Below are 142,003 nucleotides of genomic sequence, written 5' to 3' on the forward strand. Positions count from 1 at the left end.
GATTCTCCTTTGAGATTATCTAAATCTCCTAATTATATGTGTCATTATAAATATTATTTCCTTAATGTCATTTAGGACCAATTCCTTAATATTATTTTATAAGTCATTAGTCCAGGTCACTTTGGTGGCTACAAGACTAATGCAATAATATAAAATAAAAAATATCCTATAAATGATAAAAATTTTATTGTAATTCATATCACAAAAGTCTATCATCCTAGGCCACTTTGGCAGCTACTAGTCAGATAAAACTTAGGGAGTTGAATTACAAATAATATTCATCAATTTCTTTAATTTTTGCTAAATAATTCAACAATAAAATAACCATAATAATTATTAAATATTAACGCTAAGCAGTTCAATAATAAATAACAATAATAATTATTAAACATTAATGCTAAGAAATTTAATAATAAATAACAATAATAATTTTTGAACATTAATGCTAAGCAATTCAATAATAAATAACAATAATAATAATATTAATCAGTACGAAAACTCATATGATAATCATGGTAACATATAAATCATGCCTTCATGTGTGAAAAGTAAATATTATTTCACAATTTCATATATATACATGTGAATAAATAAATAAAAGTCCAAAAACAATAATTGGATTTTAATTTTATTTATCACATGTAAAATTAATAATTTATATAAATCATGCATTCATGTGAAAGGTATACATTATTTCATAATTTCATATATATACATGTGAATAAGTAAATAAAATTTCAAAAACAATAATTGGATTTTAATTTTATTTACCATATATATAATCAATAATTTATATAAATCATGCATGTGAAAGGTATACATTATTTCACAATTTCATATATATAATGTGAATAAATAAATAAAAATCCAAAAATAATAATTGGATTTTAATTTTATTTATCACATGTAAAATAAATAATTCATAAGAGAAAACTATAAAGTAAACCATAATTTTTTTAATCAAAAATTAAATCCAATCAAATAATCAAAAATATAATTATAATTATAATTAATCATAATTATAATAAATCATATTTATCAATTTATAATTGAGAATATGAATTAAATTTCTCAATTTTGATAAAATCGTAAATATTTGAAATGTTATAAATCAGAAATATGCGAATGGCAGAACTGTAATTTTGGCATAAATTAAACCCGAGGGTAAAACCGTAAATATATTGAAAGAAAATAACCTGAAATTACGAAATTCGCAAGGGTAAAACTGGAATTGTGTAAAACTAGCCTCGAGGGCAAAACCGAAATTATGCCAAAAACCCTAATCTGTCGTCGCTGCTTGCGAGCAGCGCTGCTGCTGCTGCTGCCTGCGGCTCGGCCGCCTGTGCGCGGCTTCCGCCTGTACGCGGCTGTCAGCGGCAGTTCTAGCCTACGCGCTGTCGCTGCGAGGCTGCTACTGCTCACGCGCGGCCACTGCTGCTGCGGCGGTTCTTGCCCGCAGGTGGCTGCTGCCAGCGCACGGCCGCCGCCTATGCACAGCTTACTCACGCACGGCCGCCACCTGGGCTATCTGCCTGCGTGTGGCCAACCGTCGCATGGACAGGTTCTGTGATGCCCACGTATGGGACGGGTTCTGTGATACCCGTATACGGGACGGGTTATGTGATGCTCGCATACGGGACGGGTTCTATGATGTGCACGCTACTTGGCGTAGTCGTAGATTCGTAGCGAGGTCGACGGTGACTATTGCTGTTTAGCAATTCTTAAAAGATAAAGGTAATTTTATGCATCATAAATAAATTTACAGATCTAATACATTTGATCTCAAAAACCAGGCTCTGATACCACTTGTAAGCATAAAATCTATAATTATGCTATATCTGAAATGCGAAAATAACTTCTATACCAGGATTGAAATCAAGTGCATAGATCTAAATTATTATGATGCGTACCTTTTGATGCCATTTTTTCAATGATCTCGTTTGATCTGTTAAGCACCGTCTTTGATCCAAGATTGCTACTTGATCCAAGATTGTTGCAGGCACTGTCTTTAATCCAAATCCGCTATAGAATCTGCAATGAGTGCAAGGAATATATCCTTTCTCTTCTCATCCTATCTTTTCACTACGATGAGATCTGAACGGAACCCAATTAGTTATTATATTATATATCTTATTCAATTATAAAAGGGCAACATAATCTAACAACAACAACTAGTCATGCCTCACTAGTTGTTATGATATTCTACCTTTTTAGCTTATAACTTTTCGGTGACTCAAGACGACATCTTCTTCTTAAATTTTATTATTTTTTAAGTTTTCTTTTAGGAAAATTAAGAGTCTCAAGTGATTTGTGATTGTTAATTGACCATATCTCTGGTAAAGGATTGAGAAGATGACTATATACATCTAAGAAAATAGCTCTCCAATAATATATATCCACTTCCGTCTCCACATCCTTTCATAGATAATTAAATATAATATAAAATGATAACAATAGATATCAATTAAGTCCAATTCCCTATCACTATAAGTATAACAAGGAATATCAACTGTTTTTTTATCTCCTCTCATCTAAGTAACCTCAAACTTAGGTTAATCCTTGTGCAGTACCTACCCTTCTCTAAGTAACAAGGAATATGATAAAAATTAGCATATGTGTATTGACTATAGAGCCATCAATAAAATTAATATCAAATATTGATTCTCCATCTCTAAGTATCGACTTCTTTATTGATTCTAAATGGTTTGCCAAAATTAATCTTATGAGTGGTTACCACCAAATTAGAATCCAATATGGTGATGAGTGAAAATTTGACTTCAATGCTAATGATAACCTTTATGAGTAGCTAGTTATGTTATTCGACCTCACCAATATCCTGTCTATATTTATAAGAGTCGTGACTCAGATCTTTTGACCCTACTTTGGGAAGTTTTTTTGTTCTTTACTTTGATAACATTCTTATTTTTAGTAAGACTTGGGAGGAACACCTAGGAAACCTTAGATTAATCTTAGGAATCCTTCAAAAGAAAAAACTCTACTTGAATATTAAAAAATATTCATTTATTTCTAATAATATCATCTTTCTTATATTCATAGCATTTATTATAGGACTTAGGATTGACCTATAAAGGGTAAAAGCCATTTTAGAGTGGTTTAAACCTACCACCCTTACTGAAGTCCATAGCTTCTATGGCTTAGCAACTTTTTACCATAGGTTCATCCATTATTTTAGCTCACATAACATATTGTATTAGAAAAGATGAGTTCATATGGACCAAAATTGCTAAGAAAACCCTTTAGGACATCAAAACTCAAATGACTTAACCTACCACCCTTACTTAGACTTCTTGATTTCTTTAAAATATTTGAGATAGCATGTGAAGCCTTAAAGATTGGTATTAGTAGAAATTTAAGTTAGGAAGGGCATTCCATATCCTATATAGTGAAAAGCTAAATAAAACTTAGAGGAGATATTTCCCTTATGATAAAAAGTTTAATGACAAAGTTTGTCTTATATAGTGATAACCAAGCTCTATCTTACCATAATGCCCAAAAGATTCTTAGCCCTATATATGCTAAATGAGTTGAGTATATGTAGTAATTTACCTTTATTATCAAGCATAAAGTCAAATAAAATAAAATAAAATAGTTGATGCATTAAGTAGGGTTCACACGCTTTTGTATATTCTTAAGATAAAGATTGATTGGATTTGACAAATTGAAGGCAACTTATGAAGAGTGCCCTGACTTTGTTGAGACCTTTGCACTAATATCTCATGAATTTATTGATGACCCAAATTATAGATTACATGATAAATATATGTTTTATAGAAGTAGGTTATGTATTCCCAAGGCTTCAGCTAGGGACTTTCTAATTTGGGAGTTGCGCGCTGGAGATGCAATTGCATACCATGGTAAGGATCACATTATTGTACTTATAGAAGATCAATTTTTTTGGCCTAACTTAGAAAATGATATATCTAAGATTGTTAGGCATTGTTATAACTATCAAGTAACTAAGACTAAAAAGCATAGCACGAGTCTATACACTCTATTACTAGTCCCGTACTCATCTTGGAAAGATATAAGTATGGACTTTATTTTGGGCCTCCCTCGCACTAATGCTAGGCACAATTCCATCTTTATTATTATTAATCGATATTCAAGGATGACACATTTTATCCTTTGCTCTATGACCTTTGATACCTCTCATGTAGCCAAGCTATTTCTTAAAGAGGTTGTTAGGTTGTACGATCTTTCTAATTGCATTGTGTCCAATAGAGATGCACATTTTATTAGCTATGTTTAAAAAATCATATGAAAATTGTTAGGGACTAAACTAAAGGTCTCCTTAGCGTATTATCTCCAGACTAATGGTCAGACCAAAATAGTCAATAAGTCATTGGGTGACTTACTTCAATGTTTTATAGGTGATTATATAGCTAACTGGGATAGGGTACTACCTATAGTTGAGTTCGCATTTAATAGTGTCATCAATCGCTCAATTGGTCTTAAGTCCATTCTAGCTTATCCTTGACTACCAACCTAGAAAACATATTGAACTTGTCCCTCTTCTTGCCCACTTTCATTCCTCAAACACTGCTGAATCTTTTGATAAATATATTTATGAGTTGAATGATGAGATTAGATGAAAGATTACTTTGAATAATTAATTATATAAGTCAGCAACAGATGTGTATATAGGTATCAATCTTTTTGTGAGGGAAAGCAAGTGATAATAATGATTTGACTTGAGAGATATCCCACTAAGGCCATAAAAATGCTATATGCCAAGAGCATAGGTCTTTATAAGATAACTATAAAGGGTTGGTGATAATGCTTATATCCTTGAACTACTAAAATATATAAGCATAAGCAATTTCTTGAACGTGGAAGACTTATCACCTTAACATGAGCTACTATAGCTTACATTTAGATATTCCTTAGCATACAATAGATATTCCTTAGCATACAATAGTGATAACGAAATCATTCATTTTGTTCTAATGTTAGTACCTCTAGTTCTAGAGTTCCATCCATACTTCACTATTCAAGAGCAAGTCAAAAACATCTCGAATGATCAGCTTATGATCTTTTCCACTGACTAGGAGCATAGATATTTAGTATTGTTGGGCTGATGGCCCATATTCAGCCCATGTGGGCTTTATCAGCCCACAGCCCACACCCTCTCTTAACCTAACCCTAATTAAGATTAGGGGGGTGTGGTGGCTGCGTTTTAGAGGCAGATTAAGACTATAAAAAGGCAGCAACGAGGCAGATCTTTGAGGCCACGGGATTCCAAAGAGAAGAAGGAGATCAAGACAGAAAAGGAAGAGAAAGAAAGGGAAGAAGACAAGGACAACGCAGAGAGACTGTTCACAATCATCTAGCAGTGTTCTCATCTCAGGTTAGATCAAATCTACAGTAGACTCTTGCTGTGATTACTTGGGGAGGTTTTAGATATTGTGGGCAGTGACGTGATCCTTGTATCCCAGTTATTCTCTTGTGGTTGTTGCTAGGGTTTTGGGCAAGAGATTGAGATTTGTATATTCATTATTCTCATAGTGGATTATCTCTAGTTTGCCCCGTGGTTTTTACCCTTCACATTGAAGGGGTTTTCCACGTATATCTTGGTGTTCTGTTTGATTGTGTTTCCATTTTATTCCGCTGCGTATTTTGGTCTTCTAGTATTTGTTCCTATACAAAGGTTATTCCTCTTTTTATCCCCATCAACTAGTATCAGAGCGGGGTTTTGGTGATTTAATTTTTGTATTTGAACATGGAGGCCAGTAATATTTCTCGCATGATTAGTTTAAATGGAAATAATTGGATGATATGGAAACCAAGAATGGAAGATCTCTTGTATTGCAAAGATTTGTATGGACCTTTGCAGGGGGATAGTGCAAAACCTACAACTATGACAGATGATGAGTGGAAGAGGTTAGATCGAAAAACAATTGGGTTTATTAGACAGTGGCTTGATGATAGTGTCTTTCACCATGTTTCTACTGAAATTTCTGCATATTCTTTTTGGAAAAAATTGGAAAGTCTCTATGAGAGAAAAACAGCTGGCAACAAAGCTTTTTTGATCAGAAAACTTGTGAACCTAAAATATAGAGAAGGTGCTTCTATTGCTGAGCATTTGAATGAAATGCAGAGTATTACTAACCAGTTATCCTCTATGAAAATGTCTCTTGATGATGAGTTGCAGGCATTGTTACTTCTCAGTTCATTACCAGAAAGTTGGGAGACACTGGTGGTTTCCCTCAGTAATTCTGCGCCAGATGGTATTGTCACTATGAGTCAAGTAACAAGCAGTTTGTTGAATGAGGAGTTGAGAAGAAAGAGTTCAGCAACATCTCAGAATGATTCACAGTCACTTATCTCAGAGAACAGAGGAAGGTCAAAGTTCAGAAGCAGTTCACGTATGGGTAGGAGCAAGTCAAGATCAAGAAAAGATATTGTTTACTATAACTGTGGTGAGAAAGGACATTACAAGAACCAATGTAAGCAACCTAAGAAGAACAAGAAAAAGGGAAAAGAAGTGGAGTCTACAGAATCAAAGGATAATACTACAGCTACAGTGCAGGGTGGTGATTATTTGATTTTGTCTCCTTCTGATGATATTTTTTCTTGTGTGTGTCAGGATCTTGAGTGGGTGATTGACACAGGTGCTTCTTATCATGCTACACCTCGGAGGGAGTTTTTTGCTACATACAGGTCTGGAAACTTTGGTGTTGTCAAGATGGGCAACTATGGCACAGCAGACATCATTGGCATGGGTGATATCCATTTAAAGACCAACCTTGGCTGCAAGTTGGTACTTAAGGATATGAGACATGTGGTTGACTTGAGGCTGAATTTAATTTCAGTTGGAAGACTAGATGATGAAGACTATGAAAGCAGATTTCACAGAGGGCAATGGAAACTCAGTAAGGGTTCTCTTGTTATAGCTAATGGAAAGAAATGTCATACTTTGTACAGGTTGCAGGCTAAAGCTTATGGTGAGCAGTTAAATGCTACAGAGAAAGACTTCAGTATGGAGTTGTGGCATAGGCGATTGGGACACATGAGCGAGAAGGGGCTGCAAACTCTTTCTAAGAGAGAGGTATTACCATATCTCAGAGGTATACATCTGAACCCTTGTATTGATTGTTTAGCTGGTAAACAACATAGAGTTTCATTTGCTAGTGCTGCTTTGTCTAGAAAAATGCATGCCTTAGACCGTGTTTATACAGATGTATGTGGTCCTTTGAGGACAAAAACTCCTGGTGGATTTGTTGATGTTCTTGGTATAAGTGGTGCACTTTATTTTGTCACTTTTATAGATGATTTTTCTAGGAAAGTTTGGGCCTATGCTTTGAAGACCAAAGATCAGGTTATTAATGTCTTTAAAGAGTTTCATGCCAGGGTTGAAAGGGAGACAGAAAGGAAATTGAAATGCATAAGATCAGATAATGGTGGTGAGTATACAGGATTGTTTAATGACTATTGCAGGTCACATGGAATCCAACATGAGATGACAGTTCCTGGTACACCTCAGCATAATGCAATTGCAGAGAGGATGAACCGCACCATCATGGAAAAGATCAGATGTATGCTTTCACAGGCCAAGCTACCCAAAAGGTTTTGGGATGAGGCTTTGAGGACTGCAGTTGATGTGATCAACTTATCACCATATACAGCCCTAGATGGTGATGTTGCAGAGCATGTATGGTTAGGGAAAGATGTTTCATACAGGCATTTGAAAGTGTTTGGTTGTCATGCATTTGCACATGTTCCAGATAATGAGAGGTCCAAGCTGGATGGTAAGTCTAAAGAATGTATTTTTCTTGGTTACTCACATGATCAGTTTGGTTACAGGCTTTGGGATCCAGAAAAGCAGAAGGTGTTCAGGAGCAGAGATGTGATCTTCTTTGAGGATCAAACCTTTGAGGATTTGAAGAAGAAGGCACCAGCCAAGACTTCTGCAGAAGGATTAGCAGATTGTGACCCAGTTACTCCTCTAGTATATCAGGGTGATGGGGGAGATATGCAGGAAGATGGTGTAGAACCTGATATTGATCTACCTGTAGGACATGTTGAGCAAGAAGAAGTAGGAGAGCAAGTTCCCGCAGAACCTCAATTGAGAAGATCTTCTAGACAACGTCAACCTTCCAGAAGATACTCTACAGATGAGTATGTGATGCTTACTGATGCAGGTGAACCAGAGAGTTACCAGGAAGCAGTTGAGAGTGAGCAGAAAGAGAAGTGGTTAGTTGCTATGCAGGAAGAGATGGATGCTCTTCAGAAGAACCACACTTATGATTTGGTGCTGCTACCAAATGGAATGAAGGCCTTGAAGAACAAGTGGGTTTTTAGGTTGAAGACTCAAGAATATTGTTCTCAACCAAAGTACAAAGCTAGATTGGTTGTGAAAGGCTTTGGTCAAAAGAAAGGTATTGACTTTGAAGAGATATTTTCTCCTGTTGTTAAAATGTCTTCTATTCGTGTTGCTCTTGGTATTGCTGCTAGCCAGGACTTGGAGGTTGAGCAGTTAGATGTAAAGACAGCTTTCCTTCATGGTGATTTAGAGGAGGAAATTTATATGGAGCAACCAGAAGGCTTCAAAGTCAAAGGTAAAGATAATTTTGTCTGCAAGTTGAAGAAGAGCTTGTATGGGCTAAAGCAAGCTCCAAGACAGTGGTACAGAAAGTTTGATTCATTTATGATAGAAAATGGATACAAAAGAACGGCTTCAGATCATTGTGTGTACATCAAATGGTTTGGTGAGGATTTTATTATTCTCTTACTTTATGTTGATGACATGCTTATTCTTGGGAAAGATATGTCTAAAATTGATAGGTTGAAGAAGGAACTGAGTGAGTCTTTTGCAATGAAGGACATGGGGCCAGCAAAGCAAATACTAAGCATGCAGATTTCTCGTGACAGGAAAAACAAGAAGATTTGGTTGTCACAGGAGAAATACATCGAGAAGGTATTGGAAAGATTCAGTATGAGCAATGCTAAGCCAGTTGGTTCTCCTCTTGCAGGTCACTTCAAGTTGTGCTCAGAATAGAGTCCATCAAGTGATGAGGAGAAGGAGAAAATGCAAAAGGTTCCTTATGCTTCAGCAGTTGGAAGTTTAATGTATGCAATGGTATGTATGAGGCCAGACATCGTATATGTAGTGGGTGTTACTAGCAGATTTCTTGCAAATCCAGGTAAAGAGCACTGGGCAGCGGTGAAGTGGATTTTTAGATATCTCAGAGGGAGCTCTAAGGTTTGTTTAAGCTTTGGAGGTGGACCACCTGTGTTGACAGGTTACACAGATGCAGACATGGCCAGAGATATAGATACGAGGAAGTCTACTTCAGGTTATGTACTTACTTTTGCAGGGGGAGCTGTGTCATGGCAATCCAGGTTACAAAGGTGTATTGCTCTCTCCACCACAGAAGCAGAATATATTGCTGCTACAGAGGTATGCAAAGAAATGTTATGGATAAAAGAATTCTTACAAGAATTGGGGCTGAAACAAGAAAATTATGTGGTGTATTGTGACAGCCAGAGTGCCATCCATTTGTGTAAGAACCCAATGTTTCATTCCAAGTCAAAGCATATTCGATATACCCTTCTCATACCAAAGAATCAATGTACTTTCAAGTGGAGTTGGAAGGATCCCTTAATATCCTATTCACATAAGCACCTAACACCTTTCAACGTGTTGCCAGGAACCACTTTGTTTGAACGAGTAAAAAAGCAACTACCAAATCAACTTCCAAATGAATAATATTAAAAATATTCATTTTCATTCGAAACTCAATTCAACACGTGATGATCACATTAGCAAAACACGAACTATCATATATGTCATATTAGTAAAATTAAAATAAAAAATATTATTTAAATATTTTTATTACAAGGAACATATTCCTAACATCTTCAAGGTGAAAGAATACATGATTACCAACATCGAACACTTTTCCCGTTGCTATGACATCCAAAACTTTTCCAACACTAACTTTTATGTATTAAAAGTATTTTGAACTCGATCAATATCAAGAAAGAAAATGTAGCTCATTGCACATAACATAGAACAAAGTCGGATTGATCACACAAACTGGCGACGACTGACACGCGTGCGAATTAGATGGAAGTTTCAGGGCTTCTGTGGCATTGGACCACGTGCTTGGCCCGCAATAACCGGAGGCGTTCGTCGGCCACGTTACCGTAACCGTGGCAGCTCCACCATCGCCGACCCAATTGGAAGAATCGAGTCAAACCTACCCGACGATTCTGGAACAATTTTATATGACTAAAATGCTCATAACCTTTATTCCATCGTCCTATAAGTTTGTTTTGCTCATAGCTGAGAGGATCAAGTAAAGCTCGAGGGTGTTTCTGGCAAGTCGAAACTACTGGGTCTCTATAAAGTTCGGTCTGCGACATTAGAGGCGTGTTCCGGTGGGGTGTGCTCGTTGGAAAACGTTGGGACGAGGAGGGCCGAAGGTAGAAAACCCTAACCGCAGATTTAGATCGAGAGGTCTCTTTGGCAGACCGTTGATGGCGTCGTTCGCGGAAGCTCCGCCGGGCGATCCTAAGGCCGGGGAAAAGATCTTTAAGACCAAGTGCGCGCAGTGCCACACCGTCGACAAGGGCGCCGGCCACAAACAAGGTAGATCTGAATCTGGGGTTCTTTTTGGATTTTTTTAACTTGGGTTTTGAGTTCATTTGATCGCTGGCTGATCGTCTGTTAGTTTCTTTTGGTGGTTTAGTGACGGGTTCTTGTTGATCTAAGTTTTATTTCACATTAGGGCTTGGGATTTATTTTTATTTTGTAAGGGGGTTACGCTGCTTTTATAAGGTCTTTTAGAAATCTTCGATGTCAAGTCTCAAAAACGATTAAGTGCTTGAACTGGACTGATCACATCTTCTCTTATCTATATTGTTTTCTCTTTCATCTGTGAAAGATCGCCAGTTGATTCTCTGTTTTTTCTTCAAGATTGTTTGATGCCAGATTCTTATAGATCTACGTTTGGTTTGTAAATAAGATCCAGGGTCAAGTGCTTGGGTACTTGATGTTGTCTTAGACTCTTTGGGTTTGTAAATAAGATCTTCTCTTATTGTACTTACGTCTTCGGTTTTTGGTCTATGGACAATCGCTGGTTGATCTTTGATTCTTTAGATGGTTTGGTACCAGGCTTTCGTTGTTCCAAGTTTTATTCGTAAATGAGATCAATGGTTTGGATTTTTTGTGGGGGCTACGCTGCTTCGGTTCGGTCTATTACAAATGTCGAAAATCAAGGGATAGTATGTTCTTGATCTTGATTTATTCTCTTTATACATGGATCTCTTGCTGAGGTTACTTGTGATTACATGTTCTCATATTAATGCTGTTTTCCCCTATAGTCGATCTTTCTATTCCTTTGTCTCGAGGACCAATGCCTTTTTCCTGCACAGGACCTAATTTGAATGGCCTTTTTGGGAGACAATCTGGTACGACTCCAGGTTATTCTTACTCTACCGCTAACAAGAATATGGCTGTGATCTGGGAGGAGTCAACTTTGTACGATTACTTGCTTAACCCTAAGAAGGTATGGACTTTTGACCGTTGTTACCTAACATTTACATCTGACCAGCATCCTTCCTTCCTAATATGTGATCCAAAATGTAAACTTAAAAAGATTTTATTTCCATTTTTATAAGTGCAAAAGAACAATTCTTCTTTTTATGCTATTTGATACTGTCAATCTTATATGAATATAATGATACACTTTTATTGTTTTTATGTGAAGATTACTCAGTATTTTTGCTGATCTCCTGTAGGCAATTGTCTGAAGGTCTCTTGCAACTTATATATAACGAATTAGAGATGTAAATTGGGGTGAAAAATGTTAATTATTTTTAACTGTTATATTTTTGTCTTGGTTGAGTTCATTAATAAAAAATGTATTAGAAATTTATGAGTCTTGTTGGAGATCAATTCTATTACAACTTGGTGATGTCAAGAGAAGTGAGTGCATGGTTAAAATAGGTGGAGAAGTTCCAAGAAGTAATTGTTTATAGATGTTGGATCTATTAGTCACATAGAAAGAGAGATGCAAATGTAATTCATTAAGTTTGAGCTTAATTCTTTGAGCGAGAGGGGAAAGACTATTGTGTGGTAACCATGTGTCATAAAAAAATGAGAATCTTAAGATTGTTGTGAAACCAATCATGTTTTTGTATTTGGATGGTGAACAACTAAATGATCAAAAAAGATAACATATACTACAAGGCTGCTAATATGGAGATTCAATGTATGTGGTTTGTATAATGCAACTAAATATGATTATGTCATCTGGATCCTGGTGACCTGGTTTGCAGAGTAACAAACTTATGGTAGTGTGTCTGTACATTTAAAAGGTGTTTTTGTGGATCAGATCCATTTTTTCCCCGGGTCGTGAAGAAGCAAATCTATTGTGACACCAAAGCTTGTCTTTTTGGTAGTTATGAAATAACATGAAATAAATTTTGTTGAAATGAGAATGTCAATGAGATGTGGGGTTGTTAGAAAAGGGATAATGATAATGTGCTTGTTAACAATTAGTGATTGTTGTAGTTGAGGATAAAAGCAGATAAATTTGTTAGGGTGTTGGCAATATATCTGAACAATAATGGTGGTCATTATTGGGGTTAAAAGGAGAGACTCATTTGAGGTGTCATAGATTTGTCTGAAGGAGACTTTTTAAATGGATTGATTAGACAAAGTGAGTTAATCAGGATGAATAATATGCAGAGAGGCAGAGGAAGATCTCCAGCACCTGTAAAACTGTTAATGTTCTTTCACTTGGATCTCGGTGGCTTGTTTTATATTTAAATGGCTACATCTTTGACTACAATACGAACTGGTCTTGTTGCACAATGAGATGACAATATATCTCCAGGCACAATCTACTTTTCACCTCTATTGTTGTAAGTTGTCTGGATTTTTGTCGTTATATTATCCTTGACAAATAATTGTCAGATGGAATTTGTTTATGGATGCTAGATCATATGGACACATATTTAACATAATTTTCATTGTATTCTTGGATGATCCGAATCCACTAGTGGCCATATTGATGTTATGGCACGCATCATCAAGTAGTTTTGAGCAATTTAAGTTGATACCTGTGCAGCAGGCTCATGCATATCTAGAGGTTCTTGATTTTGCAAAATGGAGCACTTAGTGAGATTGTTACACTAGTATTTAGACGGAATAATATATTTATTTATAATTTATACACTTACCACATTGATTAATATAATTTTCCTAATAATTTTCTTGTTTATGCAGTATATTCCTGGTACCAAGATGGTTTTTCCTGGTCTGAAGAAGCCACAAGAGCGTGCAGATCTCATTGCTTATCTCAAGCAATCAACGGCTTAAGTAATTTATTTTCCTTTCATACTGGAAACAATTTTTTTTCCACCAATAAGATAACATGTTGCCCTGCTTGTGAATAAGCAGTTGAGCTACGAAACATTCTTTAAAAATTCTTACTAGTATCCTTTATTTCATGGGCTTTTGCCTGAATTATGGTTGTTTTAGCTGTAGATGTAGACAGCCACTCTTATTTTGATACGAGTACACTTAACATTGTCCCATAATTATCTATACTTTGGTTTTCTTGGTGGTGCAAATTTAGTGTCTTAAATCTGATGCTTCTGGTTTCTTACTTGGCACAAATTTTGTAAAGCTACAACTTGGCTCCAGAGATGCTCTTCATGATGTTGGATCTGCTCTCTCTCTCTCTCTCTCTCTCTCTCTCTCTCTATATATATATATATATATATATATATATATATATATAATATAATATAATATAATATAATATGTTTTGGGATGTTTGGTTGTGTATACAACCTAATATTAGGTTTAAGTCGAGTATTCTTGCAGACATTCAACTTCAACAGGTTTAGCTACTACTTGGGCTTTTCGTTGGTTGTTTTGCTTTTGGTCCTCGTCTGATGCAAATACCTGAAGGACCACATCTGGTATCATTTTGGCCATTCTTTCCTCCGGAAGATATTACTAGTTATAGTTATAGCGGTAGTTACAGTGGTTTTGATATTTGAATGTGCAATTTTTTGAAAGAAAATTCTTAATTTTTTTAATATTTTTGGTATTATTATTTTAATTTTTTTCTGAGTCAAGGTGTTTGAATCATTTCTTTATTTATTTTTTCTTTTTTTCTTTATAAACTCATTACATTTAACCGCTCTCTTTTCCTTTTCAAGCTCGTTTCATTGAATCACGTTATTGACTATTGTATTGAACCAACAGAAAAATTAAAACGATCTAAAATAAATAATAGTTAATAAATGTTAGTATTTATTTATTTATATTTTAACAAAAAATAATTTATAATTATAATTATAAATATAAATATTTTAAAAATAAATATTAATATTTTATAAAAATTGATTTTTTTAAATAATAGACATAAAGTTATTTGGATCATATACAAGAACAATGTAGCTCACTCAAAACATTGCAGATTCACCTTTTCCGAAAATTTTTTATTTAAAACTTTAAAAATAACATCAAAATAAATATTTTTTTCTATTTTTAATCCACTAAATATGTATTTTAAATTGAGTTTTTTAAAAGTGTACAATTACGATTATTTATTTTACCTAATTTAAGATGAATTTATCATAATTTCAATAAAAAGCACTTGAATATTATTATAGATAACTATATTAGGTTTAAGGTAAAAAAGTTTTTGAAGAACTTAAATTATATTATTTTTAAATGAGATTACATGATTTTTGGATCTTATATTAAAACACTGTTATCTCATTCAAAAGCTTGTATCCTATTTTTTTTAACAATTCTTAAATTTTCAGAAAATCTTGAAAATAACTTGAAAAGGGCTAACTAACCTTTTTTAATTTATAAGCATTTAATTAGATGTATTTTTTTTAGTCTATTAAAAGTGTGAAATTATGACTTCCATTTTAACCAATTTAAGATGAATTTACTATGACAATGGGATAGAAACAATATTAATGTTATTGTAAAATATTTTTTGACGTTTTAAGGATACATAAAAGTTTTTGAGGTCCTAAGTTATACTGTTTTTGGATGAGTTTATATTATTCTTGGGTCCTATATAAAATAGTATAATCTCATTAAAAAATAATATAACTCACATTTTCTTTTCTTAATTCTTATTTTTTTAAAAATCTTAAAATTAACTTACAAATGCTTAAATGACCAAATTTTTATTTTTAATCCACTAAAATATATATCTTTAAATTAATTGATCTTTTAAAATTGTGAAATTATGATTTTTTTTATTTTACTCAATTTTAAATGAATTTATTGAGTTTTAGTCACTTCAGTATTATTATAGAAGATTTTTTGTGATTTTAAGGACAAAAATTTTGAAAATAACTTACCTTTGAACTATTAAAAGATCCATACTATATTTATTAAATGATAATTTTTTCTATCTTTCAACTATTAAAAGAGGCATACTTTATTTATTAAAAAGTGCAAAATTATGATTTTTTTTTTATCTTACCTAATTTAAGTTGAATTTACCATAATTTTGGGACTAGAACCAATTGAACATAATTATAAATGGTTTTATGATATTTTAAGTATAAAAAAGTTTTTTTAAATCTAAGTTTCCCAGTTTTTGCATATATTTTGAGGGTCATATACAAAAACAACATAACTGACATCCCACCTTTTTAACAAAATATTCACAATAACTTACAAAGACCTAAATGACCAATTTTTTATATTTTTAAATCATTAAAACATGTATATTCTATTTATTTCAGCCCATTAGAAATGTGAAATTATTATTATTATTATTATTATTTATTATAATAAATTTTAGGTGAATTTATACAAATTTGGGATCAAAACTAATTTAATATATTATAGAAGGTTTCTTCCGGTTTTAAGTATAATATGTACTATCATACAAATATACTAATATGATAAAACCTTGATTCAAACCATGTTAAATTGCTTGTGTTTGTTTTGTGTTTTGTTATCTGATTTTTTTCACCGACATAATCTATATCTTATAACTCCATAACCTACTAATCTTTTTGACAAGTGGTATTAGAGCTATATTACTAGGTTTCAATGATAAGCATGAAATACGAGATCAAAAAATTAGACTGAAACATCAACAACTTGTTGTGAATAGTAAAGATAAAGGCTTTCTTAACGAAGGTGAAACTTTAGAACACCCTCCCCAGGATTTATGATGGGCACCGATGAAGAGAAAGAAGAAGCTGATGAAACTGCATGGCAACCTTATTTACACGCATATCCAATGAAGCACTTTAGGAGATTACTACTGAACAAATAACGGCAAAAGTTTGTCAAATTAGCAAACCCTAAATTAGGATAAGATGGTATATTTTGGGCCCCAGCCACCATCGATGCACACCGCTCCCTCGCCAAGTCAGCATAAGTACTCCCATGCATCAGACAGGATCCAGGATCCGTACCAAGGCACTCTTCGGCACATCCCGTCTCGAAAAACTCGGGACGGCGTCATGTACCTCCCGCCTCGGAAAGCTTGGGACGACATCATATGACATCGTCATTCCACGCATTTCGAGACAATGATCGTACGAAGGTACCATCTTGTCCCTCGGGTATCGATTGCCATGTGAAACCCGTGGTGACCGCCCCTCATACAGTAGTATAAAAACCTCTGACCAGCATCTAGCCAGGGGGCGAAAAAAAAAGAGAAAAGAGGAGTATTGACTCATTCACCGAGGGGCTAGAACCCCCGACGCAAGCCTTCTGTGCAGGGAGTGCGGCCACCCCTGGAAGCGCGATCGTCCCGACCGAGAAACACTAGCCAGCATCCCAACGCGAGCATCCCGACCCACGGATATGATCGATCTCGGCAACCCATTCGATCAAGCGAAGACTCTCGACATCAGCCCGTGGACAAGGCCGTGCCAACTCACGAAAAATGGCCCCAAAGTAAAATTTATACTTACTACAAATAATAAAAGGAACCTAAGTCGATAACATCTTCGGAATAATAATAATGGAAATAGGGGATATGAGCATTGCCATTGAAGAAGAAGACAAGCCCATGTTATTATTATGTTCTATTCATGTTTTATATAAAAATTTTTGTGAAACAATTTTACACGAGAGGAGCACCATTTCTCTAGACACTGTGATTTTAACCCTAGTATTGAAAAAAGTTATGAGGTCATAGCTGACAATCAAAACCTCCAACAAAAGTCACATTGAAGCTCTGGATTCCATAGAGAGAAGCGAGTCTAGAAAAGAAGGTAGAAGCGAATCTAGATCAAAGAATATCCAATGCTATTACTGTAAAGAGACGGTCATATTAAAGCAAAATAATTGGCTCTAAAAAAAGAAGCTACAATGAGAAGAAAAACAAACTGTTGAAGCCTTGTTCACAGATAAATAAGTTGAGATGGAGGTAGTTATAGCCTCTATATGTTATACCAGGCCATGTCTTTTGGACTTTGAAGATTTGATTTATATGACACCACACTGGGGGTTGGTTCTTCACCTATTAATCTACCCAAGGAGAAAGAGATGTGCTTATGGGGAATAACTCATTATGCAAGGTCATTGGAATGCAATTAGTTAAAATTAAGATACATAACATGATTGTATTGACCTTAGTAAAGTTATATAACATGGTTCTGAGAAAAAAAAGAATTTAATTTCATTGTTTTGTTTGGATACCTTAAGCTATGGCTACTGTGGCTAAGATATATATTTCAAAGTAAAAAGAGATTATGGTGATAAAGGCTAAAAAGAAAAACTAACTTTATATCCTTCAAGACTCAATAGTAATAGGAGATGTGATGTCTCTGGCAAGTGAGTGAAAAAAATATAATAATATTAAACAAGTAAAGTTTATTAGGTAAAAAATTATTAGAATTGGAACAATGTGAGCACTACATTTTTAGAAAGAAATCTAACATTTTTTTTCCACTAGTCAACATCACAGCAAGGGTATTCTCGACTATATCCATTCAGATTTATGGGATTCTTGATCAATAACGTCTCGAGGTGGAGCTTGCTATATGTTTATCCACGTTGATAACTTCTCAAGGAAGATATGTATATATTTTATTAAAAATAAGAGTGATATTTTTAAGAAATTTTGTATGGGAAAAAAAATATGACGGAGAAACAAACTATAAGGAATATTCATACACTTCTTATAACAAAGAAATGAATCGCTTGCTATCATACAATATCTCACACTCTATAATAGTAATGATTAATGAAAGAATGAAATATACTATCTTGGATTCCAAAGTTATTATGGGCCAAGGTCACCATTATCTTGGAAAGATAAAATTGACCACATGCTATCACTATCATCTATCATTGAGTTCAAGAGATTGGAAGAAAAATCTAGTGGATCTCTTATCTTTTATTCACATTTAAAAAATTTTAGTTATAAAATATATGTATGGATGAATGATCATAAACTATAACCCAAGGTCAAAATTATTATATATTTTTTAAAGTTTTCTTTTTTTGGAGAAAAGATTTTTAAGTCTAGTAAAGCTAAAATATACATAAAAATATTATATTTTATGATTAAACAAAAGAAAAGAGATGCACAAGCTGTTTTGATTCTAATACGCCTTATAATCACCACACAGTTTCCACCTTGACCATCTTTACTGTATCTATGCGTCAGCTATATTCTATTGCTCGTGCCGGTCCTTCCTAATAATACCACTCCCAAAGTAAAAAAGAACTGATGCCATAATTGGAATTTAATCTGGAACAGTCAACTTTATGCAGGTTAAATATGTATGTAAAGTTTGATACTTTTGAATATATTCGCTCAGTGAACCTTCAGATTTTATCGTTTTATCTAAAAAAAAATTCGACTATATTTAGACATATCTCTGATAGTTGATTGTCGTTTGATCATCACTTCTAAGTTTAATTGAGATTAGTATTTTATTGTTAGCATAATAATAATAATATATGATCGTTTCAAATTTTTCGATCAACTTTGGAGTTTTTTAATTCCTTTTTTTTATTATATATTTTAGCCTTTTTTCTGAGTGTTTTATTTTCATTTGTATTGTTATTATATATTTTTATCTTTATTTTTTAATGATATTATTTTTTTGTTTTCGTATCTTTATTTCCCTCCTTATTTTTCCACTCTAATGTTTACATTCTTATTTTTTTATTTTCTATTATTTGATTGAATTTTTTTTAATTTTTCACAAAAGTTAAGTAAATATAGTGAATTTTAAATTTTTTATAAAATTTATCAACCATAATATCTATTATGGGCTATTTGAGAGTGATGCATAGACTCATTTAAAATATATGAAAGAAAAAGACAATGAATGATTTTGAGCATATAAGACAAAACCTACGTGACATATATATAAAGCGAAGATTATTATATTATAAAAAATCTTATGGTCATAAAATTTTACAAACATATTTTAAAAATATGTTAGAATTCGTTTGATTCACAAGTCTACATCAAATTGAGCACTCTCAAAGTCAAGCGGGGAGAATTTGGGCGCCAGCATTGAATAGAACGAACCGCTTGACTCGACTGCAAGGAGAAGAAGCGGGCGGTGCCGTGCACAAAGAACTACTACTATTCTTCCACATGACGACACTAACCGGACAACTTTGGAATTTAGCAACTCCTCCATCCATAATGTTACAAGACAGCCTCATATTCTCAATTTAATAGCGACATATGATGACTCTGACGCATCTCATGTGTTCGCTGCCTCCTCATATTCAAAATTTAGATTGTGGATGAATGTTCTCGCAATATTCTCATGCCTACTCGGTGCATATGCGACCCCCCAAACCTCATCTCGCTTTACTGGCGCCATCATCTCTTGCAGGCTGCCCCCACCTACCGTGGCGGCCAACTCTCCAAACCCAGCTGGAGACGTCGACCTGCATCCACAATCTAACAAACGGTCGTCCGATGACTCAATCCACCTACGCCGTAATCAGATCAGAAGAAAGCCACTCTTAGCTAATAAAATATTCGCCACACAAATTCATCAAGTCGTTATTATGATGACACGTAATCAAATCAAGAGATGTTTTTGCAATAATTCTGAATTCTTTAAGTTATTATTTTTGAAATAATAATAATAATAATAATAATAATAAAAGCCTCACGTAACAGAATTTACTCGCGAGACCTCATCACGCAGCCCCCGTTGTTGCTCACGCCCCTGCACTCGTGTCACCGGCCACGATGCTCCCCGCTACGGTCTTCATCGCCGCAGACATCCCACGTGCAGCCGCACCTTTCCGGTTGCGGGCAGCGAGCCCTCCACATTTCCTTGCCCCTCCTATAAATGGAGCTTTGGGGGAACGACGGAAGATAGAGAGAAGCGAGGGAGGAAGACGGTGAAGAGGAGGGATTTCCCATTGCTCCATGGAAATCCGACCAAAGTCGTTCCTCGACGACAAGTCCGGTCGCTGATCTCCATCGTCGGTCGGCCATTGCGCTCATTGACTGGTCAACTCTGATCCACTGCTCACTTTGGTCAATAGGGTAATTCTATATTTTTCTCTGGACGAGTCGTTATCGTGTTGCTGCGACTCCCCCATTACCGAACAATTCAAGTTCTTCGTCGGGAGTTTCTTCTCTCGTGAATGTTGGAACGACGTTTATGTCGTAATCCAAACTACGTTAAATCGTTTATATTTGTTTTGTATTTTGTAATCCGATTTTTTAGCTAACTCAATTTATATCTCATCCGTAACCTACAAATTCTTCCATCGGAAGAATTTGGAGCAGCTGTTGACGTTGGTGGATACTCCGCCTCTTGCTGATCCCTCTCGTCCCGTCAGATATTTCATATCCTTTGATATCTTTATCCCATTATTTACCCTCGGTTTGGTCGAGCATAGACTTCTTAACGTTGACATGAATTGCTTTTTTTTGCGCCTGCACTGTATTTCAAAGGGATAAAGCGACCACAAATAAAGTAGCAGTTCTCAGCGGTTACTGCCATCACGGGGCCTCTTGCTCGGGTGCTCCCTCCTGCTCCACTGTGAGTTATTATTTTTCCTCCCCCATCATTCAGTTCTCGAATCATGACTACTTTTTCGTACGTTGGAGATCTTCTCTCGAGGCACGAATCTTTTGTTCTGATCTCAGTTCTTGATCTCGGATATGTGCGTCGTTCTTCTTTTCGCTAAAGAAAGGATTTTGTCAGGGGAAGAAGATCTCTTTCTTGATGGAAAGGGTTCGCGTCAGGAGGATGTCTTTTTCCCCCATGTAAAAAGATCTTTACGAATCTTCCACAACTAATAAGATCCTATTTCATGGCTGTAGAATCCCTTCTTTGATCCTTTCCATGAATTCGAGCGTCTTCGGCTTGACTTCGCCATGAATTCATGTTTCAATAAGCAGGGGAGGAAACAGCTTGCCCGATTCAATTACTAGGAAGCAGGACTTGCGCTTTAAATTTAGCTTTCTGCAGTATCATTTCATCAATAGGCTCATTTGACGGTCTTATTTTTTTAGCCCATTGTTTGAGCTCAGTCTAAGCTCTACTGGTCAAAGCACACTGTATTAGACTTTGTGATCATCGATGGCAACATATATATAGTCTACAATATGATCAACTTGACTTTAAATGTTCTTGAAGTCTTAGGATGCTTATGTATATTATGACTAGGCAAAGGACACTGGGAAGAGACTCGGTTCTCTGTTATTAACATCCTTCTATAATGTTTTTGATGTATACTGAAGTCAAGTTTTATTCAACATGCACCATATTAACTTTACTTTTCTGCCTTGCATGGACTTACTATCTCAAAAAGTGACATGAATGCTGAACTTGTACATGTTTTTGCCAAGGAATCAAACTTGCTAAGGTTGTAGAATTCTGCAAACAGATTTAACAAAGGAGAGAATTTTCCAGCCAATTTTTCCGGTACCATGGCAGAATGCATGGTATGTGGATTTAACTTGTTCTGATACATATTCTATTATGAATTTTATTTGTGGAAGTAATTTCCATTTTCTTTTACTTGGTTATGATTGGATCTTGATAATTGTCCTTAAGAATCTTTCTTATATATTTTTTGCTCTTTTTCTGGTTCATATGGTACCAAGTTCATAAATACATTCCATCTAACATGCTCTGTTCTGGACTTTGGAAGAGTACCATGGAAAAAGTGCCTGTTCAAGATGAACTTGTCTCAGATTAACTGTCTCAGAGTAGCAGACTTGTTGCCAAAAAGAAAGATGAGTAACTACAATGCAATTTGACCATTGTTACTGTGACGAAAATATCATGGATCTCCTTACCATGTCTTTTTTTGTCATATTCAGGTGCTCAAATAATAGTGGATGTTGATGGATTTAGCTTTTTGACCCATCCTTAGTTGTTTTTAGTAAATAGGATAGATGCTTAATCTTTTTTTTAATAAAGAAATTAAATTACTGCTTTAAGGTTCTATAGAATGACCTGTCAAGGTCATTTGACAAATACAAATGACAAATCAGTGGGATAATTGTCCTCCAGAATAGTGATAAACGACTAACTCTAGCATCATTGGCAGCCCAACTGGCTGCCTGATTACATTCTCTATAACTGTGTAAGAAATTGTATGCAGTCGTTGAAGAAGTGCTTTGATATGTTGTATAATGATCCACAAACGCCAAGGTGGAACATCATCTTTGGTAAAGATGTCATATATTATTGAGGAATCAGTTTCAATTTGTAGGTGAGTGAATCCCCGATTTGCACCAACAGCAACCCTTCTATAGACGCTTAACCTGTTGAACATTCATGGATTTAGCTTTTTGATCCATCCTGAGTTGTTTTTGTTAAATAGGATTTAGATCTACATATTATTTGACTTTGTCAAGGGGATGTAACTGAACTCTGTTCACTTTTTTCTATAGATAATTCAAATTATAAGTTTCTTAAAATTGGTCATTTCTCTATTCCTCTCATTTCTATATTGCACACTTGTGTGCTTGCCTGGATTCTATTTAATTTAACATAGCAAAGAGGAAAACATTAATACTAGTGATTGAAATGTATTCAAAGTACATATGTATTCTATAACTTCAATTTTGAAAGGAAGAAACTTTCATTCCTAAGTAATCAAGAACTGAGCAGTAAAGTTACAAAAAAATGGATGAACATCGTGCCTGACCAAAAGAGGCAAGCCTATGAGCACACTGTTGTACTCTATACGCAAATGACAAATGTTTACCACCAATAACCTACAGAACAGGGATCTAATATAGGCTATTAGATACAATAGCTTCTAAAAACCAAGGAACAACAGTGGTTCCTTTGTGAAATTAATAACTTATTGAGCATCCAACAAGAACAAAACTCTGGATAAGTTCAGTACCTCCACTATCCTCAATCCTTCCAGTGGATCCAAACACTATGTATTCTATAACTTAATTGATTCACCTTTGAGATGCATGAAAAAAAATGCTCTACATGGTGTGAAATGTTATCTTCTACTGTATAGAACATTTTTGGTAAACAATGGCAATTCCATTGATAAATCTCAAATACTGGATGCATCAATTTCAAGACAAAATGACTACAAAAATTTTCTTCATCTATTTGCATCTTGCTCTCCATATTAGCTAGGCAGGGAGGCCCAAAGTGATCTTATGCTATATAGAATGTAAACAATTTCTTGTTATTGAATTAGTGATTCACTGTATTCAAAAGAACATTTAGTTTAAATTGCAAAGTTGCTTCTTAGGTGACATAAGATATTAAGACTGACCACAAACATGTAATTTATGCTGAGACATAATTCTGGAAGTTACTTTTTCTTGTAAAACACAATTTCTTAAGATTGTGTTTAAGAGTTTTATTTTTTACTTAATCATTTTCTTTCAGGCTAAGGTTGAATGTTGGCAACCTCCTCCTCTAACTTGGCACAGAAATCTTGCTGATGAGGAGAAAAGAAAATCTGAGTTTAATTTTATCAAGTTAAATGACCTTGGAATGGTATGTGTCAAGTTCAGATTAATGCCATTCTCTCTAAGAATTTTCAGAATCATTTCATTGCTGATATTCCTCTATGTGCTGCTACTACTTTTGATGATTTAGACGCAATGCATATTTAGTTAAGCCTAACTAGACTGCATTATTAGTTACCATCTACACTATATAGTGCTAAATCAACCGATGGATAAGAAAGAAGAAGAAAGCAAAAATCAAGCAAGAAAAGGAGAAAAGAGTGGGAAGAGCACTCGCATCAAATGATAAACTTACCATCCGATACAGCTCGATATTGATAGCAATATTAGGCAGCACCATGGTATAATAAGCATGCCAGATGGCCCAATATGAAAACGAATTGGCAATATTGCCTGAACTGCATGTTAGCTCATGGTTGGACAAGTAATATTTATCACAACCTAACATTATGGGATAATGGATCCATTAACTCAAGGTCCGCAATACCGTACCGTACCAGAGTTTCGACCTAGGCTCGGTACCGGTACGGTACGGTATACCGAGCGGTACACCCAGGTGTACCGCTCGGTATATTTAGGCGTGCCGAGCACTGTAGCACTGCTACAGTGTGTCGGACCGGTAACATATGGTCCGCGTACCGGAAGTCTGTCGGACCGGTACGTACCGCCCGTACATGCTTGAGCGTGAACTACTGACCCCAAATGCTTGAGCTCAATAGTTTATAATAGACTCATCTAGTCTTTATAAGTCAATTTAAGTCTTTTTCCACTTCCAATATAGGATTAAATCGATATATCATAAGGGCTCAACGTACTCGTGTAGGATAATTAAATTCTAGTATGGTGCACATGAGGCTCTGCACAATAGATGCTTCACATCAGGATAATGTTAAAAGCCCTTTCCTACTTGAACCCTTCAGTATATCCCATACTAGTTTGGCTTTGATTTGTCTTCTTCCACTTCCAATATTGGACTAAACTGGGGTGTCAAAATACTAGTTAGTGTGGACCAGTCTAGTTGAAATTGTAGTTCTTGGTTGTATTTGTTATACTATGTTCAACACACTAATGATGCTGACTGATTAGCATTTGCTGAATATGTTGAAGTATATGAGAAGGATAGGGCTTTTGTTTAATATAACTTTCTGAGTATATGTAATAAAGAAAAGCCTAAGACAATTGATACAGTTCTTTTTGCCTATACCGAAATCTTAAGGTATTTATGGAAAAAAAAAGTAAGCATTACCATAGCAAGATTCTAAAATGCAAAAGATATAAGATGCCAATTTAACATTCAATACAACAATTATCTAGATTTCTCACATGAAGATCTCAAAACAATCTTAGCCTCAAACAAAAACTGAACATGTAATTTAGTATAATCTAGAAGACAAACAACAGAAGCTTGATAATCATTTGAGTTGCACAAACATCAGGATCCTGATTCTCAGAATACGGAAAAGGATCATGCACTTGTATATTGGTACAAGGCTTTCAGGTATTAATCAGCACATTAGGTTGCCAATTTCCCAGTTCTATCATCCTTAGCAGACATGAATAATTACCAGAACTCTAGCAGGGGTCAAGACATTAAAACATTAAGACTTAGCAGTCTGGAATAACAGCTAGAGATATAGTAGGGTTCAAGACATTTAAACATGAATGACATTATTTTTATGCATTATTGTGACAGATATTTGACTCTGTTGTTGTTATTCTTAAAATAAAAAAATATTGGTTGTCGTCGTTTGGAAGGGTCCTGAGCTAAATCAGGTGGAAAGGTAATGGTTAAATAATACATTGAGCCATCTCCTTGGTTTTGGATGAATGAAATAAGAAAAAAAATATGGGATCCAATGCAAAGTGGTCATAGCATCTTTTCTTCCATATAGCATAATTGTCAAACTTCTTATGAAAGGAAGTTGGAGAGTTTGTCAAACCTGAAATGGCAACCAAATATATGATCTTGTTTGCATTTAAAACAAAAAGATAGTTACATGGATATATATCATCTTAGGATTCGTAAGGGTGCTGTCACGGACTTAGCTGGTTTTGCCTAAGTCGTGCAACACCCTTGTGTGTCTGTCCACAAAGGTCAGTCTCCCCGAAACCTCCCATGGTCCCTCATGACCTACAAAAGATAAAATGGGTTAGAGAAAGTGCCTCACTTGGGATCCACAAGCAAACATTTCCAAAAACACTTCATAGCCAATGCAAATTACAAACGGACTTTTCAAGAACTGAACGGTTGCACAACTAAGGGTCAAAATGGTCCACTACAAACTGAATATCTCTTATAAATGTCCATATGATACAACTTTTATTTACAAGCCTACAACGACCACCAAATCCAACTAAAATGGGGTTATTAAGTCTCTGACCGTCCCTCTACATGTTGTGCAAAGTATGAACAAACCAAAAGACACGGACATACATAAAATTACATCAAACATCTTGTTTAGAATTTTGTCTGTGACATTCTCCCCCACTTATTCCTTCGACGTCCTCGTCGAAGCCTTCGCTGACACTGTAACTCCTCACCTTCGCTGAGTCTTCAATCTTCTACTCCAGCTACAATGCACCTCTTGGCTCCCAGCTGCTCTCTGCTGCTGTTGTTGAGTAGTCGAATTTTGATCCGCTATGCTGCTTCAACTCGCCAATGACTCTAACTCTAGTGTGGGGTTGGCTGAGTTGTGTTGATCCCTGTTCGCTCCTTTGGCAATCGACCTTCGTCCACCTGCTCTCGGGTCACACTCAGATGAAACACAGCTCTAGGACCGTCTGTCGCCTAGTAGCTCCCGAAGTCCACCGACTTTGCTAAAATTGGTGTACCATTGTCTGAATCCTAGGCCTCTGTCCCTACCAGCATAATCTTCGCAACGCACCGCTTCCTTCATGGAAATTTGAATGACAGCACTGTGGTATATTCTTCAAGAGTACTCGCTTCCGCGTCCTCTTGCCCCGTGCCAAGGCCTTTTGAACCCAACTTCGCCTCCGCAAGTTAAGTCGCCTTAGTTCCTCCGTCAAATGCTTCTCTGAGGTAAGGTGCATGTGCCTTGAAGTTCCCTTCGTCTTTGGCACCATGCAGGATGAGTCTGCTCCATCAGAATGAAGGACCCATGGAACGATATGATTCCGCTCTTGCCAAGTTACACCCAAGTTGCTCTGCTCCTCGTTTTGCATTGAGTTGACGGTGGCCCTCGCGCCCACCATTCCACGGGTCAGCCCTTCGTTGAGTCTGATCTCTATATCAACTCCAATTGTGCCTTCATTTGTGTTATCTTGGATCGCTCCCTCACTTGATCTCGTAATGCATTCCCAATGCATTATCTTAAGCGAGATCATGCGACGACTCCTTGTCGCTCGCTTGGTCCGTTGAGCATCATGGAGTTGTTGTTTTTGAGATACTCCTCAATATGTGCAGTTTGTTGCACATGATTTTCCTTCTAGAGAACCGGGACCTATCCCTCCTGGATATCTATCTCGTTGGAGCAACTTCTCTCTTCGCTTCCTTCGCTTTGAAAGTTTCGGAAACCACCATCCCCTTGGACTATGTCGACTTGCTAAACAAATTGTGCATTGTTCTGCCTCCTGCAAACTCATTTGCTAGATTACAACTCCATGTCAATACAGCCCCCACTACACCACTCAAGGCCTAGCAACATACTGAACTCGCTGCACACTTCAGCCTCCTACGAACGTATCCTTCTCATGCCGAAGAGAAAGTTTTAATGCTCCATGGCGCCGAATTTCGATCGCCTTGGGATGGCCATGAACATTCTATCGTCCGCATACAAGCCCTTGCACGAGTACCGAATTTTTCGAGTTAGCAATTCCCCTCACCTCTGTGAGCTTTGCACAACTCTTTCGGTCGCTGAGCAACCCATTCCACCTTACATGGTCTCATCTTTTACCAAGCGCCTTGCTTGCCTTAAGCACTATCAAATATAGTTGTCAACGTCGAGCCATAGCTCGAACTCAGCCATCCCAACCTTCATGCGCTACATATTCTTCCCAGCTTACTTGTCCTCATGGTGCCTCTTGCGCGAAGGGTTGGCCATTCCTCTGAATGTCAATCTCAGATGACCGCTCCTCTGAGCGACTCCTTTTCCCTACATCCTCATGCATGTTTTCCTCAAAACGGTTACGCGTGCTGGCTGCCCTCAACGCAGCCCCGCCAAGTCCCCCACATTTGTATGCCAAGCATTTCTATGGGTGCTTGTCCTACTCTGATACCATCTGTCATGGACTTAGTTGGTTTTCCTAAATCGTACGGCACCCTTGCGTGTCCGTCTGCAAAAGTCAGCCTCCCCGAAACCTCCCATGGTCCCTTAGGACCTATAAAAGAGAAAATGGATTATAGAAAGCGCCTCACTCGGGATCCACAAGCAAAAATTTCAGAAAACACTTCATAGCCAACACAAATTACAAACGGACTTTACAAGCTCTGAATGGTTGCACAACAAGGGTCAAAATGGTCCAATATAGACCAAATATCTCTTACAAGTGTCCACATGACACAACCTTTATTTACAAGATTACAACGGCCATCAAACCCAACTAAAATGGGGTTATTAAGCCTTCGACCATCCCTCTACATGCTGTGCGAAGCATGAACAAACCAAAAGACACGGACATACATAAGTATTACATCAAATATCCTGTTTAGAATTTTGTCCGTGACAATGCGGTGGCCTCTACTGGCCTGAACCATCAAGTTTCTTATGCCAGTATGTTCTGCTTTGTACATTGATCCTTTTGTATTTGAGTGTGTATTATATTAGCATAGTGAAAGCAATTTTCATGGCTGTTCCAACTAGTGATTGGATCTCACTTTTGCTTCTTCTTTTTTCTGCACTATTCATCTGGTTTTGCTGGAATTTCCTTAATCAACATTATATCTCTCATTATGCATTGGTTCAGGCCAGCATGCATGGTTAAGAATGAGACTGATGATCACATGAATTAGCACTCATGGCAGAAAGTAATGACATTTTATTTTATTACTGCAAAATTCTAGATATTGCATGGGTGACATTTTAACAAAAACTCAAGTACTTAATATACCTTGTGACTGTATAAATGTTGAGTTTGTCTTGGAACTGATTTATAGTGTGAACATGTTGCAGATTTATATGGGTTATCGATTGTGCCGCTACTTTATAGAGGAAACTGCAAAAGGACTGGTAAGCTACACATCTACCAACAATGAATTTTGTTACTTTAGATTAGTTTCTGTTCCAAACTTCAGTGTTACAAGTGTTATCATTTTGTTGCCCTTTCGCAGTCTGCAATCTATAATCCTTTCAGAAAATGGATGGATGTCTCTTCTCGTGGAGTTCCTTTAGGTGGCATGGGGTAGGACTTCTTCATTACCTCAGTTAAAAAAATTTCTGCTTAAGTTTAGAAAAGGTCTCTTTCATTGTTTGCTAAGCTTTCCTTTTCAACTTACATGAATTTGTCAACAACAGGCTCTCTTTACAATGTCAGTAAAGACAATAATACATGCCTAAATTCCATCAGGCAATTCATTCACTAACACTTTTGAGTTTGTTGCATCTAGACTAAAACAAATAGAACTGGATGCCTGTCAGATCCACATGTAACTGATAGATATCACCAATCAAAAACTGTCATTTGTTTACACATTGCACTATTGAATTAATATGTTTGGAGTTTAGTAGGATATTACTAAATTGATCTTGCATACCTTACATTGATCATGAACTCATGATAAAAGAAGTCCACAATTTCACTCTTTATTTTTCTTGTTTTTTTATTTTTCTGATAGCAATGTAGATAGTGCAATATAAACTTGTAACCAGTGTTAATTTTGTTTAAACAGTCATACAAAGTTGAGTCTTGAAAAGTACTTTGCAATGCTTATTGTTAATGTGACCCCAAAAAGAGATTTGAGTGGTAAGAGGCAGTCCTTATTTAAGTTCCTGAGCCAAATCTTTCTGTGTTTGATACCATAATGGATTTTGGATGTGTTTGACAGATAGAAATTGTATTTTCAGAAATTTGAAATGTTTCATATCACTTCTCATGGTTAAAGCTTTCACCTTTCAGTGCTGGAAGTATAGGTAGAAGCTATAAAGGCTATTTTCAGTGCTGGCAACTATTCCCTGGACAATGTGAAGAGAATCCTGTGCTGGCCAATCAGTTCTCTGTAAGTTGAACAAATATTAAACTCATAATTGAATATCTTGTTCTCTTCTGTCTGCTTCCTGGTTTGATGCTGTCATAAACTTGTCCTGAAACGATAGCTTTTGGTTCTCTAACAAGCAATAGAACTTTTGTCTTTTGAGATGTCTATTTGGCTCTGTAAAGCATTTTAGTCTTTACAATCACCTCATTGATACTTTTGGCCATTATGTCTGTCTGTTTGTTCAGTTTTTATGTCCCATTCTGAATTTACTTCAGATACATAGTATTCAAAGAACATCTCTGTATTAGTGGAAGTTCTCTATTAATTCTCTTGTTATATGCCATTGTTTGTAAAAGCTGACTCCAGATGTCCTGATTTTTTCAGATAGATAAGCAGAATTGCATACAACTAACCACTCTAATGTGATGACATTTGTTGATAGGTTTTCATTTCACGCTCTGATGGCAAGAAATATTCTACTGTATTATCTCCAAGACCAGAAATTCTCAAGTAAGAAATAGTTGGCCTACCAAAATTAACTGATCTTGTTGTACATAATATATTTCTGGTTTTTTGATGATATTCTTGATTAGATGATACTATGATGGTTTCAGAAGTGTTGTATGACCGAGAATGCTTTTCATAACATGCAGAGGGAGTACTAGTCCTGGAATAGAATCTTGGGACTGGAATCTCAGTGGACAAAATGGCACCTACCATGCATTGTATCCAAGGTCCTGGACTGTTTACGATGGTAATCACTGCAAGTAGATATTGGAATAAATAAATAAACCAATGCTACAGGAGGCATGCTTCCCATTGGTCTTGTTTTCATTGTCTTTGTAGGTGAACCTGATCCGGACCTTAAAATTACATGCCGCCAGATTTCACCATTTATCCCACACAACTATCGAGAAAGCAGCTTCCCTGTTGCAGTTTTCACATTCACGGTAGGAAATTTTGAATACGAATCAGTATGCCATAAACTAAGATTCACCTTCAGTAGTGTATCTAATTATTTTAAGCTTCTTGATGGATTACCAGCTGATGAATTCGGGGAAGAGTTCTGCAGATGTAACTTTGCTTTTCACATGGGCTGTAAGTCAAATATCAACTAAATTTGATGCTCACAGATGTTCTTTCTAGTAACATCTATAAACATTTTTGTTTGCGTCAAAGTCCATCTCTGATGTGATGCTTAAGAATTTTAGCACTTAACTACGATCCAAGCTATCCAGCTTTCCTATCTTCAAATACCTTCTCTGGTACAAGGGCTTAACATCTGGTTATTCTTATCTTGCAGAATTCTGTAGGGGGTAAATCTGAGTTCTCTGGTAATCATTCAAATTCCAAAATGATGTGAGTCTATAGCTGGTGGATGTCTGTCTAGATTACGATTTGTTTGAATCTCTTTCTCTATCAATGTTACTTACATGAAAAATGTGAACTATTTTAATATGCTAGGGTACGGAATGGTGTGCATGGTGTGCTTCTACATCACAGGTATCCTCAGGTTTTGAACTCCAATAATTGTCTATAACTTCAATAGTATTTCAAATATCATGAGTCATGCTTTGGCTTATCTTATAACTTGCTCAAAACTATTTCGTTCTTTGCATTTCATTTTATTCATATTCTATGTTCTGAAGAAAGCACATAATGCAGAACTGCAAGTTGGCAGATACCAGTGACATTCGCCATAGCAGCTCAAGAGACAGATGAAGTTTGTGTCTCAGAATGTCCTTGTTTTCTGATATCTGGGAATTACAAGGGATTCACAGCGAGGGACATGTGGGATGAACTTAAAAAGGTTGGAAACTTTAGGAATTATACTTTTATTTGACACTTGATTTCTTCCTGATGTTTCTTCGTTCCTTCTAAACCTTTCTCCTGCTGTTTCTAATTTGATTCCACTCTTACATATGTTCCCTTCCATATTTATCTACATGTGGCTCTTATGATGTTTCTAGATCTTCAATATCACCAAGGATATCTTTCCAAGGTTGTCTAGCAAATCTTTAGAAATCAATTTTAGTCGACTTGAGGAATCTTTTACTCAAAAGAGAAAGAATACTCCTTATTAATTTTAGTTCACTAGTTCACCATTTCCTGACTACCTCTATCAAACTCACACATATCAGATAAACAAAAGATGATACCCTAATTCTAATGTCTATATATTACTTAGGATTTTGTTTTCTTCTAACATTTTAAATGACTGACTCTCTGTCATACTTTCTTATGTTGTTCAGTTATTCCTATAATTAATTTTTTAGCCTGTATTTACATTTATGATGTATTCTGAAGCAAAACTTTATGCTTTTATTAGAAATTATCTTGTGTAATATTTTTATCTTTCTTTCTGTTCATGTATGTTTGTGATGTGCATAATGCTCATTGTTAATGCTGATTGAGTTAACTTAGTTGATATCAGTTGATGCTGAAGCTAGATGCAAACTAATGGTAATGTTACCTATTATATTTTAAAATTGAATAGTATGGATCCTTCTCCCGCCTTGACAACAATGGAACGACTCCACCATCAGAGCCAGGATCATCTATCGGAGCATCTGTGGCAGCCACAGTCACAGTACCTCCTGCAGCTACTCGTACAGTTACATTTTCTTTGGCATGGGCATGCCCCAAAGTAAAATTTCATAGTGGCAGGACTTATAACAGGTTAGTTGGACAATCCATAACTAGATGACTAAATACCTAACGAGTTTCCTAACGAGAATCTAATAACAGGAGATATACCAAGTTCCATGGGACTGATGCTGATACTGCCGCAGCAAATCTTGTTCATGATGCCATAACTAGTAAGTTTGAAATATGAGATGCTTGCGATGCAAAGGTGCCACATATGAGTTCATGTTGGTATATTGGGTCCCTGATAAAGTTTATGAACTCCTGCTCAAGTTTTTACTTTTGGAGACCAGCTAATAGAAGTTAATGACTACTGAACATCAACTGTATGGTGTTTCATATACATGCACCTTGCTACTGCTACTACTTTTGTGGAATTGGTGTTTGAAAGTTGTAAGTTAGGACTATTTAAAATTAGATAAATGTGAATGCCTTATCTTAGTATTATCCAAATAGATTCATGCAGCATTAGGTCTGACAAAATAGACTCAGAAAGTGGTAGTCGGACACTTAGGAAAAAATTACTAATTAGCTTAATGTTTTTTGCCACTGATATGAAATCAGAACTTCTGCTATTGTCCCTTCTTTGTCTGATTCTCGCTTTCAGCAATTCAATTATACAATTGTGGCAATTTGTTTTTGGAAATTTTCTGACAGCTCTTCTAGCTTAGGTTCTGCAGTCTATTTCCCCATCAATTTATTAAAAAGAAAAAAGAGAATATAAACTCAAGCTTCATGAGTAGGAAAGCACAAAAGATCTGCAGTCTCTTCTATACATGCTATTCTAATACAGAAGAAAAAAATACCATCCATCACCACATCAACTATCTTAGAATTCATTTTATTTTAATATTGGATTTTCTTGTCTTCCATTTAACATTCTGTTCCCTTCCTAATTTTCATCTAGATTATTGCCACTGGGAGTCCCAGATTGAAGATTGGCAAAAACCTATTTTGGAGGACAGGAAGCTTCCTCCATGGTATATTCTAGGCCCAAATGTTGACCATCTTGTTAGCTTATGAGAAGAAATATGAACTTTTTAGAACACTACTCAGGTACCCAGTCACCCTTTTTAATGAGCTCTACTATCTAAATGCGGGGGGAACAGTATGGACAGGTAACTTGGATATCAAATTCTATATCCATTTTAAAATATGATTTGGACATGGTAAAGTTAATCATAACAAGAACTTCTACAGATGGATTGCCCTCAGTTGAGAGTTTGGCAAGTATTGAAGAAAGAAAATTCTCTCTTGATATATCCAATTTAGGTTGTAAAGAAATGAATGATGACATCCAAGTAAACAATGCTGCCGTGAATATCCTGACAAGCATGTCACTGATCAATAAGAAGTTACAGTCTCCTATCACATCACATTCCGCATTTGGTACATCATTGCTTCAGGAAGGAGAGGAAAACATTGGTCAGTTTCTTTATCTTGAAGGAATAGAGTATCATATGTGGAACACTTATGATGTCCATTTCTACTCATCCTTCGCCCTAATCATGCTGTTTCCCAAACTTGAACTCAGCATTCAGAGAGATTTTGCAGCAGCTGTACTGATGCATGATCCTGAAAAGATCCAAATGCTCACTGGAAAGCGGGTTCCAAGAAAGATTCTTGGTGCCATTCCTCATGATCTTGGACTAAATGACCCGTGGTATCAAGTAAATGCATATGTCCTTCATGATATCAATAGGTGGAAGGACTTGAATCCCAAGTTTGTTTTGCAAGTCTATAGAGATGTGGTTGCAACAGGCAATAGATCATTTGCAAAAGCTGTTTGGCCATCCGTCTACATTGCAATGGCCTATATGGATCAGTTTGACACTGATAAAGATGGGATGATAGAAAACGAAGGTTTCCCTGATCAGACTTATGACATGTGGTCAGTGGTTGGTGTAAGTGCATATAGTGGGGGCCTTTGGGTGGCTGCTTTGCAGGCTGCCTCTTCCATGGCACAACTGGTTGGAGATAAAGTTTCTGAGGATTATTTTTGGAACCGGTATCAGAAAGCAAAAATCGTATTTGAGCAACTATGGAATGGTTCCTATTTTAATTATGATAACAGTGGTGGCATATCAAGCACAACTATTTTGGCTGATCAGTTGGCTGGACAATGGTAAATTCTGATAAACTTGTTATACCCTTCTTTTTTTCACATTCAAAGTTCAGTAATTTCTAGTTTACAAGTAACATAAAAGAAAAAAAAATCTTAGAGGATGTTATTTAAGTTATTTCTCATTGTTAGTGAGCCTATTTATGGCCTCTAGTTTGAAATATATGTCAGAAATTAGATTGATTGTGATTTATTTGCAATTAGGTTCATCTTATATAGTTTAAAGTTCAGATAGAGCTTTATAGAAATAATTTAGGCAACTAAGGTATTAGAATAACATCAAAGAAAGATTTTAATTTCTAACATGGTTCGTCGTGTCGAGTATACCAACACATAATACATGAGGGCGTACCGATGTACTACCCATACCAATCACTTATTGGATCAGTACATACCACCTGTACCGAGCGATACACCATGGTACGACGAACCTTGATTTTTGATATATATGGTTGAGTAACGCAAACGAAATAAACACAATAAGATCCCTTGTTATTCCTTTATCTTAATAAAATGACTTTTTTTAAGGTCTCTAGGGTAAAAATAATCTGTAATACTGTCTTTCAGGTATGCTAGAGCATGCGGTCTTCAGCCAATTGTTGACGAGAAAAAGGCACAAAGTGTATTTGAAAAGATCTATAAATTAAATGTGTTGAAGGTGAAGGGAGGGAGGTGCGGAGCAGTTAATGGAATAAGACCAGATGGAACTATGGACACGTCGGCAATTCAGGCAAATGAAATATGGTCTGGAGTGACATATGCTGTGGCGGCTGCAATGATTCAAGAAGGCATGTCAGAAACGGCATTTAAGACAGCTGAAGGGATTCATGAAACCGCCTGGTCTCACGAAGGTCTCGGGTAAGTTTTATATGACTGTTTTAAGTTTATATAGCACTTATCCAGGTATTTCCAGTTTCTTTAAGTCCAAGATTTTTTCCAAGAAAGCAAAGCATACTCCAAAATCTTTCCCTATAACACCTGTAGTTCATCTAACAACATTTGGCTTGTATCAAATATAGGGCTCTGGTTGAGCTTAATCACTTTCTATAGGCCTTAGCATGTCCCATTATCAGGTCATTTAAGCTTGTGTCTTGTTTGTCTTTGAGAGAGAAATAAACACACCTAGACTAACTTAGCATGAAGAAGACATGTTTAATAGTTTAGTAAATAATTAAGTCCTTCTAACTTTCCTTCTCTTTTTATGAGCTTCCAATTATAGGAGACAACAAGCTCAGCCCAATCATATATTCATCCATGTGTTGCCTGATGGATAGGTTGTTTGGTTTTGCATGGCACTGACTAGTTTGCTGTGTTAGTTCTTCTAAATTATGTATCTGCTAACATCAGAGAAGGTTTTTTAACTAAATTGCATAAACACTTTCTCTTGACTTCATAGCATATGCTAAGAGTATTCCTCGAGTAGGAAATCGTGGGGTAGTGCAGCTTCAGGTTAACGAAAAATTGCTAATAACAACCACAACAAGTGAAAACCCTACTATTTGGGGATTAACAAATATTGCTAAAATTTCTTCTGATGGTTGATAAAGACTCATCATAGAGGACTTGTTATTTTATAGAATTACATAATGCTGCTCTCCAGCTTTGTCGATTGTGCCAATTAGAACAGGACAACAGAGTTACCTAAGAATATTTAGAAGATGTTATCCCTGAATTCTTGTACTTAAGAACAATACTTGTTATTATGATATACATGTGCAAGTTCAGTAGCTCGACTGGAGAAATTTCTGCACTTTTGTGTGGTGGCATTTGGTAAACAGGGCCATCATAATTAGCATAATAACTTGCAGCAGTATTTGTTGATGTCAAGATTGGAAGCCTTTCTTTCCTTAATGACAATAATCTTAGTCTTTGAAAATTCACCTCCGCAAGTTACCATCACCCATTCTTATGATCAGAAGAAATGGTTTTCTACTTTATACTACATCATACACAAAATTTCCCCTTTTGCTCATGAAAAGAAAAAGAAATCATTGAAAGCTTTGTAGCATTACAAATCATGCACCTTTTGTCACCAACCTCTGCTACTAATCTGGGAAAATGTTTTAACAGGTACTCGTTTCAGACCCCTGAAGCATGGACACCGAACGGTCAGTACCGGTCATTGCAATACATGCGCCCTCTAGCTATATGGGCAATGCAGTGGGCATTGTCTCCACCAAAGCTTCACAAGGAAGAGCTGGAAGCAGATTGGAAGGGAAAGGCTCAAATTCCCCATCTGGAATTCTCTCAGATTGCAAGCTTACTTAAGCTGCCAGAAGAGAAGGTATCTAAAAGCATCGTTCGAGTCATCTTCGAAATTGCTCGTGAGAAGCTATGGAAACGATGATGAAGCATTTAGAAGCTTTACATACTATTCAAGTAATTCCTCCTGCAGAATTCCCATAAGAAAATAAATTGATGTTATACGATCAGAGCCTCATGTATCTCTACGGAATTTGCATTAGCAGAGGTGACTGCATGAAATCTTGTTGATAAGGGGACATAGTTGGCGACTTGTTTTAAACATATTGTTTAGAACAATATGTTCTAAACGTATTGTTTCTCGTACTTCTATGTGCTAAACTGAGAAAAGAAACGCCTACTGTTCTTACATCCCAAGACTGTCTTGGTGACTCGAACCTTTGATAGCAACCACCCTCTGTTTATTGTAGCTACAGTTGAATCATGGTATATAATCGGAATCTAGTTATGCCATGGCCACGACGTTGTGGCCGGAGAAGGTGAGCAACTACTGAACCCGTCCACGGAGTTCATGGCAGGAAGAAGCTTGTCAGGGATTGTTGACAACTATACCAAAGTGATGCGATATCAAAGAATGAGTTGCTTAATCTCCCATTCACCACCGGATGTAGAGATTCAGGTGAAATGTGCTGCTGCCCCACGAGCAGTTCGAAGGATGCAGAAGAAGGTGATTGACGGCAGAACCAGCAGACGAATAGGTTGTAGTCGGATCAAGTCGAAGGTGCTGATAGCAAGGCACAGACATCAGATGTTGGTGTAAAGAACAGATGAGATTGTATCCACTTATTCATGGCTTTTCATTCAATTTCATGAAAGGAGATAGGAAGACATGTCGAAGGCAAACTCATTCCCTGTGCTCATCTTTGTGAACTAAGATACAGTTCTTGGCGGCATACAAACTCGGTCCTGATGGATCCCTCGTCTCCATTTTAATGAACAAAGCAGAAGAGAAGACAAAGATTGTGGAACTGAAAAGAGACCTAACTGAATTAGCCAACACACACACAACTTGTCTTTTCTATCACAGTATGCAAAATGATGCAAATGACTTGTCAATATAGAGCAATTTGAGATGAAAACCAGCACTAAAAAGGAAGAGGAAGTTGCAAACAACTTGAGTTAATATAGAGATGGTAGAGATTCTGGCACGTAGGGCATATGTCTACCATGGAACAAGGAGGAGGAAGAAGAAAGCAGCACGCGTGAAGATAGTGCCAAAACCATCCGAAGAGTATGCACTCTATCTGTAGCTCAGATAGGAAATCAGTGAACAGTTTTGTTGCTATCTGCAGATCTGGTTGACATATCAATGGCTCTTGACTATTTGATCCACAGATAAGTTCTGAATATATTGGGCAGATTTTGAAAATGACAAAAACAAGTTGCATAATCGACCTGCATGCAAAATCATTACCTGCATATTCTGCCTTTTCAAAATTATTGCATTGTTTTGGAATTTTAGTTGCATCTAAAAGATGCCACTATGTAGGTGTTAAAAGTATATAAATTACATTCTGTATCAGGGGGCTGCCATTTACCGCGTGTTTGGGCCCAATAAATGGTTATCCTATTCGATATCTTTTACAGCATCCTGCAACATAAATTAACACAAAGCGAGTTAATGTCAATCGTCAATACATTTCCTTACAATTTAAGGTACAGAAGGCATAAGCAGAAATATACATGATTAGTTATCAATTTTTTATTGTAATTATAGTTCGTCCAAGGTAGTTCACACTCTACATCAGCATCAAGCTTTATTTTCATCAAAGATCTTGGAAGTGCCAACTCATCTTCCAATTAGTTTTGAATGAAGCATAAACTAGATGACCTTTTGTTAGAGCATTGTACTTCTTATATTCTGGTTATGTACTACTCATTGCCTCACATAAATTCCCAGGTATGAGAAGATGCCATTTACACTAATCATACCAGAGAACTGCCCAAAAAGATACTGATCCACAAGGGCGTGTAGATAGCAAAGAAGATAGTCACAGTACAGGACCAGTGCAAGACATGAAGATTCAGCTATGAACGTTCTAATAAGAAGACAATAAAGTACTAACCAAAATTCATGTTTTCTGCAAATGTGTGATGCTTGTTGACAACTTCATACATGGAACTTAGGTAGCAATTGAACCAAAACTGAGAAAGCAAAGAATGGAATACGTGGATTGCGAACCATTTTTAAGCATATATAATGTAAATTCCATGAATATGCTCAATGATTTACGAGCCCAGTGTTTTCTTTAATCACTAGACGATTGATATGACACTTATGTCAAATATCAAGATGATTCCTAATCTCCAGGACATTGGAGTGCTGCGCATATACTTAGAACAATGTTATGTGAATCCTCTATTTCATAAAAGAGATGAATCTCCAAGCTGTAAATGGATTCCAATAAGATTTAGAGCATATAGATAAAAATTCTTTATGGCGAGAAGCAGACTAAGACTACACTCACTGAAAAGAAACAAGGAATGCAATTTGCCGTCATATTTTGTTTCAAAACATTTAACTGACTAGGTAGTACATAGTAAGGTCTAGGATATGGAGTTGTTACCTTTGCAAGACGAGTAACATAAGCTGCAGCAAGGGCTGTAAATAACAGCCCTATGCCAAGAGTCAGTAATTGACCATTTCCCCCTAACAACCCCACATCTGACTCCTCTTGCTGCAAAATGAGAAGTTAGATAAGCCATCTTCTTGGGAAGCATTAGGTGACATTGAAAAAATAAAAATCATTAATTGCCAAATGCAATTTGTTAATGTGAAACTTCCATTAGTATCATAGAAGAATATTCCTAGTCACAGCTAGAAGCCTGCTGCTGCTCCAGGTAAGTGTACAACATACAATTTTTACATGAGCTTAGTAACAGGAATCTTGCAAAGTCAATGTTGTCCTGTACCACAAGTATAAAAACTATGTCTGGGCAAGAAGTCAATGTTGCCCTGTACCACAAGTGTGTACGACTTGCTCATTCACAGAGTTAAAACTCTCCAACGAATGCACAACATGCATTTTCACATGTTAAAGGACAGGAACAGCTTCCCTTGTAGTCAAGCTGGATAAAAGACAAATGGCACATTGGTAATAGACAACTGAAAAATGAGACTTTACAGGTGGTGACAATTCAGCTAGATTGTTCATATTCAGTGCACATGCAAACAAGAATTATCATTTCACACCACCATGGCATGTTGATACCCCTTCGACCCTCTCACAACCCTATGCCAACCAATATAGGCAGAATTTTATTTTCGCAAATGTTCACGTGTGGTGACATATGTTTAGGATGGCACATCCACATCAAGCTGGAACATACAGATCAAAATATGACAACCCGTGCAAGCAAACATATGAATGCTAATATTCCACATGACATAACCGTGAATTGTTGCTAGAAAACTTCTATATGAAAGTTCGAAAGTAAATAATAAGCCATCCTATCTCAGTCATATAATACAAATATCACTAGCAGACATGAGCATTATTTTGAAGAGTATCATATCCTATGAGCAACTATTAGAAGTCAGCATATAAATAAAACAATACTTTATAAAAGAACTTCTGGTGGATCCTGAAACATGATATAGGAAAGGGTATGTATCTATGTAAAACCATAAACTTCACAAAAAAAGTTTGTAAATTCATACAACATGGAAAAAACTCACAATTATGGCTCGCCCAAATGCACCAGCACTAACATAAGCCCAAGTCCCTGGAAGCATTCCCAACCAACTATAGAAAAGGAAAGATAATTATTAAGTTGCTCAGTAAAAGAAAAAAATGTTTTGAAAACTCCTGCTTCCTAGTTGTTAAAGCATAATGCAGTTGGTACGTCATGTTCAGCAACCTTAGTTCATTCTGCAGTAAATACCACCTGGTGACACTTTTTGTGCTCAATTACAAGTGAACTTGTGTACACAAAAATATCACAGTTACAAGAATCCCAAAAAAATTTCATTTGAAAGTAATTTGTCATCAACTATGTTCAGGATTTCAACATACTTCTACTTCCTCTCTGATTAAGTTCTCATTTTAAACAATTCACAATATGTTGTGTCTACAGCTTATAGAAACACAGGGCAAAGTCCAGCATATGCAAGCACAAAACGAAGAAAGATGCACAACTGACCTTCCCAGCACATAAGGAACAAATTTCACCGATGTCAAGCCATATAAATAGTTCCCTAGAGAAAATGGGAGTAAAGGACTCAAACGAAGGAGTGTAACAACTCTAAAACCATTTTCTCCAATTGCCTTATCAATTGCCAAAAACTTCTTATTTCCTTCGACCAATTTAAGAATGCGCTCCCGTGCAAAATACCTAGCAATAAGAAAGGCTACAGCAGCAGCAACCTAGAAAATCAAGGAATTGATGGTGAGAAATTGCAGTTAATGATTCTATTTCAACAAATCACCATGAACAAAAATTATCGAAGTAAAGAAAATTACCGTCCCACTGATTGAGACAATGATGGTGCCAGTCAAGCTCCCAAATAGAAGTCCAGATGACATGGTTAAGGGGATTGCTGGAATTGCCAAAATCTACAACAAAAGTGATTCAGAGTAAGGATGAAAGAATAAGACGTCAAAGATTAGTACCAAAAAACCATATTGCCTTGTTCTCTGCTTCTAAAGTTCCCAAGAGAGTTTATACAATAATATCAAAAAAAGGGTACTAAGGTATACGTCCAACAAGACCTATTTAGATAAAGGACTATCATCCTCAAAACTTGTCGAACAAGTAGTATTACTAGAATTGGTTCTGCTAGCTCAACACCTCAAAATCAGTCCTCACAGACTGAAGCTAAATTTCCAAGCTGACATCGTTAATGACTAGAAAGTAACTTTTCAAAACCAAAATAGACATTAAAGTTCCTGAAGGAGTTCAGAATCAATTTAGGTGTAAGAAGGGTGTGGCTTTTTTTTTTAACTATCATCCATCAAGTTTCATTAATGACTAGAAAGTAACTCTTTAAAACCAAAATAGACATTAAAGTTCCTGAACGAGTTCAGAATCAATTTAGGTGTAAGAAGGGTGTGGCTTTTTTAACTATCATCCATCAAGTTTCATTAATGACTAGAAAGTAACTCTTTAAAACCAAAATAGACATTAAAGTTCCTGAAGGAGTTCAGATGCAATTTAGGTGTAAGAAGGGAGTGGCTTTTCTGATTATTATCCATCAAGGTCCATTATTAGAACCTGTTCTGCTATGTCAACACCTGATATCAGCCCTCCTAGATTAAAGCTAAATTTCCTAGCTAAAATAGAAAAGGAAGATGGGATAAAAATGACATTGATAAACATAGTTAGCGACTGAGAAATAATTATTCAAAACCAAAATGGAGACTAAAAGTTCTTCACAGAGTTCCAAGTCAATTTAGGTATAGGAACATATGGATTTAGTTTTTCCTGTGTAAGTGATTTTTTTCTGAGAAAAAATCAGTAGTTAATCTCACCTCAAGTCCAGCATAAACAAGAATAAATAAAGCATATCCAGCAGGCCCATAACCTGGTTACACAAACCATTAGAAATGTTTCAACATTTGTAAGCAAGAATCCACTATTATGCTCTCTGAAACAAATCTTGAATGGCTAATATATCAGGAAGTACCAGATACTGCAATATGATATTTCTAAAACAGGTTCAAAATGTAGAAGCATATTCAGCAAGAACAAATATACACATATATATGTAGAAAATGTTCCAATGGTTCTAAAAGAAACAGCATGGAAGTGCTTAGTTGCAACTCAAAACACTTCACAAACAGATGAAAAAAAAAAAGCAAGTTGCAGAAAATGTTGGGTGAAAAAGAAAAATCACATGAAGCACACATTTCTACCTCTGGTATCACATAAATTTATACTAAAATTCTAGTGGTGGCTATCATCGGTGTTGCAGAGTCAGACCAAAGGCTTGATAAATTCAGCAGACCTAGCAAAAAGCACCTCATGAATGAAATGATAACCTAATATACGCAACATTTTTTTCCTAATATTGCAGCAAAGGGGCTTTATAGATAAGATGCTACACACAAGCCATGTTTCTTCGGCATTACTTATGTCGCTAGATTGCATTAGATTGTCACAGTGCCCTGTACATTTGGCCATATTTAACCCAAGAAACATGAGTCTTTTGTTAGATGTGCATAGTGTACATATAAGGCCTTGGCTTCTTGAACAAGAATTGGTAAAGAATGAGCTGCACAATATTGACCTACAGATCACCACTATACAAATCCCAACAATATTATTCGCAGAGCAATTGGACTTGTAAAAAACTTTGGCATTTTGATTTCTTGAAATTTGTTTACCAAGTCAACCTAGTAGCAGATAGTAGATATAGCATACGATCCAGAGCAAGTAGTACTTGAGCAAGCTTGAACCGAGAATTCAGAAGATCATATCCAACGGTTCACTAATAAATAACACCTTTCGAAATGAACAGCAGAGACGAACCAAATTCCACAGAACCACATGGATCCAATCAAATTCACCAAAGAAAAAGAGGGAAAGAACGTACCATCGATGAAACCGGAGAACTGAGTAAGGAAAGCATTAATCTGATCTCTGTACAGGTATCCCACGGTCCCGAACCCCCCGACGACTCCAACCAAGAGAAGCCCGGCGAGGACGGTCCCCTTCAGGGCGGCGTCGCCGCCAACCTCCCCCTCGCCATCATCCGAGAGGCTTCCGTCGTCCCTCCCCTTCCGGTTATCGAATCTGAGGTTCTGGGGGACATTGGTGGCCTTCCGGAGCGCGACCTTCTTGGACTCCTTGAGCGAGGAGAGGGGCCGAAAGGAGGGGATGCGGCGCGGCCTGATACTCGAGAGGGAGAAGAAAGAAGAGGAGGAGGAGGAGGAGGAGGAAGAGAAGTGAGGAGAGAGGAGAGGAGAGGGGGCGGGGAAGGAGGAGAGGCATGGCCTCGTAGAGAGCATTGTTTAGATGTTGGGGATTGCCATATAGCAAAGAGAGGAGGAGAAGATGAGAGTAGCTTTATTTTTTAAGCCTTTTTTTTTCTCTCTCTCTTTTTTTATATTTGCTGTTTGTTTGGGTGATAAGGGAGGCTTTGGAATCGGAGATCATGGTTCGTCCACCTGGCACCGTCTTGATCGACACGTTGGTGGGAGACCCGTGTGTGGTTATTTTGTGACTGATTCATTCGTTTTGATGGCGAAGTCTACTGGCACCGAACCAACTGCTCCCTTTTGACCCCCAATCAAAATATAATTAATGTTTATTGTTTTATCTTATATTTCGGTGATTGAATCAAAATTTCTCTTCAATTTTTATGAAGTTGAGTCACTAAAATTTCTTATCATTGGTTCTCCTCCACTAAAATTTCTTTTTTTTCAAAAATAAAAAATACCTATTAATGGATATTCTCTTTAAAAAGAAGAAAAGACAACGTAATTTTGTTATTTTTTTTATAAAACATATAATATCATTTAAACTTTTAACAGATTTATCAAAATGTTTTTTTAGGTGTAAAAATATATAGATTTTTTGATACCATATCAAATGTTTAAGATGAAAAAAATATTAACCGATGGATTTATTTCTTGCGATAGGAAGAAGGATTGCCTTAAGGGTTGTCCTAGTGACAGGAATTACTTAAAGACTCTTTGTCAGAAACAAAGAGCCTCGCCACGGACATGAGGCTTCTAAAATATTCACCTTAAGGGTTGCCTGTGAGGGCATCAATCGTTGCTAGATTTTTCAGAAGATCAATACAGTGCTCCAGTCATGATGGTTGAAGTTGGCCAAATTGGGCATTGTTATTTTCATGTGGTGTCTCTCACCCTGGTAATAAGAACCAAGCTAAAATTGATCCTTTTGGGGACCATGAACTTGAAACGGATGGATGGGACAAGCAGGTGAGAACAGTAGTAGAATGAACCAGAAGAAGGTAGCCATAGCCACACAATACCTACTTAACTTGAGGACCGCTTCTTCCCCACTTTGAGGAATCAAGATCTTCTCTGTTTGGTGAAGTAAACCGTAAGCACAAGTTGGAGCTTATAGCTACCCAAACCATTTATACACAGGAGAAGAAATGGTCATTTGACTTTCCTGATAAAAATCCTACCAAAATTTGTGAACAAGAAAACAAAAAAGCTTACCCAACAAAAATTCATGAAGATAGAAAGTTGGCTGACTACCAAAATTTTATGGATGTATTTGTCTGGGTCCGCTTGTGGCTCAAGGTCTATCACTATTCAAATGAGACAGGTTTATCCAAGAGTAAATTTGTGTGATCCACAGGCCATGTATGTTTCATGTACATTAGATGTACATGTCACCCATTTAACACCATGTGAAATTGATGATGCACATTTCTACCAAGTTCAGCTCAGTTTGAGGGGTTACCTTGGCTCAATCAATCATGCATATCCTTGTAATCACATAGTCTTCTCACAAGATTCAGTAACTTCCTCGAATGAAATGTAAATCTTCATTTACATCTCAAACAAACATCATACTCCAATAGTTTATCATAACAGAATCCATTGAGTTGCAGCATGATGCAGCCGAGGGATTGGTTCAGTTCGTAGGAACCTCTTCAGAGTTCATGGCATTTTGTCTCCTATTACCCAAGGTTATCAACTTAAGATTCCATCCCTGCATATTAAGTGCTAGCTTATGAAACTGACTACACAGGTTAGCATGCAATTCTTGTCGAGAAAGTTGAATAGGAGACTTAAGAGCTTTGATCACAAAATCTGCTGCAAGACTGATCTGCAAAGTGAAATATGAAATATAAGTTCACAAAGATCATCTATAGTAAATGAAGGTGGTAAAAGAAAACCATGTACAAACTTTAGTCTTTCAGTGTAGGTTTATGGTCTTGTTTTCTGCTTTGTTCAGCAATATTGTCACACAGTACATTTTGCAAAAACATGAACCGAACCATGCAATGAATGTCAAGAGACATGCATTATAGGGAAACCATATTCTGATAGTGAACTCCAGAGGCTCACTTAATTTTCAAACAGATAAATGTCTTATATCTATTAAATATGTCATGCTACAATTGTACATAATCATTACTCTAGTCGTCACTTATGTGTCTGATAATTTAGAAGCTCAGAGTATTCATAACATAGATAGCAAGCATGGTTCAGAACTCAGACCAATAATGGACAAGCCAAATGATTACCTGATATAACACAATTAGAAGCTCAGAATATTCATAATATAGAGAGCAAGCATAGTTCAGAAATCATACCAATAATGGACAATACAAGGGGAACTTCATCTCACTCTTTGAAACAATGACTCAGCAAATTCACAACAATCCATCACTTATACAACAGGAGAAAACAACAGCCCTCTTAGGAACAACAGTTCCACTATGCCCCATCAGAGAAAATGTTATATCAATGTGCTTTCGAATAACATAGGGATTTCATCCATTATCGAGTCAATTCCTTCTTTACACTAACGGTAATTTAGCTGACAATGGTGTTCTGTTAATCCCAATTATAATCAATTATGATGGTCTGCCAGAAAGGTGAACATTTGATTTGTATAAATAAAACAGTATTAAGAAGTTGGTATGTACTTCATAATTAAAACCACATAAACAATGATAGAGTAGAAAGCAATATTCAATAAAACTAATCACATAAAAGTAGTCATTTCACTTCTTATTCAGGATAAGATTTAAATCATGATGAAGTTAAATTGAACACACAAATTCTGTCTTTGGCTTTGATATGGATGACATCAGTAACAGATGGATGCAGTTTATCAAGTAAATTTTCAGGCATAGATACTGATGTAGTTCGAGGAATTTATCACACGGTTATTACTTTTTTTTGTATCAGATGGAGGCAGTTAGCAAGTAGATTATCAGACCTAGATTCTGGTGTACCTCAAGGGCATCTTCGGCACCTGTGCCAGACCCACGTTCATTTCCCAAGGACTCAAATAATCACTGGCCAACTTGCATATGTGGTTACAAGAGAGAGCTATCTCAAGACAATTTAGATGTGGCAGAAAAAATCATGTGCCTATATCTACTTAAAAAAAATTAAATGTAACTTCCAAGATACACAGCCTAGAAATGCAAAACATCTTCCTTAGATACATCCTTCTGATCTGAAAGCTATATTTTATATACCCTTCTGTTGTCTACACAGCAAAGCAGATTAAAAGAGCAAGATGTTGCTTCCTTGGACTTTTCAATATAGAAACATAGGTGGATGGAGCACATCAAGCAAACTAGCCCTCCATCACTAAGGAAGAAAATGTATTCATAAGAATGCAATAGTGGCCAATAGAAATGTTATCATCATTGTCTACCCCCTTGTGACATTATGGTACTAGTGGCATATGTCCAAAATAGTCATAGTGCTACAGAAATGGCAATGAGGTCGATCATTGTGAGCTCAGGAAAAGATATAGAAAGAGAAGGAATCATTTTGTGAAATAGAATTTTTTTTATAAAATAAAAAAGATAATCATATTTACCAGGAAAATAGAGGGAAGAAATTGTAGCAAACCAAATTAATTATATATTAAAGTGGCCATGAGGTTCATCTTTGTCAGCTTAACAAAACAGAAAACAAAAAATCACCAAAATGGAGGAGCAACAGTATGCATGAAGAAGAAGAATAGCCTTGTCAAGCAAACAAAGGGGGAAAAACTACATTACTGTGAACCTAGTACCTACGAGATTACAAGTATACCTATATCACATCAACAATTTGATTTTGTTATAGCAAGATAAGCCCTGTATAAGTTCACCGAGACAGCCTAATATGTTTTAGAATTTGACACATATGTGAACCAAAAAAGAACTACCATATGACTCCAAAACTTAATAATGAAGAAATAAGCCTAAAAAAGAAATGAATTTCTATTCTATAATAAGCAAGTTAAGCTAAAATGATATCTTAGGAGTTCTAAAACATAGTTTATTAGGACAAGAACTGCATAAGTTAACATTATGAAAGAACAAGGACTTTGACCAACATTAACCACTTATGAAATTTAATGTGAAGCTCATACTTCAAAGAGGTGACGATCGAGAGGCAATATTCTAGATAAATAATTTACCATAACACACAAACATAGAAATAAAGATAGTCCAGGCAGCCAAACACCATATTTTTAGCTTAACATAAGTACCATGCATATGTATTGTATATAACATCGTTATATCTGTATTTTAGCTTCATATAAGTAATTAAAGGAAAAGATTGTATATATCTAAGTTCTAACAATGTAATAGCTAGGAACCAGGCCTTTTATATAAAACCATAGACTAAGTGTGAGTTTTACAACACATAGCAACACATAAATCAACCTAATTTACATGGCAGGAAAATCAAATCAGCATCTTTTCAAAAGCACAAGATTTGTAAGCAAACTCAGTCCAATCAATTAGCTGCCTGTATTTATTCACTAGGATGACTGTAGTGAGAATATTCCATGTGCTCAACTCCTTAATATTTGCCATTGACTATCCAAATTAAAAATGAGATTGTAAATACTAGTGTTCCTTGCACTAGAGAAAGAAGCTTCCACAAGTAATTAATTGATCGTGGTTATCTGGACTCAGAGTTACAAGGGCTATGATGATATTTGCTTGATTCCTGAACATTAAGCATTTTTATTGTCAAAAAAATCTGAAATTGCAAATGCTTGTGCTCTTGCACAATTGCCTGGTTTTCTCCAGAAAAGAAAGAAGCTTCCACAAAATATTAGTTGATTGTGGTCAACAACAATGATAAGCATATCGCTTGTACTAAATGCCTGATAAGCTATTATAAACTATACTAAAGACAATATTGCAAATTCTAATGTTTCTTGCACTTTCCTATGCGCTACTACTCACGAGAATGCTTGTAGAACTGGTATAAATCTATTATCATTAACTAAATCCAAAGTGTTCAATTCTACAGCAGATTGCAACTTTAAAAATAAATACAAAGAATACTTTTTTATGTGATTCATACCGACAACGATGCGACATTCAGCATTGACTTCGCGATCGGCAAAATGCAAAACCTGAATTAAAAAAAAAAACAATCATAGGAGATAAATTACAGGGTAAAGAAGCGATAACACTCCTAGTATATCAGAAACAGCGGCAAGAAGAGCATACATTCCTCGACCACCAGCTAAAGCTTCTTCTGAAGGATCCTTCCACTCATCGAAGCTGTAAAATAGGAAAAATTCATGAAATCCGTACATCCACGAGACCAATCTTGACACGATCATGGATTCTTGAAGTGTCGAGAAAGGAAACCCTAGTCTAGAAATTGGCATAAGAAAAGCTGAAGGGGAGCAGTACACCCAACCGTAGCGCCTGTCGAACAACAGGCGTTTCGTAGGCCGCCGAGTCGGCAACGGTGGCCTGGTGGACGGCCCCGAGGATGTCGTCTCCATTATCGCTTCGTCCAGCACGATAACAGAACCATAAGAACGACAGATACGGCCTCATTCCGTCGAGCTTCAAGTGCTGTTATCACCACGTGACTATGCACGTGATTAAGCGTCGGAGATGACGTGAAACATTATAATTTGGTAATTTACATTTTTCACCCGTGTTGTCGGGTCGGATCCATATCGGATGCGGATGTAGACGGAATAAGCGGATCTCTTACTCCTAGGAACAACTTCATAGTTTCATGAGCCCACTATAAAAGATCAATAATATATTATAAGTGCGGTTTAATGGTCGAAAATTATAATTAAAAATTATAATTTTCAATTATAATGATGCGACTGTCATTGCTATCCTTCAATTATTTGTTGGGCTGACAGCTCATATTCAGCCCAACGTGGGTTTTATCAGCCCACGGTCTACACCCCCTCTTAACATAATCCTATATCAATATAAGGGAGGTGTGGTAGTTGCGTTTTGATGTAAAGATGGTTGCATTTTTTGGGCAGACATCAAAACAAGAGAAAGATAAAAAGAAAACAAGGACAACGCAAAGAGACTGTTCTCAATCATCTAGCAGCGTTCTTATCTCAAGTTAGATCAAATCTACAGTAGACTCTTGCTGTGATTACTTGGGAAGGTTTTAGATATTATGGACAGTAGCGTGATCATTGTATCCAATTATTCTCTTGTGATTATTGCTAGGGTTTAGGGCAAGAGATTAAGATTTATATATTTATTATTCTTATAATGGATTATCTCTAATTTACCTTGTGGTTTTTACTCTTCACATTAGAGAGGTTTTTTACATATATCTTAATATTTATTTGATTATAATTTCATTTAATTTTGTTGTGGCTTGTTAATATTTGTTCATATACAAAAATTATTTCTCTTTATATCCCATCACCATTAACAAGAGGTTATCAATTTGGAGGCGTGGAACGTGTACACTTGCGATGTGAGCTTCCTTCTTCGTTGCCTCTCATTCTTTCTTCTTGGTTTTGAAAGCCACTATCACACATAACATAACAAAAGTAAAGAAATTTCTCACAGGCATCGATAGCTGCGATGAAGATGTTCGACAAAGGTTGATGATGCCCATTCATGGATACTATAATTACTATCGATTCCATGCTGCCTCCTGCATTATCGTGACCTCTCCACTGCCACAAGCTTTGATGCAAATCCATCCACGTAACTTAATGGTCCATTGATCTCATCAAACAATCGACCTTTTTTGTGTGTCTTTCGTCACTCATGATAACATCGAATGCTGCACCTTCTCATCTTTTGGCTGCCATAGCATGATAACGAGTCAACAAGGGTGACTCTTCTCGCCTTCTCGGCTGTAACCCAATTCCACAACGCCGGTCTGCGAGGGGACGCACTCGAGAGCAAATCTCCAATCGTAAGCTGAGAGGTCGCCGTCGTTATATGGGACCCGCAATTAGTGACCAATGGATGACGGCCTTTTAACGTTTGGTGCCTCTGTCGGTACTGCAGCCGCGCCCGCCATGTTCTGTGGCCGCTGTCGACGGATCGTGGGATCCTTCGATCCCCACATCATGACCGTTCGTTGGTAGCAGTCTCACGTATGATTCCATGCGGCGCTGTCGAGTGGAGAGACCATATGTAGTCATTGAGATCCGTGCAGGACGGTGATGGTTGGCTCTCCTGCAGCTGACGGCTTTCCCTTGGCCTCCACATGACCGTCTTCTCGCCCCTCGCATCAAATCGAGCGTTTGTCGACGCTTTATTCCTTCGAAACCGACGAAGCACGCGCAAGAAAAAGATAACGTCCGTGTCTTCCCATCTCCGATGCGCTTTTGTCCCCTCGCCCGATCGCACGCCTAGGTTAAGAGCTTCTCTCCTCCGTCGCTCTCCCTATCCTTCGACCAGGCCGCCATGGAAGAGCACTCTGACTTCCGCGACTGGGAGATGCTCCTCGCCTCTGAGGCGGGAGAGGATATTAAGCCCTTACAAGCGTCGTCGGAGGACTCCGAAGACGGCGCCATCAAGTCTGATTACTTTACTCTCGACTCCCAGATACGGTATCAGAAAGGTGCTTCCTTTGCCCTTGAGGGGGAGGAGGAGGAGGAGCAGGTCGATTCCGATAACCCTAGCTGGATCGACCCAGAATCTGACTCCAGGTATCTCGATCGGCCAAAGGGGGAGGTGGATTTTCCCGTGATCGAGTTCCGTCGCAAGGATTTGGGCGGGTTTTGGTCGGATGAGTCGTCGGACGGGCAAAGGTCACTTTTTGGTAGCGAAAAGGAGGAATTTAGCGCCGGAGGTTTGGAGACTGGAGAGAGGGCCGATGGAGAAGAGGATGTGAAAGCAGTGGGTCCCGAGGGGATTGTTGGGATCGAAGGGACAGAGATGGGAGCTGAAATTCCTGACGAAGTGGGATCCGATGAACGTGCGAAGACTGATGAGTGCTACAGTTCTCCAGTTGAAATGGGCGCTAAGAACATTCGGTCGGGGAACGTTTTGAATGGGGGACGAGAGAAGAAAGGGATGGTTTGGTGGAAGTTTCCATTTGAGATTCTAAAGTTTTGTGCTTTCAAGGTGAAGCCAGTTTGGTGTATCTCCATTGCTACGGCGATCTTAGGGGTTTTCATGCTCCGAAAACGATTGTATCGGATGAAACAAAAGACTATAAGTATTCCTCTCAAGGTCAGCCTGGATGAAAAGGTAAAGTTTTTGGTATCTATTTCCTTGCTTAGTCAATGGTTATTTATTTAGTTATTTACTTCTTGAGCAGGTTCCTTGCTTAGTTAATCTATCTCTTGCATATTATTTTTTGTTGGGGAGAAAAATTTTTTACTTGAAGCAATCAGTTTTGTCGTTCTTTCGAGTTTTTTGCTATCCAGCTGTCCAAATAAGCATCTAAAGGCACATTCTTAACTATCTGTTGCAATGTTGTCCTTTATGGAAGTACTAGAGCTATCCTAATTAAAATCATACTTGTCTAAATCTTAAGGTTTTGATGGTATATATTTGTTTTTGCCATGTTCATTTTTATACTCCAATTCATTACTTGATAACATTGGTCTTTGCAACGTAAATATTTATGTGCATTCTGAACAAAAATGTTAGCGGCAACATGTGATCAAATTACTAATACCTGCATACTATCTTAGTTTTTAACTAGTTTGTGAGGTAGTATTCTGTTGATTATGCTTTAAAGTGAAAGAAACTTGTCAATATATAGAGGTCAGCCTGGAAAACAGCTGATTTCTTTTGTTGCTTTTGTTTCCTTGCATATTTTTATCATCATCAGTATTATTGTTTGCACTAGGCATCTTGTTCAATTAATGCTGTATTTTCCCTTGAACACTAATTTTTGTCAAGGAGATAATTTGGGAGCTTCGACCCTTTTTTAATTTTCTATCTCAAGCCCACTCAAAGATGGGGAACTGGCATGTAGGTTGTTGCTTGTCCTAATAAGCATATGAAGGTATAAAGGCACATGTTAACTATTTGATGCAAGCTTGTCCTCCTACAAGTCATTTCAACCATCCTTCATCTGTTCACAGTGATTTAAAATCCACTAGGAGCCAAAAGGTGCCAAGGTCCCAAATTGCCCAAGGTACTAGGTGCTTGCCCAAGTGAAACGACTAACTCTGAAATCTTAAAATGTAAAAATGTATAATATAATTGATAAATATGATTATATAAATAAAAATACGACATTAAATGAAAAAGATCTAAAGTACCAAGTTACATTATCTATCTTCTAATAACAAAAATGTCAAAAGACTCAAAACAATAAATTTTTAAATCAAATTTAATCATCATCATAATCAACATCATTATTCTCAAACGTATCATCATCTTTCTCTCTCTCTTCGATCTTCATTAAAATATGTTTTCTCCTCTTCGACAATATTAGGAGATGAACTTGAGGCTTTTGCACTCATTTTGTCTTCGTCATTTGTCTTGTATATGTCTGTAATTCTCCGACACCTGAGGCTTTTACCACATCTCTCCGTGTCAAGCTGTTATTTTCAAATATAAACTCATCTTCGGCATCTTGCATGTTCGCACCCTTTTCCCCACCAACCACTCATTTGAATCATCAATATCTTATAATAAGATTAGATTAATATTATTTCGCAAATCATGACGAGTTTTCAATGCTTGATTACAATTTATATAAATCAGATCATGTAACCATTGATGTTGTAATTGATTTTTCTCTTTGTGTGAATTTGTCATATTGTTTAATTTAAAAATATATTAAGGCATCTATCTAAAAAAAAATAGATTAATTGAAACAAAAATATTTTGTCATCCTTACATGCTCAAAGACACTCTAATTTTGCTCACATCCTGTAGCACTACAAGTCAAACTAAGAATTTTGATAATCAATTGTTACAAGTTCGGAGTGAAATTTTCAAATAGACTCCATCATTTAGCTAGAAAATTTACTTTATTATTAACAATAACATACTATACATAAAATTAATTATTTAAATTTATAAATACCTAGGGATGTAGTTGCCCTAGATCAAACTATCATTAAAATTTCAAAAAAACCATTGACATTCTTATATAATGATAATTCACGTATGATCTTATCTTGCACATCAAGGCTTAGAACCAATCTTGCAGTGCACTTATATAACCCATTTACAACTATTGCATTAAACTCAATGGAGGTGTTTTTATAAAAGAATTATGGGTTCAAATCATATCCTACTGCATTTAATGGACGATGAAGTTGATAATTCTATCTTTCGTCAATGATTCTAAATATTTTCTTATACTATTCTTCATTTTCATCAAAAGACTTTTTAATTATCTCTTTTGCTTTATCCATAGCCTCATAAATATATCTCATTGTAGATTTCTTTTTATTATCTGACAATTGAAGGACGCGAACAAGAGGGCTCATTACCTTTAATGTGTAAACTATAAGATTTTAAAAGAACCGCATTAAGATAATATCATCTACCCTCTTGTCTTTCGCTTCTTTTGCTCATTTGCTTATCACTCATTTCTCCGAGGTAAACATATTTCTCAAGTTATGTTTTTGACGATACACGCTCTGTAATGTCAAGGAGGTAATAAATCAGGTAACACCATATCTCACCAATTCCTTGTTACATATGAATTCTCTCATCATATTTAATGCTCTAGTATGATTATAAAGAAATCCAATGACAAATATTGTCCTTTCTAAAGTTTCTTGATGTTAGAAATCTTTCTAATATCCTCCAACATTAAATTAGTGCAATGTGCCGCACATTAACTCCAATATAAGTGTTGTCTTTTTATTTCAAATAATTTACCCAAGATAAAAGATAACAAAATTATTAAGACTTGGGAGTCACATCGTTCTTTCATATAAATTAGAGACATAAAGTAATTCAAAAATTCAAAAGATAAATCTTACCAGCTAACACATAATTGCTTCCATTGTCGGTTATAACTTGGACGATATTTTATTCATCAATTTCTTCCACAAACTTATTATCAAGCAACTCATATATCTTTTCTCTAGATTTCATAAAGTATGATGCATCTATTGACTTTACAAACATAGTTTCTAAAGGATAATTGACCACAAAATTAATTATACTTTTACGTCTCCTATCGTTTCAAGCATATGATATAATAAAGTAATAATGCTTTACCCATGATTTTTTGTGACCCTTTAATAAGCCATTTGTATAATCCAACTCTTTTTTTAGTAATGAAACTCGCAATTCGTAATAATTTGAAGGTTTTAATCCTCTACCATATCTTCCAATAGCTTCAATCATCTCTTTAAAATTATCTAAATGATAAGTACTAAAAGGAAGGCCAACCCGATAGAAGAAGCGAGCAATGTGTTGAATTATTTTTTCCTATATTTTCTTATCACAAACATCACTTATATTTGTTTGTCCTAATTTTGCTCTTACTTGCACTTGTTACTTTTGTGATCCTTAATATAATATATAAGTTCATTGGTCCCTTTTTATCCTTCTTAACAATTATGGCTTCTTTTTTTCTTTTCTGCCATATATTCTTTTCTTATTTGGATTGACACTTTCTGAATAATCTTCTTCTTCATCATATCTAATATGTTCAACATTATCCTCAGATAAAATTTCATAATATTCATTCTTTTGTATCTTTTTTTCAGTCATATAAGTTAGCAATTTTTTCTTTTACATCAGGTGGACATTTCTTGCATGTTGATGTATTCTTGAAGTTCCCTACTTAATGCTGCTTTGTACAGAAAATACCATCTATGGTAGTCTTATCACAAAAGATGCAAGTAATTGCATTAGGACCTTTAGGATCCTTTAGATAATTGTATTTTCAAATAGAATCATTTCTTGAATTTTTTTATGAATCTTCTGAATTGCTTTGTACACTTGTCATTAATCTTGAAACCCTAATAATAGTTTTAAATAAATAGAGATTAGTAATGTTAAAATCTAAGTAGGGACTATTATATGATAATAGTAGTTAATAATCTATTGTTAACAGTAGACTATTATATGATAATAGTAGTTAACAATCTATTGTTAACAGTAAATTGTCTACTGTTAACAGTACTTAGAGGGGGAGAAAAGAGTCACCAATAGTGAAAAGTAGGGAAGGAGAGGGCAACGGTAATGGAGGAACTTTCGGACGACGATGACGATGGCGAAGGAAGCTGCAAATGGCAATAGCAATGGCGGAGGAAGCTTCGGATAACAACAGTAGCAGAGGAAGCTTCGGACGACAATAGCGGCGATAGAGGAAGCTACGAACCGTAGTAGCAGCATAAGCTGCGAACGACAACGTTTGGGCAAAGGAAGCTTCAGAGGTGTCCGTCAATGGCAAAGGAAGTTGCAGTCCTCTCCCTCGATGGTGGAAGAAGTTGCACACCAAAGCAGCGGCGACGGAGGGAACTATGCACGAAAGCTAGGTCATCGAACCCATCCATCAGTGACAGGGGAAGCGTCAATCTTGTGTGTTGGCAGGGAGGCAGTGGCAAAGGAAGCGTCGACGGTGGAGGTAGCAACTGCGCTTGGGTTTATGGCTCAGGGTCGCGTGAGGGGAGCGGGGTTGGGGGAGTATGTAGCTTAGTTGGTTTAATCAAACCAACTAGCTACTGTTTAATCGAACCAGACTTAAAAGTCTGGTTCGGTTGCTTCGTTTGAACCGAGCGCTCGCCCAAGGTGCCTGGGTTCAGGCAAGCGCCCAGGCAGTGCTTCACTAAAGCGCATCGCTTGGTCAAGGCGTGTGGTGCTCGTGCCTCGCCTCGCCTCACCCACGCGCTTAGGCGAGCGCCCGGACACCTATTTAAACCCCTGCTTGTTCATGTTCATATTTTGGAGTCTGCCTCCTATCTTCACTTGCTTTAACATTTTATAATTATTGTTTGCATTTATGTTTGTGACTTGATATTTCTGTGCAATGTGAACAGATATACTGATGGTCTTAATTGTATTGTATGAGTAATTACACCAACATGATATTTCATATAATATTGGATTTTATTGGTTATAGCATAGAAACTTAGTTTGTAAGGTCATACTCCCTTGTTAATGGACCTTGAATGAATGAAAATGATTCAATCTATCAACAAGATAAAGAAAGTTAGATTATGTTTCACACACTCAACTTTAGATCTACCTTTCTCTAGTCACGTTCTTACTTGGTCACTTGCTACTTAATTGTAGTTAGTGTGCAAATGCTGAACTCTGTGGCAATGTTTTGTTAAATGCTGAACTCTACCAAATACAAAGTTGAGAGTGAACAAAGTTGAAATATGGTTAAAAACACAGTTCTCGGTGTTCCTGTCTTTCAGATTGCAATACACAAACAACTAGGCATCCTAGGTGATGATCTTATGTGTCCTTCTTGGTTACAACATGATAGTTAGCTGTTGTAGTTGCCAAAATTTGTGGTTTGCATGTATGCCAAGGAAGGTGCTATGTTGAACTAGTTACTTACTACACATAGCGATCCCACTATACTTTGGTAACTCGACGCGTGAAGCTACATTTTCGCTTTCCTAAAGGTTTCTTGTTGCTGTATCTTCCTAGTTGGGAATTTGAACCAACACTTTGGAATTTACTCCATCCAACTGATCTATTGAGTTTCTATGCTATGGTTGCATCAAGTTAATACAACTAAAGATGACCTGCTAAATTCGGCATTTGATGTTATCTCTATTAAGTTCATTGATGTGCCTCAATCGTAAATGAACATGAAACACAACCTTGAGCTAAATCAGTTGGAGTTTTGAATATTAGTGTTTGGTTAATTTTATCTTTGGTTACCCAAGTCATTCTTGCTTTGCAACTTACTTTCTCCTCGGAAATTACTAGCATGCTTTGTGTTGCTCAACTGCTAGTCTGCTCCTTATCTGGCATTTAAAATGATGTGTACCAGAATATAGCCTTTGCTTAAGAAACCTGAATGAGGCTATTCTTGGGTAAATAAATGTAATGCAGAATATCATAAAACATCTTTTTTCATGTGATTCGGCAGATTTATGCACTGAGGATCCCCTTCCTGATAAATCTCTGTATTGCAGAAGGCATTCCAGCTGAAAGTCAATGCATCCCGTCTCAATGAAGCTTTCTCAGTTGTGAGGCGCGTCCCGACCATGAGAGCCTCACTACCTTCTGGTGGCTTGATCCCATGGTCCGTGGTGGGTCTTCAATGAGGTGCATTACGAATCCACGGATGGAGGTGTTCCAAACTAGTCACTGGAAGACACCCCCCTCATCCAATATGCATCTACTTTTTATGGAAGCCTGGAAACTCTTATTACTGAAAACATATGTGTGTTCTATAATCTCACGTAAGCATATCAGTAGATTTCGTATGGCTTGTAAGCATTGTTTATATGTGAATGATGGTCTCTCTTTGAGATCACTATAAGTTCTCCATGGACTGTAGTCTTTTCGCTAGTTGATTGCATCTGCACAAGAATGAGACTGTACAAGTGCATCAGGTGTATCAGATACAGTGTTGGTCATGTAAATCACATGCTTGCAATTTGCTGTAAAATTGTGGTATATGGAGTTCCATAATGTTTGCTTATTAATGTGCATTTGGAACAATTCAAAGCATCCTGCCAAGAAATACAAATTAGTATCATAATGTAAGAAGAATGTGTTATTTTGCTTCGTATATCTGTTGAGATGAGGTAAAAGAGTGTACTCAAAAGTCTTTGTTTTGTTACTTAGAACCTTTGGTTTCTCATGTCCTAAAAGAGTAACTACTTTACTTGGTTCTGATCGATAAATACCAGTTCAAATTTAAATGGTTTAATTAACGATAGAGGTTCTTTGGAGCAGATTGATCATATTAGAGAGAGAAGCTGTAGGTTATTTTCTTCCCTTCATCACCTATTCATCTCTCCAACAAAGCAGCAGCCAAGGACGAATATTGCAATATAAAAGGAATATATATATATATGATTTTATTTGACTGGTGATCACTAAGTGGTCGTGCCGGAGTGGTTATCGGGCATGACTAGAAATCATGTGGGCTCTGCCCGCGCAGGTTCGAATCCTGCCGACCACGTAACAATCTTTTTATATCATATCATTTTCTCGGCGACTCCAAATTCCATAACGGGATAAAAGTTCTTTTGACGCAACGAAGAACGCACACTACCTTCTCTTCCCGACCGTACGTACTCCATGAAATCTTTGACGAAGTAAGAGTGCGTAGCTTTTCTCCTCCGTAATGTCCCCCAAATCTTTGACGAAATACGACTGCATAGCTTTCCGAAGAACAACTCGATCTGATCTTTGATGCCTTTTTTTGCTCCTCCAAAGGAGTGGAGTCTCTCTGTACACAGCCTTCCTTCCGAAACCTGCCCTGACGTGACCTCACACAAGCAAGATTCTGTGCCTTCTCATCGCACTCGCCTCATCACATCGCTTCTGCTTCACCCATTTTGGCTACTTGGCACTGTCGACACGATTCACCAACGGATTGGAACAGTGTTCTGCGGCCGGAACAGCATGTATCCTCGTCCCTGGAAATCCTACTGTCTCGAGATGAACAGCGAGCTTGACTTGGGAGAACGCATCCATGCAAATGCAGCCCTATCTCTTCGCTTTCCGGTACTGCCTCCTTCATTAGTTGCCACAGGTGCACGCATCACAAGCATAATCGCAAACAGCAGCAGCATATTTGCAGTACAGTACTGCCATGTTTGCTTGTCTCTATGAATACAGGTCTTCGAATGATGAAGTCTGCAACAGTGAGACTTCAATGTGGCTACAGCAGATTCTCTCTCTCTCTCTCTCTCTCTCTCAAACGAGGACGGACGGGGACAGAGAGTAATGAAGGCAGGGACATGTCTATTTGCACCCACTGGGTGACAAGGGAACCGACCCAGGATTTCGAGGATCCAACACTGCTTTCAATCTTCCCAAGAGATGTGACAGTAGGAGCAAGGAGTTCTTGCTTCAGCTTCCTGCTCTCTCTCTCCAGGATCAACCCCCACGGACTGAATCCCATCTATTCACATTTGCAGGAGCTTATTGCACTTCGTTATGCATCCATGGGTGTAATAGAGGAGGAGCGGCAGCAGCACTGTCACTTGTGTTTGTGATGGCACTCCTAATTCCTCTCACCTCGCTCTGTATTTTTTGTTCTGCTGACGAAAAATATGAGTTAGATTTTAAGAATAATTAATTAATTTGTTTTCAGAAAACTGGTGGGATAGGAGGAGGAGGAGGAGGAGGTCAATGACTCAAATCCAAAGATTCTCCCGACAACAAAATCTTATAAAGAAATCAATCCGTTCCCCCACTAATGCTTCAGCTGCAGCTCGTAAACAGGGAACAGCCTCTGCGCCTCCCGCTCGCCCCAGGTGTAAACAGTAGTGGGTCCCACGGGATTCGACACGTAGCCTTCCTGCTTGCTCCGAACAGCGACGAGAGGCTATGCTGCCATCACGACCGTCCATTTTCTCATGACGTGGTTTACCATCTCACGATCATCGATTGCTGCTCTGTAGGAAACAGCAAATCAAGTATGTTTTAAAATCCTATTCCTGGGACCATATCGAAGCCAATCAGAGATCGACACGAGAGCCAACAGGAGCGGTTGCTGTATGGGAAAAGACAGGTACGACGACTCCACCCGCCCACGCCATTCTCACCCCTCCCCCTCCTCTTGAGAACAAGCAAAGCCACCGCACTCCCTCCCTCTCTCTCGGACATCTCGTGGGAGTTCAGAGAAGGGCGGTGGAGGAGATGGAGGAGGTCAAGGAAGAGGGCGAGGAGATGGACGTAAATGACTGTGGCGGTGGAGGATTGGAGGTGGTGAGAGTGCTGGTGGTGGATGACTCCCCTGTGGACCGGAAGATTGTGGAGATGTTGCTCAGAAGGAGTGAAGGAATTTTTGATGGTAAGATAAGGTTCTATTTCTGTTCGGTACTAATTATTATTGGGGAAGATGTGATTTTTATGATTCGAAATCTCTGTTCTATGTAAATGCTTTTGTGTCATTGGTCACATGAGTTTGTTTCTGTTCTTAGAATCTCCTTTTTCTTTACATTTTTTTGGGTCAATGCTTTTTCTTGCTTCTATGTGGGAATGAGGTTGACTTGTAGGGGTGTTTGCTACATGGTTAGATGAACTCCTAATGCAGGCAGATCAATTTTAATATATTTGATAAAAAAAGGTTGTTCTTTGTTCTCCATAAAGTTATAACTTTTTCTTTCTTCTTTTCTCTTTCCAGTTGTTTCTGTTGATTCAGGAAAGAAAGCTATGGAAGTTCTCGGCCTCAATGAAATTGAGGCCAAACCACCCAACCATGATGTAAGTTTGTATTATTATTCTCTGAGTTATTTGATATAATAGCCTGCTCTGGCTCCTGGAATTATTATTTGCTATCAGCTGCATGACACTTGGTTTCTTTAATATGTAATGTGCAACATATGTAGGCAATGAATTAATTCTTGCAATTTCCTTTTAAGAATTACTGAAGCAAATGCTCAATTGATCGGTATATTCGATAGAAGTTCAGAGCTGATTCGGTTATATAGTTGCTAGAAAAGAAAAAGATATGAAAACAGAGATTTTGATGCCGCAGAGTTGAACATGGTTGCGGCATAGCCTCGCATTTCATGATAAGTTTTCGAAGTGATGCTGAATGAATTAAGAGTAAACCACATAGTTTTTTGAACAATTACTTATTAGTTTATTTTAGGTTGACTAATTATTGAGAATTATCCTTTGAACCATTTGCCCAAGCACAAACTTGTGAATAATTCGAGAATAGTTCAACAAATTGTTATATCATATAAAACAGGGACAAACTTAGGGACTTCTGTTTATATGATATAAAATAGGTATAATCTAAATTGTTATTCAACTGATGTCATTCATCTTTATCAGAATCAACAAAACAGTTACTAAATAATTGCAGCTATCAGTTGGACCAATACATTGAAATGCTATTAACTTCCGAATTTACTTTTGACTCAATCTTGTTGATTAATAGTTACTTCTGAGCAAATTGATGACATTAATGCTTCTTTCAGTTTGCTGAAGCTTCTATTCGATTGCTTAATCTGCAAGCTATGTTTGACTTAATCTGTAAGTTGCAAAATGAAAAAAAAAAAAAAAAGTAAAAGAAAAAAACTCTTTTAGCTATGTTATTTATTAATCTTGTACCGGATCCCTTTTGATATCTTGGTTCATGGCCTTTTCTCAGTGATTCAATATCAGCCGGTTGAAAATAGAAATCTCCTGGTTAAATTCAAGAAGCAAAGTCATCAGTTTGCATGCCTGTAAATAAGTTGTTCTGAGGATCGATCCTTGCATCACTACGTTACAAATCCAATTAGATTGATCTTTGCTAATTATACTACAACTTAAAAATACCCTCTCAGAATTTAACAATGTTGCTGTAGCTAGATAATTTTTCCCATGCTAAAAAAAAGTTGTTCAAGAGTCAATGACGATAAAGAGTATTTTGGCATCAATCTTGCTTCACTATCAAGGAAAGGAAAGAAGTGTTCTTCACATTGTTTATGTGGAGAAGGATAAGGAGGAACATGAAAATGTAAATAGAAAATTAATGCCTTTCAAAGCACTAAAATAATATTACCTTGCAAGAAGAAAAAGAAAAAGGAATGAATATTATTCTGTGGAGAGCAGCTGAATATCAACTTCAACTCAGCAGGCAGTAAGAAGAAAGCATTTTCCAAATGTCAGAAAATGTCCCCTTATAGGTGGAATTTTCAGAAGATTGGTCTCTAATTGCATGAAATCCTTGGTTGCTAATGGCTTAATATTCTGTCCCTTTATAGATGATCTAAATGACAAGCTCCTTTATACTATGCATGGGCCATCATACAACTGTAACGTATATGATCTGTAGAAGTAAATATATTATACGAAAGTGTCTGGTACTTGAATGCAATATTGACATTTTCAATCATGATGTATTCATAACATGATTTAGATGCTAAAACCTTTTGCTAAATATGCAAGAGTGTTCATTTAAAATCCCATGGAACTTATTATTGTTGTGCTCTTCACTTTTTAACTTTTTCTAAACCTTTAAGAACTCAGTCTCTCTATCATAAACGATGAGGTAAATGCATTTATGAGGTGGACTGAAGTGACAGCATGGAGGAGGTTCTGTGTGGTTACAGAATATTGATTTAATTGTGGGAACTCATAAAACTTGTAGTAAGGCTTTACTGGATGTTGATTGTCAAAGATGTAATGATCTGTTGCACAGTGCAACACTCTAAATTGTTGACCATAAAAAAGGAATGTATAAAAAGGTTCTTTTGTTTCTGTATTTTGGATGAATTTGTCAAGGTTTTCTTTTTCTCATCCTTTTTACTGTTGCAAAATCTGGCTGTGTGAGCTTATTATTTATGTTGCCTTCCTCACAAAAATGCTGAATCTACCAAAACCTGACTATTGATATATTCTGCAGGACCAGAAGATTGACATAGTTCTTACTGACTATTGCATGCCAGAAATGACTGGCTTAGACCTCCTCAAGGCCGTCAAGGTATTAATTGTGTTTTTAATTACCACCTAATTATTGATTATACTCAGCTGAGTATAATTTTCTTTCCATTTCTTAGGCGAATAGCAGCTCAAGATCCATACCGGTAGTCATGATGTCATCTGAAAATGATTCTGAAAGAATCAGCAGGTTTGCTACTTCCGTTTTCACTGTGAACTTCTTCAAGTTATGATTCTGAGCTTACTTTAGGTTTGGTTCCGGCTATCTTCCGTATTCCACTTTAATACATCAAATTTTCTCATAATTGTTCAAAGATTTACGGATCAAATGACTCGAGTATTTGCTACATTCTTACTTGCTAGAGATTCTGGTTACTTTGAAGTTCTCCTAAAACAAAAAACCTTCTAAATCTGAGATTGTCATTTTGCATAGTGATTAAATCATCGGTGCTTCTTTTTTAGCTGTCGAGCCATCGGAGCTGAAGATTTCATCCTAAAACCTCTGCAAGTAAAAGATGTTCAGAGGTTAAGAACTTACACCGTACCAATTGGTCCGATGTCCAAGCGAGGTAGTAAGAGGAAGCTGCCGATGGCTCTGATAGCCGAAAGCAATGGCGCAGAGGCACGCCCACTCCTCGCTAAAGTAGCAGCATTCGGTTCTGCGGTTTTTCTGACACTTAACTTTTGGAGGTCCAGCGTAATGTCTTCATCATGTAATTAGAATCAACAACCACAAGAAATGTTTTCAGCAGGAAATCAGATGTAAGAAATCTCATAGTCCATTCAATATCAGACTTCAACTGCATTATGTTTCTAGTTTGTGAGGATGGAAACCAGCACTTGTATTCACTGGCCCTTTCTGTATCCGAGTTTGTGAACTTCTACCAATAAGATTTTATGGTGGTTTGCAGAGTAATAGTGATTGAGCCACAGAGAATTGTTTTTTGTTCACTGTTTTGCCAATGCCCAACCTGAACATGTTGTGTCATATCTCTACCATTATAATGCTCTTTAGATCTTTATGTTCATGAAGACAACTGCCTCTTCAATGCCAACCACTGAGCAGGTGAAAGGAACACCTCACCCTCATAAAGTCTTTACCAACTTAATTAATTAATACATTCGATAAACTAAATTCTTAAGATAAAGAAGATCAAATTTTAGATGCTCAACTTATAATATAAATAAATCATATATATCACTATCAAATTAATATTTTAATTTAAGAAAATTAATTTGTGGGATGTATTGACAATAACCGCATAGAGCCGAACACTTCATATCGATCGCATAAAACTTTCAATGCGGACTTTATCCTAACTTTGCGATCTTTTGTTAAGCTGCTCCATAGGAATGCTTAAAGAAACCGTGTAATTAGATATTGACGGCTGTGATTCGCCATTACGTTTACCTAAATATCTTATGATTGTGGATATCAACGGCTGAGATTCACCAAATTGGGAAGGAACACTGTACCGCTTATGTCGGTGACCAAGCTCTCCCTATAAATAGTGCTCCACCCCATTTCTTGTCAGTTCCGTTAGGAATCTTCTCGACTTGGGTCGTTGCGTTCGTCGTCTGCTCCGGCGTTCGGGGTTTCCTTGTTCCCTCCCTTCATCGGCCAAGAAGACGGCGATCGAGGCTGTGGCTCAAGAACTTCGCTGATCTTTCCTTCATCCGAGAACATGGCGCGGGATTCAGATAAAACTCTGAACCTTCTGTTGCGATTTTCCTTCTTTTTGCGCTTGAAATCCTATTCGTAGTAGTTCGACATTGTTCTCTGATATTTCTGGACGGATCTTGTTGTGATACACGATGATTTGTAGATGTGGCGATTGTTCAACATCTTGTACGATTACTGATCTTTTTTATTATTATTATTGAGGTTTCAGATCATCAATTGTAGCGTACTCTGCGAGATCATTGAGGTCCATTACGTTAAATTTTGCTTAGTGTCTATTCTTTTAGGTTTTGCGGATTGTTTTGGCCATCTGTTAAGGGATTTTCTTGTGGTTTGTAGTTGTATGGATAGTTTGGTATTGGTGGGATATTCTGTTTTTAGTTCCATGATTGGGCAGTGGCAACTATGGCCTGTGTTTTGGAATATGTTGAGCAGAGTTAATCGGCATGGTGGGACACATTCGATTGCGTATCCGTTCTATCAACCTACCATGCTTTTTGTTTGCTGGTGGTATCGTTTGTTTATTAATTAATCACTCCCATATAGGGGTAGGTAGAGGTTCTCCGTGCTTTCTAAATGTCAGCTGACATTAGATGCGTGGAAAGTGCTTCAGAACCTGAGACTGAGGGTTCTTTTGTGTGTGTATATATGTTTAATTAAACGTGGAACTGTTTAACATTATTATCTCATGAAATTCCAGTCTACTATTCGGTGTGAGTAAGGGATATGTTATATTTGTATGAAAAAATTAATTTAAAATGATCCAGAATATGAGACACCAATAGCAGTTACCAAACTTATTTTGTTGTTCAACACAACAGTTGTGTTTGAACATTTGTTGTTTATATCTGGGATGATCATTTTGAAAATTGGATCCATTTCAATAATCTGATCGAACTAGTACATGCTAGTTAATACTGGTGTATGGTATGATGTATCAGTACATGCCAATGTTTGAGATTAAAAAAAAAAAGAAAAGGAAAAGAGGAAGGGACTTTGGAGTAAGGAGGAAGAAAGAAGAGAACATAAACATGATAGAAGAAGAGCAACAAAACACAGTAGAATCGATTAAAGAGGTATGACAAGCTTGAAAAGCAAAGGTTACGTTGAGAAGCAAATGGTACGACATACATGAAAAATATTTAGGATTAGGAAGCTCGCGACATACATAAAAAGTGAATTAGGATTAGAAAATTCTCTTTTATATGAGTGGAACGGATAGTCGAAAATGAGAGCAATACACATACAGATAGATGTCTAAACCGATGCTGGTTTGAAAAAAAACAACATTCGTTGATTTATTTAGCCACACATTTCTAATCATATGTTCAACGAGCATATCTATATTGGTTTGTTTGTGTCAGGAGTTGCTGAGTTTATACGAAAGCAGTTGTTCTGACTGTTTCTAAGCACAAAACAAATCTGATGTGGTACTTGCATAATGGATTTACATGTGACAACCGCACCAGCTAATGGAGGAGCAAAGGATGAGATGGCTTGCGGTCAACCTTACAGCAGAGCAGCCTGAGGCACAGATTAGATTAGAAGCTTGCGCACAGACATACACACAACCTACACTGAATGCTGGATCATCGACAACTCTGTGACCATTCTACAGCACTCGTAGATTGGGAGAGTGTCCCTAATTGAATGCCATTCACCTTGTGCCTCCACTGTTGCCAGCTGCAGAAAACAACCGACACCAGACACCATACATAATCTACCAGGTAAATAAAGGAAGAAGCAGGATGTACTCTGTTCCATTCTAACCTTGCTCCAACTGTTGCTCGATCTTTTCCTTCATATCTTGACGTTGGTGATTGTTGAGGAGCTGATTTTCGTCTATGGAGAGCTGTCTCAGAGCCTCTGACAACTTTCTGTACTTAGTTACCACTTGCTTATACAAGCCAAGCAACTGCTGCACGTCCTCCAACCGTAAGTCCCGTGCTTCTGCCTCCATGAACGGATATCCATTGCCTGCAAAATCCAGAACAAAGAATTTAACCTCTGAACGAAAACAGATTTCTTTTCTATAGCTAGCAAAATACACCTGAAAAACAGGCCTGATTCCAGTCGTCCCAGCAAAAATACACCCCAAAAAGAAAATATACCTAGAACATAATGGGTGGTAAATAAATGATCATACCAAAAGAAACTGCAAAAGTATCAAGAATGGACAGAAAGAAATACCCCAAATTTCCCTATCAGTCCATCAGCTCAAAAGAATCCGAGCTGAGGAAAATAATATTGAATTTTCAGTGCTCTACACATCATAAATCCATTAGCATGAGTTGATTTATTATGCTGACCAGGACAAACAAAAAAAAAACGACACTAACAAAATAATTAACATTGGATGCACCACATTGATTAATCGAGAACATATACTGACTGATGTGTGAGACAACCAGCACAACTTTCATGACTAGATCATGCAAATGAGATGAGAAGACAAACACAGGTATCTGGCAATTATCTTTTATTTCACATTATAAAGGTACTTTAACAATGGGTTGAAGCTACTAAGTGATGACTGCATGGCTTATATGGGTTGAAGCTACTGCAAGAATATGCATTGCTTCACAATGATACTATCTGGCAATGACATGAACTCTGCTGTTTACACTGAGTCCTAACAGATTCATGAAAAGTCATTCGAATATTAAGGGTGATTCATAGTGTCGGACAAATTTTGTTTCGATAAGGTCATTTATGATGCATGTACTAAATTAAGAGTAGGTGGTGTCCGATAAGTTAGACTTAGTTGATAGACACTCTAGCATTGAGATGATAGTCACAAATTGCTACATGATTTTTTCAAATTACGATTTAAGCACATTTATCAAGAAACATAATATAACTTACCTTCAACATAGATATACTTGTTTCTCACGATAGGAGGGCTGCCTTCTGAAAGTTGGACTGTACCACTAGGCTCATTGACAGTGATCTCACTAGCCAACCTTGCTAATTGCATGTTCCTGTGAAATTCACTCTCATCCATGGACAGTGAACTGGCATTGATATTTGTTATAAATGTTTTTGCCGAAATGAGATTGGTAAGGTAGTATTCCACTTCTGAGACAAGCTTGGAATGCTTCCTGTAGAGCTGAACAAATTTCAGGTTGGAATGCAACTGGGGTGGATTGGCCTACATGTATTCAAGAAAGAAACATAAATAACAAATTTCATTCATCTGATCAAGAGAATGCATGTTAAGGTTCAAACAGACAGCAGGCCAATTGTTCCATGGTAAGAATTAGACTAGTCCTTGACAGAGCTTCAAGTGCAGCCATGGAATAGACATTAGAAAAGCTCAAGGTCAGAAAAGGCAAACTCTGCCTTGGAGAAGAGACATCCAAGTTCAGTCAAAGCAATACTAAAGAACTATTTTACAAAATCTCATTAACAGCTCAATTACTATAGGAAAACACTTTGCAACCATAAAGTAGATCCTTTTAAAGAAAATATTAGATGATGTTACAGTAAAGGATTAAAATTCCGCCCATTTTGTCTCATTCCATGCAGAACAATTTGTTTTGATGAGGAAATGGAATTGTCATAATGGGGTTCCATGAAGATGGTGAGCCCTGCACTTAAAATGGTGTTGTTTCTGTGTTTTACCAACAAATCAGTCAAATTTGGTCATATCAGTGCGTTAATGAACCAGTAACTTTAATGGTTTGAAGTGTCCAGCAGCTTATGAAAGGTCAAGGTAGCATTTTTCTTTTCTTTCCACAAGATGGGTCATAAGTTGCCACCACAAGCACTTCTTCTTTTTTTTCCTGTGAAATCATGAATCGGTCTGCAAGGCCATCCAAGCCAGGTCAACAACCACATGAGGCAACGTTGAGCCTATCCTCACCAAGATTGAAGGTTTTGGTTGGACCGACTAATACCAACTGCTATTCACCGGTCTGACCATAAGCCGAAACATGGACCAGGCAATTTTCTTGTTCCAATTCCACTTTGCCTGGTATTTTTACTGGTTTCTAGCTATAACAATAAACCTATGGGTGTTGGTACCCCATCCATTGGTTTCTCATCTTCCTTAACTGATTTCACTATCACTTCCTTTCCTCTCCATTGTTGAACCATTCAACTTTCTTAACAATTCCACTTGATTTTTCTCTACTAGTATGTCATTATTGTTGTTGAACCATTGTATATAGTTTACGGAGAAACTACATGTATCATCTTATACAGTGGAAAATATTGGAATGACACTCCTGATTTGAGCCCTTTAGAGATTGGATAACTCAGATCATGGTTTAAAAATATTGAGTGTATTATATGGCTCTGTATTTATTGGTGTGACTGAACCGGTCGGTAGACAACCTGTTTTTGTTTAGCTTAGGTTTAATACTCACCACTAGCATGCCATGTACAGGTTAGCACGCAACAAGAAACATAGTGTGGAAGCACAAATAACCTTGTTTCTTTGAATCCAAACATGGTTCTGACAGTTACATTTCAAAATCAAATAATGTCAATTTAAAGCTCAACAGAGATCTACATCTTAACAATGTTGAGTTTAGAACAACTGCTTATTGCTGACATCCTTTAATAGTATAGTAATATACAGTTGATTTATTCAGGGCTTGCTATTGTTAGCAATAAGAGCATGTCAATAGAGTTCTGGCATGGCAAGATATAGTGTCATTTCAGTTGTTTGGCATTACCACTATGCAAGCCAGCAGAAGCAAAAAAAGGGCCTATTCATTGATATATTGGTATTTTCAGAATGAGTTAATAGATGGCATGTTGAAGTACATTGATAGCAGAGTAAACTTTTTTGGTGTATGTTATCCTACAATAAACACCCACCAAGAGGACCTAAGACATGAGTTTACAAGCAACAACAGCAAGAAACAGCACAGATAATGAAATAACAAGGGATTTCTCAGAATTATTAGAAAGAGAGCTTACTTTGATAGTAATATATACAAAACTGGAAGAAAATAAGTAGAAAGAGAGCTTGCCTTGATAGTAACATATATAAGAATAGGAAGAAAGTCATCAGCCCCAGCTGGTGTGTGATTTGTTGTCATTGATATATCGAGCAATAAATTGTTTATGATGCGGCAGCAATTCATAATGCAGAGAAGCTTATCTCGGGGAGCTTTAAAAAAATTAATTTTCTGCAGCTCTTTTGCAGCAAACTGGTAACAGGGAGAAAGAAAATTAGTCAAAGCATTCGATAAACAAAAACTAAAAGCTAATAGGTTGTTGCAAGATGCAACTAAAATCACATTGCAACACCTACATTGCAATTTATAAAAGAATTATAAAAAGTCTGAAGAAAGCTATTCTTGATGTGCAGCTCTCGTAAATTTGTTATGTTATGGGTAAACCAGTGATTTAAAAAGCGCTAGGCGCCAAAAGACGTCAAGGTCCAAAAACGCTCGAGGCACTAGGCGGTCGCCCGAGCGAAGCGAAATGCTAAAATATAAAACTATAAAAAATAATTAATAAATATAATTATTTAAAATTTTAAATAAAAATATGCTATTAAATTAAGAAAATCTAAGATACAAAATCACAATGTCACATTAACAAAAAGTTTTAAAATTCAAAACAATAAAATTTTACATCAAAGCCATTCATCATAATCAATATTATCGTCATTTTCACACAAATTATCTTCATTGAATTCGTCATCTTCCTCTTGTCCTTCGATTCCTTCCTCTTCATCAAAATATGTTTCATTCTCTATGTCTTCAACAATAGTAGGAGCCGAGCCTGATGCTTTTGCACTGCATTATGGTCTTTCGGATCCTTCAGATAATTATACTTCCATGCAGGATCTTTTTTTTATGCCATTAGAGACTCTATTGAGTTGCTCTGCACACTTGCCATTTATCCTGAAACCTAACAATAATTTCAAATAAATAAAAATTAACAGTATTAAAATTTAAATAATATATTATTAATCTAATAGATACAAATACATTACTGTTACTAGTATACTGTTAACAGTATACAGTATACTATTAACATTATACTTTCAAAATAGGAGAAGGAAGAGGAGTGTAAGGGAAGACCAAGGGTGCAGCAACAGCGGTAAAAGTGAGTAGTGGCAGCGAGAGCAGCGAGCGGCGACAGTGGCAACGGCAGCGGCAGCGGCGAGCAACGACAGCGACAGCGGGTGCGGGAGCGGCGAGCGGCGACAACGGCAGCGGCAACAGCGGTAGTGGCAGCGGCAGCGGTAGCATGAACGACGAGCAAGGTTAGGGTTGGGCAGCAGCAACTGATATCGATGCTTTAGTTGGTTCGATTGAACCAACTAAAGCACCGGAGACCGAACCAAACCTAAAACGCTGTTCGATCGCCTGATTTAACCCAGGCGCTCGCCCGAAGCGCCCAACGCCTGGGCTCGGGCGAGCACCCAGGCGACGCCTCTTTGAAGCGCGCTGCCTGGAAGTGAAACGAGGTGCTCGGGCCTCGCCTCGCCTCACCCGAGCGCCTATTGAAATCACTGGGGTAAACTAAGTTTAATTTTAGCAGCCACTCACAATATTAATTCTCAAGAGTTGTGCCATATTCATGACCAAATAATGTCTAAAAACACCGTGACACGATCAGTTGCAGTTGACTTAATTTCTTTTAACATTGTTTCCTCAATCTCACAAGCTCAATTGGTTACTGATAAGACCCTAAAGTTTTATCGTAAAAAAGAAGAAGAGAAATGGGGATGATCACTTCGAGGGGATCGGCCCTCCTTGATCGCTTCGAGGGGATCAGCCTCCTAGGGTTTGTCAAAAGATAGAATAATATTTTTCATAGATGATCGAAAAGAAGCAGTTACATCCCTATTTATAGAGTTCCGACTTTAGTTAAACTAAACAGACTTAATAAATACGCAGAAAATAAAAGAAAAAATAAAAGGATCCTAACAATCCCGCCTCCTTTAATAAACAGACTTAATAAATACGCACTTTCTGTCACAGGTTAAAATCCGCCCATCGGCGACCTTGACTTCAAATTTGTCACAACATTCGATGTGGTAAGCTAATCGGGCTGCAACTTTTCTATCCATAAAATTATTAGTGTTACCCGTATCAATCAAAACAGTGACAGACTGGTGTTTCAGAGTTCCCCCAATTTTCATAGTTTGTGGATTAGAGTAGCCAGCCAATGCATGCACTGTATGTGTGACGGCTTCAACAGCATCCTTAGTTTCCACTTCTTCATGATCGGAATCCGATACTTCTACTTCCGGTTCATCCTCGATCGGTTCAATCATTAAAAGTCTTCCTTGTTTGCATCGATGCTCCTTACTCCACTTTTCATCGCAATGCCAGCACAAACACTTCGCTAACCTTTCTTTGAGTTCCTCTCGGGTTAGTCTGCTAGTGTTGTGGTTTCGACTAGGAGTAGATGAGGTAGGTTGCCTGCTAATCACCTGTTTATTGGCACCTCTGTTTAGAAGATATTCCACACTGATTTTTTCTTCATGTAGGCGTGCAAATGAAATCGCAGCCATCATAGTGCGGGGTTGACGAGCCTTAACCTCGCACCGGATCTTGAGAATAAGCCCTTCAATAAATGTACCCAGAAGTTGTCGTTCTGACCAATCTCTAGCTTGGTTGGACAATCTTTCAAATCTACTTTGATACTCCAACACTGTAGAAGTCTGACGAATTTTGGCGAGTTGGCCATCAACATTCTCATATTCGGATGGGCCAAAGCGAACAAGAAGTCCTCTTTTAAATTGCTCCATCGGAATTCCATGGCAAGTTTCGTATCAATCATACCACTGGATTGCATCTCCATCGAGCTGGATTGAGGCCACTTCTACCTTGGATTCTTTTGGGGTTCTGTGAAAACGAAGAAATTTTTCCGCCCTAGAGATCCAACTGGTCGGATCCCCATCTTCCCATCGTGGAAATTCTACCCTGATACGAGGGTAGTGTGTGTCACCATCCTGGGGCCCTTTTCCTGTATCTCCCGATCTGTTCAGCATAGAACTTGAGCTCCCATCTTGTTGAAACCCGCTAAAGTGCTCCAATAAGCTCTTTTTGAAATCATGAAGAGTTTCTTGGAGCCGATTTTCAATTCTGGTTTCCAACGCTTCCATTTGTGCCTTCACTGAGTTATCGGTAGCCATTGCATACGATTGCAAGTCGGTAATCCCCAGTTCTTGTTTCTGATGTCTAGTCAAGGGCATCTGCACAGTAGCTGGCAGTAGCAGCGACGGTGGCGACAGCCGGCAGCAGCAAGGGACCCCACGCGGCTGTGGCGCGATTGAAAACTAGGGCAAAGCAAGTGTGTTGCCCTGTTTCGGTCGCCGTGCGGAGGGGGGCAATCGGCGGCTGCAGCTGCGACCCGACGGGGGCACGGTGGTAGAGAAGTTAGGGCAGCGTCGCCGAGAGTATCAACGACGAAGGGGTGGTCCGTCGGCAGGGAGATGGCACCAATGATCCTTCTCGCTCGAGCGAGATGGGAAAGTGAGGAGGAGAGGTCGTCGGCTGGGGGGGGGCAACAGCGACGTTGGTCGATCGACCGGGAAGCAACGCCGGCAGTGGAAAGGAGGCAGCAAGGGAGGGCACGACCTACCGGAGAGCAGGGGCGGCGGTGGGGAAGAAGGGAAGCAGGGAATTCTCGATGGTCGCCGGGTAACAACCCTTTTCTCCCTTTTTTTTTGTTTTTTTTTTGTTTTCTGTTTTTTTGTTACGTTGCAGCGAGAACGCCAAAGATCGCTGCTCTGATACCAAATGATAAGACCCTAAAGTCTTATCGTAAAAAAGAAGAAGAGCAAGGGGATGATCACTTCGAGGGGATCGGCCTCCTTGATCACTTCGAGGGGATCGGCCCTCCTTGATCGCTTCGAGGGGATCGACCTCCTAAGGTTTGTCAAAAGATAGAATAATATTTTTCATAGATGATAGAAAAGAAGCAGTTACATCCCTATTTATAGAGTTCCGACTTTATGTCACGGACAAACTTCTCAACAAGATGTTGGATGTAATGCTTATGTGTGTCCGTGTCTTTTGGCATGTTCATGCCTTGTACAGAATGTAAAGGGGCGGCCGAAGGCTTATAAGTCTCATTTTAGTTGGGTTGGTGGCCTCTTTAGGCTTGTAAATAAAGGTTGTGTCATGTGGACACGTGAGAGAGCTTTTCGGTCTGTAATGGACCATTTTACCCTTTGTTGTGCCACTGTTCAGAGCTTGTAAAGTCTGTTTGTAATTTGCATTGTCTAGGAAGTGTTTTTCGGACATGTTTGCTTGTGGATCCCGATTGAGGCGTTCTCTCTTACCTGTTCTCTCTTTTGTTGGTCCTAAGGGACAATGGGAGTCTTCGGGGAGGCTGACCTTTGCGGACGGACACGCAAGGGTGCCGCACGACTTAGGCAAAACCAGCTAAGTCCGTGTCATATGGTATCAGAGCGGGACAAGCACTCATAGAAACACTTGACATGCAAACGTGGGGGACCTAGCGGGGCTGCGTTGAGGGCAGTCAGCACACGCGCGACCGTTTGAGGGAAAACGGGCATGGAGATGTAGGGAAAAGAGTCGCTCAGAGGAGCGGGCATCTGAGATTGGCTTTCTGAGGAATGGCCAACCCTTCGCGCAAGAGGCACCACGAGAACAGGCAAGCTTGGAAGAATTTGGAGCGCACAAAGGTTGGGATGGCTGAGTTTGAGCTACGGCTCAACGTTGACAACTATACTTGATGGTGCTCTAGGCAAGCGAGGCGCTTGGCAAGAATGAGACCATGCAAGGTGGAATGAGTTGCTCAACGACCAAAAGAGTTATGCAAAGCTCACAGAGGTGAGGGGAATTGCTAACTCGAAGAATTTGGTACTCATGCATGGGCTTGTATGCGGACGACGGAATGTTCGTGGCCATCCCAAGGCGACCGAGACTCGGCGCCATGGAGCATTGAAACTTTCTCTTCGGCATGCGAAGGATACGTCCGGAGGAGGCTGAAGTGTGCAATGAGTTCAGCATGTTGCTAGGCCTTGAGGGGTGCAGCGGTGGCTGTATTGACGTGGAGGCGCAATCTAGTAAGTGCGTTTGCAAGAGGCAGAACAATGCACAGTTTGTTCAGCAGATCGGAGTAGTCCAAGGGGATGGTGGTCTCCAAAACGAAGAGAGATGTTGCTCCAACGGGATAGTTATCCAGGAGGGATAAGTCCCGGCTCTCCAGAGGGAGAATCATGTGAGACGGACCTCACATGTTGAGGAGGAGTACCTCAACAAACAACAACTCCACGAAGCTCGATGGACTGAGCAAGCGGCGAGGAGTTGTCGCATGATCTCGCTCGAGAGAATGCATTGGTGGATGCATTGCGAGATCAAGTGGGGGAGCGACCTAAAGCAACTTAAATGAAGGCACACTTGGAGTCGATGTGGAGATCGGACTCAAGGGAGGGCTGACCCGTGGAATGGTGGGCACGAGGGCCACCATCGACTCAATGCAAAAACGAGGAGCAGAGCAACTTGGGTGTAACTTGGCGAAGTACCCAAGCCGCATGAAAGGAGCTAGCAGAGAAGTTGGAACATGGAGCAGAGGCACAGTGCTTTTCTTAGACAGAGGTCAAGGACATGAGCTCTTGCAGAGGCAAGAGCAGGATCATGTTGTTCCATGGGTCCTTCATTCTGACGGAGTGGACTCATCTTGCATGGTGCCAAAGACGAAGAGAGCTTCGGGGCGCATGCACCTTATCTCGGAGAAGCATTTGATGGAGGAACTAAGGCGACTCAATTTGCGGAGGCGAAGTTGGGTTCAGAAGGCCTTAGCACGGGGCAAGAGGACGCAGAGGCGGGTACTCTTGAAGAATATGCCACAGTGTTGCCATTCGAGTTGCTATGAAGGAAGCGGTGTGCAGCGGAGATTGTGCTAGTAGGGGCAGAGGCCCAGGATCCAGACAATGGTGCACAAATCACAGTGAAGTCGGTGGACTTCGGGAGCTACTAGGCGACGGACTGTCCTAGAGTGGTGCTTCATCTAGGTGTGACCCAAGAGTGGGTGGATGAAGGTCGATTGCCAAAGGAGCGAACAAAATCGAAGGTGGAAGAGACCCGGCGATGTATTGGCAGAGGCCACACATGGAGGGTTCACAATTCGAGTTTATTCCCCAAGGATCAGAATGCAATGGAGATGTCACCAGGAGGCGACATGGTGCAGCGGATCGTGGTGGAACAGTTCGTGGCAATACGATACACACAACTTGTCCCGTGAGGGATGAGATCATATGGAGGTATGATCGGGAGCTACTGGGAGCTCCGCTTTGGTGAACAACACGACGGCAAGAAGGGCTATGGATTCAAGGAGTGAAGGCCATGGTACCGCAGAGGCGGGTCTTCCGGGCGTGCACCGAATTTTGCATCGGATGAAAACCTTGGTCATCGGTATATGGGGGCTGGGTTCCACCAAGGGAAAAGTTTGAATGCAAGTACCAGTGAGTTCCATGGGAGGGACTTGATCATGCAGAGGTATGATCGAAGCAGCTGGAGAGTTGGATTGCTCCAGAGCTCATATTCGCTTAAGGGAGCCCGACAAGTCAGAGGACAAGGTCGAGTAAGCGAACGTTGCTACCAAGGAAGCTATGGAGAACAGAATTGGTGCAAACCCTACAACGCGATGGCGGAGGCCATGCATGGGAGTTGCAGTCTGTCTTTCCATCGACCAAATAGACTGCTTGGAGAACACAGAGGTGTTGAAGCAGGAGGTCGAAAGGGGCGAGGAAGCGACGACGAGTCCAGAGGGACTTAGCTACCCAAAATTAAGCATCAGTCAGAATGGAGGTGGACTCAGAGGAGTGCCACGGAGACATCTCTACTGATCGTGAAGAAAAGGGATTCAGATGCGAGGCGACGGATAGTAGGGCCATGGGCATGGCAGCGCCATGGTACCGCAGAGGCGGGACTTCCGTCAAAGTCATTGATCCCTTGCTCTCATGGAGGGAGAGCGCTTGGTCGTGAAAGGGGCCGAGGAGGTGGAGCATGCAGAGGCAATCTCCAAGTACCGAGACAAGGCTGAAGGGCAGAGGCCAAGAAACTTCGTAAGACCGGTGTCAACAAGTTTCTCATCAAAATAGCCGTAAGTGAAGGACTTCGGGTCATGCAAGAGTGCACGACCAAGGAACGAAGCAGGCAGTACGCGGTGCTGTACCTTTGCTACTCAGTGGAGTAGGCGGCAGGGTTGATGGAGAAGACGGTACAATCCCAGAGGCGACCTCATCTATCAGAGAATTACTCCAAGTTGGGGTGACAACTTCTTGCATTCCAGAAGTTCAATGGCATTGAGAAGGTGAATCGCAGTAGCTAACTCAACGCAAGGAGTGCAAACACTTCAGGTGCTTCAGAAGTGTGAGCAAAGAGCAGGCGAAGGCTAGTAACCAGCTCGATGCATGAAGTACAACCTCGAGGAGGCGGGCGAAGTCAAGTAACCTTTGCCTTCTCAACTCTTAAGAGAATGGGAGAAACCGAGTACCCCAGTTCTCTTATCTATCCAGCAGAGGAGCTCTGCACAAGTTCAAAGACCCTTCGAAGATAATGGAAGACAATAGTTGTCAAATCCTCACCAACGGTGATCAGTGCTACTGAGAGTAGATTGTCCGCCTCATTTCCCAACGAAATGCCAATCGAAAGCGGAAGTGATGCGAACCTACTTGGATGTGACAACTAACTGAAAGAAGAGTCAATGAGCAGATTTTGTGGAGGAAGGACCCAAAACTTTAGAAGTTTGCGAGGCGATGCTCGTTAAAGCTCCAACAAGCATCCACCCAGTTCAAGCAGCATGTGGAAATTTTGAGAAACTGGCGCAGTAAGAATGGTCTTTTCCTTCATTTGGTGGATCCGCAGGAATCAACGAGGATCAACACAACTCAGCCAACCCCACACCAGAGTCAGAGTCATTGGTGAGTTGAAGCAGCATGGCGGATCAAAGGTTCGACTACTCAGAAACAGCAGCGGAGAGCAGCTGGGAGCCAGGAGGCGCATTGCAGCTGGAGCAGAAGATTGAAGACTCAGCAAAGGCGAAGAGTTGCAGTGTTCACAAAGGCTTCGACGAGGACGTCGAAGGGATAAGTGGGGGAGAATGTCACGGACAAACTTCTCAACAAGATGTTGGATGTAATGCTTATGTGTGTCCGTGTCTTTTGGCATGTTCATGCCTTGTACAGAATGTAAAGGGGCGGCCGAAGGCTTATAAGTCTCATTTTAGTTGGGTTGGTGGCCTCTTTAGGCTTGTAAATAAAGGTTGTGTCATGTGGACACGTGAGAGAGCTTTTCGGTCTGTAATGGACCATTTTACCCTTTGTTGTGCCACTGTTCAGAGCTTGTAAAGTCTGTTTGTAATTTGCATTGTCTAGGAAGTGTTTTTCGGACATGTTTGCTTGTGGATCCCGATTGAGGCATTCTCTCTTACCTGTTCTCTCTTTTGTTGGTCCTAAGGGACAATGGGAGTCTTCGGGGAGGCTGACCTTTGCGGACGGACACGCAAGGGTGCCGCACGACTTAGGCAAAACCAGCTAAGTCCGTGTCATATAGCTAAACTAAACAGACTTAATAAATACGTAGAAAATAAAAGGAAAAATAAAAGGATCCTAACAGTTACTCAACATTGTTGAGTCTAGCGTGAAGCCATTGATCAGCATTGCACATAAATCTATCCTCCACCAGATTTCACCAACGATACTTATTATCTGATATAGAGCAGGAAGCCTTTTCTCTTGTTGGAAACTGATGCCATCAAAGAGTCCACTCTAAAGCAATGTGGATGCTGGCACTAGCATCATGCATTGTAGAAAATAGCATATGTAAAGAAGACATGCAATTAAGTTTCACTGCTCTAGAAGAAAACAAACAAATCACATTCGAACTCAATTCATCATAAGCATCAACTATAGACAGCGGCATAATAATTTCATAAAGAAAGCATGGCGGCCACCACTTTTAAAATCTAAATAATTTCAACCATAAACTTGATTCATGAATTTCTTTTTTTGTTTTTCAGCTCAATTTAAGTTTGTCAAGGGCAATTTGAGTGGATCATCTTCACTTTGAATTGGAAAAGGCTCTTTTGATCTAGTTTTATTGGCTCTAAATAGAACCATGTTTGGTGCAACCTATTCCAAGATAGGAGGGTGTAATTCGAAATCTTCTAGTTGAATTTGTTGTCCTTTTATGATGGCTTCAAGCATCCCCAGATAAATGTGTTTGGTGCATTTCCTATTCTTGCAAGAGATTGTTCAATATATTCAAGTCTTGAGTAAAGCGACAAACTGACATCTTATTTTAGCTTCCAAATTATCTAGTGCAAACTCAAGTGCTTTTATATCATAACAATAAGATACCATAACTTTTAGATGGCCATTGCAGGAATGTCCATCCTGACATCAAGCATTCCAGTAAAAATAAAACATGTCAGGATAACATATTCATGTTCTGGAGGTAGAAGTGAGATGGGTAAGAAGCTGTGGCCGGTAAGCAAAATGCTTGAGGAAGAAACCAGTGTTGGCGGACCACTGGATTGCCACATCACAGCCAACACATTGATGTACTGGCAGAACAGGAAAGACAGAAAATTGTGCAAAAAGAAAAAAATCACGAGTAACTTGATACCAACAGTCTTTCTTTTGTAGATCCTTTTTTTGATTTCCAAGTAATATGGCATATCAAAATACTCTATTAGACACCCAAAAGATATAGAAGCTTAGTTCCCTTAAACTAACAAAAACAGACACTAATCTTACCACATGATTCTTCCTAAAGTAGAAACAAAGCTTCGGATATAGATCCAAAGATGAAAAACAAAAAGGGACTTTATTACTTTATTAACTTGATCCGAGAGCATAAATTTTTGACTTGGCTACTAGACTCAAATCTGATAAATTAAAATTAAACTGAACCTACTAATTAATTATACTGATACAAATCTCAGCTACATCACAATGACAAGCTACAATCATGTCTAGCATACCCCTCCATTGCAAGCTATTGCTAGGTGAGACAATACTCATCATTGCTGTCAAAAGAAAAATCAAGGTTAAAATGAAACAATAGATGGAGTCCGCTGGCACTAGCAAGTGTTAAAGAAAAAGAGGAGAACAATAAGAGGATAAAGAGGTCAGCTAGGTAAGCACCATCCCTCACTGAGCCCATCACTGAAGTTGACTCTAAAGTGGAGCGGAAGTTGAAAAAGGGAAAGCCATTGGGATTTGATTGTTGGAGAAGAGGAAGAGATGATAGTGGAAACAAGGGGAAATAGAGAGAAAGCAAAATTGGAAACACATTCTAATGTTTTCCCATATAGTAATCTGAACATCCTCATGCTTTCAAATTAACCCTTCTAGCTCGTTTACAGGTTTGAAAAATTCTTGGCTGAAATGCTAGTCCACCGGTTCAGATAGCCAATCCAACAGATCCTGATCCTCAGTCCAATGGTCAATAATCACAACCCTGCTCCTAACTTTGGCCCGGCTGGGTTTGTTGGTTACCATTACAGAGCTTCTCTTGTTCCATTCTGTATGAAATTATAAACTCATAAAGACAAAGAAATATCAGTTTCTGAGCCCAATTCAGTATCCGTATTAAAATTTTAAAACTCCAGAAAGATACATGGAGGAAAGAAAAGTAACAAGAATTTAATAAAACTAGGAATATATTCACAATGATCATAGTGAAAACAAGAGAAAATGATACATCAACAAAATTTGGTAAAGTATACATATCAAGGTCTTAAATATTAGTCAGTCATACATGTACCCACCAATATTCAACTGTCCGATACCACCCCAACCAAGGATCAGTACCGGGCTATATAGATTGTAAGTTGTCAATATTTTTTAAATATTTTTGATAATATCAACAATACAGATCACTATATTGCTCTCCAAGAAGTTGCTGGAACTGCCTTTGGACAGAGATCTAAATCTTAAATATATAACCAAAAAGACTTCCACATTGGGCTCACTAAAGAAAACACAACACCGGTACACTTTAATCATGTTAACAATGTTTCCCAACTTGTAAAAACTACTAATACAAATGTCTATGCAAATTAATTTCTACTGTCTTCTAATAAATAAGCTACACGTTACTAAGTCTTAATAAAATAATGAAAAAATATACTAGCAGAAATTGTAATCATTTCACTGTTGTGAAGAAAGTATACTTGCAAACTATGAGGACATCATGTATACCAGCCATGAAGCTTCATTCTGAAAAACTCTAGGCACATCCAAGTGATCTGGCTTAATAAAATGCTGCAACAAGCAAATTTTCTCTGAAATCTCAAGGTCCAACTTCGCATCTTCTGAGGAGGAAGCAAATGTATGAGTGAACAACTTTGTCATGATATACTTTTCTAAACCCTGCATAGCCAAAAAGAAAACGTGATACAAGTAGAATTGAAACATGATCGAATAAGATTCAGGAAACATGGCTAATAGACATTTAATTCAACAGAAAAACAAGTACTAAATAATCAGATAACCAATCCTGCATAATGAAACACAAATGAACTGAAGAGTTACTCAAATGGCTGAATCCTAGATTTATTTTCACTACAGTTGATCCACTCAAGACATATATTTGATGACCTCAACAATCTCATCCCGTGTACAGCCAGCTTTCACTGTTCTACCAATTTCGAAGTGATTTTCAGAAGCTCAACTACTGACAGATAAACTAAAGAGAGGTCTCAGGCAACCATTATAAAAGGACCAAAGAAGACAAAGCCTTCTCCTCTCCTAAAAGGATAATATTATTATTTTATTTCTTAGTCTATCTTTTGTTGAACAGTGTTAACAGGGCAAATTTCTTCAAGGGTTCTGGTATGATGTCAGGTATGTAAATCAGATCCAGACTTTCACCAGAAGTTTTGTATATATATGTCAACAATAACATTCGTGTGTATGAATTTACTACTATGCTAAATGGATTATTTTGATTTTTTCCTGACCTCAGCACTTATTTTAAGTTAACATGACTTTGCAAATTTGAACATAAATTTTGTAGATCAAGCTTTTTTACGTTGAATGCAAGTCAAGCAAAGCTAAAAAACAGAAAAATATATGTTCTATCATTTGTAGGCAATAAAAGAGTAGCAACCTAATCAAGATTCTTGCATGCCACTATTTCACAAGAAAAAGAAATCTGAATGCATGAAGGGTTTTTATAAAGCTTCAGAGAAGTGATTGAAGATACTACAGTAATACCTCAGTAAAAAACTAAGCGAAAATGAGCTAATGAAGTTTGCAACCATTTGTTCAATAGTCAAAGTATCCCGTAAATTGAAGCAATAAACTGTCAAGAAGAATAATCAATGAACAATCTATTTTGCACCTTGTCTATGATAAGCCCTATGTTTCAAACACTACTAATTTTGGTATTTTTAAGTTTTATATCACAAGTGCCAATAAAAAATCTAATAAATAAAAATTAATACACGAAAGTTTCCACTTATGTATATGCTATGTCAGCAGAAACACTACCTCAATTGCACTATCTATTTCCTCATATGTGGCATGAGCCCACAAGGGATGCTCCTTGATGGTGGTCTCCATCATAGTAAGAAAATCTTGCACCTTTTTGCCATCATGTTCAGCATTGGAGGTTTGAAATGGGAACGATATGACAAAGCTGAAAGGCAATGTTAGACACTTTCAAGTCATCAATCTATTATAGAAGTTCCACACACAAAGATCTGTCATTTATTAATATGGTGCTGATAAAATATGGGCACAATGATAATCAATAAACTATGCGTTAAACATTAAAAAAAGAAAGAAAATATAGAAAGAGATCAAGTCTGGGGCAGGCAGAGAATTTGAAGAAATTACAAAAAGAGAGCAAAACATATATATACAAGGCCTCGAACAACATAACTTTAATTTCTCAGTTATCAAATCAAAACCAACTACAACCATCTGCATGCCTCTTTGTTTGAAAATTATCCTAGAACAAAAATGCAATTTAGCTTAATCCTATACTCAATTATGACTAGATTACAACATAATTTATGTTCCTCCACATTCATCTCATCCTTGAGACTAAGAATCTCTATTACAAAATGACCTACTCATAATCACATCAAAGCAGATTGTGCTGCAAAATCCAGTGAACATAACAGTTATCACAAACAATTCATCACCAAATCTTCTCTGCAATTAATCGATTTATCATTTCATATATATTCCACAAAACATGAATCCATCAAATTAAATTCCATACTTGTATCAAATGCATCTCAAAGATCAAACCCAAGAAATCAAACAATATATATTGAAAGAACAAGGTATCGATGGACCATTTCTGAGAACCACATATCCTAACAGGCTACTTGCATGGAGAGGAGAGAAGAGGAGAGGAGAGACTTGGAAAGAAGTGGATACTCTCATTTCGATGCAGTACTTGTAACTTTCTCCCATCAATGGGAATGAAATGGAAAGGCCCTTTAATCTTTCTCTTAAAAAGTTGAGAGATTTGGGTAAAAGAAAGAAGGACAGTTTCTCAGGAAAAGCCTCATATTTCTGGGTCTTCCCAGATAAGCCTAATGTTTCCAACACCTGCAGAGAGCCCCAACTTTTTCAAAAGGATACAATTACCCTGGCTGACAGCTGACAGCTGACAGCAAACAGCAATTACAGTTGGGTTTCCCACCGAAATGCTTTTAGTGTGGACCAGTTGTTTAATCAAACTATTCGAGAACTAAACCAAATCAGTCATAATGTTTTTTGAACAGAATTTAAGTGCATTTGTTAAGTAATAAAAAAATATCATAAGTCCATTCAAGAAACATTGCGATTAGGTAATGTCTCATCTTTTTTATTGTCATTTATTTCTTCCATGATAAATGGAACACAAATATTATAAGTGTTTACAGAATATACAAAACATAAATTTAAGAATAACTGGAGAAAAATGAGGACATGTAATCCTTTACTTTGAAAAATGCCTAAATCTTCCTAATTTCTATCCAAAACTAATTAGATTCTCATATAAATCATTTTATGAGACCTCAAAAACCTAAATGAAGTTCCGTTGGTTAAGTTTGTTGTAACTAAAACCAAATAAGTTTAGTTATAGTATTTTTATACAAATTAATTGTATTTTGTTTCAGTAATAAAAAATATTATAAATCTATTAAAAAATACTATAACTGAAACTTGTCTTCATGTTTTCTATCGTCATTCTTTCACAATAAGACATAGATATTGTATATTTTTAAAATAATATAGACCCAAATTTAGTGGGAAAAAGAGGATTTGTTATCCTTTATTTAAAATGTACTAAAATATCCCTAAGTTCCATCCAAAACTACTCAAATTCTCATACAAGTTATATTATGAAACCTTGAAATTTATAAAAAAGATTGATAATTAAGATTGGTGGGAATTTAAACTAACTGAAACTGGATTATATTGTTTATCAACAAAGTTAAAGTGTCTTTTAATCACTGAACCAAACCACTGTAGGTCTATTCAATTTAGCATTTTGACTAATGTGATTGAAATACTGGTCTACCCCAATCAGGTGAAGTTCAGCATTAACGGTTGGCAGTTGTACGATTGTTTGTTGTCAACAAAGGAAATTTTGTTCATGTAAAAAAAGTTGCGCTCTCTGCCGATAATATGAAAACATGGACTTGATCAGAAAACGCCCAAAAATCTAAAACTTTTACTGGAAAAATCGCACAAGAATTATAAGTGTTCATTTCAATTCAAAAGAAATGAAGTTTCTCTCTCTCTCTCTTCTTGTTTCATTTCCTTGCTTCCTCTTCTTTCTTTTCTTTTGCTAAAGAAACACATGAAAGCTAAATCCAGAGAACTGGTGACTGGAAGAACCTATAAAGCCATAACAAACAGATCCAATCATCAAAACACTAGAAATTTATATTTAAGAAAACTAGAACCGATAATCTCACTTCCACAACTCCAATTCGAGATTTACAAACTAAACCCTAAAGATTGAACAAAGAATGACCAAAAGAAACACAAAAATTACAACTCAAGGAATTCCGAACTAGAATGTTACCAAATCCATCAAACAAACAGACCCAAATATCCAAAACCTAGAAAACCCACGATCCCACCTCCAAGAACCACCGCCAGCAATCAAATTCCAGAACCGGTGACTAAACCCTAAAATCTAACTAAAGAATCGCCGAAAAGGAGCTCCAGTGGCTGTCAAGATTCAGGGGGAAAAAAAGTCAATACAAAGGTGGGAAAGGACCTTTTGATGGAGCGGACGAGATCGGCGGCAGCGGGTCGGCGCATCCGATTGAGAAAATCGTAGAAATTAGGGTGGGAGACATGTGAGGGTTCCATCGAAATCGGAAACTGGGATCGGCTGCGATCGCGACTGCCATCGCCACTTCGTGTGTCGCCTCCGGCCGTCAATATATAAAGGAATAGAGCACGAACAGAAGAAAGGGGACTCGAGGAATGTTAGTTGTGACTCGCGCGCGCGTAGTTAATGTTAATGGAATCGGATAACGGACCGTTGCAAGTTTTCTCGCCCATTTGTAACGCCATTTTCAATCCATTGTTTGTTATATTGACTTAACATATAACATATATCAAAAAATAAAATTTTATCTCTCAAAATTTTTAAGGATAAATTTTTAAGGATATATATATATATATATATATATATATATTAAAAAAAACTTAAATTCTTCCTCAAAAATTTTTTCACTTATTGTAGTATTTTGGTCACCATAATTAAAATACTATAAAATTACTTGAGACTGCTGTGAATAAGCTAAATGAAATCAAAACACATTGATAATGATTTGATGATTCAAATAGGTATTTACAATAGTTTAAAATATTAAATAAAATAAAAAATTAACTTGTTACAATGTTATTACCATCATAATAAAAAAAAATATAAAATCTACTCAAAAACACCGTAAATAATCCAAATGAATTCCTAACCTTAACCAAATTAACTATAAGCCTAAAAATATGATATCATACTGATTTATGAGCAATGACAATCATAGAGACAAAATATGATGTTATTTATCATATTTTTCAATAACATTTACAGTACTTTCAGTATCTCAATAAAATAATATAAATATTATTAAGAAATACTATAAACAAACCAAATGAAAACACTATAACAATCTAAAACCAATAAAAAATAAGCAAAAAAAATTGAGTCATGTTTTTATGTATTTTAATTAGGAGTACTATGGGGATATCGATTGAGAAATATATATATATATATATATATATATATATATATATATATATAATCATATAATAAAAATATGAAATATAATTTAATAAAAGTATATTCATCTTGCTTTATATATTATCCTTATAGTTTTATGAGACGAATCATTAATTTATTATTAACCAAGAGATTCAACAATCAATATGATTGTTGAGATGAATTATTCCTAGCGAAGGTATCCGATGTGATGTTCGTGCTACAGTGTTATTATATGTACATTGCGTGCATTGACTTTTGTGCTTGATTGTATGTCTTGATCTGTGACTGTTCAAAACTTATGAAGTTTATTTTTATTTTTATATTATTTATAAAATATTAGTTTAATGTCTATCTCGTAAAATCTTTAGTTTATGCTTCGACAGAGTAGAATCTAATGTTTATACTTTTGCAAAATAGTGATGATAGTTTATGTGCATGATTGATTGTTTGTTCAATAATTCCTTTTTTTTTTCTTATAGATGCCTTAGGGGACACTATAAGATTATGGGAAAGTTAATCCTTTATAATAGTTTATATTAACTAAATAAAAATAAAAAAAAAAGTTGACTTGTTATGATGTCATAATAAAAAATATATATATAATCTATTCAAAAATAATATAAATGATCCAAATGAATTTTTAACCTCAATCAAATCAACTACAAGCCTAAAAATAATTTATCATAATGATTTACGAGCAATGACAATCAAATAGAGATATTATTTATCATATTTTTTCAATAGCATTTACAGTATTTTCAGTATCTCAATAAAAAATAATGTAAATATTATGAAAAAAATACTATAAATAAACCAAATAAAAACACTATAATAGTCTAAAACTAATAAAAAAATTAAGCAAATAAATTTGAGTCATATTTTATTTATTTATTAATTAGGAGTACTATTTGAGATAATTAACCACTACTAAAGGAATATTTTATGATAGATAATTAGTAATAGTATGTTTTCATATTTCTTATCAAAAATGACGATAATTATAATGTACTCTTTTAATTTTCATGAATAATGAACATCACGTTCAAAATTGATGTCGGCGTTTGAAACAAAGAGAGGATATATGTCGAGCATCAACATAAATGCTTTAATCAAAATTAGCCAAACACTTTATACATAGTTAGCAACAATATGCATGATTAGCAAGATAATATATATAAATAATAAATCAATAGTAAATTGCACATCATAGTTGATATGTTTTGAGTGGTTAAGGAGACAGACAGACAGACTCGAAATCTACTGGGCTTTGCTCAGAATCCTTCTACCTACGGTTAGATTATTTTTATTGGATCAACATGTTTGTAACTGATTTGGATTTGAGTCCAATATCATCTCGACTCCATAAGGAAAAGGATCAGCATGCTCTCTAATTAATTTAGATTTAAGTTCAATATTGATCCGATCCGATAAAGAAATCCCATATCCATCACCTCTTCATCCGATCCGATTGGAACATCTTATTGGTATCTACCTCCTCAGTCTATCATTTTTAGTAAAAATTATGGTATTAAAGATCTAATAAATTTTAAAAATTTTACATGAATGAAAAATACTTTTGTGGTTGTTTCGTTATAACGATATTGATCGGATTGATTTAGGCCCATAATTATAATTGGTAGTACATATTCTAATTGCCTTGGTCGAAAAAAAAAGCTCAGATCCAATCAAGATTGTTTTCATGTCCGTCTTAATCATAGTTATCCTTTATAAAATATTGAACTTGTAAAACTAATTAAGAGGCGTTCGTAATAATTATTTCTTCGATAGTCAAGTTAATTTTGTATTTGAACTAGTCGACCAGTCGGATAATTTCAATGAGGAGAATCTGAGGAGCCCCCTTTTATGGTGACTATGAGGATCATTACAATCAGGATTATCAATGATCATGAGATGATTATACATCGTTCTTGAGCTAAATCGAGATAAAGACATTATTTATCTCGAGTTCAAGGCACTTTTTGATGAGTTCAATCCAAACTAAAAATATATAACGCTAGTCATATAACGTTGATGTGCTACTCGGATCACCTATCGATTAGGTAGGATTGATATAGTCACAATAAGTCAAACGTGTTAACCATATACTGCTACCATACTATTGACTAGTCGATGTATCAACCACATAGTGATAACATTTCTGTCATATCATTCATCACCTATGACAAAAATTAATCACAAGATCAAATGACATATATAGATAATCTCATAACTCAAACTTTTGAATTGGATTGATGTTCAATTTGCATGTATAATAATACCCTAATTTCGTACTACTACAAATATTATCAAACACAATAGCATCAACCTTTCCAATTACTAAATAAATATCAAATCATTCATGAGTATTTTTACTTGGTCCGACGACCAGTCGTCACCTTCCAAATACTAAATTATTCATGAGGTATTTTGCCTGGTCCAGCCACCAGTCAACATCCTTTGTCGCATTGTGCACTTTGGTATCTTATCTACCTTAGATATCATGTCAATATGATTATAAATAGGACAGGAAAGTTAAAAGGAAGAGATCTCTTCTATAGAATAGTATGGATTCTAGAAAGTGATACCTCAATTGTCTTTGCCTTCGCCTTCCTACAACAAATGCATTTACATGGGTCTTGAAGCAATTTATAGAATCCATATATTTCTAACCTTTTTTTATTTGAAAAAATAGGTATCTTCCAATCAAGTGCAATTACAATAGCATGTGTTGGAAAAAAAACTAATTTTGTATTGGTAAAGATTGAAAGAAAAATGTAGAGCTACATGTATGAGTTTATGTTATTTATTTGTTGTAATGTCCAATCATTATTTATTCTAATCCTTGAACAATTTAATTCAAACTTGACTATAATAATAACTATAAAAATAAAATTTTAAAATTTTAATTATTTGGGATCAACTACAAAAATATTTTATCATTATTGAGTCCTTTAAAAATTCGTATCATTAGTTAAAAATTCAAACTTTCCTAGTAAAGTCTTTTTCGGGTCTCACTTTACCTCTCATTTAATTATTTCATCTCTTCAAACTATTTTATCTATATATCTTTTCATTCGTTATAAGAGCATATAATGTCTAATATGTTATAATTTTACTTATCAATGATTAAGTGCAAGAGCAAAAACAAAATCTTTATGTCATTTCACTTAACACATTAAAATGTACCAGCATGTCACATGAAATAATAATAATAATATTTATTCAGGAAAGTAAATAATGCAATTGAGGTAACTACTGCCAGATGATAATGAGGAAAGGCTGAACATTTAAGTGTAGTTGGTTGGACATTTTTCCTACAAGCACATGACATGCCTCACCAAAAAAATATGGCACCAACTTACTTGTTTTGTGTTCATGGATGTCCTCATGTAACCATGCATTGGTTTGTCTTCTGCCTCTCTTGTTCTACTGAGTTTGGAGCCATGGATTCTGCACTGGTGCTCTGTGGAGAGTGGAGGAAGGAGGATTGGATGCTTGAAGAGGTGATGCTGCTCTGTCTTGCCTTTGTAAGTTCATAATCTGTATCATCTGCCATGGAAGCTACAAAACCACCTCTCTCTTTTTTTTTTACTAAAAAGAAATGAATTATTATGAAGAAACAAATCATAATGTTCTTCAGAAATTTCTCTTGGTGGTACAACTATTATCATTTTTTAATGAGAAAATGCATCTCCCCACATCATTATCTTTTCTCCTGCCCACAGTTTCTGAAAGTGGCATCCCATTGAGTATAAATCAACAACTAGTCATATATATGTAGCTGGTGATCAACTACCAGAACCTGAACAATCGAAAGAAGCACAGGTATCAACAGTTGTCAGCACATCTGTCTTATAAACATCATCAATTTGGTTCAGTGGGTGCAGAGTACAATGTTTGCTCTCAACGTTCCAGCTCTAGAAAGCCAGAAGAGTGGTGTACAGAGATCAGTAAGCAGGCCTCACTTATCCTCTCTTTGGGGTTCATGTGCAGGTGTCAGAGTGGGAGCAAGTTTCAAGATCTAAACAGTGGTGAGCAAGTTTCAGGCTTTCTTACTCTGTTTCCTTCTTCTTGTCATTTTAATTGCATTAAAATGGTTTTTGATGGTAAATACCAGTTTGCTTGAGACAACCCATATCCCATTCCAAGAATATATCACTAAATATGTGTATGTATTCTTCCAAAATGAGTGATTTTTTTATATTTCTCTCTTTAAATTTTAGTTTAGCATATATATGATCTATCATATGGTATAATGTTCTTTTGGGCAATCATTGTGTGGGTGTAATGGCACATGATTTCCATCTCACTTTCAAATGCTTCCAAAAGCTTGGTGAAGGTGAAGACATTCCCCCAGCTTTCAAGGAATCGATACATCGACAGAAAGATTGTACTTCTCGGAATCCATGGGGGCAAAAGAACAGCAACAAAGAAACAAAATCCATCAGAGAAGCGGAGAAACCAAACCAACCCCACCCTGTCAGTCAACATCTTCTTCGAACTCTAGCATTTGAGCTTACTTTGTCCTCGGTTTGTTCTCCTTTTGTCGCCGTCGTTGCCGTCTCCTGATCGAACTCGGTAGTTGTTTTTATCTGAGAAGTAGACAGTATAATTGTTCATTCGTCCAAGAACATGATCACCGATCCTATATTATGATCTCGGCAACCGAAGCTATAGGAACCTGTACGTAGACGTTCTCTAATCTTGTAGTTGGCATTCGCCGTTCCTGTGTATGTTATCATGTGGCAGATGAAGCCTTCCTGTATCGCCAACCTAATCCTCACGAAGGGGTTCATCTCTGCGTCTTCCACCGCCACTGATTCCATGCATCGGTACGTGTACGGTTGCTCACTTCTTCTCTTAGTTCTAAAGATGATACGAGGGGTTGTCGCCCTTGGCGCAGGGATGACGCAGGTAGAAGACGACCTCAAAGGTTCAAGGTGGACAAGTACAAGGTTCTGTTTTCGGAGAGGGGATCAGGTTGCAAGCTTGAGTTGTTGAAGCTTGCCCTGTTCATCCTTGTGTTCTGCATGGGGTTGACGCTTGCTTTCTCGCCCCCAATCCACAAGGAGCAACAGCTGCTGCCCTCTGTTTCCAGGTACAGTTTTCGTCGGTTGGAAGAGTGCTTTGATGATTCAAGTAGATTTGATTCTGAATTCAAGACTCGTAGGTCTCGATTGGCAGATGCTGCACGGATTCGGCAGACGACGCTTTCAGATCCTCGATACGTATCGAATTTGGATGTCGATTGGGGTCGATTGTCCGATGTTGTTAAGGATATAAGCACCAAGGAAGGAGATCTCAACGTTGGCCTACTAAACTTCAACTTCTCTGAAGTCAGATCGTGGCAGCAAACAGTGCCACATGCAAAGCTCTCATCGGTGCATCTGAATTCTGCTGATACGAGCATCACTTGGGAGGTTCTCTATCCGGAGTGGATCGACGAGGAGGAAGAGTATGAAGTGCCTGCTTGTCCTTCTCTCCCTCGTCCCCAGGTCAAGAAAGGATCAAGATTCGATCTTGTTGCAGTCAAGCTGCCCTGTGATAGATCAGGCAGCTGGTCCAGGGATGTGGCCAGGTTGCACCTGCAGCTCGCGGCCGCCCAACTCGCTGCAGCTTCGCAGGTCCATGTCCTGCTAGTGACCGAGTGTCTCCCTATTCCAAACCTCTTCACCTGCAAAGATCTCATCGGACATGGAGGAAATCTTTGGCTGTACAAGCCTGACTCGACGGTATTGGAGGAGAAGCTTCGTCTTCCTATTGGGTCATGCAAACTCGCAATCCCCTTCGAAGCAAAAGGTCAGCCTCCATGGATGAGCAACAACAAGTAGTCATCCCTGTTTCGGCATGCAATCGCTTGCATTCATAAGCTGCTTTCGTGCACGCAGTGCGGTCGTACACGGAGGCAGGACGGCGAGAAGCATACGCCACGATACTGCACTCAGCAGAACGCTACGTCTGCGGCGCGATTGCAGCAGCCCGAAGCATCCGCTCGTCGGGGTCCGCAAGGGACCTCGTGATCTTGGTGGACGACACCATAAGCGAGCATGACCGCAGCGGCCTCGAAGCTGCGGGGTGGAAGGTCAGAACCATGGAGAGGATCCGCAACCCCAAGGCCAAGCGCGACGCCTACAACGAGTGGAACTACAGCAAGTTCCGGCTGTGGCAGCTCACGGAGTACGACAAGGTCGTCTTCCTCGACGCCGACCTCCTCGTGCTGAGGAACATCGATTTCCTGTTCGCGTTGCCTGAGATAACTGCGGTGGGGAACAACGCCGCCCTCTTCAACTCAGGCGTGATGGTGGTGGAGCCATCCAACTGCACATTCCAGCTGCTGATGGATCACATCGACGAGATAACGTCCTACAATGGCGGCGACCAGGGTTACCTGAATGAGATCTTCACATGGTGGCACCGCGTCCCCAAGAGCATGAACTTCTTGAAGCACTTCTGGGCTGGGAACACAGAGAGGAGGAGAGAGAAGAAGAACAGGTTGCTGGGAGCAGACCCACCGGCTCTCTACGTCGTTCACTACCTGGGGCTGAAGCCATGGCTGTGCTTCCGGGACTACGACTGTAACTGGGATCTGCGCACGTACTGGGGATTTGCCAGTGATGCAGCACACGAGACATGGTGGAAGGTGCATGATACCTTGACGGAGAAGCTGAAGGCCTTTTGTCTTCTAACAACCAAGACGAAGGCTTACTTGGAGTACAACAGGAGGCAGGCGGAGAAGGCGAGCTACCCTGACGGACACTGGAGGAAGAACATCACAGATCCAAGATTGCATGTCTGCGCAGAGAAGTTCTGCTCCTGGGAGAGCATGCTGGTGCATTGGGGTGAGAAGAACTCGTCCAATGATCGCCATACCAATGCGAATCCTTCTGCAGCTCTGCCTAGCTCGTAACGTTTAGGAGGAGGAGGAAGACGATTGCATCTGACAGACGATTCTTGTTCCGATTCATGTTCTTGCTTCCGAACCCCATAGATTTGCTTCATCTTACAAATGATTTCTCTCTCTCTCTCTTGTTGATGCATTTAGCTACAACAAAGTGCAAAATACGGGAGACGAAGCGAGTAGAGGTAGACACAGTGTTCGACTAAATCCATGAAATGTGTCCGTGCTCCCAAATCAGGTCACTGCATCACCATCCAAAAGACATGGGGAACTCCAACTCCTTTCCAAGAATTCTCGTTGTCGTTTCTGTCAGCAATCAATGACACCAAATTCCATTTCCTTTGGAAACCCATTAAATTCAGTGCCGGTGTGTGATTCCTCACAAGCTTACTCTGCACAATCCTTTTGCCTTTTTGCTTCCCACCCCCTCTCACGTGCTCAAAGTTAATGAGGTGAGATTTTGTCGGATCCATCTCGGAACTTGTCTTTCCTTAACCAGGAAAGGCTGGAATAAAGGGAAGGACTTGAGGCAGCACTTTTATCTGCATATCTCTCTCTCTCTCTCTCTCTCTCTCTCTCTCCGTTCCTCCGTAAAGTGTGATGCTCTCCACTGTTGATGACGCTGAACTATCATGTGAGGCTGCACCACGCTCAACAAACCGTCAAAACATAGGATTTTATAATATTTCTCTTTTTTATTCATATTTTAAATAAATTTATTCTTTTCATCGTATCTTTATATATTATTTGAATAGAGTGATGTAATGAATGATAGTGATATTCGAATTAGTTCGAGATTATGCGCATAGAAAATTTGATATGGTCAAGGAGATAGATTGGATGTCAGTTGAAAGATCGACTTATATAATAATCAAGATATGGATAGGTACTTGATATGATTCTTTTGATGCTTAAGTTAATTCTAAGATGAAGAATTAAATTATATAAATAATAATTGATCTTAATAAAATAGAGTAATATATTTTTATGATAGGTTTGGCCCAAATAAATATTTTATAATATAAATAAAATATATTTTTTAGATTCTTTATTATGACTTAGCTTAGGTGGCTATATTGTCGTCTAAGGTCTACTTCGACGTTGGCTATATTGTCGTCTAAGGTTTACTTCGTCTATCACTATATATCGAATAATGATTGAGATAAATATCTTTTCTATTATCGATTATAATTATATTCATTATTATATGCAAGAGAAGCGCATAGGCTACACATTCTTCGTGGGCGAGACTTAAAAGGCAAATGGTCTCCTGATAATATTGCTATTCTCTCTTCCTCTTTTTAAATCCAATTATTTCTCCCTTTTATTCATATTTTGATTTTATTAGTGCTTAGAATGTCTTTCAAGATTCTTTATGATCATGCATGTAGAAGGATCCTTCCTCAGAGTGACTTCTGGATGGACACTTGCACGGGGATGAGGAATATACTTGAAAATAATTTTTGTATGTCTTTGTATTTTTTTTCCTAAACTCTCTATTTTATTTCTTACATTATAACCTATTTTTAATTTAAACTAAGCTAGAATTTTCATTATTTTCTTCAAACAAAAACAACAACAAAGTGTTGTGATTTTTCTTTGAAGAGTGTGTATCCTATATTCATTGATGAATATTAAGGATGGATAGATCAGATGAACTGAGTGCATTCTAGCATACACTTGAACTTTACTTGGTTAAATTTCACATTTCATGTTTATCCTATATGCATTTTTTCCCTTGTTTAATCAATTCACATTTCATGTTAGCCATTGACCTCAGAGCTACCTCAATTGCTTTGAGGATTAGAATGTGAAGACACATATGAAGATCAGGTCACTTGGATAAATGATAAACAAAATCCTATAAATTAGAAAGAGTTCCAATTAACAGCTTCAAGCAAATCCCATAACCCATGAAGAATATAACTTACTTGCTACCATCTTAGAGAGAGGATCTTTAATAGAATTAAGATGAGAACTACACAAGTTCATCAAGAAATCCATGGAGTAACATGGACAATAAATATGAGATGTCAATTACCTAGTCTTTACACTAATTACCTGTTCCAGTATCAGTAAATATAGTTACGTGATATCATTTCCTTTCAACAACAAGTTTCAGTAATCTTATCAGAATCTTAGCCATAGAAATAGCCTCTTGTTTTCATCTTAATTAGGTATTATTATGATATTAGCTTGTAATCTATGAATTTTTTTTGTTACTTGATCTAATCTCTGGGCTGCAAAGAAGTTTTTCGGCACCTTGTTTATTGGAATGTAGCCATATAATCGACATGCAGTGAATTCTATTGTTCTCTGTTGACTTCAGCTTTTAATTAGGTCATTGAGAATATCGAAATTTATTTCTTACTCCTGATGGTGAATCTCAATCTATGATCTTAGGTGACACAAATGGGTGTCGTGTTGCTCTCTCAGTCATGAGTTGTTCCAACTTTAAATCCTAGACTTGAGCTTTCATCAACCAAATATAATGTCACCTTCTTATCGGCCTTCTTCTTGTCGTCGAAGATTCATTTCGCTTAATGATGCAACATGACACAATCGAAGGTTTAGATCATGCTTGGATTACATCAGGTTGATCATAGCGTTCTAAGTGTTACCTGAGAAGTTTATTCCCATAAGTTGACTTCCCGATCATGCATCATATCGTAATGCAGTAAGCACATTATCATAAATTGGCTTGAAACAATGAAATTGTTGATCAGTTGTGAAAGAAATTAGCTCATAAAAGCATTGTTCTACTAAATCTGTAATTAGTTCAGTGGTTCGTCAAATGGCTTGTGATGCTACTGTTGCTGCAATGGCATTAGAGACGACTGTCTCTGTTCATATTAATTTCCCTTCCAACTTTACTTGTACTTTCCATGTGCAGTAAAAATCTCATTGATTGTTGATTGAATGAGGGACTTTTTCTTCCACTGAGTGACTGCCTTCAATTAGACTCAGTACTTTATGTTTCATTGACACAGCAATCACAACAACTTCTCTTCTGAATTGACACACAGCGAAAATAAACAGGTAGATGAGATGTCATTTTTGTCTCGATCTTTTTGTGACGAAATAAAAGACCAGGACCGTTCAAAAATAATTATAATTATCCTTTTTTCTTCGAGAGATCATTGTTCCTCGATGTGATCTGAAAGGTGGTATTCTCTTCGTAAAGAGAGAGTGTTTCAGCAGCATGAATGGACAAGAAGAATGGAAAAGGCATGACATGTGACACAGTGCAGAAGGTTTAGTTTGGATCCAAGGAAGCCTTGGAATTCAATGCTTGCGTTCGTCACTCGTTAAGAGAAGAGTCGTCTGTGTGCGTGTGTGTGTGTGCTTGAGAGAGAGAGAGAGAGAGAGAGAGAAACCCTAGGGATGTGGAAAAGCCTGCGAGCTTTCACGAGGAGCACAGCTGTACCATCGATCATTTGGTGGCTTCCCTATCTCGCTCTACCGCTCCATTATTTTATTGCCCTCACTACATCCAATTCAGCAAACAAGAAACAAAACATGTCCCACATCCTATGGCAAAAAGCTCTACAGAAGTCTCAGTGCATTAAATCCCTTCCCTCCTATCTTCCCCTACCCTTCCCTCGCACCCAATAAATTTGGTCTATAGCTCCTTTGGGTTATATAAGGTCCACTTTGTTAGGTTTCTTGGATCAACAGCGGTGTCCTCAATCTCCATATATTCTCTCCTTTCTCCCCCCTCCCTCTCCTCCAACCCACATCTCTTTCTTGGCACAAGACCAATGCCATCGACTGTTCTTTATGGAGAATAACATTAGCAGCAACAATGGTGGCTCTTGGGATCTTGAGGTGAGCATGGGGAGTCAATTCCCCTTTGATCACACCCCTTTGGAATTGTTTCAGACTGCTGACCCATTCCAGCCCCACGTCAATTCTCCGAGCTTTGCTAACACCCATGCCAGCGTCCAAGGAGGGAGGGAAGGGGAGCAGGAAGAGGAAGAGGAAGCTCTGGGGGCCATGAAGGAGATGATGTACAGGATCGCCGCCATGCAGCCGGTGGACATCGACCCCTCCACCATAAAGAAGCCCATGCGGCGCAACGTGCGGATCAGCGACGACCCGCAGAGCGTGGCGGCGCGGCACCGGCGCGAGCGGATCAGCGAGAGGATCCGCATCCTCCAGCGGCTCGTCCCGGGGGGCACCAAGATGGACACCGCCTCCATGCTCGACGAGGCCATTCGGTACGTCAAGTTCCTCAAGAGGCAGGTGCATGATCTGCAGTCCAACCCTCAGCCACCAGCAGCGCAGATCGGGGTGGTCGACGGGACCGTCGTCGGAGCCGTGGAGTGGCCCGCGACGGCTGAGGCTCGTGCCTCTTCTTCGCCCTCCTCCTCATCCTCCGCCATGAGAGCTCCACTGGGACTAGGGTTCGGCTTCGGTGAGCAGGGTGCCCACCAGCCCAGGCACTAAGCTTCCAGAGGTCAGTACGAAGCCTGGATGGAAACGATTGATAGCTGGTAATTTAGCTCATAATTCCCTGCAATGTTGTAGTCGAGGTGCAATCCAAACAACGTAGCATATAAACAAGGTGGTAGCTTGGAAGGTGTACATAGAACTTCTATTTGATCATAGTTTGCTTCTGCGTGCTCTCCTTCTTTTACATTCTGCTCTTCTTCATGTGTGTTACAGTCTGGTCGATGGTCTCATGATAACACTGGCCTTTGGCTCACGTCAGTGTATGACTGCTTCGATGTGCAAGCCATAAGAATATATATATATATATATATATATATGCTCACATATATGTATGATCATCTGCATTGTTTGATGTTACAACTAATGATTGCTATGTTGGACGTTAGTTGAGGAGTGTTTCTTCCTCGGGAAAGAAGAGAAGAAGAAAAGAACAAAATGTTTCTCAAATTGACGCATTACACGTACATGTAAGAAGAAATCTACGTACACTAAGTGTTCGACAAGAGAAGATATCATATGCATGAGAATCATATGTATAACGAGACGGAAACAAATGAGTCACCCTTTGTCTTTTTACCAAAGGAAACTTGCATGGGAACTTGAAACCCTACACCAACAGTGATTCTGATATTATATATTAGTATGGATATTCTGTAGATAGTTCTTCACATGCACTCACTAGCGGAGAGAGAAGGTGATCCAATACATTGCAGATGATGCCGTTTGTCTCGGGCACACACAGGCATACAATACGTCGGCAATGCTGGACAGTGAAGGACGTCAAATGACAACGATGATACGTATGGCACAGCATCGAGCTCAGCACAGCCTCAGCCAACGGTGCAATAAAGTATGTGCACTCCTTGGAGCCGACGCTGTTGAAATGACAGAAAGTTAGAAGGTTTAAAGGTCACAAAGATAAAGAAGGGGAAGGCAGCAGAACTCCAAAGCGTCTTGTCCAACGACGGCTGTTGAAATGGTCAACGTTTGTCAGCAGCTGATGCTGGAGATGATATGAAGTAGCAAAGGTCAACTGAGAATTTAATGTTCGTTGTTTTGTTCTGTAATGTGCTAAGCTAGATGGAATGTAATTGAAATATAGTATAGATAACATTTTTTATGAGGCAATCAATCTCTGCAGATGCCGATGATGAGAAACTGATGAAGAACTATAAATGTGAGATCTTTCATATGCTTTCATCCTTTTTCTCTCTTCTTTTTCAAGTCAAGTATGAGGTTGGAAGAATTAATGTCAGCTTACAGCCATCACAGAGAATGAAATATGCATGCTTTGACAGCAGAGTTCATAGTTCATCTGGAAGTTTAGGGCACATGAGAAATATGGCATTGCAGCATGAAAGCATACGAAAGATCTCACATTTGCAGAAATTTCTTGAAGTGGATCGAAAGAACTTGTAGCGAAGAGGTCTACCACAAGCAGAAGTTGATACATCAAAGCTCAGCTACATGAGTAACTTGAATTACTTATGCTTGACTGCTAGAACAGTATTATTTTACCTTGACTCAGCTCCAAGATAAAGACAGGAGGCATCCTCTGATGAGGCATAGAGCTCTGCTTTTGATACTTGGGGAGTTCTGACCAAAGTCTATCATTGATCTAAACTATTCCAGAGATGATGTGGTAAAGATTTGGAAGCTTTGTGCCTCATATATTTTATTGCCCATTCACCTTCTGCTCCCACTCGTCGATATCCTGACATGCACACAGCCGATGGTTCTTTTCCAGCTGCACCAGTGCCAGATCCATTGTTTCTTTAGCTGGTAGATTCCCCATTTTTGTCATAGAATAATTGACAGTGGACGCCAGAGACATACATAAACTAATCTATCATACAAGCTTTCATTGGCTGTTCCAAAGCACCTACTCCTAAGTGGTATCTGGAAACAGGAGGCTTCATCTGTGCTTCGTTGTGGCTGCTTCCAACTCGTTTGATCATGGAAGTGTTGAAGATGATGATGATGTTGTTGATGTAACAGTAACATGGAATAGGGAGTGAGAAAATGCTCTGCTATGACCTTGAGCTGCACCAAGTTTTGATGGTTCTTTAATGGAAGAAGAGGGAAAAATTAGCCATTAAGGCAAATGATCAACCCAAAGACCTCCTCTTGACAGAATATTCTAACAAGGTAGGTCCTTGTCCTATTCCCCCAGACTGCATTTTGTTTGATGGTTTAACAGGCAGCAGGACTCAATCAATTCCTCCTCCTTCCATTCACCTTTGACCAACTCAAACCAGAAGCAATGGAATCAAGTGTCTGTAAGTGGTTTCTGGTTTCAAAGGGCACCATCTTGTGGTGCATCTTATTCTACTCTTCTCAATGGGACAAACTCGCAACCCCTACAATTCAAGCCATTGACTCTGTCTTAGAGAAGTAATATGGTCGATAAAAGCTAGTGGAAGAGCAGCGGATACAAACTCTGGTTTCATTCACAGGCCATGGTATTTGTGATTCCAGAGATGGTAAAGAAAAGCAATCGTTAAGTGCTATGTATTTCTCTGGCTATAAAAGGCTTGTCCGCACCTCCATTCCTCACCAAGTTAGCTAAAGAGAGAGAAAAGCTTGTGGGAAGTGATCGCCAAGTGTTGGAGAGAGATGGAGAGCACAGTTGGGCAGGTCATAAAATGCAGAGGTTCGTATCCTCTATTGAAGATGCACCTTTCTTGTCTCTGTGCTGTCAGACACAACTCACGTTTCTTTTGTGTGTAGCTGCTGTTGCATGGGAGGCAGGGAAGCCATTGGTGATCGAAGAGGTGGAGGTGGCACCACCTCAGGCGATGGAGGTTCGATTGAAGATCCTGTACACATCACTCTGCCACACTGATGTTTACTTCTGGGAAGCCAAGGTAGGTGTATCTTGCAGATTCTCTTTCCAATGACCAAATACATCTCTTTTTCTTCGAATTTTCATATAAATTTGTCGTCTGAATTCTAATTGGCATTCTTTCATTTCTTGTAGGGTCAAAAACCAATCTTTCCAAGAATCTTGGGCCATGAGGCAGCAGGGTACTGCTACATTTCATCCCTTCTCTCTTTGTTTCTCAGCATCAATTACTTTCAGCACCATTTCACCTCAGCTTCCATGTGTTTGGTGATTAGGATCGTAGAGAGTGTTGGAGAGGGAGTGACGGATCTGGCACCAGGGGATCATGTCCTCCCAGTCTTCACAGGAGAATGCAAAGAATGTGCACACTGCTTGTCCGAAGAGAGCAACATGTGCAACCTCCTGAGGATAAACACCGACAGGGGAGTGATGCTCAGCGATGGCCAGTCGAGGTTCACCATCAAAGGCAAGCCCATCAACCACTTTCTTGGCACCTCCACCTTCATCGAGTACACCGTCGTCCACAGCGGCTGCGTCGCCAAGATCAATCCCTTGGCCCCCCTCGACAGAGAGGGAGTGACGGATCTGGCACCAGGGGATCATGTCCTCCCAGTCTTCACAGGAGAATGCAAAGAATGTGCACACTGCTTGTCCGAAGAGAGCAACATGTGCAACCTCCTGAGGATAAACACCGACAGGGGAGTGATGCTCAGCGATGGCCAGTCGAGGTTCACCATCAAAGGCAAGCCCATCAACCACTTTCTTGGCACCTCCACCTTCAGCGAGTACACCGTCGTCCACAGCGGCTGCGTCGCCAAGATCAATCCCTTGGCCCCCCTCGACAAAGTGTGCGTGCTCAGCTGCGGCTTCTCAACTGGTGAGACCACTTCCACTTCCAGTTTTAGTTCAATGCACTCATATGATCAATTCCTTGGATGATCATTCTTCTGCTCTTAGGCTTTGGTGCCACTGTCAATGTCGCCAAACCAACGAAGGGCTCGACGGTGGCAGTTTTCGGACTGGGTGCAGTAGGCCTTGCTGTGAGCTTCACTTTCTCCTCCTCTCTGTCCTATCTTGCTCTGCAGCTTCAACTTGCTGACACAAATTTGTATTGGTAGGCCGCGGAAGGTGCAAGAGTCTCAGGGGCTTCAAGGATCATTGGAGTTGATGTGAACCCCAAGAGATTTGAAGAAGGTAATGAATCAAATCAATCTCTCTCTCTCTCTCTCTAACATGATCATGACTGCAAATTTTCATTTAATGGACTACTTGTTGCTCTGTTTTACCAGCCAAGAAGTTTGGAGTCAACGAATTCGTGAATCCAAAAGACTATGACAGACCTGTTCAGGAGGTTTGTGATCTTCTTAGCACTTCTTGCGGAGTATGAGCTTAAGGTACAATAGAGTTCGATTCTTTGCTCCAGGTGATTGCTGAAATGACCGGCGGTGGAGCCGACCGGAGCGTGGAGTGCACCGGGAACATCGACGCCATGATATCTGCGTTCGAGTGCGTTCATGATGTAAGAAGCTTTGAACTCTATGAGCTCATACCTGGAAGCACTCTGACATCGGTGCCTCTAACATTGCCCAGGGTTGGGGAGTGGCTGTGCTGGTTGGTGTGCCTCATAAAGACGCTGTCCTCAAGACTCATCCTGTTAATTTCTTGAACGAAAGGACCCTCAAAGGGACTTTCTTCGGGAACTACAAACCTCGATCTGATCTCCCCTCAGTGGTTGAGAGATACATGAACAAGGTAGGTACACTCGTTGCCGAAGCCTCTCTCTTTCTCTCTATCACTCTAATGGTAATGGATTGAAGGAGCAACCGTTGGCTATGTTTGTATTGTGCAGGAGATAGAGTTGGAGAAGTTCATCACGCATGAAGTGACCTTCTCAGAGATCAACAAGGCATTCGACTACATGCTCCAAGGGGCCAGCCTCAGGTGCATCATCCGCATGGATGGCTGAGGCTTGTCCTCCTCCTTCCTCCAGGATGCAGCTACATACCGTAGAACCTCAATTACCTTGCCTTGACTTTTACTAAAATGGAGTGTATTTTTATTTCTGTAATTAATGCTTGCCGTAAATAATGCAAGATGCCCCTATAGCTCAGTGGTAGAGCGTCAGTCTTGTAAACTGAAGGTCTGTAGTTCGATCCTGCATGGGGGCATTTTGTATTTTAACCTTTTTTGTTAATATTGAATAAATAAACATTGTTGTAATATTTACTTAAAATATTATGTCAAACTAAATTAAAAGAGGAGAGAAAATTATCTAAGGATATTGTTGGTAAACAAATGTGCGGATGAGTTAAGACACCCGTGGGTCGTGAGTGGCTGCCTTCCTGTAAAAATAGCCTTCGTCGGGTGATTCCCGACTTTGGCCCCTCAAACGAGCAAGTCAGTGGAGTGTCTAATTGATTTTTGCCTCTCCCCTCTTGTTTTTGGGCCAGATGCCGGCCAGAGATCTTTATATTACTGTACATGGGTCGGTCGTATACGGGTTGGCGTCGTGGACGTGCCAAACAGTGCCTTGGTACGGATTCTGACTTGGCGTGTCTTGAGGGCGGCGACGTCTCGGGATTCCCGAGACGTGATGTGCCGAGCAACGCCTTAGTACGGTCTCTAACTCAGCGTGTCTTGGGGGCGGCATTGTACCGAGATTCCCGGGATGAGACGTGCTGAGCAGTGCCTTAGTACGAATTCTAACCTAGTGTGTGGTGTCTATTGTGATGCGTCTTGGACCCAAAAAATACCGTATAAGATATAATATATTATAAATATAAATTAGATTCATGAATTTGTTGACTATTATCACTAAATGGAACTTAGCGATAATAGTGACTACTCCGTATATAAAACCCCCACCGCCTTTCTATCATCTCTACTTGCGGGGCGTCATCCTACGCTTCCATTGGGTTCCCCCCAGGTATGTGTTCGTAATTCTCAACCTTTCTGTCTTGCAATCGCCTTCTCATTTCCTCGATCGATCTGCGATCCGTGTCGTCTTCTCTCATTGCTTGTTACGATATTGGGCTTTGCCGAGTAATTTGGTCATCCAATCACGTAGATTGAAGTCGGCCGCTCTGATAATTTAGGGCTTATGTATTGATCACTAATTGGTGAGGTCTTTATGCGTCGATTGATTTAGACTGCTATGGAGATCATTTGTAGATCTCTGTTGGTTTGGCTGTAGCATCGATGTTCTAATGTCTTACATTTGTGAGCTACTCTGGTTTTACATTTCGCATTGCCGTACGCTTATTCGTCGACTCTGAGGTGTTTAGTATTGTTTGTGTTACTGAAGACATCAATTGAAGTCAGATGCTATCATCTCCTTGCAGTTGAAATTTTGTAATGCTTCCTCTGTCTCCTTACAATGCAAAAGAAGAAACCTTATGGTTCAAATAGTTTGTCAGAATTCATATGAAACATGGGAAAATAGTGCGTCTGATGTGCTGCTGCTGACCATAAAAGCCAGTTCGTCGTCGATAAAGAGTAGATTGGCGATGATGATGATGATGATGGATTTCCTGGGCCGGTTTGGGCTCCCTTCGTCCATAGAACGTCGCCTTGGCCCGACAACTGGTGCAGCGGAAGCGGAACTCGTCAAAGGCGAAGACTGGGGAGGAGGTAAACAACACCTCCGCTCAACGGACGGGAGTTCTTCTACCAGCCAACGGTTGTCCCCTTGTTCCGGATGCAAATTCTACGGAGCACGGAATGCTCCGATCTCAACCGTCCGTTTAATTCTGATCAAATGATATTTATTTCTTGCCAAAGCCAGTGGACGGATGAGATTTAATACAAGAGTGAGATGGACGGTTCACGGAGGACTTAGCTTCGAGTTTCGTGCGGCTCCTCGGGTTCCCTGCTCTCGTAGAATAGCTTGGCCGTCTCCCTTCCTCTTCGCATCGCTTTCCTCCTCGCCTACGCTATGTACGTATGTGTCTCGTCTCTCTCACTTCTGCGTGTGTCTACATCGATCTCACCGTCTTCCATTCATCTGTCATGTTGGTGGTGCTTGTAAGTGACAAGACGAGAAAGATACCGGAGATATAAGGAGGAGCCATGGCGCCCAGTAGGCTCCGAATGGCACTAGGGGCCGTGAAGGACCAGACGAGCATCGGCCTGGCGAAGGTGAGCAACAGCACGACGATGTCGGAACTGGACGTGACCATCGTGAAGGCGACGCGGCACAACGAGTTCCCGGCCGAGGAGAAGCACGTACGGGAGATCCTGAGCCTGACGTGCTACTCCCGGGCCTACATCGGCGCGTGCGTGTCGTTGCTGTCGAGGCGGTTAGGCAAGACCCGGAGCTGGGCGGTGGCCCTCAAGACCCTCATCCTCATCCACCGCCTCCTCTCCGAGGGCGACCCGGCGTATGAGCAGGAGATCTTCTTCGCCACGCGCCGGGGCACGCGGATGCTCAACATGTCCGACTTCAGGGACACGTCGAGGTCCGACGCCTGGGACTTCTCCGCTTTCGTGAGGACGTACGCGCTCTACCTGGACGAGCGGCTGGACTACAGGATGCATGGCCGGCGCAAGCGGCGGGGCAGCAGGAGCAACATCTACAAGGAGGAGGAGGAGGAGAAGGAGAAGGCAGCTGCGGCATCGACCTCTAAGGCGACGCCTGTGAGGGAGATGAAGACCGAACAGATCTTTACGAGGACGCAGCAGCTTCAGCAACTTTTGGAACGCTTCCTCGCGTGCCGGCCTACAGGTGTGGCATAGCCATGGTGTAAGAGGAGGCCGATCAGTTTTGGGTTTCGTTCGACGGGCTAATGCGTTGCTCCTCGGTCAAAATATACATGTAGGTGCAGCGAAACACAACCGCATCGTGGCCGTGGCGCTTTACCCGCTGGTGAAGGAGAGCTTCCAGATCTACTTGGATCTCGCCGACATTATGAGCATCTTCGTCGATCGCTTCATGGAGCTCCAAGTCCCCGATTGCATTCGGGTGCACGACATTTTCTCCCGCCTCTCCAAGCAGTTCGACGAGCTCGAAGTCTTCTATGGCTGGTCCAAGTCCGCCGGCATCTGCCGCTCCTCCGAGTACCCCGAGGTCGAGCGCATCACGACCAAGAAGCTCGACATCATGGACGAGTTCATCCGCGACAAGGCCGCCCTGACCCACACCAAGCGGCAGCGCAGCCTCGAGGCGGACCGCGACGCATCCGACGACGCCAAACCTCCCGAGGAAGAGCCCGAACACAACATGAACGCTGTCGAGTCATCGCCCGAGCCGGAGGACGACACCGAAGATACGAAGGAGGAGCGTGCGATCGCCGAGGTTAAGACTGACGTCGCAGATGCGAAGCAAGAAGAGGAAGAAGCAGAAGCAGATTTGCTGAACTTGAAGGAAGACGCGATGACCAGCGAGGAAAACGGGGACATGCTGGCACTGGCGCTGTTCGACGGCAACATGGCGGACGCAGCGCCTAAATGGGAGGCGTTCACGAACAACGACAACTCGTCGGACTGGGAGACGGCATTGGTCCAGACGTCGAGCAATCTGTCGGGCCAGAAAGCGTCTTTCGGCGGCGGCTTCGACATGATGCTGCTGGACGGAATGTACAACCAGGCGCAGGCCGCCGTGGGCCACGCACACTTGGGTAGCGGGAGTGGGAGTAGCGTCGTGGTCCATGCGCCTGCACCACAGCCAGTGCTGGCATTGCCGGCCCCGCTTGAAGGCGGCACGACCAGCGGTGGCCGGGATCCGTTCGCGGCGTCGTTGATGGTGCCACCGCCCTCGTACGTCCAGATGTCGGAGATGGAGAGGAAGCAGCATCTGCTCGTGGAGGAGCAGCAGCTGTGGAAACAGTACTCTAAGGATGGAATGCAAGGCCAGCTAGCGTTGGCCAAGCTGCAGCAGCAGTTTCCTCCTGCCGCTTATCCGACAGGTGCGTATGCTCGTATGTTCTGAAATAGTTTAAGATGATAAGTTAGCTGTATGATCTTTTCCCGCATGATGATGCGCCTAAGTTGTCGCAACCTTGTAATGGTGATCATAGGATGTGATAGTGCTTTCTCAGGTATACTTATGTTCACTATTAATGATCATACGTGGAACATATGTGAATCATCTTAATGCGTAGGGATATTTATGATGATACATACAGATCCTTTCGGGATTTGGCTTCGGATCCTTGGTGGATCCATCCTATTCGAATTGGATCCGGCAATGCCCTTATTTGCGGCAACTCAAGGCTTGACCTAATGACATCGGGGATGTAGACAGAACACCATCATCATCATCATCGTCGACATGATCCGGGTTCTCCATGCACCACATGCGCTCGCATGCATGCATCACATACCATCCCGTTGGAGGATTAGGATGACCAGATTCCTCTTTTATTGAAATTACCAAATTAGGCTTCTCACGTGACCATCACGCCCTTCTTTTTATCTCTTCTTTTACAGCAATGATATGGGATGGAGATTAGAATCTATTCCTTCTGAAAAGGCCAACGGTGGTGATGCTGATAAGTAAGGTATGGAGGGTAGTTTGGTCACATCAGGAAATGAAGCAATTATTAGACAGGAAGAGACTCGCGGCAACCATTGGAAGTGCTTCCCACAACTGTCCTTGAAATGTTTTCACCACCTATCGAAGGGGTTGAGGATATCCCATCTAATTACCAATTTGAGATATCTTATGAATATTTATTTTAATCCGAAACTCGATACATGATAGTTATATTATAAAAAAAGAAAAAAAATTATCCTACAAAAATATCACGTCAGTAAAATTTAAATAAAAATTATTCTTGATACATAAGATATCTATTTAATCATCGACAATCAGTAAAGTAGAGAGTCAATTATAAAAGATAAATATAAATCTAATTTTTTGAGGTAAATATTATTTTTCTACTTTATAAATCCACTTCAGAGCCTAATTTCAAGGTTATTTTTTGAACTTTAAAGGACTACGTTAAGAGCAAAAAAATATATTGAATCTCTATTTGTATCGAGTTTATACCATCCGATATTATGATTTTATTTAATTTTAAAATATAAAAATAAGTTTTATATTTTGGAACAAAAGAAAATGGTATATATATATCAATTTATATTCTTTGATATCCTTATAAGATTTCTATAATTAATCACCAAAACAATAACTTCATAGAAAATAAACGAAGGTTCCTTCTAACATCATTAAAACTATGCATCGAGAGAGAAGAGAAGGTGCATAATGCGTGGAGACTGCTCGAGGGATTTTTGTGGGATAAACTATAGTCAACATAGGTTCGATAGTAGATAAGGATAAGACGAAGCTTACGCTTCGGTCATGTCACGATCTTAGATTAATATCGTCGACAAGAGAACGACCTTTTAATATAGTCTTGACTTGGTTTCGTTAAACTAGATCGTGAGAGAATGGTGGGACTTGAGGGCAGTGCTGGATAATAGGGTATATTTTGGATCCCGACCATGTCATGTCATGCCCCTATCGAGTCAACATGAGGGTTGACTTTTCACGTCGAATCGAAGCCCGTACAGGGAGGCACCCCCTCGACAAGTCCCGTCCCCTAAAGCTTGGGATGGCGTCGCTCCCTGCATACTGGGCAACGGTCGCACGAAGGTAATATCTTGTCACTCGGGGGTCGACCATCGCACCAGGTCGACCGATCCTTAAGCAGCAGTATTAAAACCCTTGGCTGACATCTGACTAGAGGAGGCAAAAGGAAGAGAGAAAAAAGACAACGACTAATTTAATCTACGGGGAGCTAAAATCGGGAACCCCCCAACGAGGGCCTTTGTGCAGGAGCTCGGCCACCCCCAAAGATGGCGTTTAGCATCCTGATTGAGAGATATGCTCCCGGAAGACGACGTCAGCTTCCTGACCGAGAGACATGCTCCCGGAAGATAGCATCAACATTGTGACCCCTGATCCAGATAGTGTTGGGAAATCATTGGGGAGCGATCATCATATGCGCAGCGGAAGAACAAGAAAACAAAAATCCCCGATTCCCAAAAAGATGTTCGTCGTCGTGCGAAGATTGATGCGCAAAAATCCGCAAAACACAAAACTGCGTATAGAGATTGTGTTACCTAGGGAGATCGTATATCCCTGTTTCCTTGCAGATCCTTAGGAGAGGGTGAAGGAGGTCAAGTATCCTCCTCTCTAGCGGTGATCCACACAGCAGGGTTGCGACGACGCTCCTCAAAACTCCAGGCCTACTCTGAGGTGGAGAGGGAGAGGAGAATAGGAAAGGCAAGCAAAGACTCTAGCCTATGAGGCTGTGAATCCCTCCTATTTATAGAGATCCCGTGTCAAACCCTAATGGGGCCTTCCCTAGTGGGTATTGGATCTGCATCCAATAAGACAAGGGCTCCGTCGGATATCTCATATCCGAACCTCTACTCATCGCAATGCCTACCATATGTGTGTGACCCTCTAGGCCCAATATCGAGCTGGCCGTGAGTCATACCTGTCAGAACTCCTTCTAACTCAGTGAATTATTATCTCTGTAATAATTCACTCGACTCATCGACTACGGACGTACTAGGCCACTACGCCGTAGTCCCCAGACGATACAGGGGAATCCAATCCATTGGACCTGTCTGTCCTCAGTTACCATGTACCTATAGTCCCTCATCCATCTAATATCCCAGAGACCGTATAACGAGCATGGTGTTGTCAGACCCATACGATTTCTACTCGAGTCTCGCTCTAATCGGATTCTCCCGGAGAACTCTTTCTCTCTCAACCCGAATGACCATGGCCAGGGATTTGTCTGAGCAAGAACACATAGGATATTCCTCTCATGACGCCGAGAGTGGATGATCCTCTATTGACACTCAATAGCCCTCGTAAGGTCGACTACCACTCCCAATGACCAGCTGTACTAGATCTGGGAACAGCCAAACCTATAAGTCTGGTATCAAAGAGTGGAGCACTCATACAGGACATCCTTGGTGTCTCAAGTCTAAGGACCAGATACACCACTAGGACTACGGAATCGCTGTTTGACAATAAGGCATCATCAACCATCCATCATTCCGTAAGCGGATCAATCAGTGAACTCATTCTCCAATGAGCACCTGTACTGTATCCCTAGTGTCCCTACACGAGCAGCTATGAGACCAGCTGCATCCATCATATGGACGGGTATACAGCACACCAGTCTATCCGGTTATCACGATGTCCCTCTCGAGTAACCTATGACCGGGATTATTTAGGATATGTGTTTAAAGGTGAATCGATCTCATTATCGTGATCTCATCACGATCCGATTCCCATTGCATAAATCCAAGGACATCACAATATATATATGCATTTATGCAATAGTTATAAAGTGATATACGCCAAAATATAATAAGCAAAAAGATTCTGTATCAAGTCACACGTGCCATCACTCACGTGATTGGCTTGCTGGGCACCTATGACTAGCAATCTCCCACTTGACCTAAAGCCAATCACCTATGTGTCTGATCCCCATCAAACCCCTGTGACGCTCAAAGATAATCTGAGACAACGGCTTTGTCAGTGGATCTGCAATGTTATCTTCAGATGAAACTCTTTCTACTACTACATCTCCTCGGGTTACGATCTCTCTTATAAGCTGGAACCTCCTCAGAACACTTCTGATGAGACCCGGGTTCCCTTATTTGAGTAATCACCCCATAGTTGTCGCAATATAAGGAAGTCGACTTGTCGCTATCTGTATCGACTCCCAAATCTGTGATGAACTTCTTCACCCAGACTCCCTTCTTTGCTGCATCCGATGCAGCAATGTACTCCGCCTCTGTGGTCGAGTCAGCAGTGGTATCTTGTTTGGAACTCTTCCAGCACAATGCTCCTCCATTCAAGGTGTACACATACCCTGAATTCGACTTGCTATCATCGACATCAGACTGAAAACTTGAGTCAGTGAAGCCTTCAACCTTAAGGCTATTACCTCCATATACAAGTAAAAGATCCTTAGTCCTTCTCAAGTACTTAAGGATACACTTTACTGCTTTCCAGTGCTCCAAGCCTGGATCCGCCTGATACCTGCTCGTGACACTCAGAGCATGCGCTATATCAGGCCTAGTACATAGCATGACATACATGATATACCATATTGCTGAGGCATAAGGTATCATATTCATGTTTGCCCTTTGGAATTTTCCATGCCAAACCTTTTGACAATGGTTTCTATGTACCTGGACTGGGACAAGCCAAGCATTCTCTTGGATCTATCTCTATAGATTCTAATCCCCAAGATATAGGATGCTTCCCCTAAGTCCTTTATGGAGAAGTGTCTAGATAACCAAGTCTTTACTGTGGATTGCATTCCTACATCATTCCCAATGATGAGGATGTCATTCACATATAACACCAAAAAGGTGATAGCGCTCCCACTTACCTTTCTGTATACACAAGGCTCATCTTCGTTCTTAACGAAGTCATAAGATCTGATTGACTCATCAAATCTTATGTTCCAACTTCGGGAAGCTTGCTTTAGTCCATAAATGGATCTAAGCAACCTACACACCTTATCTGGGCAGTTCTTGGACACGAATCCTTCAGGTTGCATCATATACACCTCCTCCTCGAGGTTCCCATTGAGGAATGCGGTTTTCACATCCATCTGCCAGATCTCATAATCATAGTGTGCTGCAATAGCCAATAGAATTCTGATGGATTTTAGCATTGCTACGGGTGAGAAAGTTTCGTCGTAGTCAACACCTTGCCTTTGACGATACCCTTTACCCACTAGCCTTGCTTTATAGGTCTCTACCTTTCCATCTACTCCGATCTTTTTTTTCTTAAAGATCCACTTGCAACCGATGGGTACAATACCTTCGGACGCATCAACTAGGTTCCAAACCTTATTGGAGTACATAGAATCCATCTCAGAATTCATGGCTTCTTGCCACTTCCCGGAGTCTATACTCATAATAGTCTCCTCGTAGGTCTGAGGATCAATATCCTCAGCATCCTCTCCTCTAATATGTCCCACATATCTCTCAGGAGGATGAGATACTCTATCAGACCTGCGTAAAGTTGAAACTTGTGTATTAGGTACCTGAACAGACTCGGGCTGTAGAGTGGTGCTTGAGCTTGGTTCTCTAACTTCGCTCAACTCTATCATTCTCCCACTGTCTCCGCCAAGAATGTGTTCCTTCTCAAGGAACACTGCTCTCTTAGCTACAAAGACCTTTTTGTCCTCGAGATGATAGAAATAATACCCACAAGTTTCCTTGGGGTATCCCACAAATATGCATCGCTCTGTCCTTGATTCTAACTTATCGGGGTTGTGTCTTTTAACGTGGGCAGGGCAGCCCCAAATCTTAACAACCTTAAGATCAGGCTTCTTCCCTTTCCATATCTCATATGGTGTAGACACTACCGACTTAGTTGGAACTCTGTTCAAAAGGTAAGCTGCGGTTTCTAGGGCATATCCCCAGAATGAGATGGGTAGGTCAGCGAAACTCATCATGGACCGTACCATATCTAATAACGTACGATTTCTCCTTTCAGAGACACCATTGAGTTGAGGTGTGTAAGGAGGTGTCCATTGGGATAATATCCCATGGTCCTTGAGGAACTGAGTAAACTCTGTACTTAAGTACTCACCTCCTCGATCTGATCGAAGAGTTTTGATACTCTTTTCAGTATGGTTCTCCACCTCATTCTTATACTCTCCGAATTTCTCAAAGGCCTCGGACTTGTACTTCATTAAGTACACATATCCATACCTTGAGAAATCATCAGTAAATGTAATGAAGTAGGAGTAACCTCCAATGGCATGAGTTGACATGGGTCCACATACATCACTATGTATGAGTTCCAACAACTCAGTGGCTCTCTCTCCAATTCCACTAAATGGAGAGTTGGTCAATTTTCTATGAATGCAAGGCTCACAAGTTGCATAAGACATATAGTCGAATGGATCTAGATATCCATCATTTAGCAACTTTTGAATCCTTCTTTCATGGATGTGACCTAGCCTACAATGCCATAGGTATGCACTATTCACCTCATCTCGTTTCCTCTTAGACACTTACATTCATGATATGTGGAGTAGTGTCTTGCATAAACAAACCTTTATGCAATATTCCTCTCGTCAATCTCCCCTCGGCTTTGCTAGAATTTACAATAAATTGTAGATGTGATAAGCAATATTGGTATCCAATACCAATGCATTATCACAAAAATCTGCCAATTGGAGATTGATCATGAATATACCTGAAGCTTCTCCAAGCTTCTATTTCGCCCTTTCTACAAGGTACTCTTTGTAGTTCCTCTTCCAGTGCCCATCTTTACCACAGTGGAAGCACTGGCCTTTGTCTTTTGTTGGGTCTTTCTTAGCAACCTTTGCTTTACCTTGTTTGCCCTTGCCCTTTCCCTTCTTAAGGGACCTTTCTGCTTTCCTTTTCTTTCTGGTCTCACCAGTGTAGAGAACTGGCTTCTCTTTCTTAATAGTACTCTCTGCCTCCCTCAACATATTGAGGAGCTCTGGGAGAGTCACCTCAAACTTGTTCATATTAAAATTCATTATGAACTGTGAAAAGGAATCTGGTAGGGACTGAAGCACAATGTCCACACATAAGTTATCCTCTAGGACCATTCCTAGACCTGTGAGTTTCTCTATCCACTCAATCATCTTTAGGACATGGTTCTGAATCGGTGTCCCCTCAGTCATCCTAGCGCGGAAAAGGCTCTTGGATATCTCATATCGTTGAGTCCTTCCCTGTTCCTCAAACAATTTGCGGACATGTAGGAGAATGGATCTGGCATCCATCTTTTCATGTTATCTCTGTAACTCTGGAGTCATAGAGCCCAACATATAGCACTGAGCAAGAGTGGAGTCATCAATGTACTTCACATAACGAGCGATCTCATCCTCGCTTGCCCCTTCTTCGGGCGTAGGCATCACTGTATTAAGGACGTACACGATTTTCTCCGCTGTGAGAACAATTCTCAAGTTACGGAGCCAATCCGTATAATTTGGACCAGTGAGGCGGTTGACATCAAGTATGCCACGTAAGGGATTTGAAAGCGATATTTTCTGAAAATAAAGATGTAGCAGAAATGTATAACATGTAGATTTTGCAAGAAATAAACTATCAAGATATGGACTTCTATCTTAATATGCTCCCACTATTTTACTATCGAGTCACGCGACACCCTCAGCACATGAAACGGAAGTCTCCGGCAGACTTCTAGTGGGGATCAGGATCCAATCAACGTCTTAGTGTAACCTCGAGGGACTCGACCAATCACACTAAGCCTAAAAGGTAGGCAACTCTTGCCGATCACAACTCCTTGTGATTCCCGTCCTGTTCGGCCTCCGAATCACCATGGCCTCGAGGGACTCGACCAACCATGATGCTCGGTTAAGTCAACACATTCGTTACAAGATGAGTCTGATTTGATGATATACCCTCGAGGGACTCGACCAAGCATACCATGCCCTCAGGTCACCGGTGACATCTCTATGTCGTAAGCAAGATAGCGAATCACGATATAGGTGAGTCTCGAGGGACTCGACCAACTCAACCTACATCGGGAATCGGTTCCTACTAATAACGATGGAAGGCCACGTGAGTCAATCTAATTACCTCACGTTTACCGACTTAATATTATCGAGAGATGTTTCTATGATTTGGTCTCCTAATATGACATGTCACACATATATATATTTAATATATATCTACATCGCATGCAAATATATATACATATCTAGTATGTGTATAAGCAATCACACCAGATGATCATGGACCACAACCTAATATGATTAGGCCCGAGCCAGTAGGCCTAATCACTCACATCAAGATCTATGTGTGCAACGGTGCATCTCCATGCCCTGTGATCGTCCATCTCGTCCTCGTCGGTTCCGTCGACATCTTGATGCATCTCCATGCATCACGATCGTCCGTCTCGTGGGTCCCGCTATCGCATCCACGCTCCCGCTGCGCCTCCTCGTGTGATTACAACTTAATCATAGGCACGCAGGCCCGACAATAAACGAGAAATATAATGGAGGTTCGCAGACCTCAATAACAATAATCACAAGTACACACATCACACGGTCTATGATCATCCGTCCACATATCATACATCACATGTATAAATAATCATCATCATGTAGGACTACTAGATAATAATAAAAATAATAATTAACTAAACCTTTTAATTAATTAATATTTTCTGAAATCAGGGACATGTAGGGAATTTCTCAATTCCTAAGGGTATTTTCATAATTTGGAAAAAAACAGAAACTAGAATTTCTCAAATTCCGAGGGGCAAAACTATCTTTTTCAGAAAACCCTAATGCCCTTTCCCCTTTTCGCTGCTGCCGCCGCCGCCACCCTGCCGGCGGCAGCCTGTGCGGCGGGGCGAGGGCACTGCCCTCGCCTGCAGGCGGCACGCCCGCTGGCGGCGATGCCGCTGCGGGTGGGCTCCCCTTTCGGGCGCCGCTTCCTCCGCAGGCGGTGCTGTCCCGCCAGGCGGCCGCCCCTGTGGGGGGGTTTCGCCCGCGGGAGCAGCGGCGGCAGGCGCCGCTGCCCTGCGGCGCCTCTGCCCGTGGGCTGCCAACCCCGCCAGCAGCAAGCCTGCTGCAAGCAGACCGTCGGCCGGCTGCTGCAGGCACAGCGCTTGTGCATGCGCCGGCGCTGTGCTGCCTGGCTGCGGCTGCCGCTGCAGGTGGCTGCAGGCATGCAGATCGAGGGCAGCAACTGTTGCTGCCCTTCCTCGCTTTTGCGTCAACGATTTTGACGTCAAAATTCTTCCTAAACACAATACACGCAGTTCAAAACCAATCATTCGCACGAACAACCTGGCTCTGATACCACTGTTGGGAAATCATTGGGGAGCGATCATCATATGCATAGCGGAAGAACAAGAAAACAAAAATCCCCGATTCCCAAAAAGATGTTCGTCGTCGTGCGAAGATTGATGCGCAAAAATCCGCAAAACACAAAACTGCGTATAGAGATTGTGTTACCTAGGGAGATCGTATATCCCTGTTTCCTTGCAGATCCTTAGGAGAGGGTGAAGAAGGTCAAGCGTCCTCCTCTCTAGCGGTGATCCACACAGCAGGGTTGCGATGACGCTCCTCAAAACTCCAGGCCTACTCTGAGGTGGAGAGGGAGAGGAGAATAGGAAAGACAAGCAAAGACTCTAGCCTATGAGGCTGTGAATCCCTCCTATTTATAGAGATCCCGTGTCAAACCCTAATGGGTCCTTCCCTAGTGGGTATTGGATCTGCATCCAATAAGACAAGGGCTCCGTCGGATATCTCATATCCGAACCTCTACTCATCGCAATGCCTACCATATGTGTGTGACCCTCGAAGCCCAATATCGAGCTGGCCGTGAGTCATACCTATCAGAACTCCTTCTAACTCAGTGAATTATTATCTCTGTAATAATTCACTCGACTCATCGACTACGGACGTACTAGGCCACTACGTCGTAGTCCCCAGACGATACAGGGGAATCCAATCCATTGGACCTGTCTGTCCTCAGTTACCATGTACCTATAGTCCCTCATCCATCTAATATCCCAGAGACCGTATAACGAGCATGGTGTTGTCAGACCCATACGGTTTCTACTCGAGTCTCGCTCTAATCGGATTCTCCCGGAGAACTCTTTCTCTCTCAACCCGAATGACCCTGGCCAGGGATTTGTCTGAGCAAGAACACATAGGATATTCCTCTCATGACGCCGAGAGTCGATGATCCTCTATTGACACTCAATAGCCCTCGTAAGGTCGACTACCACTCCCAATGACCAGCTGTACTAGATCTGGGAACAGCCAAACCTATAAGTCTGGTATCAAAGAGTGGAGCACTCATACAGGACATCCTTGGTGTCTCAAGTCTAAGGACCAGATACACCACTAGGACTACAGAATCGCTGTCTGACAATAAGGCATCATCAACCATCCAGCATTCCGTAAGCGGATCAATCAGTGAACTCATTCTCCAATGAGCACCTGTACTGTATCCCTAGTGTCCCTACACGAGCAGCTATGAGACCAGCTGCATCCATCATATGGACGGGTATACAGCACACCAGTCTATCCGGTTATCACGATGTCCCTCTCGAGTAACTTATGATCGGGATTATTTAGGATATATGTTTAAAGGTGAATCGATCTCATTATCGTGATCTCATCACGATCCGATTCCCATTACATAAATCCAAGGACATCACAATATATATATGCATTTATGTAATAGTTATAAAGTGATATACGCCAAAATATAATAAGCAAAAAGATTCTGTATCAAGTCACACGTGCCATCACTCACGTGATTGGCTTGCTGGGCACCTATGACTAGCAGTTAGCTCCAGCGCTTCTTCCGACAAACCGAGAACTTCATACATCGACCTATGGACCAAGTCGTACTGATTCCTTAGCCACGACACATCAGTTCACCAACAAATGGAGAGTAAGGCTTTCTTTAGACTTAGTTTGGTTAAACTAGATCATGAAATTGTGGTAGATTTCATTTTGAGGCTTTCTCTAGACTTTCATTACTCCAACAGCTTGCTTTAGTTATGCTGATTAACTGATAACAGTCAAGATCTCCCATAATAACAATCTCAACAATAGCCAATATCTCCCCAACTACATGATGAGATATCTTAAATCTGTTAAGGAAAATCCTTCTCTGTTAAGGAAAATTCTCCCTTATAAATATATGGTAGTGTGTATTGTTTTAATTAATATAATCTTTTTTTTTATTTCTATCATGGTATCAGAGCTCTTGCCGTGAAAGCCACTTCTAAACATAGACGATGACGATTCTATCTCAATCGCTCCCCCCTCTGTCGCTGCTCCCTCTATGACCGCACTTGGCGTTGCCATCAAGTGCGGTGTTTTTCCTTAGCAAAAGGCGATAGCAACAACGACATCTTCCTCCGTCGAGCTCTTATCGTTGCAGCGTTTTCTACGGACATCCTCCAGGATCGTTGCGTCGACCTCCTTCGAAGCTGAACAAGGACCACCATGCCATGCCCTCTTATCCTCCCACTTCTCCTCCCTCCACTGACAACGTTCTTTACTACTGCCCTTCCTCTGCCTCTTCCTGTAGAAGCAGAGCCGACGCAGCCTTGCAACTGCTCCCCGGCCAGCGACCTCTCTGTTGGGTCCAGCCCATATGTGGGCTTGGACAAATTGGGCCTATTGAGCCCAAATCACTAATTAAGGTGAAGTAAGGCAAATTAGGGCATGCAGAGAAAATGCAGAGCAGGGTGCAGCGTGCAGGGTGCAGTGTACGTGCACAGTGAACAGCTACGGCGTGCAGAGAGAAAAGAGGAGAGAGAAATAGAGAGAGAAAGTAAGGTTTCTGAGTTTTCTGCTTGACGATCGGTGGCCAAACGTTGTCAGTTTCGGCCCAAATTTTATGTGGAGAATCCTTGCAGCAAACTCTACAATCCTAACGGTGTTGATCTGCGGTTTACCCTCTCTAAGGTACTTTCCTGCGATATCCACTCTGTGAGACCTAGAATTCTCTTTGGAGGAGATTCACCTATGTGATGAAGATATGGTATTCTTGAGCCAAGATCTATGTTCTTGATGTTATTCTGATCCTCTAGTTATTCTAGAGAAGACCTACTGTAAACCTGTTATCATCATTATTGATAGTGGAAGTTTGAGGCGGACTACGGTCCCGTGGTTTTTTCCCACATTGGGTTTTCCACGTTAAAAAGATTTGGTCTCACTGTGTGATTGATTTATTGCTCTATTGTTTATGCTGTGCTGATTGATATTTTCATTTGGATATCAAGTTGATATTTTGATGAGGAACCTATTTTGATACACAAAGAGGGAAAGAATTATTCCGCATTAACAGGTTTCTTCCCAACAAGTGGTATCAGAGCATCAGGTTGTTTGGTGCTAGTTTTCTTGTGTGATTGAAATGGAGCAGTCAGATGGTATGATTAAATTGAACTCATCAAATTATTCCACTTGGAGGCGTCTGATGGAAGATTTGCTCTATTGCAAAGATTTGTATAAGCCTATCAAGGTTAAAGATAAACCTTCTATTATGGACGATGAAGAATGGGAAGTTCAACATAGAAAAGCTATTGCCTATATTAGAAGATGGATGGATATAAACTTGCATGAGCATATTTCAGATGAAACCAGAGCTGATGTTGTTTGGCAAAGGTTAGAAAATCTTTTTACGAAAAAGACAGTGGGAAATAGAATTTCTCTCCTCAGAAGGCTTGTAAATTTGAAGTATAAAGATGGTGGTAACATTATTGAGCACATAAGCCTATTTCAGAGTCTTGCAAATAAGTTGGTTGCTATGAAAATGAATATAGATGATGAGATGCAGGGATTATTACTTCTCAGCTCTTTACCAGAAAGTTGGGAAACGTATGTGGTGACTATTTGTAACTCCACGCCAGAGGGGACTCTAACCATAGATATGGTTAAAGACAGTTTGCTAAATGAAGATGCAAGAAGGAAAGAACAGGGTGAATCTTCTTCTGGTGCATTTGTTACTGAAAAACAAGAAAGACGTGGAAGAAGTCATAGCAGAAATCCATATGGTTATAGAGGAAGATCCAAGTCTAGAAGAGATATCAAATGTTTTCACTGTAACAGACCAGGTCACATGAAGAAAGAGTGTAGGTTTTGGAAGCGAGAACAGAATGAAATGAAGAAAAATGAGAAAGAGACCAATACAGTTGCTGCTGAAGGTAATATCACTATTGTCTGTGATGAAGGTTGCGTTAGCCTTGTAGCTCAGGACAGTAATTGGGTAATTGACTCTGGTGCTTCATTTCATGTTACTTCTCATGGTGATTTCTTTATATCTTACACTGCTGGTGATTTTGGTAATGTCAGAATGGAAAACAATGGTACATCTAAGATTGTGGGTATTGGAGATATTTGCTTGGAGACCAGTATTGGGAGCAAATTGATACTCAAAGATGTAAGGCATGTTCCAGATATTCGTCTTAACTTGATATCTACAGGTAGACTTGATGATGAGGGCTTTGCACATTATTTTGGTGAAAGTAAATGGAAACTCACTAAAGGTTCTCTAATTGTGGCAAAAGGAAAGAAGATTAACTCTTTTTATGTCATGGAAGCTAAGCTACACAAAGGAGAGATTAATGCAATTCGAAAAGGTGAAAGTATAGATCTTTGGCATAAGAGACTTGGACATATCAGCGAGAAGGGACTTCAAACTCTTGCTAGAAAGCAGTTCTTACCAGAGTTGCAAGGTACATCTCTTAAATCTTGTGATCATTGCTTAGCTGGAAAAACACATAGAGTTGCATTTCAGACATATCCATCATCTAGAAGATCTGATGTTATTGATTTAGTTCATACTGATGTTTGTACTATGCAAACTAGAACTCTTGGAGGTGCTCTTTATTTTGTTACTTTTATTGATGACCATTCTAGAAAAGTTTGGGCTTTTGCTTTGAAATCTAAAGACCAGGTACTCGATGCTTTCAAGGAGTTTCATGTTAGTGTTGAAAGGGAAACTGGCAGAAAGCTAAAGTGTGTTCGATCAGATAATGGTGGCGAGTACAGGGGTCCTTTTGAGAATTATTGCAGGTTCCATGGTATCAGGCTTGAGAAAACAGTTCCTAAAACTCCTCAGCAGAACGGTGTGGCAGAAAGGATGAACATAACCATTGAAGAAAGGATTAGGTGTATGCTTTCCCATGCCAAGTTACCAAAGTCATTTTGGGGGGAGGCTATGAGAACTACAGTTGATCTGATAAATCTTTCTCCATCAGTTCCTCTGCTAGGTGATGTTCCAGAGAGAGTATGGAGAGGAAAGGATATATCTTATAATCATTTGAGAGTCTTTGGGTGTAAAGCATTTGTTCATATTCCCAAAGATGAGAGGTCCAAGCTTGATAATAAGGCAAAAGCATGTATCTTCTTGGGATATGGTCATGAAGAGTTTGGGTACAGATTATGGGATCCAGTGAACAAGAAGATTATTAGAAGCAGAGATGTTGTGTTTCTTGAAGACCAATTGTTTGATGATGGTGATAATGTTGAGAAGCCAGAAACCTCTGTTTATATTCCTTGGAGTTTGGGTCCAGTTCCTTCACCTGTAGTTCATGATGATCATAGGGGAGATGAACAAGAAGATAGTGGTGAGAATACCAGTGATGATACACCTACAGTTGATGATGCTGAACCAACTGAACAGGCACCTCCACCACCAGTTGAGATTCCATTAAGAAGATCCACTAGAGAGCGACAACCCTCTACCAGATATCCTCCATATGAGTATGTTATGCTTACTGACGGGGGAGAGCCAGAAACTTACCAAGAAGCTATTCTACATGAGAATAAGAATGAGTGGGTTAATGCCATGCAAGAAGAGATGAGATCCTTGCTTGAGAACCACACCTATGACTTGGTAAAGTTGCCTAAAGAGAAGAAAGCTCTCAAGAATAAGTGGGTTTACAAATTGAAGACTGAAAGCAATAGCTCACAACAGAGATACAAGGCACGACTAGTTGTGAAAGGATTCAGTCAGAAGAAAGGTATTGACTTTGAAGAAATATTTTCTCCGGTTGTGAAAATGTCCTCTATCCGAGTTGTTCTTGGTTTGGCTGCCCGCTTGAATTTAGAAGTTGAGCAACTTGATGTAAAAACAGCATTTCTTCATGGTGACTTAGAAGAAGAAATTTACATGGAGCAACCAGAAGGTTTCAAAGTCAAGGGAAAAGAAAATCTGGTATGTAAGCTTAGGAAAAGCTTATATGGACTCAAACAGGCACCTAGACAGTGGTACAAGAAGTTTGATTCCTTTATGATGAGTCAAGGGTATGATAGAACCACATCTGATCATTGTGTGTTTATGAAGAAATTTTCAGATGATGATTTTATTATTTTACTGCTATATGTTGATGATATGTTGATTGTTGGCCATGATGTTGAAAAAATTGAAAAGCTGAAAAGAGAGCTAAGTAAGTCTTTTGCGATGAAAGACTTGGGATCGGTGAGACAAATACTTGGCATGAAGATTCTTCGTGATAGGAAGAAAAGGAAGATTTGGCTATCTCAGGAGACTTACATTGAAAAGGTTCTTGAAAGATTCAACATGAGTAAAGCCAAAGCAGTTTGTTCTCCACTTGTAGGTCATTTCAAGCTGAGTTCAAAACAATGTCCTACAAGTGAGAAAGAAAAAGAAGAAATATCCAGAGTGCCTTACTCATCTGCAGTAGGCAGTTTGATGTATGCTATGGTTTGTACTAGGCCAGATATAGCTCATGCAGTTGGAGTTGTTAGCCGATTTCTCTCAAATCCTGGAAAGGAACATTGGGCAGTAGTGAAATGGATATTAAGATATCTAAGAGGTACTTCCAGGTTGTGTTTATGTTTTGGCAGTGATGAACCTGTGTTAGAAGGGTACACAGATGCAGACATGGCAGGTGATACTGATTCCAGGAAGTCCACTTCGGGATTCTTGATGACATTTGCAGGAGGAGCAGTCTCTTGGCAGTCTAAGTTACAGAAGTGTGTTGCTCTATCAACCACAGAAGCAGAATACATAGCAGTTACTGAAGCCTGTAAGGAAACTTTATGGATGAAAAAGTTTCTACAGGAATTGGGCTTGAAACAGGAAGTATATACTGTTTACTGTGACAGTCAGAGCGCCATTCACCTCTCCAAGAATTCAACATACCATTCTAGATCCAAGCATATTGATGTGAGATATCACTGGGTTCGTGATGTGCTTGAGATGAAAGAATTACAGTTGGAAAAAGTACATACCAGTGAGAATGGTTCAGATATGTTGACAAAGTCTTTGCCTAAGGAGAAGCTTGAAGCATGTAGGCGAAGAGCGGGCTTGGTACAGCCCACCATATGAGCTGGAGGGGGAGAATTGTTGGGTCCAGCCCATATGTGGGCTTGGACAAATTGGGCCTATTGAGCCCAAATCACTAATTAAGGTGAAGTAAGGCAAATTAGGGCATGCAGAGAAAATGCAGAGCAGGGTGCAGCGTGTAGGGTGCAGCGTACGTGCACAGTGAACAGCTACGGCGTGCAGAGAGAAAAGAGGAGAGAGAAATAGAGAGAGAAAGTAAGGTTTCTGAGTTTTCTGCTTGACGATCGGTGGCCAAACGTTGTCAGTTTCGGCCCAAATTTTATGTGGAGAATCCTTGCAGCAAACTCTACAATCCTAACGGTGTTGATCTGCGGTTTACCCTCTCTAAGGTACTTTCCTGCGATATCCACTCTGTGAGACCTAGAATTCTCTTTGGAGGAGATTCACCTATGTGATGAAGATATGGTATTCTTGAGCCAAGATCTATGTTCTTGATGTTATTCTGATCCTCTAGTTATTCTAGAGAAGACCTACTGTAAACCTGTTATCATCATTATTGATAGTGGAAGTTTGAGGCGGACTACGGTCCCGTGGTTTTTTCCCACATTGGGTTTTCCACGTTAAAAAGATTTGGTCTCACTGTGTGATTGATTTATTGCTCTATTGTTTATGCTGTGCTGATTGATATTTTCATTTGGATATCAAGTTGATATTTTGATGAGGAACCTATTTTGATACACAAAGAGGGAAAGAATTATTCCGCATTAACAGGTTTCTTCCCAACAAGTGGTATCAGAGCATCAGGTTGTTTGGTGCTAGTTTTCTTGTGTGATTGAAATGGAGCAGTCAGATGGTATGATTAAATTGAACTCATCAAATTATTCCACTTGGAGGCGTCTGATGGAAGATTTGCTCTATTGCAAAGATTTGTATAAGCCTATCAAGGTTAAAGATAAACCTTCTATTATGGACGATGAAGAATGGGAAATTCAACATAGAAAAGCTATTGCCTATATTAGAAGATGGATGGATATAAACTTGCATGAGCATATTTCAGATGAAACCAGAGCTGATGTTGTTTGGCAAAGGTTAGAAAATCTTTTTGCGAAAAAGACAGTGGGAAATAGAATTTCTCTCCTCAGAAGGCTTGTAAATTTGAAGTATAAAGATGGTGGTAACATTATTGAGCACATAAGCCTATTTCAGAGTCTTGCAAACAAGTTGGTTGCTATGAAAATGAATATAGATGATGAGATGCAGGGATTATTACTTCTCAGCTCTTTACCAGAAAGTTGGGAAACGTATGTGGTGACTATTTGTAACTCCACGCCAGAGGGGACTCTAACCATAGATATGGTTAAAGACAGTTTGCTAAATGAAGATGCAAGAAGGAAAGAACAGGGTGAATCTTCTTCTGGTGCATTTGTTACTGAAAAACAAGAAAGACGTGGAAGAAGTCATAGCAGAAATCCATATGGTTATAGAGGAAGATCCAAGTCTAGAAGAGATATCAAATGTTTTCACTGTAACAGACCAGGTCACATGAAGAAAGAGTGTAGGTTTTGGAAGCGAGAACAGAATGAAATGAAGAAAAATGAGAAAGAGACCAATACAGTTGCTGCTGAAGGTAATATCACTATTGTCTGTGATGAAGGTTGCGTTAGCCTTGTAGCTCAGGACAGTAATTGGGTAATTGACTCTGGTGCTTCATTTCATGTTACTTCTCATGGTGATTTCTTTAGATCTTACACTGCTGGTGATTTTGGTAATGTCAGAATGGGAAACAATGGTACATCTAAGATTGTGGGTATTGGAGATATTTGCTTGGAGACCAGTATTGGGAGCAAATTGATACTCAAAGATGTAAGGCATGTTCCAGATATTTGAGCACGGGGGCACCCTTGGTCTGAGGCCAAAGTAAAGACAACATTTACGAGTGACCATTAGTTCCACAAATCTCCCAACCCACCTACTCTTCGGTCGTAGCTCCAACTAATGTGTGGCATCGTCGTCTTGATCATCCCTCAACTTTTATTCAGCAAAAATTGCTTTTCCGTTATTCTCTTCCTACGCTTACAACCAATAACATCATAACTCATTGTGATGCTTGTTTAAGTAATAAAAGTCATAGACTTCCCTTTGAAAAATCCTCCATATCTTGCTCTAAACCCCTTGGTTATTTACACTGATGTTTGGGGCTCCGCTCCAAAGACTTCTTTTGACAAATTCAGATTTTATATTATTTTTGTAGACTATTTCACTAATACACATGGTTATACCCTCTTAACCATAAATATGAAGTTTCAACAATCTTTACCAACTTTCGAAGATTGGTCGAGAACTTTTTTCAGTCTAAAATTAAAACTGTTTACTACGATGGTGGCGGTGAATATCAAGCCCTCACATCCTGCCTATCGGCTTGTGGTATACAACACCTCAAGTCACCTCCACACACTCCTTAACCCGTCAGCTCTGCTGAACGCAAACATCGACATATAGTTGAAACCGGTCTCACACTCCTACACCAAGCCTCTATGCCACCAACTTTTTGGACTGCAGCATTTCAAGCTGCCATCTACCTCATTAATCGTATGCTCGCTCTTGTCCTTAAGAATGAGTCACCATTTGAAAAATTATTTCACAAATCCTCAAACCTTCAAAAACTCAAAGTGTTTGGATGTTTATATTATTCATGGCTCCGTCCCTATGCCTTACATAAGTTAACATCAAAATCTAAATCTTGCGTTTTCATTGGATATTCCCTTGACCATAATGCTTTTCGATGCTATGAACCCCAATTTCGAAAAGTCTTTATGTCCCGTCATGTTATTACCTTTTCATTTCACAACCCTGAGTCTCTTGCTGTGCGACCTACTCCTTCACATATACATTATTGGAGTACGCCATCAATCCCATCAACCGAGTCTCCTATAATATCATCCAATCATTCTCCTCAGGATCCACACTCTCTCCTTCTCCCATTGCAATAGCTCCTCACCCCCTCCATTGTGCCTCTCTCTTTTTTACAAGGTTCTCCTACGATTGAAGGCATTCCCTTGGAATCACATTCACTACCTTTATCTTCTTCTGAGACCAATAACACTAAAGTCTCTCAGCCTATCCTAATCTGTGCCCCTCCACCGCCCATACCTACAACACCCTCTATAGCCCCTGGACATCCAATGACAATATACTCCAAAAGTGGTGTCTTTAAACCATGATAAATCCTTGACTTACATACCATTACAACATCCTCGTCAGAGACCACTGAACATACCACAATTACTCGAGCCAAAAAATCTCTATACTGGCGTAAAGCCATGTGTAAAGAATATGATGCACTCCTCTATAATTCTACATAGACACTTGTACCCTCTCATCCCACACAAAACATTATCGGGTGTAAGTGAGTCTTTCGAATTAAGCAAAACCTAGATGGATCCATAGCCAGATATAAAACGCATCTAGTGGCCAAAGGGTTTCATTAACCACCTGGTGTTACTTCACAAAAACATTCAGCCCTGTTATTAAACCCACAATAATCCGACTTGTTCTGAGTTTGGCTATCTCAAAAGGCTGGTATTTACGTCAACTCGACGTTAACAATGCCTTTCTATAGGGGACCCTAACTAATGATGTCTTCATATAGCAGCCTCGTAGCTTCATCCACCCTCAATATCCAAAGTATGTCTGTAAACTACAAAAAGCTATTTATGAATTTCGTCAGGCTCCAAGAGCTTGGTACACTAAACTTGGCTCGTTTTTGGCATCAATTGGCTTCATCAACTCTAAGTCTGATATCTCCTTATTTCTTCGTCATTAAAGTGGTAATATATTATATCTTCTGGTATATATGGATGATATTATTATCACAGGTAATAATCCTATGGAAATCAAGGCATTCCTCAAACATTTAGCAGATCGATTCTCCCTTAAAGATCTAGGAACCTTGAACTATTTTTTGGGAGTGAAAGCAACATACACATCTTTCGGGCTCTTCCTATCACAACGAAAGTATGTTGAAGATCTATTATCTAAAACGAACATGCAAGATGCAAAGGCAGTTACAACACCTCTATCTACTAGCGAGTTGCTCAAACTATATGATGAAAGCCCTACTACAGACCCAACTCAATACCGTCAAGTCCTTGGCTCCTTATAGTACTTATCTTTTACCCGTCCAGATATCTCATTTGCGGTCAATAAATTATCCCAATTCATGCATCGACCATCTACTATGCATTAGTCTGCAGTCAAACGAATATTATGATATCTTTCCGAGATTATCAATCATGGCCTCTTTTTTTTGCAAACACTCCCCCATTCATCTCCATACCTTTGCTTATGCTGGTTGGGCAAGGAATTTTGATGACAGAACATCCACATCGAAGTATATACTCTTCCTTGGACCTAATCCAATTAGTTGGCTGAATACTGTGCCATTGCCATCGCTACTGCAGAACTCAATTGGGTCATGAATCTCATCAAGGAACCTGGCATCAATATCAACTCTACTCCTATAATATATTGCGACAATGTCGGAGCTGCTTATCTATGCGCCAATCCGGTATTCCACTCACGCATGAAACAAATCGTCATCGACTTTCACTTTGTGCGAGAATAAGTTGTCAGACATTAACTACGCGTTTCTCACGTATATACGACTGATCAATTAGCGGACTCCCTCACGAAGCCTCTCACCGTAAATCGCTTTTATCACATCGGTCCAAGATAAAAACACCATCTTGCAAGGGCATGATAACAATCAAGATCTCCCGTGATAACAACTTCCACAACAGCCAAGATCTCCCTAACCACACATGATTAGATATCATAAATCTGTTAAGGAAAATCCTCCTCTGATTGAGGAAAATTCTCCCTTCTAAACATGTATAAATATGGAGTAGTGTGTATTGTTTTAATCAATACAATCTTCTTCTTTCAATTTCATTTCGATCCATAATCTCTTACGAAAAATAAAAGCTTCAAAGATTCTCTTAAGCAACGATTTAAAAGAAATCTAAATTCGTTATTCTACATTTCTCGTAGCAAAGGCTCTAAGTAATCAAGCATAATAGATACTCAAGCAAATCTTTTCCTTAGTTGGATCAGTAGATCTGGGAGTTACAATCAGGTTGGGATGATGGACATTTGAGGTTAGAAAGTTCTCAGAACCAAGGAAAGAGGTTGACCGTATGACCTTTGAGGAACCAGGAGCCTCTTGTGAGGATGCTCATCTTATCTTGCTCCGATATAAAGTAGAAGCACAAAATATCCCCCTCCCTGCAAGGTCAAAGGACAGGAAGTTTGTCTCAATCACCTCCAAAGAAGGTACTTTGCCAAACAAATTATCGTATAGACAAATCTTCTAGTTGTCCCTTATTTGTTATACCTTTGTTGGGTCGATGACTTAAATATATCTTAGTGATTTTGACAGTAATATTGATGTCGAAGTTCCATGAGTCGACAGAGGAGGAGGGCATGACCTTCTACTGTGCTCCGAAGTTCATTAGAGAAGGAGGCACTAACTAGGGTAGAAGGAAGAGTTCTAAAGGCATTTGATGGAGGAGAAGCATCTTGTTGTTCACCAGAGGAAGGAGGGGTCGGTGAAGGTGAAGAGCCATGGGATTGTGTGCTGGTAGCGAGTTAGGAGGCTTCTTTTTCACTTTGGAAAAAACAAAATCGTTGATTATTCTCATTCGAATCATAGTTGGAAGAGTCTGTTTGTACATATACGGACTCATCATCTCCCATGCAACTTTAGTTGGGTGTCACTTTGGTTTGGTCGTATGCAAAGAAAGTCTTTGGTACATATGACAGCGAAGCGACTGTGTTGCCCTCTTCTTGTCCGTAGCTCTCATCTGCTTCGGAGCAGAGCTCGAATACTATGGACAACGACGAGAGGTAAACCTTAGTGTCCACGATAATACGATACCTGAGACATGAGACCGACACAAATGACGGTATGGTTCCCATTCTGCCACGTTGACGTGCATGGCTCCACCAATCAAACCACATGTCAGTCGGCGCTGCTGCAGCGATGTGACTTTCCAATTATATTTCGAATCCACTTTTTCACGGAAATAATAATAGAGATCGGATCGTATTTTTAATTATATTATATCATATTTTATATTTGCCATATTTGCTATGATTGGATGTGATGGATGATAGCATGAGGCCATAGCATCGTCGCCGAGGAGGGATGACATGAGGCCGAAGCAGAGGGAGAGAGATGACGAACGGTCGAGCTGGAATGATATTATCACGCATGCTCATGTCATCATAACGCCCCACTCGACCGGCGATCCCCGGTGGCCAGCGTTTTTGCATTTAAGCCCAAGACTTCTTTATTATTACGATCGTATTCTTTCGGTTTTGTTTAGGAAAGCTGTGAAAGGGAATTTGCAGAGCCTTTTAGAGGTTTCTTTTACATTCTTCACCTTTTTCTAATATCAACATAGAAATTCCATTATCCATTTTTGAAGTGTAATTACTCTTTAAATTGTATTAATTTTGCTATATTTTTAATCGGATATATTCATGAAAAGAGTAATGGCCTTTTTGTTTGGAGTGCAGTGTAATTTTGTAAATGAAAAGGGCTAATTTGTAAACATGATCCTTTCACCCGCATTGGAAAGTGAAAGCGAGGTTTAGTGGCCAAACTGCGGGGGTACAATTATCACAAGTTCAATTAAATCCAAGTAGCATTTGGCGTCCGCCGGAGCTCGATATCACCAGCCCGAGAGTCTGAAGAGAGAGAGAGAGAGAGAGAGAAAACGTCTGTGGAAGGGAGTCCAAACCAAACCCTTGCAGTGGCACGTCTCGGGATCAATCCGGTGAAACCCCGTCGCTAGAGATCCAAGTGCAAAGCTTCTGAAGAAGCCGCCTTCATCGGAGGAGGTCTCCGTCACCCCTTCGGTCCGTGGATTCGAACAAAAGCGAGCCGCTCCCCTTTGTCGGTTTCCAATCTGTCTTCCGCCGTGAATAGCTTTTATCTCTTGGGAAGCTGCTTCCGTGCTTTATTTCGGTTACTTTGCAAGTGGTACACCACACCCGGTGCCCCAAGCGAACGCCGGTCTTGCTTCGGCCTTCGGTTGCGGAAGAAAGTGGACGAGTATTAGTTTATGCAGACGAAGGCGCAAGAAAAAGGTTCGGATCTCGAGCACTTTTCCGGTGGGGCTGTGGTCCAAAGGTTTCTATTTCTGGCAAAAAAAGTTGCAATTTTGACCCTCGAGTTCTAATTTTTCAGCAAGGTGCTCGGTTTCTTGCTTGCTTGATCCCCCTTTTTGTTTCTAGTTGTGGTAAAAAGGATCGAGTTATCGGGCGATTTCTGTGACCTGGATACTGGTTCTTTCTGATTTTTGGAATACCGGAGTGTGATTCTTTAAACGGAGGGTGTAATTTGGGGATGTTGCAACCCAGAAGTTCTTTCTTGGAATCTGCTTCCGCCATTCCTTTTTCTTCCTATGGGTTTGAAAACAAGGACTCGGTCTTTCGATGGCCCAAACAGAGTTGGTGATGCCTACCTGTATCTGGATTACTAATAATTTGAACTGATGCATCAAAGATTTCATCTCTTTGATTGGCTCATATAGGCAGTTTAATCCCTACCCTCGAGAAAGATGGTGCCTTCAGGACCCCCTACTCCGGTTGGGGGAGGCCAGTCGGTCCCGGCCTCGCTTCTCCGAACAAACTCTGCCATGTCGAGAGGAGCCCAGCCTGGTTCTCTCCCTTCTCAGCAGCCAGCTTCGCCCTTGGTTTCTCCTCGCACCCAATTCGACAATATTGGTAATGGTAATGGCAACAACATGAACTTGTTGGGTAACTACACCAACATATCATCGCTCCTCAACCAATCAACTGGAAATGGAGTGCCTGTGTCCGGCGGAGGGCTTTCGGCAGCTTCTCTTGGTCTTCAACAACGTGGTGGTGTCGGAAGTGCAGTTGAGATGCTAAGCTCTGCTGAACTTGATCCTCTCTCGTTCACTTCAGCATCTAGCCTAGCCCAAAGACAGTCTTTGCAGAATCCATCTAGGAATCAGCTTGCAGTGGATCGTTCGCAGAACGAGCATCGTGAGGGAATGCACAAGTTTCGGCGACAGTTCTCCTTGCCTCACATCCAGCAGCAAATGCTGAGGGGTGGGTTGGGCAATATGGGGCCTATAGCTCCTGTTAAGTTGGAACCGCAGATGGATCCGTCTGATAAAACTGGTCCATCGCAGAACTTGCAGACCTTGTGTAGCTCCAGTGCCACAAAATTGGAGCCGCAGCAGCTGCACTCTGTTAGAAGTCTGGGCCCAGCAAAACTGGAACGTCAGCATTCCGATACAGCTCTTGTTCTGCAACAGCAGCAGCACCAGTTGCTGCAGATGTCAAGGCCCCCATCTCAGGCTGCTGCTGCTGCACAGATGAGTCTCCTGCAACAACAGAGGATGTTGCAGCTTCAGCAACAACAACAGCAACAGATACTTCAAACCCGACCACAACAAAGAAACCAGTTGCAACAGCAGCTTCAACAGGCTTCGATAAGACCTCAAATAAAACCCACATTGTATGAGCCAGGAACGTGTGCTCGACGTTTGACTCAATATATGTACCACCAGCAGCATAGACCAGAAGTATTAAGTTTTTCATGTCATGTTTCGTGCTTTGTTTTGGTGTCTTTTGTTTTTACACTTTTTTTCCATATTCAGGATAATAATATCAAATTTTGGAGAAAATTTGTTGCGGAATACTTTGCCCCCAATGCCAGGAAGAGATGGTGTGTTTCTCTCTATGGAAGTGGGCGTCAAACTACTGGTGTTTTTCCTCAGGTGTATTTACCATTGACACTTTGCTTCACTTGTTTTCTACATCTTGATGGCTGTTGTATCCTTTAGTTCTAGCTTATTTAGAATTTAAACATGGATCGTGGTTGATGTTCATGTACAGATTGGTGTTCATCATGGAGTAAATTTGTAATCTCATGACTAAATTGTCTACTAACGTCTTCACATATGTTCATGTGAATTTTTCAGGATGCATGGCACTGTGAAGTATGCAACCGTAAACCTGGTCGTGGTTTTGGTATGTAAAATCCTTTAATAAAGTTTCCTGTCTTTTTTGTTCCCGATTATGTTGAGATGTATATATAGTTTCTTATGTGGTTTATGTCTTGGTTCCTTGTAATTTGATATTATTTTCTTTTGCATATTGATTTTTGAAGAAACAACTTTTGAAGTTTTGCCACGACTATATCAAATTAAATATGCCAGTGGTACTTTGGAGGAACTTCTATATGTTGATATGCCTCGTGAATATCAAAATGCATTGGGTCAGATTGTCCTCGATTATGGTAAAGCAATTCAGGAGAGTGTCTATGACCAGTTACGCGTGGTGCGTGAAGGTCAACTGCGGATTGTTTTCTCTGCTGAATTGAAGGTATAATATAACTAAAGGAGCTGATTTTTTGGTAATAGTGATGTTTTTTGTGAGCTTCCTTCTTCTATTATATTTTATTGTCATAATCCTCGTTCCTTATCCATGGCCAGATATGTTCGTGGGAGTTCTGTGCCAGGCAGCATGAGGAGCTTGTTCCTCGAAGGTTGTTAATACCACAGGTATAGGTGACATATGGTCATGTAAATGTTATCTGGATAATGTAATGTAGCATCCAAATGATGTCCTTGTAGTCCTTGATAAGGTGTATCAATGGGTCCCTTGCTTCAGGTGAGTCAACTTGGGGCCGCCGCGCAGAAATATCAGAATACAGCTCAAAATTCACCTCCCAGCATATCTGCTCAGGACTTGCAAAATACTTGTAATTCGTAAGTCTTCTCTACCTATAATATATTGGTTTTGCTTGGTTAGATGTAAATGTTCTTATCTTTAGACTCACTGACACTGGTTTTGGAATTTACACACTTACATGTAACATCATTTTATATGTAATGTATTATGCTGCAATTGTGGTTGTATAGGCATGTGAAAATGAAACAGTCGGTTGAAATCTTACTTTTCCTGGTGCAATAGCATTCTTTAGGTTTCAGTCAATCGTGATATATGATTTATAAAACTGTAAAATTCTGGTCTAGGATGCGTTATCTGGTGATGTTCCATATTATTTCATGCTATCAAGCTAATTTCATTATAGCAAACCCTGTGTTGCAAGGGAAGGTCTCTATTGGCCTAATAGAGAAGCATATGAAACTCTCTAGCAACCATTTGATAACATGACAGGAACTCAGGTATCATGTCCTTGTGAACCTCTGCTGGTAGAATATGTACTGAGGTGTCTAAGGTGCGTGTGATTCTGGTGAGATGAGCTGTGGATGTAACAAGCTTTATCGTCAATTTGGCTACTTATAGATATTAAACTCGTTTACAGTTATATGGCCTACTCTGACGGGCTGTAATATCACATGTTATATATATCTTCTTATAGGGTGATGTAGGGAGACAACTGAAGCACTGAACCCACTGCTCTCCAACTCCCAATGCCTCTGCTTATAGCCATGCTGACTAATTTTAGTCTTTGATGCCCTTGAAAATCCACCATCCATTTGTAAAAATAGCCATAAAATCTTCATTGTTTCCCTTAGAGATCTTAAAATAAAAGCCATGAGTCTGGCCATGAATTGATGAGGCAAGCTGAAGACCTTGAAGTCTCCATCAGATGAATTGCACATTTCTCTAGTCCAGTTGCCATAACGAGCAATTCATGTCAATGCACATGTCTACCTCTGCCATCCTTGAATACCTTGAGCAAAACTCCATAGTCCTTCCATCGCTTCTATCGTCAATCTATCTATCTTTGCTGCCATTCTCAAATAAATTGCTGCTGAGGAAGAAAATTGTTCTAGTTGGTTATATAGTTGTTTGGGTGCCAATTTCTTGATAGCCAATTAATGAAGGTTGTTTGCTGAGATGCGTTGTCCTGTTAATGGCATAGGGCTTTGCAGCCTTTGCTTGTCCTATGCCAAGCTTATGGAGCAAAGTAGAGACAAAAGAACAATCAAGTTCCTTGCTTTCAGGTTAACTTAAATTAGAGAACCAAAGTCTTTTTTGTAGTCATTTACATTATATTATTTGTTTCTTGAATTGCATGTTTGTTTTTACATTTATCTACCTTGCATGCAAGGTGTCCTAGGTTATGATTAACTGCACCGCGGAACAGTGGATGCTCTGTGTGCCAGTTTATTTCTATTTTTTCAGATCTTCAATCAGGATAATATAATTCTATTATGACAACTTTGGAGTTGTATGTCAGATTTGTGGTGTCTGCTCGTCAATTGGCTAAAACTCTGGAGGTGCCATTAGTAAATGATCTAGGATATACGAAAAGATATATCCGTTGCCTTCAGGTTGGTTGCTTTCTGATACTTCAGTTCCTGTTTTCGTGATAGTGTGTTTTACCTGTTAGCTGACTTCTTTCTTCTGTTATTTAAGTTGCAACTTGTTGCAATTTGCACAACTCCTTGGCTTTTTTGTCTTTAGTGCTTATCCATTTATTTGATAAGCTCTCTTTTGCTGGTTAATTTAATTCTACTCCATCCCCATCCTGAATATTTTTCTAATGCATGGTTAAAAATGTTATGTTCAGAAAATCTTCTTTAGATTCTGTTTAAGACTTGCAGATGTAAGATTCCATGTGCTAAATCTTGGTACCTATAGGGCAATAGGTATAACCAACAATGTAAAATCTGAACTAGTGCATTATTAAAGTTCAGACTATGAGGAGTCACTGATTGTTTAGATATTTGCTAGATCTTAGATGAGATGGCTGGCTAAATAAATTTTTCAACTGCAGCTTCTTTTTTTCAGAGCCTATATCCAATATTGAGTTAGCTATTGGCAAAATAAGTCAGAATATCGTTTTTTTCTATTTACATTAGATTCTGCACTTTTATTGTGGAATTCCTTCTTTAAGCATTGCTTGTAAGTCTTAATACATTATTTGTTCATGCTTAAGACTAAATAAATATTCAGGTTGCTTGGTTTTTGATGGGTTCTTGATGGTGCCACTAAGGACACACACTTTAATGGATGTAAACCAGTAATGTTGCTTTTTCTTGGGCTTGTCCCTGAGGTAACTCACATAATTGTCTCAAGTGCATTATGGTACAGTAATCAAGCTCGGAGAGAATCTTTTATTCTTAACCATTTATGCAATTTAATTTGACCAAAATCAATTTCACCTAAGATATGGATTGACAATTCTGATTCGAATCAAATAATTCAGCATATATCACATTGATAAAAGCACATTTATGTTTCTATTTCATGAATATGGTATTTTCTGGGCCTTCCTGAAGGACCAAAGAAGTTGTCTAGTTATGAATCAGGCATAGAATGCACATTACATGTTAGGTTTTGACTTTTTAAAAGGGATTTCTAAATCTGGCGCAAAGGTTTAAAGTCGTTACAGTTTGTCCAGGTTTATGACACTATTCTGTCAAGCATGTGCAATAGCTATTTTTCACCAACATTAGCTAATTTAGCTTTTATTCCATTGAGGGAAATGTCTTTGAAAAATCCTAGGGACACAATATTTCTTTCTTGTATTCTGTAACCTGGTCTCTGTTAATGCCTATACTTGTCTAGTTGGTACCTGTAACATGAACGAACTTAAGATCTATGTGGAGCATCTCCATAGGTTTGCTTGGTTGTGATCAGCCTATGGTCTGGCTCTTTGGGATCTGTCTGATTGTATTAGTAGTAATAGATCAAATACAAATTACTATAAAATGACAAATATAAAAATTCAAAAGATTAGAAAAGGGGTAAATGTTAAAGGTAAAACTGTATGTGCTAGAAAATTTTCATATGTATTATTTCAGATAATTTTGAAATATTTTACAAAAGTAAATCATAGATATTATAAAAAACCCTATGAAAAGGGAGTCATATGCATGTATCAGTGGTGAAGGGTAGATTTTATTTCTTCTCTTCTTTTCTCGTCCTCCTTTGCTTCTTTTCTTTCTTCTTTCTTTCCCTCTTTAGTTGGTAAACTCTAGCTAAAAGACCAATAAATTGGCTAAGTCGGCATCTACCAGACAAAATTTACCATGCTCAGGTGTTTCCAGTTTCGGTGAGCCTCTCACTTTCTCTGGCAACAAGTTTGAAATATCGGCAAAGTCAGCTTCAGGACTGATGAAACTTGATTCAGATTGGCTGATCCACTGAACCTCAGCATCTCGTACTTACAGAATGATTGTACAGAATGTAGTTGACTACTGATGAGTGGTATTACATGTTTCTCATTGGGTTTTTCTATGTTGTATTTCAGAAGCATTCCAAATGGCACACTATTTTTCATTAGTATTCTCATATGTGTTTCATTAAGCAAGATGTGATGAAACTAAGTTACAGAGAGGCATTTTTTTAAACCTTTTTATTGAATTATTGAATCTACAGATATCGGAGGTGGTTAATAGTATGAAAGACCTGATTGATTACAGCAGAGAAACCAGGACTGGACCTGTGGGTAAGTTCATTCCTTCCTCTATCTGAGCATGCCTCATAGTAGATTTTTGGTTGGCACATTAACAAGTTCTAAGTTGCTCAGTTGCTGTTTAAACATCCTTCTAGAACTCTGTAGTGAACTCTTTGCTTTGATCTAGATAATGCAATGTTTTAAAAAGCAGCTGTGGTTGTTACCATAGATGTCACTATAGGCTTGGGTCTACAGGCACTACACCACCATGTGTGCCACTGGTTTTGGCTTTTAGGTTTCTGGACAGTTTCTAAGCAATTCCAAGGCTGCTATGGTGCTTGCCACTATCGAATTTTTATGCCTCCTTAAGCCTATTAATCATTAGCAGCCATGGCAACCCAGTTGACTGATTAGGGATCCGTTCTGAGTCATCATTTCAAAGAACCAGCTAAGCAATTAAAATGCAACATGCACAAAATTTGTGTCACTAAAATGAGCATGTTGAGGTGGATATTTGTAGTTACCTGGAAAGATAGAAAAGAATTTTTATTTGTAAATGATTGGTTGTAGCTCTGATACAAAATTAAACAAGGGAGAACCATCTAAAGTTTTGATGGTATAGACATGTTTTGAAGGGATCTATAAAGGTTCTGGTCAGACGATGTGAGACAAGAAGTACCCGTGGTGTGAGTAAAGGTAGAGGTAAGCCCAAGGAGCCTTCTCTAAAAGCTATATATCAAGGTTTGAATGCTATTGTTGTAACTAAGGAGTATTAGCTTTGCACACACTCAATGATGGTAAAGATCTATGTAGCTGACTTAAAATATTTGGGCATCATGGCTTCTTATTGTTGTTTTTTTTCTGTATCTCTGCTAAAATAAAATATCTAGAATTTAGTAAGATATATGATAGTGCTCCTGATCTTGGTTCATGATACCATCGATAGTGTGTACTATGTGCCATCCTCCATGAATAACCCAGGCTGCTATGGGATTGTAATGTTCATGATGCATAAGATACAGAGATACTGTTGATTGTTTGTAAAATCACAGTTTTTTATTTTGGTGTTCATCTATGAGAAAAACGTGGTACGTGGCTTGTCAATGATATGGAGCTGGAAGGGATAACCATATTTTTAATTATATGGAATTTCTTTTTCAAACTATTAGTCATGACTTGGAAAGTAACCGTTGATATTTTTTTCCCTTTATGAAAGTGACCTTTGTTAGCTTGAAATTTGATTGAAGGGTTTGAAAGTTTCTCACAGTATCAAGTTCAGTCTGACCAGTTTGTTTTATAATAGCTATTTCTAAATTTGATCTTGTCACTTTCATCTTTTGTTCAGATAGTTTAAACAGCTTCCCACGAAAAGCTTCTTTTGGACTGCACCCTCAACAAACCCAACAAGCCAAGGATCACCAGATGGTTGCCCAAAACTCAACCGACAATGATCAGAGCTCTTCTCATGTAAATAGTGTTCAGATTGCTGGTTGTAATGGTGCAATGAATGTTGAGAATTCCCTTGGAAATCTAACTACGACCTGCACCACAACTTCCATATCGGAGCTTCTTCACCAGAACTCTCTAAATTCAAGGCAAGGAAACCTGGTGAGCACCACAAATGACCAAAGTGGTGGTGGGAGTGTGGTTCCAATACCATCAGCCAGCTCCAATTCACTGCTCCCTTCCCAACCAAATGCATCTTCTCCTTTTCCCTCTCAGATGCCATCCGCATTAAGTGGTAACAATGCCCCAACCTCTCTTAACTTTGTTCATTTGAACTCTGTTCCTCCACCTGCAAATATGTCAATGTTGCAACAACCTCCGGTACAGTCTCATGAAGCCAACCCAACTGGATCACAGAGTTCTGTGCAGAAAATCTTACAGGAAATGATGTCCTCTCAGCTGAATGGTGTAGGCAACTTGGTAGATGAGTTGAAGGGACTTAATGGTGTTACACCTGCTTTGAACGGAGTTGATTGTCTGGTCAGAAACGGGATGGCAAACAACTCGGGTTATGGAGAAATGGGTTTCAGTGCCATGGGTATGACTGATCAATCAACAACTGCTAATGGATTAAGAGCGGTTATGGCAAATGATACTATGACCATGACTGGTAGGGTTGGGATGAACCACCTGTCACAGTATCCACACACCATGAATCATCAGCAGTTGCAGGACATGGAAAGCAGGCTTTTGAGTGGGTCTGGACATGTTAATGGTTTTGACAATCTTCAGTTTGATTGGAAATCCTCACCTTAAAGAGTGAAACAGACATATTTTGCAACAATAGTACATGGGCAATGGCTGAAGGACTTTTACCACCACCTCATTTACATGTGTTCCAGTCCATTGCAGCCCATGTAATTCTCACTTTCTGTATTAATCTCATGTCTAGTTTAGCTTGATTTGCATCTGAGGCATCCCACATTTATAATGAATTAGTGACAACTTTTTCATCAAGGGACATCATGGTAAGCATCATATTTACAAAAGGAGAGCAAGCAAGCAGATTAGAGTAGCTTCCTTGTGCTAGCTTGCATGCTATGCATACAGCAGAAAGGTATTTTCAAAGTATCAGCTTAAATCAGTGGAGGTTTACGCGAAAGAGAAAAAAATTGTAAGCCGACACCACACCCTCTCTTTTTGGGGATTTATATTATCTTTTTGGTTGTTTCAGTCAAATATCGCAAGACTACAAAATTTGATCGCAAAGCCGATACTTCTGTGAGTGAGATAAAATGTTTATGTTCTTTCTGCCACACAATTTTCTTTGTTTTGCATGTTTTTAAAAGTTACAGTCGAATAAATCATAAATAATAGGAACACTGGATGACAATCTGGACATTAAAGCTGAATGAATCTGTAATGACAGTACTTTGTGATCTAATTCCTAAGTAGCGTACTGCACATGTTGTATGGTCTATTCAATAATTGCATGCCCATCTGAAGCTTATTCTTTACAGCAGTCTTCTAACATTGCACATGAAGCCTCTGATTATTCTGTATTAACTGTGTTTGTTTGCCCTTGTAACTGCAATTGTTAGTTATGTAATATATGAACTTTAGATTTTGTTCTTTTCACCTCTTGAGAGTCTCTCAGAGGTAAGCTTATAATATATATCTCTCTATAGTCTTGTTTATCTTTCTTGCATATATACTCTCCATTGCTTGTTTAGACAAGGTATTCGGGGCTGTAGTTATTGACACATCCCTCTTCTTGCAAGTAAGCTCTGATGGTTTATTTTGGCACCAATCCACATCAGTCTCTGTGGTGGCGGAAACAGATTTTGACAGTTAATTCTCTTGAGGTTGCAGTTTGCTCAGTTCCTCCTTGCAGTTGGATCCTCTTCTTTAGAACCACAATCTCATCTTGGAATGGATTGTTGGTTGATCAGAATATAATATTAGAATGTCATGTGGATCAGTTGGTATAACAGTTCTGATACTTGGGATACATGGATTGGAATTCACAAAGAAGAGGAGCAAATTTTGCAGGAATAAGCATGGCAGATAACAATTGTTCATGAACCGACTATAATGCAGTGATGTCAGGTATGCAAGGAAATTTGTTTTTTTGGTATATTAGAAGATATATATATGTACTGTTTGAATTACTTTTAAGGTTACATGTCCATAAATGCCTCTCTTCTTGTAATCTTGAAAGTTCTTTTGTGCATTTAAAGTTTGCTATGGATCTTACAGGTTTATATTGTGATAAAAGTTACTGAATCAAAATCTTAAAATGTGTAATGTGTAATGTTGATGTTGATTATTTGGAGTTTTAGCTAAAATCTTTGACGGAGGCAGTGTTGTGACATGGGAAGTTAGCATCTTGATCTTGTTTTTGGCTACTTAGCTTCCTTGACACCATAAACTATTTCAACCAAGGATTGTAATTTCGATATCGATATCGGTGTGTCAAGTTTTGTTTGATATGGTATGTATATCGATGTTATGTCAGTACGTATCGATGGTACATTTAAAATCATAGATTTTTTTTTAAATATCTAAAAATAAAAAAAATTAGATTAAGATTTTTAAGTTATAAATAAATATAAATATAGTATAATTTTAAAAAATAATATAAATTAAGAAAGAATAGTATTATATATATATTTTGATTACATTGAATTGATTGAATATTTATCAAATTTTGATTAAATCATTATTAAAATTATTAATTGTAATATTAAAAAATTTAATTAAATTTATTATACTATAAAAATATATGATTTAATCCTTAATATGCATAAAACATAAAGATTTGATCTGTTAAGTATTAAAATTAAAAAAAATATTAAACACATTAATCATAATATTAGAGATCTCAATTACTTCCTAATTAACATTATTCTATTATCAAAAACATATTAAGCAACATATTCTATCATCAAAAATATATTAAGCAACACATTAAGTCATATATCATATAGAATAGGTTTATTCATCTCATAAATTAATAAAAATATAAAAAAAAAGTGTTTTTCCTCTTAATCCTTTTAAATTAGTCTTCTAAATTTGATCGAATTCATAAATCACAGTTTTGATTAGTTTAGGAAAATGAGAATATTGAGAGATAAGTGAAAAAAAGTTTGAGAGAATTTAAGAGATTGAAAGAGTGAAATGAGTTGAAAGAGGGGATAAGAAAGAATTTAAAAATCCTTTTCTAAGTCTCAAACGATCAAATTGATCGTTCGAAATAGGACAATCTTAGTCCGTGATCGATAACGATCGAAATCCGATTGTTATCGATCGATATAGGTTGGTAATGATCAGATTTTGATCGTTACCGCCCGGTATAGATCTTGTATCGCTTGATACGGGGTCAAGTGACCAGTACCATCCAGTGGAGGGCGATCTGTGTACAGATATACTATCGGATTGGTACAACAAACCTTGATTTCAACACTTGTCGAGATGCATACACATGCGTTTATTAAATAAAGGCACTTATCATTGGCTTTGTTATGAAATATTTGATCCGAGAGGAGTATGAAAATAGTTTGTTTGGCATTGATAAAAATTAAGAGAGTTGGATTACATATATTGAACAGTGTGAATTGATATCGATTTTATTTGACTCTAATGTATGTATGTATGTATGTATGTAAACTAGTTTGATTCAGACTCAATTGTTGATATATTACAGACAACTCCGGTGCTTGTTTATAATGTTCCATGTCAGATCTTCGAAAGCTATTGCTTATTGTGCACGGGAATCCATGGATGCATATGCTGCAATAATGCAGCCAAGCTATGATATGAATGTGATAGAAACAAACTATTTTCCCAGTCTTCTTTTCGAGCATCACGGATCAAATAACAAAGCCCAATGTGCAGCTGAATGATAAGTGCCTTGTAATAGATGCTAACTTCCTTTCTTTATTTTGGAAAAAAATCCAAAATAAAGAAAGCTACAGAACACTACTATGATCTAAACAATAAACTAATCTAATAGACAGCAGTAATAATAATAATTATTATTTATAAAAAAATAAAATTGACGACCTTGTAATAAATAAACTATCAAAGTAGATCGACGTTGGTAGATAATTAATTAGATGGAAGTACGTACATAACTGAGACATGATTTTGCAATCTTGTACGTGAATCGAAATGCACACCAAATTAAGATGGACGTACAAAGTTTCAGATCCTTATTGGCTTTCGATCGCAAATGGTATTTTCTGGTCTGGTATAGCTTTTTGTGGAGGTCACAAGTTGACATCCAAAGGACATAGCAACGACCTAAATCATATTCGATTTCATCTAACTCTCTTTCGATGTTGTGGCTTAGTAAAAACGATGCCAAGTTTTATAATCACAAGGCTCATCCTTTCGACTTTATTGTGCAATGAAAATTTGAAACTCAAACACCTGTGGAAATTGGCAATATCTATCTATAAAGACATTTCCAAATATTAGATTGCCTATTTGTAACCCAACAAGATCTCCCCCTTGCTATTATTTACGCAATATCTATCTATAAAGACATTTCAAGGATAAAATAATATATATATATATATATATATATATATATATATATATATATATATATATATATATATATATATATATATATATATATATATATATATAATATCTATTTATAAAGTTCTATCACTTGTTAGATTATATGATCCTATCTTATTAATAAAATATATTATAAATCTAATTTTTCTTGTAAATCGATATTATTATAGTTTTTGGATTCGAAGACGGTACCTTTGTAAATAGATAAAATTCTTTCTAAATGATATCGTCATAAA

At 39.0% G+C, this 142,003-nt stretch overlaps 12 protein-coding genes and 2 non-coding genes across 24 annotated transcripts; 11 read left to right on the plus strand and 3 right to left on the minus strand.

The window, feature by feature from the left end:
• The first annotated feature begins 10,320 nt into the window (after window positions 1-10,320).
• LOC135640164 (cytochrome c-like) lies at window positions 10,321-13,591 on the plus strand. The gene is made up of 3 exons (XM_065154354.1): window positions 10,321-10,615; window positions 11,401-11,534; window positions 13,259-13,591. Exons 1-3 carry the CDS (start codon window positions 10,504-10,506, stop codon window positions 13,349-13,351), a joined length of 339 nt encoding a protein of 112 aa, XP_065010426.1. The 5' UTR covers window positions 10,321-10,503; the 3' UTR covers window positions 13,352-13,591.
• A 6,642-nt stretch (window positions 13,592-20,233) lies between these two features.
• LOC103988137 (uncharacterized) lies at window positions 20,234-37,462 on the plus strand. 6 transcript variants are annotated; one of them, XM_065155079.1, is made up of 22 exons: window positions 20,234-20,510; window positions 20,745-20,804; window positions 20,925-21,012; window positions 21,788-21,920; window positions 23,848-23,958; window positions 29,060-29,116; window positions 29,218-29,288; window positions 30,003-30,102; window positions 30,524-30,591; window positions 30,735-30,835; window positions 30,928-31,031; window positions 31,126-31,179; window positions 31,385-31,440; window positions 31,546-31,584; window positions 31,747-31,891; window positions 32,579-32,760; window positions 32,830-32,900; window positions 33,635-33,707; window positions 33,784-33,845; window positions 33,928-34,852; window positions 35,417-35,707; window positions 36,920-37,462. In XM_065155079.1, exons 4-22 carry the CDS (start codon window positions 21,906-21,908, stop codon window positions 37,194-37,196), a joined length of 2,802 nt encoding a protein of 933 aa, XP_065011151.1. In that variant the 5' UTR covers window positions 20,234-20,510; window positions 20,745-20,804; window positions 20,925-21,012; window positions 21,788-21,905; the 3' UTR covers window positions 37,197-37,462. The 6 variants fall into 6 exon arrangements, with proteins under 6 accessions (XP_065011151.1, XP_009404948.2, XP_018683262.2 ...); XM_009406673.3 differs by having other exon boundaries at window positions 21,825-21,920; XM_018827717.2 differs by having other exon boundaries at window positions 21,863-21,920.
• Window positions 37,463-38,507: 1,045 nt separating this feature from the next.
• LOC135640547 (uncharacterized) lies at window positions 38,508-44,118 on the minus strand. The gene is made up of 7 exons (XM_065155081.1): window positions 43,647-44,118; window positions 42,583-42,635; window positions 41,575-41,667; window positions 41,255-41,478; window positions 40,791-40,857; window positions 39,679-39,789; window positions 38,508-38,702 (listed from the first exon to the last, which is right to left on the minus strand). The coding sequence occupies exons 1-7, from the start codon at window positions 44,059-44,061 to the stop codon at window positions 38,679-38,681; spliced, it is 987 nt and encodes a 328-aa protein (XP_065011153.1). The 5' UTR covers window positions 44,062-44,118; the 3' UTR covers window positions 38,508-38,678.
• A 1,376-nt stretch (window positions 44,119-45,494) lies between these two features.
• Window positions 45,495-49,589, minus strand: LOC135640548 (uncharacterized). The gene is made up of 4 exons (XM_065155082.1): window positions 49,435-49,589; window positions 49,239-49,292; window positions 49,090-49,141; window positions 45,495-45,862 (listed from the first exon to the last, which is right to left on the minus strand). The coding sequence occupies exons 1-4, from the start codon at window positions 49,575-49,577 to the stop codon at window positions 45,668-45,670; spliced, it is 444 nt and encodes a 147-aa protein (XP_065011154.1). The 5' UTR covers window positions 49,578-49,589; the 3' UTR covers window positions 45,495-45,667.
• Window positions 49,590-51,199: 1,610 nt separating this feature from the next.
• On the plus strand, window positions 51,200-58,563 carry LOC103988139 (uncharacterized). 2 transcript variants are annotated; one of them, XM_009406676.3, is made up of 2 exons: window positions 51,200-52,217; window positions 58,052-58,563. In XM_009406676.3, exons 1-2 carry the CDS (start codon window positions 51,429-51,431, stop codon window positions 58,181-58,183), a joined length of 921 nt encoding a protein of 306 aa, XP_009404951.2. In that variant the 5' UTR covers window positions 51,200-51,428; the 3' UTR covers window positions 58,184-58,563. The 2 variants fall into 2 exon arrangements, with proteins under 2 accessions (XP_009404951.2, XP_065011156.1); XM_065155084.1 differs by having other exon boundaries at window positions 58,055-58,563.
• Window positions 58,564-58,967: 404 nt separating this feature from the next.
• TRNAS-AGA (transfer RNA serine (anticodon AGA)) lies at window positions 58,968-59,049 on the plus strand. Its single transcript has one exon. It is a non-coding gene; the product is annotated as a tRNA-Ser (tRNA).
• A 1,601-nt stretch (window positions 59,050-60,650) lies between these two features.
• On the plus strand, window positions 60,651-64,392 carry LOC135641799 (two-component response regulator ORR1-like). The gene is made up of 5 exons (XM_065157525.1): window positions 60,651-60,891; window positions 61,225-61,304; window positions 63,442-63,519; window positions 63,596-63,666; window positions 63,939-64,392. Exons 1-5 carry the CDS (start codon window positions 60,738-60,740, stop codon window positions 64,195-64,197), a joined length of 642 nt encoding a protein of 213 aa, XP_065013597.1. The 5' UTR covers window positions 60,651-60,737; the 3' UTR covers window positions 64,198-64,392.
• Window positions 64,393-66,482: 2,090 nt separating this feature from the next.
• Window positions 66,483-85,575, minus strand: LOC135584302 (vacuolar protein sorting-associated protein 9A-like). Of its 2 annotated transcripts, XM_065153385.1 has the most exons (7): window positions 85,347-85,572; window positions 82,607-82,754; window positions 81,314-81,484; window positions 70,140-70,319; window positions 68,023-68,308; window positions 66,928-67,134; window positions 66,483-66,840 (listed from the first exon to the last, which is right to left on the minus strand). In XM_065153385.1, exons 1-7 carry the CDS (start codon window positions 85,439-85,441, stop codon window positions 66,815-66,817), a joined length of 1,113 nt encoding a protein of 370 aa, XP_065009457.1. In that variant the 5' UTR covers window positions 85,442-85,572; the 3' UTR covers window positions 66,483-66,814. The 2 variants fall into 2 exon arrangements, with proteins under 2 accessions (XP_065009457.1, XP_065009458.1); XM_065153386.1 differs by lacking the exon at window positions 70,140-70,319 and having other exon boundaries at window positions 85,347-85,575.
• A 4,659-nt stretch (window positions 85,576-90,234) lies between these two features.
• LOC103988142 (putative UDP-glucuronate:xylan alpha-glucuronosyltransferase 3) lies at window positions 90,235-93,487 on the plus strand. The gene is made up of 5 exons (XM_009406679.3): window positions 90,235-90,370; window positions 90,669-91,171; window positions 91,243-91,437; window positions 91,510-92,138; window positions 92,228-93,487. Exons 2-5 carry the CDS (start codon window positions 91,080-91,082, stop codon window positions 93,244-93,246), a joined length of 1,935 nt encoding a protein of 644 aa, XP_009404954.2. The 5' UTR covers window positions 90,235-90,370; window positions 90,669-91,079; the 3' UTR covers window positions 93,247-93,487.
• Window positions 93,488-96,871: 3,384 nt separating this feature from the next.
• Window positions 96,872-97,969, plus strand: LOC135640373 (transcription factor HEC3-like). The gene has a single exon (XM_065154734.1). It carries the CDS (start codon window positions 97,018-97,020, stop codon window positions 97,684-97,686), a length of 669 nt encoding a protein of 222 aa, XP_065010806.1. The 5' UTR covers window positions 96,872-97,017; the 3' UTR covers window positions 97,687-97,969.
• Window positions 97,970-100,186: 2,217 nt separating this feature from the next.
• LOC103988144 (alcohol dehydrogenase 3) lies at window positions 100,187-102,757 on the plus strand. 2 transcript variants are annotated; one of them, XM_065154977.1, is made up of 11 exons: window positions 100,187-100,345; window positions 100,423-100,559; window positions 100,673-100,719; window positions 100,813-100,989; window positions 101,266-101,414; window positions 101,495-101,577; window positions 101,656-101,731; window positions 101,827-101,888; window positions 101,961-102,056; window positions 102,128-102,289; window positions 102,387-102,757. In XM_065154977.1, the coding sequence occupies exons 1-11, from the start codon at window positions 100,309-100,311 to the stop codon at window positions 102,501-102,503; spliced, it is 1,143 nt and encodes a 380-aa protein (XP_065011049.1). In that variant the 5' UTR covers window positions 100,187-100,308; the 3' UTR covers window positions 102,504-102,757. The 2 variants fall into 2 exon arrangements, with proteins under 2 accessions (XP_065011049.1, XP_009404957.2); XM_009406682.3 differs by having other exon boundaries at window positions 100,813-101,414.
• On the plus strand, window positions 102,634-102,705 carry TRNAT-UGU (transfer RNA threonine (anticodon UGU)). Its single transcript has one exon. It is a non-coding gene; the product is annotated as a tRNA-Thr (tRNA).
• A 1,717-nt stretch (window positions 102,758-104,474) lies between the features above and the next one.
• Window positions 104,475-106,463, plus strand: LOC103988474 (putative clathrin assembly protein At1g03050). The gene is made up of 2 exons (XM_009406999.3): window positions 104,475-105,260; window positions 105,355-106,463. The coding sequence occupies exons 1-2, from the start codon at window positions 104,606-104,608 to the stop codon at window positions 106,461-106,463; spliced, it is 1,764 nt and encodes a 587-aa protein (XP_009405274.2). The 5' UTR covers window positions 104,475-104,605.
• A 22,570-nt stretch (window positions 106,464-129,033) lies between these two features.
• LOC135640391 (transcriptional corepressor SEUSS-like) lies at window positions 129,034-139,416 on the plus strand. Of its 3 annotated transcripts, none has more exons than XR_010497302.1 (10): window positions 129,034-130,935; window positions 131,011-131,130; window positions 131,335-131,383; window positions 131,523-131,737; window positions 131,848-131,916; window positions 132,026-132,123; window positions 133,566-133,659; window positions 135,713-135,782; window positions 137,077-138,094; window positions 138,177-139,416. XR_010497302.1 is itself a non-coding variant. In XM_065154780.1 (9 exons), exons 1-9 carry the CDS (start codon window positions 129,940-129,942, stop codon window positions 137,991-137,993), a joined length of 2,628 nt encoding a protein of 875 aa, XP_065010852.1. In that variant the 5' UTR covers window positions 129,034-129,939; the 3' UTR covers window positions 137,994-138,145. The 3 variants fall into 3 exon arrangements, 1 of the variants encoding a protein (XP_065010852.1); XR_010497301.1 differs by having other exon boundaries at window positions 138,196-139,416; XM_065154780.1 differs by lacking the exon at window positions 138,177-139,416 and having other exon boundaries at window positions 137,077-138,145.
• The last annotated feature ends 2,587 nt before the right edge of the window (window positions 139,417-142,003 follow it).

This window comes from Musa acuminata, chromosome BXJ3-6, assembly GCF_036884655.1.
Source record: "Musa acuminata AAA Group cultivar baxijiao chromosome BXJ3-6, Cavendish_Baxijiao_AAA, whole genome shotgun sequence".
Classification (NCBI taxonomy): Eukaryota; Viridiplantae; Streptophyta; class Magnoliopsida; order Zingiberales; family Musaceae; genus Musa; species Musa acuminata.

Bases quoted from the DNA above. Each gene is read 5' to 3' on its own strand.
- LOC135640164 (XM_065154354.1), top strand. From the start codon at position 10,504: ATGGCGTCGTTCGCGGAAGCTCCGCCGGGCGATCCTAAGGCCGGGGAA. The intron at 10,616-11,400 runs GTAGATCTGAAT...TTTCCTGCACAG, and splicing joins GGGCGCCGGCCACAAACAAG to GACCTAATTTGAATGGCCTT. The intron at 11,535-13,258 runs GTATGGACTTTT...TTGTTTATGCAG, and splicing joins ACTTGCTTAACCCTAAGAAG to TATATTCCTGGTACCAAGAT.
- LOC103988137 (XM_065155078.1), top strand. The intron at 32,901-33,634 runs GTAAGTTTGAAA...ATTTTCATCTAG, and splicing joins TGTTCATGATGCCATAACTA to ATTATTGCCACTGGGAGTCC. The intron at 33,708-33,783 runs GTATATTCTAGG...AACACTACTCAG, and splicing joins GACAGGAAGCTTCCTCCATG to GTACCCAGTCACCCTTTTTA.
- LOC135640547 (XM_065155081.1), bottom strand. From the start codon at position 44,061: ATGCTCTCTACGAGGCCATGCCTCTCCTCCTTCCCCGCCCCCTCTCCT. The intron at 41,479-41,574 runs GTAATTTTCTTT...TTGATTTTCTAG, and splicing joins TTGTCTCAATCAGTGGGACG to GTTGCTGCTGCTGTAGCCTT. The intron at 38,703-39,678 runs GTAACAACTCCA...TTTATGTTGCAG, and splicing joins ATGTTACTCGTCTTGCAAAG to GATGCTGTAAAAGATATCGA.
- LOC135640548 (XM_065155082.1), bottom strand. From the start codon at position 49,577: ATGAGGCCGTATCTGTCGTTCTTATGGTTCTGTTATCGTGCTGGACGA. The intron at 49,142-49,238 runs GTATGCTCTTCT...TTTTTAATTCAG, and splicing joins TTAGCTGGTGGTCGAGGAAT to GTTTTGCATTTTGCCGATCG. The intron at 45,863-49,089 runs GTATGAATCACA...TTCACTTTGCAG, and splicing joins TGAATGTCGCATCGTTGTCG to ATCAGTCTTGCAGCAGATTT.
- LOC103988139 (XM_009406676.3), top strand. From the start codon at position 51,429: ATGGAAGAGCACTCTGACTTCCGCGACTGGGAGATGCTCCTCGCCTCT. The intron at 52,218-58,051 runs GTAAAGTTTTTG...TCTGTATTGCAG, and splicing joins AGGTCAGCCTGGATGAAAAG to AAGGCATTCCAGCTGAAAGT.
- LOC135641799 (XM_065157525.1), top strand. From the start codon at position 60,738: ATGGAGGAGGTCAAGGAAGAGGGCGAGGAGATGGACGTAAATGACTGT. The intron at 61,305-63,441 runs GTAAGTTTGTAT...TATATTCTGCAG, and splicing joins CCAAACCACCCAACCATGAT to GACCAGAAGATTGACATAGT. The intron at 63,667-63,938 runs GTTTGCTACTTC...CTTCTTTTTTAG, and splicing joins GATTCTGAAAGAATCAGCAG to CTGTCGAGCCATCGGAGCTG.
- LOC135584302 (XM_065153385.1), bottom strand. From the start codon at position 85,441: ATGGAACCCTCACATGTCTCCCACCCTAATTTCTACGATTTTCTCAAT. The intron at 68,309-70,139 runs GCAAGCTCTCTT...GAATACATGTAG, and splicing joins TTATATATGTTACTATCAAG to GCCAATCCACCCCAGTTGCA. The intron at 66,841-66,927 runs GTTAGAATGGAA...TGTTTTCTGCAG, and splicing joins CGAGCAACAGTTGGAGCAAG to CTGGCAACAGTGGAGGCACA.
- LOC103988142 (XM_009406679.3), top strand. From the start codon at position 91,080: ATGTGGCAGATGAAGCCTTCCTGTATCGCCAACCTAATCCTCACGAAG. The intron at 91,172-91,242 runs GTACGTGTACGG...CCCTTGGCGCAG, and splicing joins GCCACTGATTCCATGCATCG to GGATGACGCAGGTAGAAGAC. The intron at 92,139-92,227 runs GTCAGCCTCCAT...TCGTGCACGCAG, and splicing joins AATCCCCTTCGAAGCAAAAG to TGCGGTCGTACACGGAGGCA.
- LOC135640373 (XM_065154734.1), top strand. From the start codon at position 97,018: ATGGAGAATAACATTAGCAGCAACAATGGTGGCTCTTGGGATCTTGAG.
- LOC103988144 (XM_009406682.3), top strand. From the start codon at position 100,309: ATGGAGAGCACAGTTGGGCAGGTCATAAAATGCAGAG. The intron at 101,732-101,826 runs GTAATGAATCAA...CTGTTTTACCAG, and splicing joins CCCCAAGAGATTTGAAGAAG to CCAAGAAGTTTGGAGTCAAC. The intron at 102,290-102,386 runs GTAGGTACACTC...TGTATTGTGCAG, and splicing joins TTGAGAGATACATGAACAAG to GAGATAGAGTTGGAGAAGTT.
- LOC103988474 (XM_009406999.3), top strand. From the start codon at position 104,606: ATGGCGCCCAGTAGGCTCCGAATGGCACTAGGGGCCGTGAAGGACCAG. The intron at 105,261-105,354 runs GTGTGGCATAGC...ATATACATGTAG, and splicing joins CCTCGCGTGCCGGCCTACAG to GTGCAGCGAAACACAACCGC.
- LOC135640391 (XM_065154780.1), top strand. From the start codon at position 129,940: ATGGTGCCTTCAGGACCCCCTACTCCGGTTGGGGGAGGCCAGTCGGTC. The intron at 131,131-131,334 runs GTGTATTTACCA...TGAATTTTTCAG, and splicing joins CTACTGGTGTTTTTCCTCAG to GATGCATGGCACTGTGAAGT. The intron at 132,124-133,565 runs GTAAGTCTTCTC...GTTGTATGTCAG, and splicing joins TTGCAAAATACTTGTAATTC to ATTTGTGGTGTCTGCTCGTC.